Source organism: Typopeltis vanoorti, chromosome 9, assembly GCF_054136105.1.
Source record: "Typopeltis vanoorti isolate ZY-2024b chromosome 9, IOZ_Tvanoo_1.0, whole genome shotgun sequence".
Classification (NCBI taxonomy): Eukaryota; Metazoa; Arthropoda; class Arachnida; order Uropygi; family Thelyphonidae; genus Typopeltis; species Typopeltis vanoorti.
This window is the reverse complement of record NC_143557.1, coordinates 116,412,657-116,556,835: the sequence shown is the minus strand read 5'-3', so window position 1 is coordinate 116,556,835 and position 144,179 is coordinate 116,412,657. Positions and strand designations below refer to the sequence as shown.

General features: G+C 36.1%; 2 protein-coding genes and 1 long non-coding RNA gene across 4 annotated transcripts; 1 reads left to right on the top strand and 2 right to left on the bottom strand.

Moving 5' to 3' along the window:
- Window positions 1-3,749: 3,749 nt before the first annotated feature.
- LOC150103453 (uncharacterized) lies at window positions 3,750-12,559 on the bottom strand. The gene is made up of 6 exons (XM_090398193.1): window positions 11,615-12,559; window positions 11,173-11,256; window positions 5,346-5,378; window positions 5,088-5,230; window positions 4,734-4,810; window positions 3,750-3,913 (listed from the first exon to the last, which is right to left on the bottom strand). The coding sequence occupies exons 1-6, from the start codon at window positions 11,658-11,660 to the stop codon at window positions 3,865-3,867; spliced, it is 432 nt and encodes a 143-aa protein (XP_090254319.1). The 5' UTR covers window positions 11,661-12,559; the 3' UTR covers window positions 3,750-3,864.
- Window positions 12,560-28,398: 15,839 nt separating this feature from the next.
- Window positions 28,399-126,321, bottom strand: LOC150103452 (uncharacterized). The gene is made up of 7 exons (XM_090397874.1): window positions 126,191-126,321; window positions 89,427-89,488; window positions 81,572-82,279; window positions 75,713-75,853; window positions 71,294-71,329; window positions 60,773-60,874; window positions 28,399-28,460 (listed from the first exon to the last, which is right to left on the bottom strand). The coding sequence occupies exons 1-7, from the start codon at window positions 126,315-126,317 to the stop codon at window positions 28,422-28,424; spliced, it is 1,215 nt and encodes a 404-aa protein (XP_090254000.1). The 5' UTR covers window positions 126,318-126,321; the 3' UTR covers window positions 28,399-28,421.
- Window positions 125,410-127,440, top strand: LOC150103451 (uncharacterized). 2 transcript variants are annotated; one of them, XR_016548816.1, is made up of 2 exons: window positions 125,410-125,521; window positions 126,935-127,440. It is a non-coding gene; the product is annotated as an uncharacterized LOC150103451 (long non-coding RNA). The 2 variants fall into 2 exon arrangements; XR_016548815.1 differs by lacking the exon at window positions 125,410-125,521 and adding an exon at window positions 126,514-126,582.
- The last annotated feature ends 16,739 nt before the right edge of the window (window positions 127,441-144,179 follow it).

Below are 144,179 nucleotides of genomic sequence, written 5' to 3'. Positions count from 1 at the left end.
ATTAATAAGTGGAGTTCGGAGACGCGCATATTTTGATTATAAATAACAGAACATTTAATACCATATCACGCTATCTGGTGTCAACAACGTGAAGTATTAACTTGTGAAAATTATTTCACAAGTGTCGGCACTCGTGAAATAATTTTCGCTTATTAACAATCGCTGCCAGGTCAAACTCAGTACTTTGTAATTTAAAAATATGTACTTCAAATAAAACGTGATATTTTTCATAAGGAACTTAAAGCAGTTACCATGATTTTAATTTTAATTTTAAATTCACTCGTGATATATTCCTTCGATGACTATTAACTAAACCGATATGTTGGAGATCAAGCTCTTGGCTTTTACTCCCTTTATCGTGTATGTCAATCTGATGAAGTGGTTATTGAGCGTATAGCTCACCCTTTATGGGCAGGGAGAGTCTAACACAGGAAAACTTCGCTTAACGCGATTAATTAATCCTTCAATTAATACGCGCTAAGCGAAATCGCATTAAGCGGATATAATAAATATTAGAAATTCTTATAATTCATCCATCAGTTAACGTAAATTCGGAAAAAAAATACCTTATAGGTTTTAATAGAGGATAAAATCATCAAAGTTAATAAAAATCAATTACTTAAATTTTTATTTAATGGCTAAACATTTGATTGAGCGACTTTTTCTTACAAAAAAAATTAAGTAAAGATGTTTGAATCGTGCTCGGCTTTTTCATCTTATGCAATTTGTTAAAAAGCTGGCGATCGCTTTATCACGATTTCGGCGGACTTCGAAGCTTCGTTCCATATCAGGATCAGCATCAAACGAAATTTCTGTAGCATGCTCAATGTGATTGAAAACTAGCTCAAGTTCTTTTGCAGTTAGCTTCTGTCGTAACATTCTCTTCTTGTTGGCACTCCTTATCTTCCTCATACGCACGCTGTTCTTCTAGTTGAAGGAGATCATTCTCGCTTAACTGTTCTGAATGAGAATCCTGCAAGTTTCTCTTCATTATCCACTTCATTAAATCGAAGTTCTTTTCCAATTGTGCTGATTTCTTCAATAATGTCAGATCTTGAATTTGCGCACGATAAACAAACATAGGCTTGAGTTTAAAGTCGCCATCTGCATTGCCTCCTAATAAAAACGTAAAACAATCTTTGGTTACTTTGAATCCTGGTTGAGATGCTTCAGTTTTAGCTAGGAAAGTTGGCATACGCTTCCAAAAGAGACCAATTTCGTCGACGTTGAATAGCGAGGAAAACCTCGCTTAGCGCGTATCGAATTCGCGTTAAGCGAGGTTTTCCTGTAGTTAGTTTTAGTTCAGATTGATTTAGAAACGTTTGTGCTTCATAGGATCATGCTCATTATAGTCGACTGTGATCCTTATTTGTTTATTTGATTTGGATGGGTAGCTGCTTGAGAAAAAAATATTTTAAGGCAGTATGTTGAAGAAAAATAAGGAGGTCGGCATATTGGCCTCACGATGAAGTTGTGAGTTCCAAACGAACCAAGGAGCATCAAGTTTGATATTAGAAGGATCTCCAGGTCATTGATCCATGTCAATATTGGTCTAATTATTGATTTATAAGTATTTTATTATCTGTACTTAAACAGCTGCGTCTGTTGATTAATGGGTAAATTTGAGCTACTGCTTGATTCGATTTGGAGTAAATATAAGATATATGGGACTCAAAGTGTAATCTTTGATCAAGTTGAATTCCTAGATATTTGGTTGCTGTTTTTCATGGGATGGTGATGTCAAATATGCTATGAGGTGATTTTTTTTTCTTCTTGTAAATGGAATCGCCACACTTTTTTGTACGTTTACGTTTATTTTGCATTTCCTAAACCATAGTTGAAGACCATTAACTGCATTTTGTAGGCACTTAGTTATTAATTTTGGACTGAGTGATCTAATTAGGATGAATTGTATCATCTACATCAGCCTTCCCAAACAGTGGGCCGCGGCGCCCTTGGGGCAGTAGGTTTTGTTGAGGGGGGACGTGAAATAATGAAAACAAATGTTTTAAGACTAAGTAGATGTTTTTATCTTAAAAGAAACGCATTTCATTTTTATTATTTCTTTTTTGTTATTTTTTATATTTTAATGGAAAAAATCCACATTGGTGAGGGTTCACGAATTTCGCTTCCTGCGTATTTCGGCGCTTAATGAATATTAGTAAATATATGCTTATTCCTATAAATTTCATTTCAAAGCAGAAATCTAAGAATTGCAGTTGCAAATATTTCACCTGATATTGACTTTTTGTGTAGCAGTATTGAAACCCATCCATCACATTAAATTGTTATTCAACTTCTTTCTTTTATGTTTTTAAATCTTTCTTTATTACTAATCGTTTTACGTTTCATGTGCTTGTACTGCAAATGTACAATAACAATATATCTATCTATATAAAAATATGAGATAATGTGGCAAGTCAAATGTGTATGTAAGATGCTAAAAATGTAATATTTGTATTTGATTTTTTTCGAGGGGGCCGTGAAATATTTTAATTTTTCCAAAGGGGGCCCTGACATCCAGAAGTTTGGGAAGCACTGATCTACCTAATAAGCGGATATGGTGGCATTAGTACGAGGGATATCAGTCATATAAATGGAGAAAGTAATGAGCCTTGTGGAACGCCTGCTGTAATTTTACGTTCAGAGGATCCGCGGCCTTGAATTTTAACTCTAAATTTTCTGTCTTTTAAGAAAGATCTGATAAGTAGAATAAAATGCATTGAAAAGTTTGCTGTTAGTAGCTTATAGAGGAGATCGTTGTGCCATATTTTATCGAAAGCTTTGGCTATGTCAAAGAAAATGGCACCAGTTTGCTGCTTCCAGTTAAATCCGTGTGAGGTCCAGACAATTCCACGATTGTCTGGACCTGTGCACCATACAGTGATTTGGTCTGAATCCAGTGTCCTTCTGGAATGATATTGTTGTTGGTGGATGTTTTCCAAGACAGGAGAGAAGGCTGATAGGTCGGTTAATGTGAGGCAATTTCAAATCTTTTCCTGGTTTGGGAATTAAAATTATATCCGCTGTTTTCTATCCAGTTGGAAAGTAGCTAAGTCTGAGTATTACATTTGTGATAGCAACCATATGCATGGTTGCTTTTTGTGGTAGACATTTAATAAGTTTGTTCGCGACTCCATCTGACCCCGGAGCTTTTTTATTATTGTTTTTTGAGGATTCCACGGACTTCAACTGGATAGATATTCAGTGGATGGATACGGTGATGCAGAGCGCAACCTACCCTGTCGATGCACCTTGGAAATGGATGATACGTTGGGGCTGTCCACAAAAGCTTCCGCTTTTTCATCGTCACGATATACAATACCACGCTCGCCATCTATTGGTGGAACATATTCTGGTTTTGCGGAGAGATTTAAAGAATTTCCATAGAGATTGATCATCCGGTTGCAGGGATCGGAGCTTGTTGTCCCAGTGTTGGTTGCGGAAGTCTTTGATAACATAGCGGACTAAATTAGTAGTCCTATTAAGTTCATGATAAGAACTTCATAAAACTCTAGCTTCTCAGTCTTGAGAAGCTGGAGTTTTATGATATTGTCGACGCACTTTATGTTTGTACCTACTTAATAAGTTTATTCATATTAAATCACTATCGCTTCCTCTCAAATTAAGGTTGCAGACAATCATAACATATTCTAACTCGAATTATATTTTTTATGCTTGTGATAAATTTTAAAAACTTGGATAGAAATGATGCGTGTAACGGGTGAAAAAAAAGTTTGCAATTTTTATTTGAATATTTTATTGCACATTTAAATATTCATATCTGACGCCTTTGGTCCATCTGTCTGTTTTCTTTGGTCTAACCTAAGTTCCGTATCATACTGAAGAGTACATATTTTGCGATCAGGAGTACGCGCTACTTGCAGGTCTTCGCTTTCCAAAATGGCTATCGCTAAAAATAAAAATAAAAAGAGAATTAAATAAATATACCAGAATACTCGAAAAATAAACTAATAAAGAACTAACGAATGTAAAGTGATATGATACAAGGTTGCCCAGGCGTAAAAAACTGAAAAAAAAAAAAAAAGAATAATAATTATCGTCACTGGGTTAACGATTTTTTTTTTTTTTTTTGTATTTTTATTCATTTTTACCTAGTCTGGAATATAATTTAACAAAACTATTAATTCTCCTACTGGCTATTAGAAATAACAGTAGGCGCAAATATAAAATCCAAAACATTAATTCATTTAAAAAATAAAATGCTTTATCGATGGCCTTAAATACATCGGTTTTCGATTTAAGTTAGTCATTAGATTCGTATCAGTGTGAAAAGAAACAGTATTCTGTAAGGAACACAATTTTCTAAGCATTAACATCAGTGCGAGAAAAACAATACAAAAACTCAAAAAGTTGCTCATGCGCGCTGCAAGTTTCCGGTTGACTTTTATTTGTTGCTATGGAAATCAGCTATCTTACATCGTCTGCTCGCTTAGTTTACTAAAACGTACTGTCCGATATAGATTTTCTATTTTCTCGTATATTATTACGTGAAAAAATTAGTAAAAAAAATATATTATTGATGGCTTGAAAAGTCTCTAAAGGAAGGAGCCGATTTTTAAGGAAAAATCTTGGACGTTTTTGTCAACAGTATGTGCATCTATCCACGAAATACCAAAAGTTGACCAAGAACTACTTTTTATCCGAAGCAAAGTTTAAACACACTTCAATCTCGTGCCCTTTATAAATGTTGCATTTTTCTCCTCCCTTACCTTGTCCGGTCACTGTACTTCTTCAGTCTCTGTTTCCATAATGGCAGGGTTTTAGCTGATGAAGAATGACTTTCCAACTACAAGGGGGGGGGGGGGGAAGAAGAAAAAAAAGGAATGTACAAAACACTGACCTGAACAGTTACTGAATTCGCTTATTTCTAGAAAAACTGCTTTGCTTTGAATAATTTTAACATATCGATCAAAGTCTCACAGATAAAGAAACTAATTATTACCTAACAAGATAACTTTTAAAAAATAAAATAAAATCGGATGAGAATTCCAGAGGTGTTTATTATCCAAATTATTGTAAAAGAAAAGAAAAGAAAATCGTTAGATTTTTTTTTTTCAACTTACGAAATCTGAGACGCTATCCAAAGATCCCCACGTCTTTAAGCGAATACTTCCCCGAAAACTTGATAAAAAACTAGCACTTCTACGAATCTTGATATTTAAAGATCCAATGCGTTTAAATACCGGTTCCTTTTCTTCAGTTATACCTTTAAAAAAAAAAAAAAAAACGTGTCTATTATTGTCGTTGTCTGTTATTTATAAACAGAATGTTGAGAGAACAAAATGCCAGATCTAGAGGATATTATAGTTGGAAAGACTTACCATTGGCGCTACCATTCTGAAACAGCTTGGTATCTAAAAGGAAACAAGGAAAAAAATAACATTTAATCCAATGCGAGATTGTAATGCTTCTATTACCATATCCTATGTGGTCGTAACACAGTGGCTTGAAAACATAGCCTTAGTTAATTCGGCAGTAATTCTAACAATCCACTACAACCCTGTAAGCTTTAATTATAATGTATACGTTTAAATGTTCAATTTTGATTTTACATCTCTAAAGGTGTACATGAAAGAATAAAAGAAATTAAACTCTCCACAACGAAAGGCTGTTATCATGTAGTTAATACACAGTAGACGGATATAAAAACATTCGTAATACACTCATCCAACCCACAAGTCTTTAGAGAAAAGGCACTGCATTTAATCTACTGTTATCGTTCTATCTGACACATTTATTAAACATTCACTTCTGTTGGTAATCCATCCAGACGGCTACGGTGTTAGATTCATTTATTCCCCAGGCTGATAAATGATGAAAAGCTCATTATCTCCAGCTGATCTCCATATTCGATCTTAAGTGGACACGATGGACGCACTACGGGGGGATGAAAAGAGGAGGGGGGATGGATACGAAAAGGGATGAAATATTAGTTTACCAATGTCCAGTAGCGCCGAGGTCCCTAATGGACGAAGCCATAGCGCCAAGGTAGGCGCAGAACACTGTAGCTAATGTTATCTAATACCAGAACAAACAGAACACATTAGGTGGTGCCAGACCGGGTCGTGCGTTTGTAGTCGGTCCATTAGGCTAGTCGGCAGGTGGCAGAAAGGTCACGAGTCAGACTGTCAGGCTTGGTGTCGCGGGAGCGAAGTACTATGCTCCGTCGGGACCAGTCTGTCAGTCGCTGACGGGCCCGGAGTAAGGCCTTCCATTGAGTCACTTTGGAGTAATGGTGCTGGGCTGCATTAGACACCGATGGAGAGTTGCAAGAGGGGCTATTTTTTACCCGTTTGCAGAGGAAAAACGAGACTCTACGTACATTAGATGCTATGTTTGCATTTCTTCTTCAGAATAGGAAAAAAAAAAATCTAACGGAGGTATTACCGAGAAAAGAAATGATAGCTTGTGCTCGTAGAAGAAATGGATCGTAGAAGAAATTCCTGGCCCAATATTTGGGCCAGGAATGTATATTTTAATATTATAGATCCGAAATCGTTTTGGATGATTTTAATGCAAACTTTTATAGACACTGAAGTGAAATTATTTATTCAGATGGGCTTATTTATTTATTTGGAAGCAAACAGGCACTAAGTGAAAACTTTTTTGCAATACCACAAATAGAATCACAAATAAGCGCCCCCTGGTTTAAATAGGTATCTACTATAATGCTGTAATAGCAAAAAAAAAAAAAAAAAGTAAGTCTGTTAGTTGTTTTTCAATTGTTCCACAAGACAACTTTTAACAATTGTAACAATAAATCTCGTATTCATTTAAACATAAAAGTGAAATATCTTGTTATAATTTGAAAGGTTATTTTATTTGCGACTTAAACGAGGATTGCCATCAAATAAGAATACAATTTCTTGTATAGCATACTATACTAATTGATTAAAGAAAAAACACTTGTATAACTGCCTCAAATCCAAAGATTGTCTAGAAACCAACAATACACCATTTTGTATTCAATATATAGATGATTATATACGTATAACTATAACTGAAACATTCAACTCAGGCAATGGTTGGAGGTTGAGTCATTATTCAAACCGTGGGAGGGTAATGGATAGCAATGCTGTAGCCAATGAAGTTCTAACTGAGGCTCGGCTGTTGCTGTCACCCCCTGGGGCGCCGAGATTCGAGAGTTTGAGTCGCTCTCTTAAGGTTTTGCCTTAAGGGAGCAATTTGAGTCTCCAGGGGAAGTGTTCTCCGGCACGGCCCGCTGAGGGGCTTTGTCGGTGAATGCTTTTCTTCGGAATATGAGCGGTTCTGCTCGGTAGTGGCGTGTGGGTGGAAGGCTACCGCTGAGTTGGACGGTCTTTCCCCCACGATTGAGTGGCCTAGGGATCGTCCGAATTTTTAGAGACGGCTTTACCTTTACATATGGATGGCAATGCTGTAGCCAATGAAGTTCTAACTTAGGCGGCTCGACTATTGCTGTTAACCTCCTGCCATGACCAGAGCTTTAATAGCTCAATAACATCTTATCCCTACACTCTACAGATAACGGGGAAGATGAAAAGCATTCTTGCTTCGCCCCTTTAAGCCAGTCCTTATAAGGACATTCAACTTCGGATTTCATACTCGATGTAGATTTGATTAAATCTAAAGATACGCATAAGGGGGGGGGGAGAGAACTATAAAATAAAATTTATAAAAATGATTTTTTTTGTTTTGTTCTCAAATGAATGCTTATTAAAAACTTTCTCTTTTCGTTCCAAGCAATCTCTCATTATTTGGTGCAGTTGTCAGATGCTGGTAAACACTTCATTTCTTTCTGAAGTCCCGGATGTAAGCGTACATGAAATGGGCGTGTTCTCACTTGAGCTCGGCATTTTATGGCTGTCGTTAGAAATAACGACTTGTACCACGTGTTGTGCGAGAGAGAAACTCCAAAAGCTTCGATTTACGAGACTGCAGAAATTAGCCTCCGTCAAAAGACGACGGTGGTGTCCAAGCAACTGGTCAGGTGGTTATTATAGAACTCCTATAACGTCTCTATAGGGAAAATTAATTTCTTCATATTGGCCACCGTTATGACAACAGTCATCTTAACAATTTTCATCTATAAATAAATCACGTCCAATTAGTTACTTTGAAAGCTTATTAGAAGTTCGTAAATTATATATATATATATATATATATATATTTTTTTTTTTTTTACAGTTTCCGGTAATGGTTATACTTTGAAGTAAATGGAGTTCTTTCTTTTTTTTTGTACGACCCGTAGTTCTAATACAACTATTGTATATTATCTCTTTATTTTCAAGAGGGCGCATGCGCAAAAGCGCCCTCTCTGGACATGTTGATAAACGGAGATAACGGAGATAAAGTCCAAAAAGTAATATTTTTGCGAATGCCACACATTAAATTGATGCCTAAGAAAATATTAGGGATTTGTTTTTTTCGATGACTTCTACTGCATGGCGAGCATAATGAGAACCGCTTTATTATTTTATAATTTTTTTATGTAAATTCCGCTTACTACAAAGTTATAAATCGATAGTATTTTATGACCATAAGTGGGCTAAATATATATTTTTTCCTATTTTTATTAATTTTATATTTTTTATTTATATAAAAATTTCCGAAAATGATCTTGCAATGTAGCACTAGCCAGGATAGAGTACATGGATTCGTGCAGAGAATGAGACATGAAATATTTATTTAATAGTATATGCAAAATTTCAATTACAGGATCTTCAAATAAATAATGAGTCACATAGAACAACGCCTATTAGATAACAGACGGGAAATGACAAACGGTGATTTTAATTTCTTGTTTGTAGTATATATTTCAATATTCCACTGTATAGGGAAATTTAAAAAAAATCGCATTTTAGTATACGTTTATGAAAGACAGCAATTTTGATCGAAAACAAGAAAAGACAGAAATCCTACCACATTATCACACCAGGTTCCTAAATTCAGGAACAGTAATGTCATTCGAACCTAGTCAAGGTCAAGTCGCAAGTGAAACATGAGTTACCAGAGTAAGCTGAAGCGAAAATCTAGCTTGAAGCAATGTTTCTTGAACTTTTTGAGATTGCGCCATCCTACATAAAAATATTTCCTTTTAGCGAAACTTTTCACGGGGGGGGGGGGTTACTAATTCCAACCAACATAAGAAATCATAAAAGCATGACAAATGAATGGATCCATATCAGAAAGGTCCATGTCAAGTATCATCCACTTACCAAACATGGTATTACATGTTTACAACAATCGCCGAACTCAAAAGACTTTAAAATGTATTAGTAAGTAAAGTTAAAAGTTTCCATTCCAAATTTGGCAAACGATGATATCTTCCTTTTTTTTTTATTTATTATTATTATACAACACAAGTTAGTTGTTAGTCATTGATTATTACAGAAATAAACAGTAGTCAGTATGTCAATTAGTTTAATAGAATAAGAATAATGAAATAAAAACGACAGATAGCATTGATTAGTCTTTATTTGCATAGAACTGAACATGCGTTCTTGAAACAATAGAATACAGACAGAACTCAAACAGTAATAGTTATAAAGAACAGAAGTAACAAAAATCTAGAATTAGTTTGTCAGTAATCCAAACACAATCCAAATACAGTCTGTTATACATCGACAATAGTGCATTAGTTAATTTGTATTAGTTTTATTAATAGATAAATTGAGAAGAAACAGACAAAAATAATAGCATTTATAAAACATTGTAACATAATTTACAATTTGTAGTTTTCAATTCACAGTAATAAATAAAATAAAATAAAATAAATATGAGTAAAATGGAAATTTTGATTTGTGATATAGGAACAATGGATAGGAACATTACCATGGAATTATAACGATCGACAACGCCTCCTGGTGGTCATATTTCAAATGACATGCCACGTCACTTTAAGAGGCTCATTGTTATATGGCTAAGCGTGTGCGTATAACGTTTGACATGCACTAGCAGATTATTAACATCAAATACATTTGTATTAAACAGATAAAATTCTTCATATAAAACAATCTCCTTTATAATAATTATTGATAATACTAAATAATGCTTTTGTAACCCTACTATTATAGCTTTTCTATTTATTATCATTATAATTCTGTATAGCATTCATCAGATCGAAATACGAAATGTTGTGATCAAAAAGTTTCCAGACTGACCGCCAGATGACGTTACTGCAACTGGTATAAAGTTCCTCAAGTAAGTGTAGGTAGAGTAGAATCTGCTATACGATTATTCGCTTATTTACGAATTGTGATACCTTCGTTATCAAGAATTCTACTTAATGACTGTGTGTGCATGCGCGCACGTGCCCTTTGCATTTTCTGCTTTAACAAAACTGAAGACTTAGTGTGCAAATCAAGTTCTACTTCAAATTAGAAAAAAAAAAAAACGATCGACATGTTGCAATTTTCTTTTCGAGAGAAAACAACAAATGGAAAAGAATGTAATTTTTTTTTTTTTTTTTTTTTACATTCACGGAATTGTGCATATCGATATCATTCCCAATTCAAACTGTGAATCACCATTTCCATTCCTATGATATCGCAACCCAAGAAGGTGCGCAGCATTGGAAATGTCTTCTCCACCATAACAATGCTCCTGCTCTTTATTAACTTGGTGCATGAATTCCTAACACAAAACTGCATGATTCTTGTTTTGTACCCTCCTCGCTCTCCAGATCTGACACTCCTCTACTTTTTCTTTTTTTTAACTTTAAGTCAGCAAGGGAAAAAGATTTGATGACATCATCACAAAAAAAAAAAAAAAAAACGGTTGTCGCAAACAAAAAATAAATAAAATAGTGCACAATTTAGAAACTTTTTGATCGTATCTCGTAGTTCACAATATATAAATTTATTTATAAATTATATATATATATATATTATACATTTATTTATATAACTTGGTTTGTATATTCATAATTGCTATTTTCCTAGTTCTACATATCTTGATTTATCTGCGTGTATTTTTCTACTCTTTTCCTTGTCGATTTGCGCATCGAATGTCTGAAGGTTAACGTTCGATGTACTGATAGTAAAAATCCCGTTGGTCCCTTCACTGGAGGTGGGTGAGGTTTTCGAGACTTGAAGGAAGCAGCCCTAGGTAGGGTACTCGAAGTTGTGGGTGGGGGGGTGGCGGGAGGTAACTGATAAGTAGTCTTACTTTTTGGTTTCGTTTGAGGTTTCTTTTTCTGAAGGTAGTGGTCCGCTAGCTTGCCGGAATAATCCCGAAGTTTGGGATCGGCTTCTGAAATAAAAATATGCACGGAAATATTAATAAAAGATGAATGGAAATAAAGATGAAACGCATTGTTATGATTAACAATCTATTAGCGTGTTTGAATGTTTGGTTCAACTATCAATAGGCAGATATTTCTTTTTCTTTCTTTTTTTTTTTTTTACTAATTGAAAGTTTTTTACTATCAATTATCGATGTCAATTTGATTGTACATTTTTAAAAGCGGTAAAAATATTAACATGTTTATTATTGGGAAAAATACGTAACTAACCGATCAAATATAAGTGTTAGCTAAGTAGGCACGCAGATTAATTAAAAATAGTCAATTCGTTACCATTTAAAATCAGGATGTGAAATAACCACTTACTGTACGTATTGACGAGCAGCTCCATCACTCTCTTGTGGCCAAACATGGCAGCGAAATGCAGTGGCGTATAACCCTAACGACACAAAACATAAGAACATGAATATATAAAGATAATAAAACGGTTTTTCTTGTTATGTGTTAAAATGACATGTTATACATACATTTACTTTTCAGGTTTCAGACCAATTAAAGAAATGAACTGGCTTTAAAGGTTCTATGTAATCTCGAAAGTAGCGTTTCGGATCACGCTTATAAAAAAATATAAATAAAAACCTAAGACTTTAATTTCCTGGATTTCGTACCATTTCTTTCTTCATTTGCTAGAGCTTCAACAGAGTGAAATATTTTATCTTCATTCAAGAACACCATTACGCTGCTCAGATAGAACTGACATATTTGAAAAGTTTGAACTAAATAAGAATACTTTTATTTATAGATATCTTGTCTTGATACCATGCAGATGCATGGTATCTTTCGGACTGAGACAAGATAAATTAATGCGATAAGTTTATATAAGAATTTTTTTACACTTAGTGCGTGATTTATTTGTGGAAGACAAACTGTTATTACGGTTTGAGGTTGTTGTTTCGCATGTATCCCTCTTCCGCGTTTTTCTGATGCAGTGAAAGCACATCTAGATGGTCATTGCCCATTTCAGTAGATCGGCTCTCGTGATCTCAGTCTCTTATTGCAATGCGTTCGCAATAATACCAAATTTGGAACTTTTTTGTTTCATTCCAGCCAACAACATTCGATGAAGTGAAAGAATGAACTCGAAGAGTCATCCTCACTCAACGTGAGCTTGTTACAAACTCGGAAGAGAATCTAGCTAGTTTAATGGTTTCTATCGGTGCATATAATGAAATCCCGTACTTGCAAATTACTTAGAATACTTCGTCAAAGGCACTATCTCTTTTTGGAAAGAATGCTCTCGCTAATTGAGGAATCGACAGTAAGGTTCAATCTGAGAAATCTTCTATCACAATTATCCCTAACAGACATTTTCAATTTTATTGTATTAAATTTGTTTCTACAATAAGTGAAAGGGGCAAATGCACGTCGAAAGACATACAAGATGTTTATGTCATAGTCTAAGCAAGGCGATGAGGCCTTAGGAGCTTGCTTCGGCAATCTGTTAGTCGCGTATCTTTTTAACAGATTCTTCTGTTTTATTTTACGGGAGGATAAAAATCTGCAGTTTCACACCCTCCCACATTGAATTTTCTATTGTCGACATTTACATGAGAACTGGAATGATATATGTGGCAAATGTAAGATAATACAGTATTTAGATTTGCTACGTATGGTAAATTAAAAAAAAAAAAAAATATTTAATGACATAAGATGGACTTTCTAGAGGTCGATGTGTTACATCAGGATTCCCCAAAACAATCAAAGATCTGCGCTTTGGAGCATATTACAATATCGCCGATACATTCACCGATGATGTTATATTGCTAACAATGGAAACCTACGCTGACTAGTCATCCAACTGGGTATACGCAATCAGAGCCTACTGCTATGGAAGTATACGCTTCACACCCCTCTTAAACAAAAACAAACCTATTTTATTATACAGGAAGAGAGACATAATTCCAAAATTTTCGTTTCTTATATTTCAAATCATCGTACACAAAGTCAGTCCTGACACCATACGAGTCACCTTTGGCCTACAAGTCAGAGATTGCCTTCATGGTTAAATGATTTCCTTACTGCTTAGAAAAAGAGACATTTACCAGACAAAAACGATGCTTCGGTCGTAATTTTCTTCTGGAAACTCAGATTTCCCGCCCCCCACCACCAGGGGTCACAGACAACTGACATGTACGCATGTGAAATAAGGCTAGCCATAAACTTTCATTATATCTCTGAGTTCAAAACATCATTAATTCTAGCAATTCCGCTTGTCCCTCTACCAAGAGCAAACAAATTTTAAAACACACACATTATTTATTACACGATAATGCATTTAAGAAAATAGAATAGAGCGATGAGTCCTGGAATCCACGGAAGTACCGAATAATAATTCTAACCGCGCGCGTGCAATAGCAAAGCTGTTTGCCGATACCACCCAACTCAAACGATGAAAACTAATACACTGGAGCAGAAGAGATCGTTTTTTAGGAAGTTAAAACATAAATAAATTAAATAAATATATAATAATACATAAAATAAATTGGCTGGCTTGCTTGTGATGCAGGCCGCCAGCTCACTTTTAGCAAAAGCCATATTAGCGTTTTCCTCTCATACTACGACAGAATCGAACTCAGATCTTTCAGGACCATAATTTCTATCGACTGCTATACAGAATATTAATGCAAAGGTTTTTATCTACGCTTTACTGCATTTTATACTCCCTCCAAAAAGTCTACTAACCCGTCATGGAAAGATCACGCTATTCTTACGTATAAATTTCATTAAGAGCTATCCAAAAAGTTCATATAGATTTTTTAAAAAAATTAACCTTAAGCTAATAACCTCTTTATTTTTTTTTCTTTTGGTTGACTGACCGTAACACTAAAATTATAAAATGTCTCTTGTAGCAGAAAATTTAACAATTTATGTTGCATTCAACTGCTTCTAGTAGTTTAAGGTATTAAAAAAAAAATTAATAATTGAATTCGTATGCGAATAAAATTAGCATTACTTACCCCCTACAGACATGTCCACAATACAGGTGAAAGATGAATGGAGAAATTGGAAAAGGAAAAAAATAAATTAATTAAACTAAACAAAAAAACATCGATAGAAAGCGAGAAGACATAATATTCATAATTAAAATGTTCTTTTCAACATAAGAAATAAAATTCTAATTTGGTGTCATTATATTACTTATTAAAAGGATAGAAGAAAAGAGTTGGCTTACATGCTTTATTTCATTCCATTAACAATAATTATCAGTGAACAGCAAAAGGCAATCCAGACGATGTCAATGAAAGAGAAAATAAGTATTTACATTAAAACGTACAATGATTTCATTAATATCAAATAAACAAAATTATATATTTTTTAAAACAAGTAACAAAATGAGAAGAAAGACGAAATCAATTTTACCGCGCAAACAAATAATTATTAAAATTGTTTGTTTGCGATTGGTCAGTTTTATGTTCAAAGAAATCGACAAGAATTAAAAATTATCACGTGATTAGCAAGAGGGAAAATATTTCGTGCATTACTGAATAATTAACAATCGAGTCAATTTCTGGCAAAATACGTACAATAAAACATTGCAAAAAATAATAATAATAAATAAATAAAAAATAGATAAAAAATAAACATATAAACTAGTTTTTCGCCATGCAGCATTATCCAAGCAGCCTTTAGACAGTTTTTCATCCATTTGGAAGCTGCCAACAGAAACGCGTCATTGATGTCTCCATTACATTACGGTTCAGTGATTGATGGGGGGGTCAGTCAGCAACGAAATAACAACACTAATTAACAGCTACTGAGGGGAGAGATTGTTAGAACATACACCATTGTAAGAGGATACCTGCTTAGTCCCTTCTCACGGTCAATGTTATCTGATCCATTTTGTTCCTTTAGGATGGTCAACTTCCTTTTTCCTTACTTATCAGATGCTCATTTCGACGCCAGCGATTTTCTTATCTCGGTTCTGTTTGCCTCATCAATTTTCTCCAAGTCATCTTTCGGATATAGGAATTACTGTATTTAATGCATCACCGATTCAGTGCTTTGACTAATGAAAGATCTCGGCCACCCCTACTGCATATAAATGGCGAATTTGTGATTATTAATGCGTCGTAAGAGTTCTTAAGAACAACACACACACACTTACCGATCTGACGTTGGGGTTTGCCTTATGTGTCCCTGCTATGAGCTTAATAATCCTCTCGTCACCACGTTTCGCTGCCCAGTGCAACGCAGTCTGAAAGAAACCATAAATAATGACGTGAATCAATTCAAAATGAAAAGCTATTTAATAAGTATTAAAAAAATAGATTTATACACTACACGACAGTAGTGTATTATTTATTTATTTTGCTAATAATTTGATACGCAGTAGAACACTTTTTCCCCCCCTTAAATTTTCAAGATTGAAAGCGATTTCTGACTGAATCCAATCCAGAAACAGTTAGCACTGTATTTATATTTAATATAGTTCAACATATTTGTAAAGAAGAAAATTCCAGTAAAAGATAAGTAAAATAAACAGCTTTGATGTCACATAACGTGCTTATAATATTACTGATATAGGGTAGAGAAAAAGGTATATTATTTATTTTTTTAAATTTTAGAAAATATCCTCAACTATTTACGATATTTATTCTTAAAATAACAATAAAATATAAGTTACAGTATTATTTCTCAGGGAAATAAAATAATATCAGTAAATCGCGTATGCATGACGTTCACAATCAATTGAAAAATATATTTTGCAAATATTAGAGAGAAATCTAAAAATTAGTGTGTAAGTATATGGAAGTCCTTTTAACTAATGTTACACTTTCTCCTATCCTCTATTACTAAGTCTCCCACTGGTATTTCTCCCTCATGTCATGTTTGCCCTGTTGTCACATGAATGAAATCAATAAGCAGGACATTAAAATACAAGTAATTAAAATACGAATAAGTCGCAAACAAATGAATACCTCATAAGATTGAAAATCACATGCTTAAAGGAGAACACGAAAGGAGATGTATCTAATTAAAAAAAAAAAAAAAAAAAAAAAAATCCGAGCCACGTGGGCGATATTCGCAAGTACTTAAAAAAAAAAAAAAAAACAGTGTCATATAAAACTTCACTCAATTGTGGCCCAGCAAGACTATGTCTTGCTGGGCCACAATTTCGTATACGATTTTAAAACGATGGTGAATATTTCTGGATGATGCTGTAAGTATCTTCTTCTTCTTCAACCTTTTGGTTCTGTCCACTGCTGGACGAAGGCCTTCCCCATGATTTTCCAGATCACTCGGTTTTCTGCTTCTCTCCCATCCATCTCACTCCTGCAATTTGTTCCAGTTCATCCCTCCGCCTTCTGGGTCTTCCTCTTTGTCTTTCTCCATCCATTGGTGTCCACTCTGTTATTTTTCTAGTTTGTTTCTCCCGTTACTGCATCTGGCAACATGGCCAGCCCATCTCCACTTAGCCTGTTTAATGTATTTTACAATATCCATGACACCTGTTTGAGATCTTATCCGGGTATTTGTCTTCCTATCTCTTAATGTTATTTTTAGCATACTTCTCTCCATACGATGTTGTGTTGTTCTCAGCTTTTGTTTAGGGCTTCTGTTCAAGTCCATGTTTCTCCTACATACGTTAGGACAGGAAATATGCACCCGTCGAAAGCTTTCCTTTTTAGACTCATAGGGATGTCCCTTCTGAATATGTCTCTCATTTTCCCATAAGCCATCCATCCATCCAAGGTGAATTCTTCGTTCAATCTCTTTTTTCAATGGCAATCCTCAAACGATAACAATTAAGGTTACTACATATACATATGAAGTAACTTGTTCTATTTCATGGTTTTCAACTTTGACAGTTCTATGGTTTATGTATTTATTCATGATTATTTTTGTTTTTTCTCTATTTATTTTTAATCCAATTACTTTGGAGGCTTCATTTAGCCTTTCTTCCAGATCTTCAAGATTATCTGCTATTAGGACAATATCATCTGCAAATTTCAGATGATGCAGCCTTTCTCCATTTATGTTTATTCCTTTTGTTTCCCAATCAAGACTTCTAAAGACTTCCTCTAGTGCAGCTGTAAATAATTTGGGAGATATGGTGTCGCCTTCCGGATGCTTTTTGTATTGGGAACTTTTCACTGTTTTTATATAATTTAATTACAGAAGCTGCATTTTTGTAAATATGTTTTAGTGTTTCAATATATGGTTTCTCAGTTCCCTGGGTTTCAAGGGCGTCTAATGTTGCAGATGTTTAAATTGAATCAAATGCTTTTTCGTAGTCTGTTATAGGCCAGACATAAGGGTTTATTGTATTCAATTGATTTTTCAATGAGCTGTCTTAATGTGTGAATATGGTCCAAAGTATTGTAATTCTTCCTAAATCCAGTTTGTTCACAGGATTGATTCCCTGAAATTTTGATTTTATTCTATTATTTATAATTTTTGTGAAGACTCTATATATGGTGGGGAGCAGGCTTTTAGGTCTGTTGGTTTTAATTTCTTTCCTTATTACCCTTTTTAAAAATTAATATTAGAAGTATCAGCAAACAATAAAAAAAAATTGTCTTTTAAAGCAAAATGTGCTTTTATTTATTTAGTATAATGATACAATGGCCGTGAGCCCCTTTTACGGAGAACTACCACCATCTGAATCCTTCCCCCCCCCCCCATTTTTATCCGGGCTTGGGACCTTCATGACTGTAATCTGTGTGTTCACGGCCTGGTTTGCTTGTTCTATGGGGGAGGGGGGTTCACCCGAGTTTCCGGATGAAACCCCTACCTCCGTATAAGATCGACTAACTCACCTTTCGTTAAAAGAGAACCAGATAAAAGTTCCTCACGTCATGGACGGGAATCGAATTCGGGTCTTTCCGGCTCAGTCTATACCGACTGAGCTACGGAGGCTCAGCAAAATGTGGTGACTTTTATAAATCCCGATGCGCTCAATTTCAATCCAATTTCAGAATTTTTGTATCATTAAGTTTCAAGGGAAGCAGAATAGTAGAAGCAGGCCTTCTTCGGTCATTTGCAGTTAGTCGATCTTTGGCAGAGGCAACTAAGATTTTTTCCCTACTCCGGTTTTTAATTCCACTTTTTTAAATGTGACTCCCAATCATGAAAGCTTGGGAACTTAGAGTACGTTAATTATATGTGGATAGGCTAAGGTTTATTTGTTTATTTTTATAAATTTTTTAAATTTATTTTTTACATAATTCGAAAACTCGGCTCTAAAGAACAAACAAACAAACAAGCCACTTCAGGCCTCCAAAAAGTGGGACGGTGGGTGCACAGTGAATGAAATGACCTATATTCACAATAATCGATGTTCGCGACGGGATTCGAGCCCAGAGGCTGTCGGTTAGAAAGTGGACACACTGTCTACTTCGCCAACCAGATCGGCAAAAGTCGTACAAGATATTTGTCTTCAATAGGCTGGAAAGGTGGGAAGATAAATAGAGATTGCAGAGCAGTTTAATGTTCCTAAGTGTAATGTTTAGTAGGTGAAGAAGGCCAAAGATATCAGGGAAATGTTTGTTTGTTTTTTATAATTTTGTCAATTATAATTATTATTTACTACTATTATTTAGCTCTCCACAGTTAATGATTTATAAGTTTCTCAATAGTGAATCCATATTATCAGTAACGATAAAAAAAAAAGACATGCCAGTATAGTCGACGCTAAGACAATAATATTGATATTTTAAGTATTAGGTTTCACTGCAGTTCGATGTTGTATTGGGATCATCGGTGTTTTCGTGATGTAACAGATGGTTTATCGTGAAAATTAATATTTGATTTTAAAAAAAAAATATTTCAATTCATACGAAAAAGTATAATCTGGAGTTGATTACTTAATATACAAGTAAAGGTAAAATGCACCTCTGGAAAATTCTATTAAGAAAAAATTAAGAAAATGCTTAATCGCATTCTTGTATAGGGTGTCATCCATTATTGCAATAACAAAACAAAATAAACGTTTTTGTCAAAGTTTACCAATTAAAACTGGTTCTATTGAAGCCAAAACTGAACTGAGAGGACATTTTTAGATGTATTTAGACACCGCAGAATATTGAATCACAATGACGAAATTTCGTCGTGCATTTAGACAGCGCTCTGGTCTTATCATCGATAACAATTTGGTTTTATAATACAGAAGCACATAATACATCAATCGCAGAATAATGACGTCACAAGACATCGTGCTCAAAGTTGCAATTAAATGTTCAAACTCGTAAAACAGGCAGCTGGGTCAACAAATTACGGAAACGTATAGACTTTCAAAATTAAGAAACTTATGTGATAAGGAAGCGTTGAAGTCAGTCATCAAAAATGACAGCAGTGACTCGTAAGGTTTTTTTTTTTTTTTTTTTTTTAAAAAAACATATTTGGAATATGTTATTTCTTACGTTGTTTATGAATCCAGGAACATCACAGACTGAACAAAAAATAAACGGGATTGTAAGGGTGCGGGGGTGACGTCATTTGCAAACACTTCTACACGTTGTATCGTCACCTGATTTCGACCGAATTGAAATATAGTTGTTTCCTATGTTACTAAAGATCTCCTGAGAAATTCAGCTTAATCGGGGTGAAATAAAAGGAGGAGGTGGAGTGCGGGGGTTGATTCATTCTTTCGCCATCTATATCACTTCGTTCAACCATTTTCGACCAAATTTGGAACGTAGCTGTTTCAAGTCTCTTGACAATTTGAGCACAGCTGGACCAAAATGGGACGCAGAGATGTAACCATCACGAATAAAAAAGAATGTCTCAGAAACTGTAGATAGAACCATTCAACTGATTTCAAGCAGTTATTTCTGGACTGTTTTAAGTAATTATTTCAGTTTAAAAAATAAGTGATCGGATAAAAAAAAACGTATGTAAACAAAGGAAGCAAAGTCCTAAACAAACAAGAAGTTGGCTGTGATTTGGGAGCAGCTACTTGGCTAACATTATTGTTTCAATTGTTAAGTAAGTAAATTCTCCTCTAAAAGATGAGCAATAGTTTAGCATAACCTCCTCAAGCAGCCACGTTCTATCTTCTCAGTCCTTGATCACTCGTTTTTTACATATGATGTTTTTATGAGATTAGCTATACTGTTATAACAAGCATTACTGCTTGTTATATTCGTTTGCGTCTCAACGGCAAATGAATGAATGAATCACAAATGAATCATTTGTGATTCATTTGTAAACTCAACGGCAAATTCATTTGCCGTTGAGTTTACCAACCGTCTGAATTGGGACGGTGTTGGCAAAGCAACAAAACTCCGTTTTAAAAGTCTTTTTTTTTAACATTAATTTGGCGTGCCCGATTTGTGAATCGACAGGGGTGGGGCAGTTGGTAAGAAGCTCAAATACAAGCCACTTACATCCTCTAAACATGTCATACACAGGTACAGGAACAATGGCTGCGTAGAAATATCACAGTCTGGGCATGTCGATGGCCGTAACCTCGGCACTAATCCGACGACCCCAGAAAAGATAAAGTTACCTAATATGTTTTACGACAAGCAGTAAAAGTTGAATGTCATACGACCCGCCCTATTAGATCTCATCTAATGGAGTCTGGCAGTAAGCTGTGATGTAGCAAAAGTGGAAAGACTGATTTATCGAGCCCATGTGAATTTAATTATCGGTTTTTCTTGCTGGATTAAAACCGTAAAGTTCTGAGACACAAACATCCCATCTCAAACAGTCCAAATCTCTCCTTGGGTCGTTAGCAAAATTTTACGACCGTTTTTAAGTGCACCTTAATCCTTGTGAAGCAAGTGCCAACTCTTTGAAGATGTGCTTATCCCCGCCTGTAGTGGGGGAAAAATTTCTCTTATCTTTGCGAAAAGGTCTTCCCCCTTCTTTCGCTCTTTCCCCCTCCAAAAACATAATAATAATAAAAAAAAAAAAAGAGCCTACAACAGCTTTCCTACCAAGCATGTTACCCACATCATAAAAGCACTCACAAGGCTTCATTTACTGATCATAAAAAGGAGTTTTAAGCCAATACTTAGTAACACAGTGGCGGCGTTTGGAGTGACGGCATCCTAGTAAAAGCTGATGCTGTCTGTAGACCAACATCAATTACGTAGTAAAATTACCATTGATATAATACAGAAAGAGTATACAATCTGCATGACGTACTAATAAATACGTTCCCACTATATATTATAAAAAAATCAACGAACAAGGAAAGACTTAAATGAAAAAGGCTAAATGTAAATCAAAACGCGTAACACCTTAAATTTTTTTTTTTTCAAGCCACTTTAGGCCTTCAATAAGCGTGGCAGTAGTCTCACACCGGACGATGAAAGTCATCTCCTACTGTACTCCCACAGATGCGAGACCCTTCGACACTTCTGCGCATGTCAAAAGAAGGAGAATCCATTCCGATATTAGGGTAATCAATGCGTTTCGTGGGATGAGTGTTTATTATTGTAAGTCGGAAAATTAGCATTTCTTTTATGAAAATTCTAGTTCTTAAAGTGGTAACTATTTAGCTTGTACAACAGTTGGAAAATGTATGTATAAAGCACGTGACTTTTGGCCAATTCTTGCATCCTTTATTTTTTTCTCCTCTTCAGCATGAATTGACTCTTGACAAAAAGACAAGGTTGGCTCTACGAAGTGTGGGCGTATAATACCTAAGCACAACACAAACATCCATGCCCATGGCAAGATTCGAACCAGCAGCATGTTGGTAGGAGAGTAGATACCGTATGTTAACCACTCGGCCAATCAGGTCGGCTAATATGCATATTGTATATTAAAAATTATTATTTATTTATAATGATGCTTCACTTTTCGTATTTATTTTAGAGCAATAATAATAATAATAAGTCTACTTAAGTTCTATAGAGGAAATCATTAATCCGGATCATATCAAGGTTTAATTTTAAATTTTTAAAAATTAAAAAAAAAACTAAAAGAAGCAAGATTTTTGTGAATGATTATTCAAAGTTGTTAAAATACCGATGGTCAACTAAATTATAGTCGCACCACCTTTCTAGATGATTTTCGAATATGAAAACATACACAAATATTGTAGAATAAAAAGTTATACAAAACGTGTTGATTTTTTATCGTAACGAATTCGGTCCGCATGATTTTTTTTTTTTTTTTTATCAGACCACTGCTGTTGTAAAACTGACGGTATTGAGCAAATGTATTTTTAAACTTTTCTAGAAACAGACCAAATGTTTTTGTAGTTTTTATAAACCAGTAAACTTTAGAAAGGGCGTTTTTAGAGGGGAGAGAAAACCTAGGTTAAATCACATTTTCAGTATCCCACAAATGATTACATAATCAAATAATATTTTCCCCTAGTGACTGGGGGAACCCGTACAAGTATCTGAGAGGTGAAAGTCATCCATTTTGCCGTATCCGAAAGTGAAGTGTGAAAATATCCCCGAATTATTAACCCTTAATTTACCTGCAATACTAAACATGGGACAATCAAATATAAACCTTTAGTACGTGAGTTCAGGTAAAAAACAGGCCGGTTTTTCTCCACAACAATCCTCTAAGCATTTTTAATTCACAACGGGAGAACGGAACTCCTTTAGGCTTAACTAAACTTTTGGGAAATCGGTAGTCAGCTGGTCTCCACAGCCTCATAGGCGATGATTTTTGAAGGCATCGAGTATGAGTATACAGCAGACAACTCCGCCATCCCATGATCCTTAACTAGTATATTATTGGTCTGAAAGTCTTAATTTCGCAGTCGATTTTTCTGAATTGCGGGATGAAAAAAAAAAAAAAAACGAATTTCCCGCAGAAGGATAAATCCTACTTGATAGCGATAAAGATTTATTAACTCGGAAACTGGCTGAAGAAAGGCAATTAAAAAGTTCCTTCCGTTCCAGAGACTACAATAGCACCTATTGGCGTTCTGCCATTATGGAACCAGAAACCACAAAGATGCACACACTAGGAATGAATTTTCCGAAGTAAAGCATGGGCAGCTTTGTCTCCAATTAGTTCTTTGATTGCCCTCCATGATACTGTTCAGTTTTTAATCGGTAATAACATGCCATTTGATTGGAAATCTAGGTTCAAATCTAGTCTAGGACGCGAACCTGTATAACGGCATTTCAATTGAACGTAGTTAGCTGGAATCATACGGAGATAAGAAGATTTAACTCGGTTTATTTATTCCAACAGCGAAACAGACTGACTGGCCGCTGAACTGAAGCAATTGATAAATATAATACATTCCTTAACTGCCTTGGTATTTCATTGTAAAAAAAAAACGGGAAAAAAAAACAGCATCGCATTGTTTTCGGTTACAATTTATTCTGTTTTTAACCTGATTCTTCTGCACTCGACATCAAGACTTGCCAACATCAGTTTATTTAATTTCATTTCCTTGTAACTTAGAAGGAAATTAAGTTGTAATTTTGGAAGTTGTATTACTAATATAACTTTTAAGAAATTCCTTAAGGGGCTCAAATTCAAATACTGAAATTCATTGCCTAATCTCTAAGAAATATAAGGAGCAAATTATTATTATTTATTTTAAATTCATTTGTCAAATATACTGGTATTGTTTATTCAAAAATATTGAGAAATTTCTATTTACAGAAATAGGAATTTTTGTGTCAGTGAAAAAGGGAAAAAAAGAAAGAAAGTCGTAAAAAAATAACTTAAGAAAGTTAAATATACTTCGGGCAGAAACTTACAAGTAGGCCTGTTTGCGAGAATTTATTCTTATGACGGGGGTTGGGGAAAAATTTATCGCTAACGTTTCCGGGTGAGTGTCTGCAGGCGCTGTTCAAACTACCTGGAGTGTGTGTGCAACTTGATACCCTGAGACACGTGGCTAAGTTCACCAACGTCCTTGGGAAACGGGAGGGGTCAAAAAGGTCAAGATTAGTAAAGATGATCGTAACACATTCCCAACCCGGCCCACTTTACGTTGATAATTTGCCGGACGTTTATGCTCCGTCAATATTTATTGAAAAACTAAGAAGTAACAAGCCAGCGTGGATGTGTTAAGGAGTTAACGAGGCGAAAAGAGACAGGCAACGCAGAGGATATGCAACAGAGGGGATTAAAGAGGCGGGAGTTGAGATGGGGGAGTATTAAAGGGTAAAAAAAAAAATCTTCATGATTTCAGAAGAGATTTAAATAAATTTGAGCCAGTCTATAAATTACTAATATATTTAATTATTATATAAAAATACTTACGAACTACAGGAAGGAGATTCCGCATGACAATATAAGCAAGAGTGACGTCGTTGTGCATAGCAAGAAAAAAAAAAACAGAGAAATTTTATTGGCACGATAATGTATGTTTTTCAAAAATTGCAAAAATGTAATTGTAAACAATGCACAAAAAATAATACTTACTCCCTGCCAGAATTCAAGTCATCACATATGAAAACAGAAACAAAAAATTAATATCATTGAAAAAGATACAATTAGTGTTACTCTGGTCTATTCAAAATACATTTGCCATGACGTCATTCGTCATTTGGAGGAGGATACGTAATTTTATTTAGTGGAGAAGGCCACAGTGGTCAGAAGTAGTACCTCATGACGTCAAGACAAACATACGTCGAATAGAAGCAAATACATTTTGAAAGTTTTTTAAATATACACAATATACTTAAGGAAGAACAGTTATATATATATATATATATATATATATTATATTATATATATATAACTGTTATATATATATAACAGTTATATATTATATATATATATATATATATATATATATATATATATATATAAAAGTGGTATCTTTATTATTAGGGCCGGCTGCAGGTTTTGCGGAGCCTCGGGAAAAAGTTATTAGTGGGATCCCAAAATATTTGCAAAAAAAGAATTTTTTTTATTGAAAAATCATATAATTTTATTAAACATAATTTACAAACATTAAATACACATAGTTATATACTAAAATATTTCCCATATCAATACATCTCTGAAACATCAAAAATTCTATTATCAAATTTTCTTAGAAATTTGAAAGTGCGGGGCCTCTGCTTAACCCCTGAAAAACCGACGTCTGAGCCGCTCCTGTTTGTTATACGTTATTACGTAACACCTCGAAGGAGACCGGGAACTCATCGCGGGAGGACCTCCACTCTACACAACCGTCTACACTACTTAAACTTCGATCTACAAAACATGAAGCGCTATCTACCACTAATCGTATTTCCTGTCTGTCTGTAACGCGAAATGAAAAAAAAAAACACTAGTTTCCTGGAGAAAAAATAATGTAAATCTCATGAGATCGGATAACTCACCTTCAATTGAAAAGCCTACCAAAAAATTCCTCTCGTCACAACGAGAATCGAACGCATGTCTTTTCCAATCGAATAACGCAATTCCCATCGTAACTGCTCTACAGAAGTGCTAATTTGTGTCAGTCATTTGTATAATTATAAGCATTAAAATGCGTATTAACACTGACTAGGATACAATGTCTTAATTCAGAAAACTCTTTGGATACAGAAAAGTTAGCCAAACGTGCTTCACTTTCTAAAAAACCTGGTAATAAAAACAACATAAATGTCTTTCGCAGAGGTTAATTATCACCTTAGTTTAATGATATATACTGACAAGGACGACCCCTCCTATCGGGCTGGAGAAACGTTCAAAATGCTGGACGTGAGCGAAATTTGATATCGCACTGTACTGCCTGGTTTTTCACTTGTTGATAAGACTGGGACGTTCAAGCCCAGCTAACAATTGCAGTTCACCAACGAAATGCTTCTAGCAGACGCAGGAAATTCTTTTGCAGCCTTTTGGGTATGTACGGTTTCATGTCTTTGTAATATTAAATTATTTTTAAGACACGAGAGAACAAAGAAATGATAAAATAAATAGCATGACATTTTCAGTATCTGATGTGGCGTCGATTTCATTCCATAATCCACACTCACTGTAGTTTTAAAGCAACTGAAAAAAAGGAGTTTTCGGGATTGTCAATGTTAATAGTTTACTGTGGGACACGGGGAGGACAGAATTTTTTTTTTTTTTTAGTTATCTTAAACTGCGTATTTCAGTATATGTTGCGAATTTTCAAACAAATGCAGCAAAGAGATAACTTTAAAAAAGTTCGTTTTTTTTCTTCATTTATTTGTTTTATTTTATTTATTTAAATTGTTTGTCTCTTTAAATAATTTGTTTCTTCTTCGTACTTTTATTTATCAAACTGATATCGCAAGATTCTAATAAAGGATAAAATACAGCGTTAATTTTTTTTTGGAGCCAATTTGCTAACTGAAACTTATGCTAAAGAATATTTTAACGCAGGAACCTGCGGTTTTTTTTTTTTACTATCCTAATAATAATAATAAAAAAAATTAAGAACCGTATGACCTGTTATAAATCCTCATCCCATCAAATTAGCATTGAAATTAAAAACAAAAACAAAGCAGAATTTACATTAGGGATTCACTCATATATTATTTCCAACCTTTGGCTCGCGGAACACTGTTAATAACCGCCGGATCAACAATCTTTTAACAGTAGGAAGCGATTCTATTTTATGTAATTAGATATAGATGAAAAAATTATCTTATATTCGGGCGATCAACACCCGAAGACATAGAAGTGGTATTCTTAAAGAAAGACAGCTCAACGTCTGTCGCAGTCGTAAAGAAGGAACCACACTTTTAGTCAACTTCTAGGGATGTCCTCTTTATCTGCCCCCCCCCCCCCAAGCTAAGTGCTGAAACGTTTCCCCTTCCCTGCATCAATCCTATAACACTCTTTAAACAACCAAAATATTTCTATCATATCCCCTCGTTTTCTCCTATCAACCAACTTCTGCAGTCCACACCCTCAATCGATCCTCATAGGGAACATTCCACAGACCATTTATCCTCCTCCTCCTGGTCCTCTTCCAAAAACATCTCTACTAGAAGGGATTTCGAGAAGGGGAAAATTACCCGGGAATCTTCCAAAGATCGAGAGCACAATTAGCATGTTTGAATTTTAGTGAAGTGTGGGACTATGCACAAATATAAATCAAGAAAAATAATACAGGAGGTAGATAATAAAATGCAAGAGGGAAGGCAGATAAGTCAAATGTAGCAGCGAGTACTGAAGATCGCATCGTTCAACAGGATTTCATATTTTACATTTAAACAATACAAGAATACTATTTTTTGCTGGCGTATGTAAAAAAAAAATTATGCCTGATTTATTATTTTAACGAAAATGCATTTATCGCTTCTATCATCTTCGACACAACCGAAATCGGAAGGAACTTTCGATTTCGGTTGTGTCGATACTACTGTACAAGGTTCTGAGGAAGACTGTCGGATAATTCCTATCACGTGCGCAACAGCAGTTTTTATTTATTTATTTATTTTCATTTTTAATGAACAACACTAGATGTGTTTACTTGCTAGCCGTAACTAGCAAATGCGTCCATGCATTGAATTCTACATTAAATTTCTTTTTAAGTATAAAATTAAGATGTTAAATAAGCTTCATTATAAAACTCTTTTATTTTATTTTTATTTTTTTTACGCAGCAAATGCACCAGAAATCCTGTTTATTCCTTTCAGAGATTATTAGAAACGATAGCAGAGTTTTCAGTTGAATGACTATTGCTTTGCTATTTATTTATTTTTTATTTCCAGACAATTAGCCGATGGAAATACAGCAGATCGTAAAAGAAAAGTACATATGAAAATTAGCCACTGTAAAATAACAATCTTCTCATCTACAAACCAAAGTCATAAAACAGACTGAATATAGAACGCAACAGTGTCAGAACACTACTAAATGTGTCCTTTTATCCATAGATTTGGATAAAAGGACACATTTAGCGACGATACCTTTGAATGAAAAGGTCCGCATTCAATTCCCTCGTAATACGAGAGAATATTTATAAGGACTTTTCGATTTAGTCGGGCATCATACGGTATTGGCGGGATTTATTTGTCTCAGGTTTTTCACTACCACAGAATCTAAAGAACCAGCCGAACGATTGATCTATTGAAGTGCGACTGCTGGTTTGAGTACGAGAATACGTGGTAGAGATATTAGAAGCACCAGAGCATGATAGTATTGGTTGGAATTACAGCCAAACAGTACATTTTAAAACGACCCCTAATTGTATGCATATAAATTCATAATTTATTTATAAAAGAATGTTTTCTTTTTATTTTGTACGCTAATATATGAATATATGTTAAAAAAAAGCATAAAGTATACTTACCATGACGAAATCCTACAAGAAGCAAAAAAAAAAAAAAGATCAGTATTTGAAAATGCGTCAAAAATAACAAAATATATCAAAATTATTTCACAAAGTTAATTAAAAGGTTACTTTTTTATGTACAGCAATTATGAGACTCCATTATATTTTTTATCTTTTTTTTTTATTGGTGTAACCTCCAAGTAATATTAAAGCAACTAATTAAAAAGACTAGTTTCGGAGAGATCTAATAGAACCCTTAAGGTGGGGGGGGGGGTATTTAGAGGGTGTTATCTTATCTTTTCAGCCATTCTTTGAAAACAATGAAGAATCCATCATTCTATTACGAAAGTTCATCCATCATGAAACATTGTGGTATTACTTATTAGTAGAGTTATTCGTATCCATTATAAGTTGTGTAACTGCTACTATATTATTAGATTCCATATGCAAATGAAAGAGCAGATGTGCGTAAATATACATAAATCTTTAAAAAACAGTATAATTTAATAATGCAACAAATTGTTTTTTTCCAAACTGCAAAAAAGATAAAAAGCTTAAAATAATACTTAAAGATATCCTTTGGCAAGATGCCAAAATGTGGTTTGAAAAGAGGTGAAGCAGACGAAATCTAAATGTGATTTCGGCTGCATTTAGTCTAATTTTATTACACCATAGAACTTAAAAGTGGTATTAAAAATATAAGAAGCGAACAAAAATAAATAAATAAATAGTAAAAACAAATAAATAAATAATAAAAATAAATAAATAAATAAATTGTAAAAATAAATAAATAAATAAATTGTAAAAATAAATAAATAAATGAAATACTAGAAATGCTGTTTGGGTCACTGCCAAAAGATGATTTTTATTTTTTATATAGAATGAATGTCTTCTGTCCACGGTTGAAATCATAAAATAAATGCACGTCACGCCTTAGAATAGTAACATCTTGTTAATAAGACCTGGTAACACAACTACCAATTAGCTTCTGAGTTGTTTATTAAGTAATCAAAGACACTCCCTTTGGGTGATGTTTATGTGACAAACAAATCATCAGATACAGGATACCTTCTATTTGTGTGATAAAAAAAAAAAAAAAAAAAAAAAGAGGCGGGGATCTTGTGAACACACGAAATATCCTTTAATAATATTATAAATATAAGTTAAGCATGATATAGTGACTGGAACTCTCTTATATTATGTTATTATACTAAATTAGCTTTTTAATGTTACATGAGAATATTTGTCAAGAGTATTATTATGCATGTAAAGGCGCCTTGTGTTTAAAAATGCATTTATTGGTCGATGCCGGTAGAGGGCGCCGACAAAATGCAACAGATAGTTTTTCGCTAAGATTTTGAACGGACGTTCGTGAAATTATCCATGCAAAACGAATGTCCTTTTACTGGTTGATCGGCCAGGATGCAGATAACACATCGATGAGCAACCATCAAGTAGATTTTAACGTGACCAAAGACAATCTGAGTTTCCTTTCTCACATTCGCCAACACGGTCATCAAGTGTAATCAAGAAGGACAAGGCGTGCAGAGTGAGGGACATTATCAGTGAGGGGACGTGCTCCGTTTCATTCGGTCGTTGGAAAATGACGGGGGAGGCTGTGAATATTTTCAAGTATAAAGATAATGTACGGATAAAGCGAGGATCCCTCTAGGTGTATAAATACAACTTTGTCCCACCTGCTAGAAAGATAACTTTTTTTTTTTTTTGTGCTTCTTCTTTCGACACGTTGGCGTGTATTTCCAACCGACAGTCGCACGCGCTGCAGTAGAAACCTCGCCCCTCTTTTGACAGCTGTCAGTGGGAAGAAGTGATCAATCATTTTCCCGATAAGGATAGGTGAGGGGGGTAGAATTTTAATCGGTTCTCGAAGGAAAATGTGGACACGGGAATACTCCAGTGTCACGTACCGAACAAAAGTGTGAAATTATTAGTTTACAGGAGTCTGTTTCGTGCATCTGGATTGAGAACAGGAAGTAACATTTAGATGCCGCTACTGCTTCCTGAACTGTGAAATGCCGTAAGTGACAAGTGAATAAATTTTAAAGAATGATGAAGATCGCGGACTGATAAATTTTAAGATCTTTCTGTTTCTCATTTTGTGTGTGTGCTTCGACTGAAGTTCTGAACTACAGCGCACAAATTTACTGAAAAAGTTCCAAACATGGAACTTTTCTTGAGGACTGTCATTAAAAAAAAAAAAAAAATGGTCTAATAGAACAACGAACAGTATATTATTAAGTTTTTTTCATTATAAGTACTGTAATATAACGTCCATCAATTATTTTTTTTAAATTTAAATTCGTACGATAGCCGTAAAGTATTTTAAAATATTCATAAATCATAAAAATTAAATATTCACAAATATTCGTGAGAAAAGATGTGCATCAGTAAAAGATAACTGAGGTACTTTTAGGCCTAGCTGATCGAGTGGAAAACATCTCCGGTCTCCAACCAAGTGCGGATTCGAATCCTACTGTGGCATGAATGTTTACGATTTCGTTTAGAAGGTAAATGATTTTCATCGCAAGGTATGAGACAAGCTTTATTTTGAGTCTTGAAGTGACTTGAAAATTATCGTGTGTGGAACATTTTTGCCTCTGTCACAGAGGCGGGCCGGCCATATGTGCAATGTGTGCGACGCACACAGGCGCCAAAGAGGAGGAAATACTTTAAAAAAAAAACGTTTTTTTAAAGTGATTTATTTTAGTGGAAGGGGGGATAGGGGCACCAACTAAAGTTTTGCACACAGGCGCCGGACGCTACTGGTGCGCCAAAGAGGAGGAAATATACTTTTAAAAAAAAAAACGTTTTTTTAAAGTGATTTATTTTAGTGGAAGGGGGGATAGGGGCACCAACTAAAGTTTTGCACACAGGCGCCGGACGCTACTGGTGCGCCCCTGCTCTGTCACTAGTTTCCGCAAATTCATGAGCTGACATACTGACAAATATATCTTCCATATAAACTATAGAAATCAAAGCAAATAGATATTTCAGAGACATCGAAAAATCTAGTCCTGCGGGATCTGCACTTGTTCGATATCGTTTGGAGGTGATCGTAAACAACAGGCTATGAGGCAGTATATGTTAACTGTATTCTCCACTAAGAATACAACCAATTAACATTTGTTTGTATAGCAAGATGAAACTCGAATTTCCGGTAGGGAAATTCTTATACAGTTTAGTCGAGAGTCCTAAAAAAAAGACTGGAATTCAGATCTTTCTTGCCAAAGGAAAGAAAAAGTTAGTTTATCCATGCGAATGTGCTATTTTTCTGAGAACAGACTTTGAATATTTGATCCAACACTTGTCTTCTCAATACTGTGTCGAGGAAGTGCTCTAAGAGAAATTCTCAAGGTTGTGAAACGACAACAATTTTTAGCAAAAATTTTTACTGGATTTATTGGTAGTCTGGATAGCAAAGACAGTGGGTTTGAATTCCGCTGTGGGTATGGATGTTTCTTTAGGTGGTAAGCGATTTTCGTTTCTTGGTATGAGACCATCACCCTTCCAGTAGAAGACCTAGATAGAATGGCTTGAAAAGGCAAGTTTATTTATTTATTTTTTATGGAAAACCCATCAGAGAGGTTGGTTAACCTATAGGACGCTAGTACAGGAACTCATTTACATTTGATTTGAAAAGCTATGGATTGTATTCCTTGGGAAATACGTGGTGAAAGACTGTTCCAGAGGGCTGCAGTGGAAGAGATAAACAAAAAAGAGAAATTTGTTCTGTGGGTTTGGAGATGAACTGTGAGAGGGCATTGGTTAGCTGCTACACGCGTTTGGAGGGATTTGCAAGAGGATAGGGGAATTATTGACGCCAATTCTGATTAACGGCGGTCATAAGTATTTATAGAAGATGCAGGCTGCAGAGATTGAACGCATGTACTTTTAGAGGGATGGAGGGATGTCATCAAGGCCAAGAGAATTTTTGGCATCCAGTTTGAGCAAACGTTTTCTGATCTCTTTCTGAAGAAAGGTCAAATACGGCATTGAGTGTTTGGAATGGTGGTGGTGGTGGAGAGATTTACCGTGATTAGCTATGCAAGAATTGAAGGAGAAGCAGAAAGCCAGGAGGTTGCAATATGGAGGTTGCATGACGCAATAGTGTAATTGTGGTGGAAGTAATGTTGGGAAGTTTAGGCCAACAACAGTGGCTAGAGCCCAGAAGGCATGGCTGCCATTTGGACAGAATGCAAGCTTCCTGCTTTTAGCTCTCTCAAAATTCAGTTTTCGATGTGGTGATAATTTTCTTGTAGCTGTTCCGTGCTTTGGTGTAGGATGTATAGAACGATGAAGTTTTTGGATGCAAGACAGTTGCGGTATGCCTGACTCTTCTTTTGTAAAGTCTTGGCACACCTGGGAGAACTAAGGCTTACAAAAGGGACGAGAATTTAAGGTAGGAGGGGGGGGAAATAAATGTTTCCATGCCGATGAGAATTATTTCGATGATTCTTTCTGCATATAGGTTTGGCTCAAGTGGCTGAAAATAGTAATCTGAGCAAGGAAATGAGGCGTAGAAGTTGAGACGATTGTCCCACTTGGCTTTCTGGTAATGTCATACGATGCGTGGATGTGAGTAGTTGTGTATGTTTCATGGGGGGGGGAAGAGATCTGCACTACATTGTAGTCTGAGCTGCCTAGAGGACAGACAACATTCACAGCATACTTAGATGGGTCATTGGTGAAGAAGAAATCCAAGGTATTTGAGGAGTGGTTGGGACATCTGGTATTCTGCAAACAACTTGAATGAGATCGTTTGTGATTGAAAAAGTCTCAGCCTCTCTACCGGCTTGATGTATGCAATTGGGAGCGGACAGCCAGCTGGTGTTGTGGACGTTGAAATCTCCGAAAAAGGTGACTTCTATTTGGAGAACTGGAATAAAAAACAACAACAACATGTAATGAAAGGTGAGTGAAGAGCAGAGTGGTTATTGGCATTAGAAGAGCGGTAGAGAACAGTATATGAGTTTGGTAGAATGAGGTAGGAGGATTTTTAGCCAAAGGAGGTCAAGATGGGGGGGGAGATTCCAGGTTGGATACTCTCTGGAATGGTATACAGGAGCAAACATATGCGCAGACCCAACCTCTATTGTTCAATCCTTGCAATAAACTCTTTCATCAAGGACTAGAATTTAAGGGTAGTACCATACCTATGGTACCCTTAAATGGACCTATATATCGCAGTTCGATATATAGGTCCATTGCTACCAGAAAATCTCTAGCAGATGGAATGACGATTGATGGAAAAGGGAAGAATAGGATTATTCCCGTTTCCATTCTGCGTATGTGAGTATTAATATTTGTACTGCAATAACTATTGCAGTGTTTTTTCTACCCTTTATTTTCAAAGTTCAATACACCTTTCACTCACGTTTGGCAGAGATTACGGTTGCCCCTCCTGGATCAACTTTCAACTAAATATTAAGAAATGGAGAGGTATTTTGGTCCATTTCTTCACCAAAATTTGTGCATGAAAGGAAACTGAACGTGTTGGTCTCGGAATCAATCGATGTGCTCTAAATGGTGCTTTAAGCAGTTTCAAGGGCGTCGTTACTCACTAAACATCTAAGACAATGTCTGGGAGCGGTGGTAAAAACCGATAAAAGTGTATCTCAACCATAAAAACACAGTTTTCTTTTAATTAACATATTTTCTTGAATTTAGGATTCAAAATAGTGCTTGCCTAACAATTATTTTGAGCAGTTTCCTAACAGACACTTCATAGAAATTTTCCTAACAAAGCTGTTTACTTCTTAAACCCTATAAAAGTAAATAACTGTTGACGAATCAGTAGTATTAGTATTTATATGCTTTATATATAAATTACGTCTGTTCTCCTGACCAATTTCCCTGTATGTCGGATGAAAAATCAGATTATCCGGTAGGAAACCCCTCCACCCCGTAGGAGACGGGATAATTCACTTTTACTTGAAAAGTCCAGACGGAATTCTAGGTCTTTCAAACCGATTTCAAAACATGGGTATCGCTGAAACCGGCTGAGCTACGGAGTCTCCCATGTTTATCACTTAGTTTAGTATATTCATTTATTACTGCTAACAAGCGAAATTATTGCAAAGTTTATTGATCTACATCCGAATGGCAGCTGTGGCTCAGCAACGTACTTTTCTAAAGACAAGTACGTTTCTGAGTAAGAGAAATGAAAACACTTGTTGGCGATTGTCTTTTGTTATCTCTTTGCTATGCCAAGTGGATAAGCACTTCTTGGAGTGACGTAAGGTTTCTACTGTCCGACCACAGATGCGAAACCACGGCTGGCAATTTGCCAAGAAGAGTCGATTCATGTTGAAGGGGAGAAAGGAAGAAGATGGTGTATGAATTCGTTATCAACAAGCGAAATCACGTGCTTTTACGTAAAATTTTCCAACTGTTGTACAAGCAAAATAGTTACCACTTTAAAAACTAGAATTTTCATAAAAGCCAATTTTCCAACGTATAATAATAAACACTCATCCCACGAAACGCCTTCATTACCCTATTATCGGAATGAATTTGCCTTCTTCTGCCATACACAGAAGTGTCGAGGGGGTCTCGCATCTGTGGTCGCACAGTAATTGAATATTTTTTTGCAACATAATGTCACGATTAGATGTAATACCAAATTATCCACTTGCGTTCTCATATCGCTGTACATCAATAAAAACTTGTTGCTTAGAGATGATATAATCGAGCCATCTCAGTCAATACAAAATCAGTTATAACGTTGACAACACCTAAAATGAAGTAGATAAGAAGCGTACTCCTCTGAAACCGTATCCGGCTATTCTGATTCAATGTACACAGCACATGTACGATCGTTACAATTATTAACGGCAGAATGGAGAAACAACCGTATATCCATCTGACCGGAAATTCACCGAGCCTCTGAAAAATCTGACTTCCTTACAATTAACCGTCGATCATCTCAACCAAGTTTACACATGTTTATCACAGTTTCGCTATTTCCGGACTGGTTATTCAGAGGGGGATTGCTTTCGATCGAGATCCTTAATCCTTTAAATTAATAGATCAGAGTTGTGCACCTCCCTCAGCATGATTTCCCAGTGCTAATTCGATAATTGCTTTGCCCAATTTTAAAACAGCATTTAATATAACGGAACACATAGAATTACTACTAAACAATGTCAGATTGATGCTACAGCGACCAGAAGTCTAACTTATTGAATCAGCGGCGCGTGGCTGCCATCGAAATACAAGTATATACAGCCATTCGGGGATACATTTTGAACAGACCACGTATTATCAATCCTCGCAAACCACTATTCTTTGCAACCCCAAGCTCCAGTGTTCAGTGGCGTAATTAGTTACGCAGCTGGACACCGGAGAGAAAGAGGGGGATCTCACTGGATGCCACAATCCATCAGTTGACAATGTCAAAAAAAAAAAGAAAAAAAAGTAACCCCCTTCGTTTGCTGCTCTCATTTCAGAGACAAGAAAACTAAGAATTGTTCATGCTTCTGTAATTATTTTGTGCTGTTAATCAGTCCTGAATAACTCAAACAGTATGGAGAGAAATACCGTATTTACTCGAACATAAACTCGCACTTTTTTTTTTTTTGACCAAAAATTAAAGTTAAAAAATCGTAGTACGAGATATAAGCGGGGATTTTCGGAAACTCAAGTTTTTCAGGAAAAAAAAAAAAAACGTTTATAATTAAATCCTTAGTATTTATTATAATTTGTAATTGCTCACATTATTTATAAAATGAATGCATTTACATTTGAATTATCAACGTTATTTACGCGATCGGCCGTTCACCTTCATCACGCAATATACTTGAAGCTTTTAGCGACAATGCTTCTGTTCTGTAATTATTTTCATAAATTATTAATCCACACCCGCGCAATCGAAGATCGAGTAGAAGTCAGTACTCTCACTGACACATTTGCTTCCATCTCTATGCATATGATTGGTGCGGTATTAACAAAAGATCGCGCGACACAACGACAAAGGCAAGCCGACAATTGTTGACTTGAAATGCCGATTTTCTTCCACTGAATTCCAAAATCATCTGAAACGGCCATAACAACATTCACTATCTATATATTAAAATTTTAAACTTTTTTTTTCGTGTGCGAACTATATGCGAAACTTTTTTTTTTTTTTTTTCGTTAAGTAAAATCAGGGGCGAAATATATATGTGAAGGCGAGTTCTATTCCAGTAAATACGGTAACAGTCATTCGCTTCGGAGAATAATTAGTTACTTACACGACTGGACATGTCACAGTACCTTTTCAATATAGAATCCATATCAACATGTTTCATCACGCAATAGATTTGAAGCTTTTAGCGACAATGCTTCTGTAATTATTTTCATAAATTATTAATCCACACATTTGTAAAACAAGTATGTGTATACGTATCGCAACATCGAGTACAAAGATATGTATCTGAAAAATAAAGAATTGCTAGAATTTACTACAGAACTTCAGAAGAAAAACATTTTAAGATAAGGAATAACAAAATAAAGAAGGGGAAAAAAAAACATTTTGAGCAAAAGTAACTTGGATTTTTAATAATAGAGCAAACTAATTAATAAAAAAAAAATAGTTGTGTTATTATAAGTTTTTTCTTTATTAGTACATCCATCGTCCTCTTCTTACGTATCCATTAATTATGTTGATTTCTGAAGACAAGCATCATGAATCCCTTTTCTTGGACTGAGATGGCAAGGAGCGGGGGGGATGAGCACAAAAAGTTGACAATAATAAATGCCGAGTGCTCTGTAGACATTCCGTCGTTGAATGCTCTCAACTTACCTCGGCCTGCAAATGAAAGTGAGCGATCCTCCCCTTTCTCCAACTCAACGAATTGATGTGTCCGGTAATTCTGGTGTCCGTCCGCAGGCGCCAACTAGGCGTGAGACGACGTCTAGCAGTAGTGGCGGTGACGGGAGCACGTGCCGCTGTGTGATGGATAAGTCACGCGCCGTGCGTCTAGAAACGCCGGAGATATTTTAATTGCTGATATTTTTATGCCGAGTCCTCTCTTTTTGACAATTAATTACAATGTCAGTACAGATACAATTAGGCAATTATAAATCAATCGTTAAACAAAATACGATTACCGTAATCAATAATTTTTGTTAAAAGTCTATGCCATTGTTTATGATAGGTCATTAAAGTCTTTTTAGAGAGCTTATTAAAAGCAGGAGATTACAGAGCGGTCCAATGTGATGCTATGAATATTTTTCAATGTGTCGGATACTCGTCGTTACATATAGGCCTGTCAAGAAACGGTATTAAGCTTGTAGAATTGTCGAACTTCTTTTTTAATCCGAGTTTTAAAAAAGCATGCATGATTAGAAACGTTTTTTTTTCTCCCTCCACAAAACAGAAAAAAAAAAATAAACTTTAATGAACAAAACTCAACCGATAAATGGCGTCAAGGAAGGAAATAAGACTGCAATGCGCATAACTTAACAAAAGCTGATTGCTACCGCGCAGCTTTGTATTCAGAAACACAAGGGCGTCAAATAGCAAAATAATTACATTTAAAAAAAAATAGTATGAGAGCTACAAGAAGCTAATTAAAAAGGGAAAATGGAAAGAAAAAATTCATCTCTCATTCCAAACTGAAAAGAATCATTCATTTAAAAAAAAAAAAAAAGACCGCACGAAATTCTTTTTCATGATATAACACCGTTTTCACAGTCTCCCGTAGCGGTCCCTAATCAGCTATGCCGAGAACGACATGCGGGTCATCAGCGGTCTGGCAAGATTACAAAGTGCTGCCTTTCAAACCCTTAAATTTGAAGGACACACGTGGGCCCAGCCAAGATGATGTCTCCATCGGTGATGCAGAAGCGAGGTACACAATGTGATTAATGGTAAACTCGGGTCACGACACTCCGAAATAACACCAACCTAGTTAAAATACTAAATCAGTAATTTTTCTTGTACCTTTTACTGACGGTCCCGTCAAGCCATTCAAAACACTACTTAAAAAGTAGGGGGTCAACAGGTTAAAGTATTTAAAGTGATGGAAGACATTCCACTAAAGGGATATAAGCTGTTATGTGCAGTTTGCTGAAATAAAATTAAAATGTAATGGAATGTACTGGAAAAAAAAAATCCATTGCAATAGATATGCAAATACATAATCTCTCGGCCAGCGAAATAGTGAATATATACTGAATAAATTTCTGAATATAAATTCAGAAATTTAATATTACCGAGCAAGTTCCATGGTTAATTCTTGATTATTTTTTGGTATTAATTCATAATTCAATGTAAGAGGTAGATAAATTGATTATAAATATTCAATGCCATTCGCTGCTGTAAAGTCTACGACTGGAGGACGAGCTTTTGTGATATTTGACTGCGTGCATAAATACTGACGCCAGTGAAAGGAGTCAACCGGTCTCATACGGAGATGAAGGCAGGGTTTATCCTTAGAGGGATCCCGCAGAGGATTGGCAAGCCAGCTGCATTAAACTTCCTGAAATCCCTAATTCGAGCACTCAACCGTGGATGGAAGGCGAGTTGGGCAGATGGATCACTTTCTAGCAAAGCTCTAGTAGATGTTGCATACGTGTGTGTGTGTGTGTGTGTGTGTGTGTGAGAGAGAGAGAGAGAGAGAGAGAGAGAGAGGGAGAATATAAAGTGAAATGTAGTCAGCAAGCTCACGAACAGAACAAAGCACAAGCAAGAAAGCTAACCAGCATGGTAAGAACCAAAATCAGATTTTGCAAGTTCTTTTGCAATATAATGAGCAAAAGAAAGAATAATCATGGAAGAATATCGCCAGTAAATGCTTATGTAAGGTAGGAAGGTCTTAGCAGCAAAAAAATAGTCGAATTTCGGAGTGGAGATAATGCAGCGATAGATGTAACAGAGATCAATGTTTAGGATATTATAAAATCTTAATGCAAATACGCCAATGGAACTAGATAGGATGTCGGCCTGTCATTAAGAGAATTTACAAGAGAAGTGTAGTACACAGCACCAGCAAAGACCCATGGACAGAGGGTAAGATGGTTCCATTTCATAAGGGATAATCCAAGGCAAATTAAGCAAATTATAGACCTATTAGTATCTCAGGAATATCGGATAACGGATAGATAAACATATGATACTCTACACCGCTCTATAAAGGGAAAGTCTTCGATTAGCAATTTACTCTCTTTCTACAACAGTGATGACATTCAAGTTAGTACTGGATTTTACAAGGGCATTTGACAAAGACACCATGGCAATCCGGTAATAAATTTAAGCAATGTATGGAAGAGCGGAATCAATGAGAAAGCGGGTGATCAGTATGAACATAAGGCTCTGTACCTTGTCTACTGCTGTTTTAATATGCGCATTCGTCTGCAACAACATTATTGCACATTAATGGTGAGGTGATCTGAAGGGCAACATCCAGTTGTTTGCCGCTGCTGATGATACTAAACTAGGGAAGGTAATAGCAAATAAAAGTGATGTAGATATCCAACTGACATTCTGGACAAAGGGTAAGGTTACTGAAAAGATCACAAGCAGCAGATGAAATCGAACTGCAAGAAACTGATGAGACTAGGAATTTGGATTTTAGGAGTGACAGTGGAGTGGAAGTTCAGAGGACATATTGCAAAAGTAAGTAAAAAAGCAGAGAGATCACCTGGACGTTAAAAAATGCACTGACAAGTACAGAAAAGGAATTATCCTTCTTTATGAAGCTTTGATATGCATCTAGATCACTGTGCTTAGATTTGGCTGCCTGAGTTTCTTGGGGATGGAGACGATGCAAAGGTGAGTGACCAAGACGGCGTCATGGAATGCTTCGTAAAACGGTAGATTGAAGGTGCCATGGCTGCAAGAAAAAAAAATAGTTGAGATGGGGAGAGAGAGAGAGAGAGAGAGAGATGTTCCGAAGGAGGGGGATTCTACAGATAGATGTAGGGGAAATATTTCAAATAAGAGCAAGAGGTCACCATTGGAAGGTGAGTCCAAGTATAGCTAGCAGGAATGTGAGGACGAGATTTTTCGCTTGGAGAGTGCCGGGTAAACGATGGGGATTAGCAGAGACAGACATGAGTGCTTTGTCAGCGGATAAGATAATTAAAGAGAGAGATGATAGATATTTGTGTGAATAGTACTTAACGTGGAGCACCCACAATGAATCTTGACTCCCTATTATTATTATTAATAATAATAGTAAGGTGTGCGTCCGCGTATGTACAGAATTTAACAGATAACTGATAAGTCCGCTATAAAACAAGTTGCTTATTCTATGGCGTAATTTCAACGACTGTGCCTTTTTTTTTTTTTTTTTTTTGAAGAAAGAAATTGAATACTGATTACGACTGCTGTAGCCTCCGACAATTGGTAGCTTAACGTGTAGTAGTTAAGTAGTTATGATGAGCTTGTTTGCTTACGTGAAGTTAGCTGTTCTGGCGCTGCGTTTCTTTCTTTCTTTTTTTTTTTTCCTAATATTAAGAGCCTGAAAGTCGCTTACGATTGGTGACATACATAACGACGTTCCTAGTCCATTAAAATTGTTCCTGAACAATTAATGCTAATAAGCATATTTCTTTTCAATAACACTGATTGCGTATGGATTCCATTATAACTAATCTCAATTACATGTTTAAGAGAGAGAGAGAATTAGCAAGTGTAGTTAACGGATAAATAAATACATACGTATTTCGCTCAGTCTTATTAAAATTATGTAATTTTTAATCATTTTATTTATTTATTTTTGCGGCTGTTCTTTGTCAAGAAGTGATACAACTACAGGAAAGCAGGCTTGTCGGAGAACGACATCTGTAAAGTTGGAGTGGATTGTTTGGCCGAAACATCTAAGGCTAAGTCAGTATATTAAGTCTCTTAACTAAGTGTGTTCTTCTGGTCGGTTTGTCTATTTTTCGGATTAAAAACCCGAGTATCATGGACAGTGACGGCTCGTGGCTTGAAATCGTGGGGGTGCTGCAACTTTCGAAATATACATACACACTGTAAGTACAGTGTATACGTGTTTGGATAAAATATCAAATTTATGGTAAATATTTTAAAAAAAAATTAAACATGAAAAAATATTGTTTATTATCGATAAAATTATACGGTTTGGTATAATTCAAAATTACTTAAAAATAAAATCCATTATCATAACCCCAATAATCTAAAATAAAAACTATAACAAATGTTATGTCTTTAATTGTAATGTCCAAATATTTAACGAGACGGAGTAAACACGATAAGCACTACGAATACTCTACTACTGGCGCAAACTGCATATGAACAACAGTGGAACTACGGACAGTGCCCCATTACGCTAATAGCTCGCATCTCACTATGACGTGCATATGCTTGCGCGCGTAACAATATGACACTGCGGTAAACACCGTGCTGCTAGCGTCCTTCGCCCTCCTAAGTGGGCGAAGGACGAAGATGGATTTTTATTATTTTTTATACAAAATAAGAGGATTGTATAGGATTGTTGATGATAAAATTAAATATTAGCCAATATAAATAAATTATATATCGAGAAAAATTGGGTGTGCTGCAGTTCCGCAGTGCCTATGTACGAGTCGCCCCTGATCCTGGAAGGGAAACCCAGCAACATCCGTAGATGGGGAAAGGCACCGTCGTTATCGACTGAAGTAGGGAAGCCCTTTTCTCAAAAAGAATGTGACGTTAGTTAATCACGAAGTTCCTAGCAGTGTCAAAAACCGGCTTGGTTTGGTTTGAATTAAGGCTATACGACCAAATCAGCAAATTGCGTGTGATTACCTTCAAGGCCACCAGCGCAGTAAAACGAAGGTTCATTTCGATTTTTCACTAATAATTTACATTATTAAAAAAAAAAAAAACGTAGTTCGTTTTCTGTTTAAATATTGAGAACATTTTTCTATCTGACTTCCTCGGGAAGTGCGATTGGCTCCCCCCCCCCCCCCATTTTTGGATTTGCCGCCGTGAAGCTGTCCACTATAATACGACTTTTCATAATATATGAATATGCACGTGTGCCTTTTCAATTCGTCACGCTTTTTACTCTGCATAGCAAAGACTTTGCATGTGAAAAGTCGAATAGTATTTCGTATGGCAACAACGAACAGTCAATCACCGAATTAGTAGAAACAATCGCTCATGCGCTTAAAAAACCAAACGCACTATGAATAAGAATGCTATTTAACAAACAAACAAACAACAACAAAAAAAAAAAAAAAGAAAAAAACGTGCGAAGAATTCGAAGTTCTTGCTGTTGCATCTTGATCAGATGCAACAGCATTTATCATCTTTAAAATTTTTGGAAGGAAGTTTGACATCTTAACTAATCTATCTATCTCTCCCATAGTCCTTAATGGACCGTTGGGTCACTCCTGGCTGAGCCAGGAATGTCTAATCGGCGGTGAATTAAGACAGATGGCGCCCATCCCCCTCTTCTGTCTTCGTCTATATGTCCTATGGCTGTATCCTGTAGGTTCGGTTTGCGGGATGAAAAACCCCAGGATAAACTGGGGAAAAAACCCTATTATCCACGCCCGGCTAACTTGGCTATGGCTGAGGAAGATCCTTCAGCTCCTCACGTCTCCGACGGGAATCGAACCTAGAGCACTCCTTCCCCAGGTATATGGTTGCGAAGCGCACAGCCACTAGGCTACCCGCGCGGACTCTTGACTAATAGTGATAATAATATATCACATCCCTTATACCATTAACTTACTTTGCCAAATTGAAAACTTTAGGCTCTTTATTTCGATTATTTTCAAGATTTTGTATTATAAGTATGCAATTTTCATATTAATAATTTTGCTTTGCGTCATCACATTTTTTTTCATCGTGTTCGAACTTTTTTCCCCAGTCGGCACTTCACAGCAATTATCCTAAGATCATCGACCACTGCAGAATAATAATAAATATAAATCTGACTCGAATGTATTTTTATGACTTCGGTTTTATCTATTTAATATGATTTGTAGAAGTCATGACTTTTTTTAAGTAAGATTTATTAGCGTAGAAGCTGCAATTTTACGTTTGACAGGCTGCTTATTCGCTGTGAACTAAGGGATTTGTACTGCATTCTGACTAGTGACAATGACCGTCAACTAATCTTCTTATGAAAAGAAAAAAAAAACAAAAACCAACTACCCTTTTTGAGGGGAGGGGGGGTTTGAAACAGAAACAACAGTTCAAAGCATATATAATATATAATATCATTATTAGGAGCAGAGCAGCTCTCAGACACGGGCAACTACGACTTCTGCTCTGGAATCCGCGCGCTTTTGAAGGACCTCGAATATCACAAACACAAAAATTATTAAATAAGAGTGGTAAAAAATGAAATATTCAGGATCAATCTTATGGAAAAATAAATATTATGAAATACATATAAATTAATTTATGAATGATGTATGTCTTTATTTTATTGCTCATCCAAACATCGCTGCCAGTCAGCAGAACTACACACACACACACACACACACACACACACATTACAAGAGAACAGCAGCTATAAATTAAATTGAAAACATATTGCTGACATTATTTGAAGGCGTTCTGGATGCCAAAGTATTGTTGAGCACATTCACGTGTACGCCAAAACTGGATATAGCTGAAGAGTGGCAGAGATAGGCTATAGCTATCTGTGAGTGTTAAGATGAATAGGATTGAGGACAATTTCTGTTTATTCCACAATTCTTCTCCAGTTCGTCATAGCATCTAAAAATGTTTTCTGATTTGTTCCAGATCACTGGATGAATGACAGCATCTTCCTCGTTAGGGCGAGCAGAAGTAAGAACGTGATTAGATAGTGTGCTGGCTCTATTTCTGCCATACGTGATGTCTCTCACGTGTTATTCCATACGCAACTCAATGGATTTCTGACCAAAATAGGACACATTGCAGTTACACAAAGTGATAAACTCCTGGATACTTTAGGCTGTCATGGAGTAAGAGGAGTAAAAGAGGTGCGGGTTTGAAATTTCATGTAATGTCTATTTTTATTTATTTATTTATTATTTATTATTTTTTTATTTTTGTATTTCTTTTTTCATGTTAGGCACCTGATGAAGTCTTCTAATAAGACGAAACTAGTTCTTAGTTAAATAGTTAAAATAGTAAATAGTTAAATTTCTTTAATTATATCGCATAGCCATAGCCGAATAAACCATTGCATCACATATATATATATATATATACTGTACAACATATTTGATGTGACTTCCTCACACGTGCGCGCACACGCACACACAGTATAGCGAAAAAAAAAACAGTACTGAATAACTATAACGGTATATGTTATGGAGTAAACGGAGTTATTAACAAAGAAATATACTTTTACACATGATCATCCACAACTATCGGTGGAATCTTGATCAAATAAAGCATTGACGACGGTCGATTACGTGCTCTAAATGGCACATTGTCCTTCAAGACAGGTTTCGTAGCGCATGCGAAGGTTCTCTGTCATCTTGGAGAACAAGGAGTGAGACATCTGCTGGACATATCGTAATTTTATTCCTTAGTTCATCAAGGTTTGAAGGCGGGTCGTGGTGGAATATCCATTTCTTCAATATACCCCAAACGAAGGCATCAAGCGATGTGAAATCAGGAGAACGTGAAGGGTACGAGAATTCTGTGAGCCTCCGTAGCTCTGTCGGTATAGACGAACCCCTTTGGTCGGAAAGACCTAGGTTCGATTCCCGTCACACGGATCTACAGTCATAAAATACATACTTAATTAATCCCTCACTAGGAGGGCTCAACCTCCTAAGGGACGGTCGAGGAAGGGGGAGGGAACCCTACACGAATAAATAAAAACGGGAATTCTGTGGACTTCGAAGTGAGCCTTCTAGAAAACCACTAACCCCCTAACTAAACCACTAACACGCTAACCATTCGGCCAGCCTGGCTGCCGAGTGGTTAGCGTGTCCGCTCTCCAGTCAAGAGGCTGCGGGTTCGAATCCCGGCGTGGGCATGGATGTTTGTGATTGTCTGTAGAAATACTAGTGGTGGTGGTCGGCGGCTGATGGCGTTGGTGTAGTTGCGGTCGGTTGGTAGGTTGCGAGTGGTGGAAGCAGAGCTGTAGAGTAGATGCCCTCCCTCGATGAGTCTTTGTACTCCCTGGAGGCAACAAATAATAATAATAATAATAATAATAATAAAATAGGCTCTAGAACCACGTGATGTGTGACAGGTTGCTCCGTCCTGTTGGAATACCTGTGCACGAAATGGAATGTTTTTCGCACGACACATCCTACGCAAATCCTGTTTGAACGGAACCAACACATTCTCGGTGTGGCGTTCGCTATTCAAGGTCACGCCCCTCTTCAATGAACTAGGGTCCAATTACACCATGGCCGGAGAATCAAGAAACCTGTAGATTCGTCTGTTTACATGACCGCTTTAGATGGAAATGCGCTTCGTCCGAGAACCAGACATTACGGAGGAAGCACGAATCTTCATAGATATTGGCCAGCAAGCGTGCACAGTACTCCAGCCGTGCAGCGTAATCTTGCTGTTAAACACTGACGCACGAAAAGGCACCCAGCTCCTTACGGATTCTCTGTAGTGACCGCTTCGGTATCCCAAGTTTTACTACTGTTCGGCGTTGACTGCTTTTTGGAGAATGTAACACTTGCTCCAGCACACGTCCGTGATTCTCATTTGTGTTAACAGTTTGTGGTCTCTCTAAATGCCTTTTACATCGCAGAATATCCAGGTACGTCGGAACCTCTAGTTTGGGGCCATGATGATACTATTGCTTGGCTTGGGACATGCTTACGGAAATGACGAACAACTGCTCAGAAACATGTCGTTGGCTTGGACCATTTACTCTACCAACTCCGTATGAACGAAAGTAATGCTCAACAATAAACGTCTTTACTTCCAACGTCAACACCATTGCTACAGCAAAATGTAATGGCGTACCCTCTACAGGTGTTCTGTTAATGAGCATGCAGCCGAACGGCATGTCTCATAGCGCATGTACTGAAAGGGGGGGGGGTTGTCGAAGTTCAGTACTGTTTTTTATTATTATTATTTTTTTTGAGCCATACCTTATATTTGTACTTACAAATACACATCCACATTCATACAAATAATATTCATTGTAACATCAAATAATCATGAAACATGCTTAACCTAAACCAATCGGATTTCAGCATACGCTCTATTAACTAACATTCTTAACTAGATAAGAAAAGCTTTATATATTAAACAAAAGTAATGCAATTTGATATCCATTATTAGAGAAGAAAAATTAACAGGAATTTTCTTATTATGATGAAAAACAAACTTCCAATTAAACTGATTTTTCTAATGTTAGAGAAAATCCTTGAAAGACATTATTTTGATTTAATAGCATTTTCTTTGTTATTATGAAATTAAAAAAAAAAAAAAAAACGGAAGGACTCTGAGGAGTTTCGTAAGCAAATCAGATGATCGACAACAACACGCACATTAACAGACATAACCCGCTGGCCTGGTAGCCATAGTTGCCTCAATCTTAATTCAAAAGCAACAACAACCGGATCCGAAAGAGTTTATAATCTATTATGAACTTATAAAAGATTATCTTAGGAGACTTGGAGCTGCCATTGCATCCAAAAATATACCCGCAAATGATCAAAGATAAATAACGATCACTGATAGATAAAAATTCTTTGATGAATTAACTGCAGGGAACGCTATACACAAATTATATTATTTTGTATTTCGGAAATGCGTAGCAAAGGCAATGAATTATTCTTTAATCAGATTAGAAAAAATTTTAAATGCAATTTACAGAATCCAGGCATGCGCTTCTGTTACTTCTCTCGAGTGAAGTCTCACAGTATTATTTATTACTACGGCCGAGAAAAGGCGTTTTAAGATATTCTACATCCACGAAAACGAACTCACAAAAATACACTGAAATCGGAAACATGATAGGAAAGAAGTGGGGAGTACAGGGAGGGATAAAAAAAAAGGGAAAAAAATTCCACTTTCGAAGTAAAGCTAACAGCGAACGACGAATTCTAAACTAATGATGATAAATGACACAAGCGAGACGGCAGAGCACGTGCGGCAAGTGTTTTTGCAGCTTCGAAGCAACACTTTCAGCTAAAACATGCATCAATCGTAGTTCTGAGCCACGGATTGCTTGTTAGGCCGTTGCTGAAACGTTGTAAACATCGGGGCACGTGCGAACAGGCACCCCCGATAACAACCAACGGTGACAAGCCGCAGAGGAATTACGGCGTCTGTACATGACGTTCTACAGCGAACTGCGACGTTAACTCTTACATTACAAAAACTGACTGCTGTGTTTGTTTGGCTAAGGACGGAACCATACGTTAAGACGCACGGCGGAGTATGTATTCGTTAGACTGGCGACCTTTCTTCCAAACAGGTCTTTGCAACGGATTCACCTTTAACCCCGAAAAAAAAAAAAAAAACCCTGAAAATTGATTTTTTTTTTTCAAACCTACAGAGATTTTCTAAACGACCAAAAGTTAACTGGGATATCTCTCAACACTAAACATCACTTCCACATTAAGCGCAGCGCCCCCTTACATTCGTGGTTGCAATCCCTGAGAGCCAACAGCTTCATACGTTAAAAATTTTAATATTTTGAAAAAAAAAAGAAAAAAAAAAGTATGAACGACAGATAGATGTTTAAATATGAATTTTTTTTTTTAACTGTAGGTTTCAGAATATATGCTTGTGAATAAATCGAATTAATATAACTTTTAACATCTGAAATCTTCTAGGCGTGCTGTTAGGAAGGGCCATTAATATAAAGGCTACTGTGTTCTGAAGAACGCGAAACTTCAGACAAGAAGAGAAGGGGCAACGAATGTCAGGCTTCCATGAGTCAAACGCTGGGAAAGATCAAATATTTATAACTTTTATGAAATTTAATTCAGAAGATTATTAAAAAAAAAGTAAGAATACAATAAATCCAAATGCAATAAATAGAACAGACCAAATTAGGGTATGGTTCTGAATAGAATAAATAGACCTATTTAAATAAATTGAATGAACGTAATTTTTTGTGTTTATTCCACCCATGAAAGGTTATTAGTAAACCTATAGCATTAAACCATTTGTACCAAGGGTGTGCTAAGGATTTTGTTTCCCATTTTTATATATTTTTTTGGAATTTTTTATTTATTTTTACATAGTCTGGAAAACATGGACCTTCAGGTCTCCAATAAATGGAGCGGTGGTCTCATGCCAGGCATTGAAATTCACCTTCCACCTAAGTTTTGTTTCATTTTCTATGGGAGAATTTTCAGATTTCATGGCTATCTTCATTGCTAATGCTAACTAAAACGGTTACAAAGAATAATCATCATAATAAATGTTAAACAGATGTGCATACTGCAAATCAGGGGAAGAGCTCAGTCAGAACTATCAGTAGAATCCAACAGGAATAAAAGCAAAGTAATTATGAAAAAAATAATAATAATACAGAATTCAACATCTACCCCATGTGATATGCACCAAATGGCCACTATTGAGATGACGTCTGTGATGTTAGATTGATAAAAGAACGACTTTATAAGTTCTATTAGGCTAATGACTGACTAGAGGTATTAGTTACCTCCCCGTCCTTTATCCGTTTAGTCGATAGATGGCATGGGTACCTACTTCCTAGAAACTCAGGTATTTAACCCTGCAACTCTCAGAAAAAATGAACTCCCAAAATTTACCAGATAGAAGATCCCAGAAATTAGTTGCCACATCCTTGCATGCTTCTTCAAATGTACAATCAGTTGGAGATCATATTAATCTTCCAGTACAGTGAAGGAAGAGATTGGATGCCAATAGATTTAATAAAAGTTAAGGTTAGAGAAATTTTTGGAATCAAAAGGTATTGAGGATTTATTTTATTTTTCTGTTATGTGACTTTCTATAGTACATTAGAATTGTGGGAAGGTTAAAAGATTTTTTAAATTTATTTCATTTTATTCATATTTGTATTTATTTATTTATTTTTACATAATCTGGAATCCCTGCTCAAGAACAAACATGGAATTTTTTCAAGCCTTTTCAAGCCTCAAAAAGTGAGACATGATCTCCCACTGGGCATGAAATTCATTTCCCAACCATATAGACATTTACAAACATCAATGGTGGAATTCAAACCTGCAGTTGGTTGGATAGCAAGTATGCTAACCATTTAGCCAACAATTATTTAAATTTGTAATTTTAAAATTATATTAAGTAGTTAATTTTTAGCCATCATTTATTATTATGTGTCATGTAAGTAAGAAGATTACCTACCAGAACTGGGATCAGTGGCGTACCCAGGATTTAATCTTGGAGGGGGCCGAGTACTCAAGATTTAATCTGGGGGGGGACGAGTTGAGTAGATGATTTGAGAATATACACACTACGGATTGCATACGACCTAAGCCTGATCATCTCCAGTGATCGCCAATACATGGTACCCGTGATCTCTGGCCTGGCTCGAGCAAACAAAGTATCGCCCGAGTGCTACTTCGTTCACCTTGTATTCACAACGACCGTGATACCTGAGAGCCAGAGGGTATTCCCACCTTATGTGACCACTAATTCATAAGTTGTATAGAAATAGAAGACACTACACAACATAAATTAAAAAAAAAAATTAAATTAGGAAAAGATTTTGGAAATTTTTCTAGTCTTTTTTTCCCTTTTTCTTTTGGGGGAGCCAGGGCCCCTTGGCCCCCTCCCTGGGTGTGCCAATGACTGGGATTGTTTATAACAGCCATTATTATTTAGGTTTGGTTGATATTCAGCTTCATAGCTTTCTTTGTACAGTCTTTCTGTAGAAAGTAACACTTTTATAGAGAATTTAGTTTTGTTTCAATGGATCCTGTGCCCTGGACAAAATCAAATGATCGGCAGGATCTAATTTGACTTACTCCTATTATCTTATATAATCCAGAGGTTCTGTTAGCGATATATTTATTGGTGTACATGTAGATATACACATCCTGACCTCCCTTCCTATCTGACAATAATATGATAGTCCACAAAAAAAAACAAGTAGATGAAGATGCCTATCCTTGGGAGAATGCAAGAAGTAAGCAACCTTGAGAACCACATGGAGAGAAGATGCCTTGCAGATTTAAAGAACATATGCATTGAAAGAATTTTTCTGAAAAATATTGCATATATAGTATATAATGGAGACTATAAGGATGTCATTCTGAGGAGAACGGGAACAAAGATCAGAGTTGTGTGTTATCTTCTATATAAGCTGATATTAAGGTTGTGCAAAAGAGTATCTGGAATCCATTATTATTATGGTATTATTATTGGTAACCCCACAAAATCTGCTATTTTGAAATTTCATATACTTCCTCAGTAAGTATAAAAAAATCTAAAAACTTTACAAGAAAGATGGATTTTTTTGTGTCAATTATTGTTAGAATGTGATTTATCTTCTTCTTCTGCAGCTTATCCCACTTAAGTGGGGTCTCTGTTGATGATGAGTCTCCTCCACATCCTTCTCTCTTGGACTGTCACAACATCCAAGTTCTTTATCCTCAAGTCCTCTTCTACCAGCTCCCTCCATCTCTTCTTTGGCCACCCACGCTTCCTCCTTCCTTGCAAATCCATCTGCATGACCCTTCTTCCCACATATTCGTCCTCCCTCCTCATCACATGACCAAACAATCTAAACCTTGCCTCCTATATCTTCGCTCCTAAGTTCGTAACTTTCACTGTTCCCCTTACATAGTCATTTCTCAAACGATCCTTTCTGGTCACAACGCACATCCACCTAAGCATTCTCATCTCTGCTACTTCCATCCTGCTGATGTTATTTTTCCTCAGGGCCACAGTTTCTATAGCATACGTCATAGCTGGCCTCACTACTGTCCTATAGATTTTGCCTTTCAGATTGATCAGCACCCTCTTATCGCATAACACTCCAGCCATCTCTCTCCAGTTCCTCCAACCCACTTGTATCCTGCATTCCACTTCCTTCTCAGCTCCTCCATCTTCTTCCACTGTTGAACCTAAATATCTAAAGTCCCTCACCTTCCTGATGACATTTCCTTCCAGCTCCAGGTTTGTCTCCGGTCCGCCGCCCACTGTGCAACACATATACTCTGTCTTACTTCTGCTCGGTCTCATACCTCTCTCTCTTCCAGTACTTTTCTCCATCTTTCCAGTTTAGTTCCCGCTTCTTCTCTTGAATCTGCACACAGCAAGATGTCATCTGCATACAACATTGTCCAAGTCGCATCTCTCACCTCCTCCATCACCACCTCCATCACAATGTTAAGCAGAAGCACCCTCTTATCGCATAACACTCCAGCCATCTCCCTCCAGTTCCTCCAACCCACTTGTATCCTGCATTCCACTTCCTTCTCAGCTCCTCCATCTTCTTCCACTATTGAACCTAAATATCTAAAGTCCCTCACCTTCCTGATGACATTTCCTTCCAGCTCCAGATTTGTCTCCGGTCCGCCGCCCACTGTGCAACACATATACTCTGTCTTACTTCTGCTCGGTCTCATACCTCTCTCTCTTCCAGTACTTTTCTCCATCTTTCCAGTTTAGTTCCCGCTTCTTCTCTTGAATCTGCACACAGCAAGATGTCATCTGCATACAACATTGTCCAAGTCGCATCTCTCACCTCCTCCATCACCACCTCCATCACAATGTTAAGCAGAAACAGACTTAATGCTGACCCTTGATGCAAGCCAACTGTTACTTGAAAACTTTCTGTCTGTCCCAGACAGGTCCAAACACTTGTCTTCACATTTCTGTACATCTCCTGCACCAACCTGACATATTTCTCCAGAACCTTCTTCTCCCTCAGACACCTCCAGACTTCTTGCCTTGGCACTCTATCGTATGCTATCTACAAATCAATAAATGCCAGATGTAGCTCTCGTTGTTTCTCTCGAAACTTTTCCATCATCTCCCGTAACCCAAAGATAGCATCTGTTGTTGATCTACCAGGCATGAAGCCAAATTGTTCCTTTGCAATCTCCACCTCCTTCCTCAATCTTCCATCAAGAACCATTTCTAGGATTTTCATTGTGTGGGACATCAACTTTATTCCTCTGTAATTTTTACTGTCTTCTTCATCCCCTTTACCCTTGTAGACGGGGACAAGAGTACTCTCCCTCCATTCCTCGGGTATATTTTCCTGTTGGCAAACTTTCATGAACAGGTCAATTCCCTCTTCCCCCAGTGCCTTCCATGCCTCCACTGGAATCCTGTCGGGGCCCACCGATTTTCCATTCCTCATCCTCTTCATGGCCTCCGTCACTTCCACTCTACTGATGTTCTGCACCATCCCCTCAGAAGGCTGCCCATCTTCTCTGTGAGTCCTTGCATTTTCCTCATTCAAAAGTCCCTCAAAGTATATTCTCCATCTGTTTCTTATGTCCACATCCCTCCATAATACTCTTCCTTCAGCATCTTTGATCTGCCTCACATGTAAGATGTCCTTTGCTGCTTTATTTCTACATTTTGCTAGTTGCTAAATTTTTCTCTGTCCTTCCTTTGTTTCTAATTGATCATACAGATCTTGATATGCCATGGCCCTCACCTGTGCAACAACTCTCTTGGCTTCTTGCTTTCTCTTCTCTGTACACCTCTCTATCCTCTTCCACTCTTGACTCATCCCACTTCTGCTTTGCCTTCCTCTTAGCTGTCACTGCCACTTGTATATTATTATTCCACCACAAACTCTCCTTCTGTTCTCTAATCTTTCCAGATGTCTCACCAAGCACCTCGATTGCACAGCTCAGGATTACTTTTGAATTATGTTTCCACCAATCTTGTACACTTTCCAGTCCATCCAAAATCATCTCTAACACCCTCTCCCTAAAACGATTCCTCACACTCTCTTCTTTTAAGCGAAACCACTTAATTGTCTTCATTCCATGGCTTCCAGAGGTTCTTATCTTCGATCTTATTTTAAAGTCTGCGCACAGCAGTCGGTGTTGCTGTGCCACTTGATCTGTTGGAATTACTTTACAATTTGTCACAACCTTAAGATGTTTTCTTCTAGTCAAAATGTAGTCAATTTGTGAACTGTTGTTACCACTCCTAAATGTTATCAAATGTTCTTCCCTCTTGTAGAAAAACAAGTTCACAATTGCCAGATCAAACGCTACTGCAAAGTCCACAACCCTCTCTCCTTCCTGGTTCATCATTTCCACTCCATGGCCACCATGCACCCTTTCATAGTCTCTATTCTGTCTCTCTATATGTCCGTTCACGTCTCCTCCGATAATCACCATCTCGTTTTCTTCCAGTTCCCTCATTTCTTCATCTAACACGTTCCAGAACTCATCTTTCTCCTCTGCTGTACAGCCAACTTGCGGGGCATATACACATAATATGACCACCCGCTCTTCTCCAGGATCCAATTTCATTCGCATCATCCTGTCGTTCCTTCTACCCACTTCCAGTACTTCGCCCTTCATTCTGCCACACACCACAATTCCTACACCATTTCTTCCCTCATTATTCGCTCCAGAGTAGAACAATTTATATCCGTCTCCCAGTTCCTTTGCCTTTCCCCCCTTATCTCCTGCACACATAAAATGTCCAACTTCCTCATCATGTCTGCCACCTCTCTTCCCCTTCCAGTCATGCTTCCAACATTCAGTGTTCCCACTCGCAACATCCTCTCCACCTGCTGGGCTCGCTTCTTTAACCGCACCCGCCCTTGATGCGGTAGCCCTTGTCCACTTCTCGCAGCTGTAGGGCAATGTGATTGCGTGTTGCTTAAGGGGCACACCCTAGCCCTTATATCATTTTCTCTTTGACTCATATGCCAGCGCTAGCTATGATAGTTTTACGACTGGATGCCCTTCCTGACATCAACCCTCACCATTTATCCGGACTTGGGACCGGCACCTATTGAGGCTAGCTTGCCTCCTTCGGTGGCTGCATAAGACAAAATGACTTAGCAAGACAGGAAAGATTCACCTATAGCCCTCGAATACTCTAATAGCATCAGGGGGAAGGAGCAAGGAGAGGAGAAAGATGCAAAGAAAGAAGGGGAGGGACCAGTCTACAGAATAATATAACAGATGTATATTACATGAAGTAAGGCATGGTCCAACATCTGGTACCTCGGGTTTGCCATGCCCATACTCACTAAAGTGAGCCCTTGAGGTCTTAGAATGTGATTTATCTAAATGAGGAAAAGGTTGTATAAACTAAGGATGGAGTATTTACTACAAAGAAAGAAAAAATTGGGAAAGATTTATATGTTTTGTATTAAAGATTGCACTAAGTGATTTATGAATATAAATGTGATTATTATTACATGACACTTCCAGGGAATCTAAAGACTCATCAAGGGAGGGCACCTACTCTAGAGCTCTCTGTCTCCACCAACTACAACAAAACACAACTACCATCATCATCTATACCAATATAATAAAATTAGTTTAATCCTTAAGTATAAAGAGCTAATAAGCTTCATTTCAGCAATGAAAACATTACTTAAATTAAGGGGATATTAAATCCCACATTGTTTTAAAACCGAATAAGAAACTCAAAGATTGGAATCAGAGAGTTTCTTGCCGAATATAGTAAACTATAAAGTATCGGCGAACACTTAGCGTGAGCTGATGCAAGTGACCCTAGTACGTAGTACAATACCGGACGACTCGTTGCAAAGATGGGGAAAGTTCAGATCGCTATTCTTAGGTATTTTCCATAATGTAAAAACACATTATAGACTACATTATAGCTAACAACTCGGCCAACCAGGCTGGCAATGCAATAAGAGGTGTAAAAATTGCAGGTCTCAGCATGGTGGACACAATCCTGGTGTGTTGTTCAAAAAGTACTTCTGTGGAGTAGGCATGAGCTATATTCAGAGTTTTTGATTGTACCTAACATACCAAATCCATAACTTACATGAAACAAGCAATGAAAACGCCACAAGATTGTGCAGCTAGTAGCAGCACTTCATCAGTAGTCATAATCCTTTTCAACAAAAAAATGGATTGTGAAAATCCCCAGATGGTGAGGCATAATCAAACTGACTGCCTATTTATAGATTCCAAACTTAGATGGGACATGAATGTGAGACCACACAGAGGAGGAGGTAACATGACTTGGATCATTATTATGTAATTGCTTGTTTACAATGTAAATTTTGAATGCCAAGAAATATTGAGGTGTTTGGATTGACAACTTTAATGTTAGTATAATGAGGACAACTAGAGGATCTGAAATGATGATAATATTAATGCGAAGGAAAAGATATAATAAAAATTATTATCACTATTATTTGGTAACCTCCATGGAGTCAAAGACTCATTGTAAGAGGCCCACTCAACCAGCAACATGTCCATCATAATAAGCTTTGAAGTTATTTACACTCCCTGTACTCACAATGCACTCAGGCAATGCATTCCACTCACTAACCTCTCCATGTAAAAAATCTACTCCTCACTCCCTTTTTCACACATCTCTATACAGTTTCCAGGGATGGCCACTCGTTCTTCCCATCTTAACATACACTCTCTTTATAATTTCTTCTGTATTAATCTGATAGAATCCCTTAACTAATATGAAGGTCTCTATCATATCTACTTTTTTCCTGCTATCCACCAACCTCTGTAATCCACATTCTCTCAAACGTTCTTTATAACCAACACTCAAGAAGCTGATATAACTTTGGTTATTCATCTTTAGATCCTCTCTAGTGTTTTTACATCACAATGAAAACTAGGTGACTAAATCTGAGCACAACCATATGTGGTCAGACTAATACCTTAATTAGATGCACCACCACCTCCTTATCTCCACATGTCAATGTACTTTTTATCATAGCAGCAATATAATGTGCAGGCTTTGCAACATGTGTGATGTGCCCTCTGAACTTCAGTCCACTGTCCATCATCACTCCAAAATCCCAAATCTCATCTACTTTCTGAAGCACAGCTCCACCAATACAGTACATAGCCTTATATCTCTGTATCCAAAAGTGAAACACCTTGCATTTATTAATATTAAAACTACACCCCATTCATGTGTCCAAGCTAAATATCTATTCAAATCATCCTGTAAAGAATTAATAACTCCTGATACTCTCAATAACAAACAAGTATAATCCGTGTGTAGATAAGATTCTATGTAAAAAAAAAAAAAAAAAATTCAACAAAGAAATAAGATAAGAAAACAATAGAGGAACAGTGTAAAGAGAGAAGGTCGGAAATGGAAGAAGGCCAGAATGCACGAATAAGGAGTGCATTCCATAGACTATTTAAATCTATATTATGGCAACAGGAAGTTTGACTTTAAAATAATATGTACAAAAATACTCGAGTTGAGAAACTGAAGTGAACCAGACTAGTGGAGCAAAAACAGACATGACTGCAAGAATGGAAGAAAGACTGACTGATGGAGCACAAGCAGAGTGACGACATGAAAGAGGTCACAATTGCTAGTATGCAAGAATTAAAGAATGAAATTATTAAGATGAGAAATGAGATAAAGTGTATGTAGAATGAGATTAGACATATGGATAAGAGAGGCAGGGTGCAAAAGAATAAAATGAAAGATAGTAAGGAAAAAAAGTGGCAAATGATTTAAGAGTAGTACTAAGGCATAAGGTTTGTTTTCCAGAAGGGAGAATGAACTGCGTGACTGATGCTCTGGATATGAGAAGCAAGTGTGCAAGGGACTTAGTGGTGGTATTTGACTGTGAGGATGCTTTCAGGAGATTATTGAGGAGAGTGAAAGACAATGCAACAGGAAGAGTAGTTAGGGTGCTGCCTATCTATGACAGTAATGAGTCATGGCAGAGAGCAAAGATCATGAATGTGCAAAGAGAACAAAGTGCAGTCTGTGATTGTATGGGATGAGTTTCAAGGATGAATGGAACTGTATCAGCATGGTGGACTGCATTTGAATGGCTTTGGTGTTAGTCATCTGGACTCGCACTAAAATCAGCAGAAGTCAGAAATGATGTAAATGATTGGGGAATAGACCAGGTGAAACTAAAGTGATTGTGAATGGAGATGAAAGTAGTGTGAGAGATGATAATGTGAGAACAGGAATGCAAATTGGACAGGGAAATAGGGGTGGCCAGAGAGGTCAGGGAGACAGTATATTCTTGAAGCAGTAATGCATGTGTATGTGTATATATATATATATATATTCATCTTTTTTTGACTGACTGAAACCGAGAAAATAGATAACAAGTTAATTTAATGGAACACGCACCATGTTTCGTCAAAACGACTTCTTCAGGTGTGGTAACACTTAAAGCAAATTAAAAATATAAAAACACTGTGCCATTATAATAATAGACTTGTAAACTGAAGTTAAGTTTGAATTGTCGTTGTTTTTAATTTGCTTTAAGTGTTACCACACACGAAGAGTCGTTTTGATGAAAAACATGTTGTGTGCTCCATTAAATTAACTTGTTATCTATTTTCTCAGTTTCAGTCAGTCAAAAAAAGATGAACATATCTAATCACAAGTCAATGTAACTGATGATCACATATATATATATATATATATATGCTTCTTCTATAGGTCTTCTTGTGAATGTGCCCAAATCACCACATCATCTGTAAACACAGCTGTTTCTTCTTTCTGATCATTAACCATATTTAGGACACTATTCATCACCACAATGAACAGCAATGTTCATTGTGGCAACAATGAACAGCAATGTTCATTGTGGCAGTCCATTTTTAAGTGAAAATTATTCTGAATTACCAAAAATTAGTCTTTACACTGCTCTTAGACTTAACATACATATTCTTTGTCATGACTGTTTCTTCTTTTTCTATGCCTGTCTTTTCCAAACTTTCCCAGACTTTTTCCGATTGAACCCAAAAGCTTTTTCCAAATCAAGAAATGCTACAAACAAGCTTTTTACAAATTCCCAGTATCTTTCCATAATTTCTCTTGAGGCAAAAATCAGATCAATAGTTGAGTGCCCTTTTCTAAAACCAAACTGCTCTTCTCTTAGACTTCCTCTTTAATCTCTTATTCTTATTGCCATTATCCTTTCATAAATCTTTGCACAGTGATGCAGCAATGTTATTCCTCTATAGTTACTCAACTCCCTTCTCGAACCTCCTTTATATATTGAAACAACAGTCTCGTTGGTCCAATCATCAGGTATCACCTTCTTATATATATATATAAGGACTTATATATGTATATGAGGACTCATAGAAGTCCTTCGATCCATCAACTCGCTCCACATACACATGCAAACTGTACACCATTCCTCTGGTATAACCTGCACACTTCCTCATTCAGCTTGTCTGCATCATGCCATGGCAGAAGACTTGCAGTTTTTACTTTCTCACTTTTCTTATTCACTTGTACCAGCAATTCTTATATATCTTCTCACATACTGCACTTCTGCTGTATTAAGATTCAGTATTTTTCTTAAAGTAAACATCTGATCACAACAGCCGAAATTATGCCTAAATTCCAGTTTTCTTTCCTGATTTTTTTTCTGGTTTTACTTTATATGTCTTTTCAGAAGACATCCAAAGATTAGAAATGACTAAAACAACAGTCAGAGACTTGTCTAAAATCTGGAAGGATGGATCTATCTCAACAGGAACAGATTTGAAGATTCTGGATGTAGCTGTTTTTCCAACAGCGACTTATGGGTGTGAGACATATGACCTAAAGAGATCTGATAGGAAAATAACAGCTGCTTTTGAGATGTGGTGTTGCAGGAGGTTGTTGAGGATACCATATATTGAAAGGCAGACAAATGGATGGGTGATAGAATGGATCAGTAGAACTTTAAGGCTCCTGACAAAAGAAAGTTGAAATTCTTTGGACACATTGAAAGAATGAAAGGAGGACTTTGTAAAGTACTAATAGAAGGTAAAGTTCCTGGATAAAGAGAAGGATAGCTGGCCTGGTTGGTAGAATGGTTAGCGTATCTCATTGGCGCACCCAGGCAGGGGGCCAAGGGGCCCTGCTCTCCCCAAAAGAAAAAGGAAAAAAACACTAGAAAACTTGCCAAAAATATTTTCCTAATTAAAATTATTATTTTTTTAAAAAAATTTGTGTTGTGGCTTCTATTTCTATGCTACTTATGAATTAGCGATCACATAAGGTGGGAATACCCTATAGAAGTTGGAAATCCTGGCCGCTGTGAATGCAAAGCGAATGACGTAATGCTCGGAGCTACTTCGTTTGCCCGAGCCGGGCCAGAGGAGATCACTGGAATCATGTATTGGCGATCACTACAGATGCTCAGTCATAGCTCGTATGCAATGCATAGTGTGTATTCTCAAATTGTCTACTCAACTCACCCCCCGAAGATTAAATCTTGAGTGCTCGGCCCCCTCCAAGATTAAATCCTGAGTGCGTCACTGGCATATCTGCTCTCCAGCCAAAAGGCTGTGGGTTCGAATCCCACTGTGGGCATGGATGTTTGTGATTGTCTGTGAAAATACTAGTGGTACAGGTGGGTGGTAGATGGCGTTGGTATAGCTGTGGTTCATTGTAAATTGTGGGTGGTGAAGATAGAGAGTTGTAAAGTAGATGCCCTCCCTCGATGAGTCTTTGGACTCCCTGGAGGTGTTAATAACAATAAAATAATAATAATAATAATAATTTACTTAATGTCCTCTCAAGTATGCCTTGCAAATCTTACACGGACCTCTTAGATGGGAAATTCCTCTATTATATTCATATTCAGTTTCATTTCTATTTTTATACAGGGATACTAAACAGATTCAAACTCAACAGCAGCAGAATTGAAGTTAGGCATCATCAACAAAGTATCAATGGAAAAGAAGTAGAACTGGCATAAAAAGTAGATAGATACCTTGTCAGCTTAATGAAGATGAAGAGGAGTAAAATAGCTGAGGTTCTTCTAAGTAATAACCATAAGATCTTATATTCACTTAATAGTAATCAGGGAAAAGAGAAGGATTAGGCTGTAGCATTCTACACTAACTATAAAGATATAGTTAGTGTAGAATTTTGAATTTTGAATGGCAAGCAATTTCAAGTAGAATGATGTGGGTAAATTTCAAAATGGAGAAATCGAGAACAAGATTTATTTGTGCCTCTAGTCTCAGAAAAGGTTGTTCTACTATGGAAAAGTTAAGGGGTTTTTTGATTCATTAAAAAAGGCAGTTGTGAAGAAAAAGGAAAGCTAGTTCTTATTGGAGATCTAAACAGCAGAATGAGAAGTGAAGAGTGTGGTGAATGAATTTAAGGCACATTTTGATGAACTGTGTGTGTGTGTGTGCACCTCCCGAGATGAGTCTTTGACTACATGGAGGTCTGTCATTAATAATAATAATAATAATAAGATTAAGTGGGATTCTGAATGACACTGGACTCAAAACCCCATGACATTTTAAGTAGCAATAAATACATACATATAGTCAATACAAAAAAAACAAAATCATACCTTTGAATGAGCTAATTTTGGCTCCTCTTTCAATAAATTAATGAGACCCAAGTAATCACCCTTGGATGCTTTGATAATCCAGTCTTTCTTCCTAGGATCAAGCTACATAAAATTTTTATTATATTCTTTTAATAATAATAATAATAATAATAATTGAAAAAAATAATAATGAAATTTTTGAAATTCTGAGAAACTTTATTATAGAATCTCATGCTGTGGCAAATATATTTGTCTTTGCGCACATATGCAATTTTAGTAATCAAAAGGTTTAATATCATAATTATTAACATTAATCATTGATTACACATTAGTACACTATAAATTTTCTGATATTCATGATGCTAAGATGTGGAAAAGTATTTGGAGAGAAAAAATGGAATAGTCAGGCACTGGTAATTGTGATAAACTTAGAAGATAATTGAAGCTGTGTGTTGATTAAAGGAGTCAGCGATGTATGAGAAGCAGTCAAGGAGTGTCTGAAGGAAGCAATATTGGACTTCATCCTCAGAGCAGAGAATGTATTGCATAGGAGTTATATGGATGAATGAAATTATACCTCAAGAGCTGTGAAAAAAAGAAAATACTTTGAAGGGAATAACAAGAGATGCCATAATTTAAAAAAAAATGCAGGTCAGCAGGGTGGTTGATATATTAAGGAAAGAGGGTATATATTCATGTAGAAATATTAAAGTTCAGGATAAATGGAAGAACTGGATGAAAAAATAGAGATTGAGCAAGAGACATTAAAGTTATTGCAAAAGCTTAATTCAGGTATAAGAGTGGCAATTATTGTGCCAAACTGTTTCAGTACATGCAGAATCACAAAGAAGAGGAAGGAAATCATGCAAGGAGCATTCCAAAGATAATGCTTCCATTATGACAGCTTCCCACTCAGAAGAGAAGTCAGAAAGTCTGAGAGTTCTACTTTATTTTCATATGCTATTTTTCAATATAAACTCCTTCCCTTTCAATGCATTTTCTCCACTTTGTAACAAGTTTTTCAAAGCTGTTGTATTAAAAAAAACTCTTCAGGTTATTTTCAGAACCATTTTCTTGCCTCTGCTTTGACGTTTGTCAGTTTACATCTGGTAATAGCACCAAATCCAATTTATATGAACAATGTTAAATAACTTCGGATCTGATTTCTTCAAGTGAATAAAGTTGTGGACCATCCTACCTACTTGGACTTAGCTCCATCAATCACATTTCTGGTTATTTTCTAAATTGAAGCCACATTTCAAGGATATGCATTTTGAAAATATAAAAAACTGGTTTGGAAAACATCCTGGAGAGTTTTGTTACACAAACCTGTTTGCATGGTGAACTCCTCCTTTCAGTCCACTATGCAAACTAGTTTGTGTAATAGAATTTAGGATTTACAGCCAAAGCCACCAATGTTATGAGGTCATAGTTGCCTTATTATCTATGTTAAGGATACCAAGCAATTTTATAAGCTAGGTTTTAATCCTTTTTTCCCAAGTGAAGCAAACAGACCAATAAGTCAAGTTTGCACCTGGACATAGTTCAAGTCTGAGGCAACTTGTAGTAAATGAGGAGTAAGCTCCGATCACTTTCCTTAGTATTTCTCCCTAATGTAAAGCACATCCCCTTGTGGAGATGTATGATGCTATGCATTAAAGGCAAGGGCCACTACCCCACTGGGCTCCCACTGATGAGACCTCAATAAAGGTCAAAACCGGTCTGGGTAGTGGCCCTTGCCTTTAATGCATAGTATCATACATCTCCGCAAGGGGATGTGCTTTGCATCAGGGGGAAATACTAAGGAAAGTGATCGGAGCTTACTTACAGATTTGAAAACCTGTGCCAAGTTTTCAAAAAGATGATGAGATATTGGAGAGGGTCCAGAGATAATTGACTAAGTTGGTATCTGGTTTTTGGAATGTGTAATATGAGGACAGATTGAGAGAATGCAAATTACAGAACCTAGTAGATAGAAGGAAGAGGGGGAAACGATCAAGATGTGTAAGTTGGTGAAGGGTAATTACCAGATTAGCATGGATGAGATTTTTCACAGAATATCTGGAAACAGGGGGAGAATGAGAGGCCATCCCTAGAAGCTGTATAAGGTGAATGTGGGATAAGGAGTAGATTTTTTGCATGGAGAGTGGGTGATTGAAATGCATCAAGATACGATGAGCTGTGCATGTGAGAGTGGGATCTCCTACAATGAGTCTCTTGACTGGAGGTCTGTTAATAATAATAATAATAATAACCACAAGAAAGAACATATCTTAAAACTCTTTAATTCCCCAAAACATGGGAGTTATGTGTGGTTATGGTTCTTTCTTGTGGTTATTTTTTCTTTCATTATGTTCTTCCTTATGGTTATATATGTTCTTTATAGATAGATATGTTCTTTCTTGTGGTTATGTTAGTTGCTTTAATATCATTTTTGTTCTAGGTGTTTATCGGAACTTTTCAGCCCTCTCCCTCGTATAATAATAATAATAATAATAATAATCAGCAATACTTACAGGCTCTTAAAGCCTATTACCTGCCAAGATTAGCTTTTATGATAATAATTTTAAGGTAGGATGGTTAGTCTTATGCCTTGTATATTCTTCGGCCACTTTGCCTAGTTTTTTTTTCATCCTAGATGAGATTTCAACCCAAGTCTTTCCACCCAAAGACCTTCTTTGAAACTAACTAAGCTATATGGATTTGAAATGGATATACAGTAACATAATGGTACTAAATATGATATGGTATTCTATCAAATGCCTTTGACAGTACATATTACAGAAGGTGTTTATATAAATTAAACCAGATGAAGATTAAGAATAGGCTAGTTGCATGGATAGATGAATGACCTACAGTTATCAGAGAGTAGAAGAGTTAAAGAGGATGAAAGTGACCAGTTGCATGTCTCAGGGTTCAGTAGCATGTTCTCAGGCCTTGTATAATTGTTACCTCTTTATTCCTGTTGTCAAAGTAAAAAAAAAAAAGTGGAGAAGGAGGATTATAGTATCCTCCTTCTCCACATACCAATATGAATATAGCCATAGGATTGGATAGGATATCGGTCTTGCTGGACAGGAGCACAGACAGCAGTGCTCCTGTCCAGACTATGTAATTTAAGGCATAGCATTGGAAGTCTCCCAAGGAAATGAAAAGAGATAAAGTAGTCCCATTACATAAAGACAGATACAGAAAATTATAAACTGGTTAGTATCTGAGGCATGGTGGTTAAGCTAGAGAAAAGTTAGTTAATACAAAAAGGAATATATGGATAAGAATATATTCCATTTTGGTATTAACTAACTTATCTCTATAAGGAGAAGAAGGGGAGGCTTTGCTCTAGTACTTGGAAGTTTTTCCACTTGGTTATACTATAAATTAAAGATGCCAAGAAATTATATACTTGGTTTAATCCTTTATCCAAGTGTAAGCAAACAAAGTTTGTGCCTGAAATATTTTCAGGACTGGGGCAACTTGTATATAGAGGCTGATGACTTCACATCACTTGCCTTAGTATCCCATAATGCAAAACACATTGGGTATGTATAAGGCAAGTGATGTGAAGTCATCAGCTTCTATATATGAGTTGCTCCAGTCCTGAAAATATTTCAGGCACAAACTTTGTTTACTTAACCTTGCTCTAGTAATTTACTCACTTTTTTGTGACAGTTAAGGTGATGAAGAAAATGGCTATCATAGTATTGCTCAGTTTTGCAAAGGCATCTGACAGGATATCACATACCGATTATATAAATTGGGCAAATGGAGATGGAAATGAAGTTAGTGAATGGATACCTGCTGAGAGACAGACGGCATCAAAGAGTAGTATATCATCAAAAAGTCAGTGGCCAATGGTGTGTCCTATAGCTCTGTGCTTGTAGCTGCTGCTGTTTATTTTTTACATTAACTGGGGAAGATTTGAGGAGAAGTATCCAGATGTTGCTGATGACATTAATCAGGAGAAGACAATAATTAATAAAAATGATGTAACTGATGTAATAAAGATGATGTATCACTGGTTCAGAATCAACAATTGAATATTCTATATTCTGCAAATCATTCTCAATATTATCATTAATATTGGAGATATTTCTGAAAAGTTTGTGAATGGTTCTGATCTGTGTATTAGTGGAATCATTGCACACCAGACAATAGTTGGGACAATCTTTTAGCATGATGGTTAGTTTATGAGTGTAACCCATTACCCTTATCTGTTTATGTGACTTTTTTGTCATTTTTTGTTTCTAGTAATGCTTTAAATTCTCGACAGGATAATTTTACTTTGGGGGAAGTTTTACCTGTGATAGGATGCTGACACTATCGTTAATATTGTCAGCTACATTAGTGGGAAGGCTCTATATGACCCTCACATGATCTATATAAAGAATCACTGGTAGATATATTTCTAGGTTTGAATGTGAAGTTATGGCAGGATTCAATGGCATCTGCTTTGAAAGTAGTGGAAGACAAGTTCATTATGTTGGCTTTTATTATGCAGCGTTAAATTCTAAATGAATAAGCTCTGGGACCCTTAAAGGATCATAAATGTGAGGCTATTGCTAGATTGTCACAACATTATTTTAATTTTATTTATTTATTTATTCTGGTGGAGTTAAAGCTATCAGGCCTTCTCTTCCACACTACCAGAAACATTAAATACAAATACAAAATTATAAATTAATATAATACTTTTAACATATTAAAAGATAATTAAATTTTCTTTCTGAGTTGCTTTTGTTGCCATTGTTTAGACCCTTTCCCTTTAATATGCCATCCTGATTGACCGAGTGGTTAGCGCATTCGCTCTTCGGCCAAGAGGTTGCGGGTGCGAATCCCTCATAGGCATGGATGTTTGTGATTGCCTTTTCAGCCTGTGTAGCTCAGTGGATGTGGTGTTTGCACACCATAGTGCTTGACCGCACAAAGGAAGACTTCTTGGTTTTGAATCTAGTTGGCGACTAGAGGAAATTTTTCTAAGCCTTTTTTTGCTGGCCTGGTTGGCCGAGTGGTTAGCGTATCCACTCTCCAGCCAAAAGGCTGTGGGTTCGAATCCCACCATGGGCATGGATGTTTGTGATTGTCCGTGAAAATAGTGGTGGTCAGTGGTAGATGGTGCTGGTGTAGATGATGAAGGTAGTTGCAGTTAGTGGAGTGGTGGACACAGAGAGCACGTGCCCTCCCTCGATGAGTCCTTGGACTCTCAGGAGGTGTTATGTAACAATAATAATGCATATTAATCCATTCATCTACTCTGATGCTAAGTGAATACCCTGATGTGAGGAACTTGCACCTAGGGTCTGTACCTCTGCATATATTATACACCCTGTTGTGTCAGAAAAAGTGATGAGTCATCCCTTTTTCCCACCCAACATTAAGTTACCTCAAAAGCAAGGGATAAGGACATGCTTGTGCCCCAGATGGGAAGTGTACCGTATAATGTCCTAAGAAAATGTAAACATCCCGATGTGTAAATTCCAAACATTGTTAAGACAGCCCATAAGTTTATTAAGATAGTAATTGTGAATGAATTAAAGTAGAAAGTCATGTAATATTAACAAGTAAATATGTATAAGCTAAATACAAGTTTAAGGCATGTAAAGACAGTTCGTAGCCACGGCGTCCAATCGGCTGCCGCCTTATGCGTGATGACACCGCCGAGTGAGGGGGCTGCTTCGGAGTATAAAAGTTTTGGCGGGAGTTCGAATCACTCTCTTTTCTCTCGTCTCTTATCTCCGATCGCTTGTGTCTTGTCTCCGAGTTTCGTCGGCACCAAGTTTCCCATAGGAGAGCTATGTAGAGCTTGCCACCACGTGTAGCAAGGATCTCCCATTGCTATGCATGTCACATCAGTCAAAGCTGCAACTACAATGTGTTCAAACGCATAAGGAGAAAGAGCCGCTGATGAAATCCACGTCAGCGTACAGATCTGTGTATGAGTGCTTTCGGTTCGTGCAGAACAAAGGAACAAAGCCCGCCATCAGAGGAGGTATAGTGAACAGATCAGAATACCTAGTCAAAGCAAGAACGGTAAGCGAAGATTTTCTTATATTAATGTAGGATTAAAGTATCCGTGGAGTAAAGAAACAGAAGTTAAGAACACACGCCATTTACGTGTTGTGCCATAAGAACAGTCTGTAATTTGGACACTTGTGTCTACTGTTAAGAAGAAAGCATATTAGGCTCCAGCTGAACAGGAAGCCGAGCTCCGGACTGTTTAAGTGATTTAAGAAAAGTAATGTCATATGTTCAGAAAGTAGTTAAGTGTTAACAGATATTTTAGGGGAGAGAATTAAGGTAGAATCAAGTACTATTGTCCTAGAGAATTACATGTCAGATTTATTGAATTGTCTGGTGTTTATATGTAATGTTCATGTATGATATTATCAGGTAACTTAATTGTGAGAATCTGAAGATAGATATATGTATAGAAGTGAGGAATTTATGTCCAGTAAGAGAATATAGTACAGAAGTTTTGAATTGTGATTTATTAAGAAAAGGAACCCAGACTCTTTTAAGGTTGAGAATTTAAATAACATGTATACTTGTCTTTGTGAATAATAAATGTGTTTCCTTTTACATAATCAATTGAGTTTGTCATATCTTCTGCAGATTTGAATTACCGTTTGGAAAATTTCGTACCATGCACTTAAAGGGGAAACCAATAGTGATATGAGAATAGGGACCACGACTGCATATATCTTGATCCCTACATATTTTCCTTAAGTAATTTAGATAGCGTATCAGAATTTAGTTGCCGGCTGGCGCAGTCTTAAATCTATACAAATTTGTCGGCAACCGAAGTCTGAGAAAAAGAGATACGAAAATTTAAGGTAAAGTTAAAGAAAGAAAAGACAATTAAAGATTAAAAACAAAACTTGTACAAAACGGGGATATAACAACCTCAAACCTCCGTCATTACAAAATAGCTAATTGCAACAAAATAACTAATAACCTTTGAATGCTATCCATTGTTCAACGTATTAATATTATTGCATTGCAACTGATAGGAATCCTGTGTTTCTGTGGATTTGTTATAGACTTCTTTCTCTTCAGAAACTACACACAAACTGTCATTACAAATTTATTTTGTATTATCACTGTTATCCAAACTATTTTTCTGTTTAAAGAAGGTACCAATTTTGTACTTATCCATAGTTGAAATAGTAGGCCTACATAAACACAAAAGTATTACACAATTTTCTTCGTGCTTCTCGCAATCATGAGCTCTGATAAACAACTGCTAATCTGCTGTTCTATTGTTGGTTACTGACTGTTGCTGACAGTGTTGCCAACCAGAAAAAGACAAAATATTGCTATGACTCAGTCAAAATTCCACTACATTATGCTGCAATAATGTTTGCTTGTCAATTGCTGCAAGATAAGGCATTACAGGAAGACTCCAAACTTCCCTGTCCCTTTCATCATGCGTTTGTAATCATATACACACATTCAAAACTGTAAACAATTGTTGAATAATAATAATAACACAATAATGTAGGCATAATTACAGTAAAGGGAGAAAAGTCACAAAACAAAAAATGTTTTGGATCTGGTTCATACAAAAGTTCTGGGGCAGGGCCCTGGAGGATCACAACTGAATTTAACCACTGGCTATATGTTGTCATTGAGGCTTAGGAGTATCTTTTACTACAGTGGCAAACATACAGATATGGAAACCCTTTATTTTTTAAAATTCCTTGACTGCTGATGCATAACAGATGTCTAAGAGGATCGTCCAGTAGTCAGCATTCAGCACAGCAGTGAGTTTTTCTTCACAAATGTCTCCTTCTGGCCAGTAGAAGTCAAACAAATTAAAATCTTACAATTTCAAATATTCGCCAGATATATGGTTATCTAAAATCCACAAAGAAATGTGCTGTTACAGTTTAAATGTGGTTAAAGTTAAAGTGCCTAGTTTAAATGTGGTTAAAGAACATCTCAAAATCCAAGCTGAATTTATTATTATTATTATTATTATGTGACACCTCCAGGGAGTCCAAAGACTCATCGAGGGAGAGTGTGCCAACAGCATCGAACGATTGAACCCCTTCCAACTACTAACAGTGCTCAAACTTGCTTAACGTTTTGCTGAGCCATTAGTAGGAGAGGCTCTACCAATCGACCAACCTTCTTACTGATATATCCAGCCTTGTTTCAGTTCATCATGAACTTAGTCTATTTCATTTGGAAAGGCAAATTCTGCAAAAAAATAGAGTGTACATCTGTGGACTCTCCACCTTCTTCTCCTTCCATGACTTTATAGAGACTTTTGAAGAGAAAGCCTTAAAGTCTGCTCACACAGACCTACCATTCGGCTATACTATGCAGATGAGTGTCTGCTAATTTGGCCACATGAATTAGATATGCTAAACAACTTTCTATCCCATTTGAACAACCAACATCCAGGATTCAGTTCACTTTAGAAAAAGAAAGTAAAAACAGTGTGCCTTTCTTACACACTTGATTACATGTTGAGTATTTGATGGATCCTTCGTGTGCACTGATTTTTTGTAGATAGTTAATACGAAGGATCCATCAAATACTCAACATCCAGCATGAATTGTGAGCATCCAGCATGAATGAGTTTAAGAGAATGTATAACAGCTGGTTTGGGTGATACATGACCTCTCCTTGATGAGTATTTAACTTCTTGCAGATCTTGATCTAATATGTATGTATCTAAGATACTGAATGGCCATAGTGGTGATTCAGTTATAGTTTTAGTGCCCAGAGATTTGACATTGACTGTCCTTCCTGTTTGGCCACAGTAGGATTAGGTTACAACTGCAGGGTACTTGATAGATACCAGAGAAATCTAGGGATTGTAACTAGTCTTAGGGGAGTAAATAAGAAATGATAATTTTATGTGGTTTGAATGAAGATGGTCACCAGAATTGAACTCAGAAGTGCATACATTGCCATCAGAGCAAATTTTATAATGTCATGCTGTTGGGAGAGGGGGTTCAACAGTATACATCCACCTATAATCATTGTACTGTTGAACCCCCTCTCCCAACAGCATGACATTATAAAATTTGCTCTGATGGCAATGTAAGTTGATTAATAAACAATATTAGGACAGATGCAGATATGAGGAATAATCTTTCTTACTGGTTTTATAATTTGACTCTTAGTTTAAGAAAGATCTTCAAAAAAAGAAGGAAGCATAACAATTCTATTATACAAAAGTGTTGCAAAAACTGATGTATCTAACTAACTAACTACTGCCTTATTATCTCTGGCAGGGTGGTGAAGATTTTAGCAAAGTTGATAAGAACTTGCATACAAAAATGGTTCACAGACAAGCTATACTTTGAAATCAGTGACATTAAAAGGAGGTCATGTCTGAGTGATTTGCTCATGTTTTATAATAATGTTATGGCTAAGTTCGATCAAAGGAATAGAAACACTATGATACTGTTGAACTTTACTAAGGCATTTGATGGGATACCACATGAAAGGCAGTTGCATAAATTGGAGAATAGAGAATTAGAATATAAACTATTAACTTGGATAAGAGGATTGCTAATGAACAGGTATCAAATAAGTGGTATATGGAGGTGTGAGTCTGCCAGATTTAAGAGATTAGTCATTGGACTACACTACTGTTGTTTAATCTGTATACATTAATAATATTGGGAATGATGTAAGCACTGCATATCAGTAGCATCCCTTGATTGCTCTATCTTTGCATCATAAGCAAACAATTGAACATGGACAGGGCAATCAAGGGATGCTACTGATATGCAGTGCTTGCATCATTTAAATAGGTTGGAGCCATGGGCAAACGATTGCAATAAAATGTCTCACATCTGGAAAACACTCAATCTAGGTTATACTAGGTGTATAATTTAGGAACTTTAGTCCTTCCTGTGTATCGCTACCTCAGTCTCACTTACTTATGTAGTGCCAGTGTGACCAGGGCCGCCCCTAGGAATTTTGCCACCTAGCATGTAGGCATATTTTGCCACCTAGTACATACTGCACGTAGCAAAATATGCTACGTGTAGTAGCATGTTTTGCCACCTCTTCTCCCTTATGTTTCATATAGTTTATGCCAATTTTCCCCCTTAAAAAACTTGCCACCCTGTGCAAATGCACATCTTGCACCGTTGGTAGAGCCTGCCCTAGTGCGACCTGTGCCAGTTGTATGTGTTCCATAATGATGCTATTTTGATTTTAGTGAAATATTGGAGGTCATACCTAAATCTCCTTGAGTATTATATTTCTACATGGTAATTTCCTTCCTAAAACAGAATAAATAATAATAATTAACATATAAGCCTCAACACTAGACTTGATTTGTTATTTGTTTCTGAAAACAGAAGACTGAACTCAGATTAATCAGTTTTTCAATTAACTACAGTTAAGCAAGAATACATCATACATATAATTTGGAACGTCAGAGAGGTTTTTCTAGAAAGCAATCACATATGCTTACAGATATTTATAGACTAAATATATAATTATAAATTTTCCACTGCAGTTTTAAGGGAAAAAAATGATGCTCATTAAACTTGCATAAATAGCAATAACACTTACTGATGTTTCTAAGGAAAAATCTTCTTCAATTGTACCCTATAAAAATATAAACAAGTATAAACATCAATAAAATTATACACTATTCTGTTGAAGAAAACATTCACAATAAATGAAATTATTAAAACAAAATATTCAATTTGCTAATTTCAATAAAAAAATATTATAAGTATTGGAATTATGAAAAAATAATAATTAATACTTCTAAATTATTCAAAACATCACTCATAGAAAAAAAAAGGGTATGAAGCAATTACATTAATTCGGCAATCCAAAACTAATACTGTTTTATCCTAATGTCTTTATTATTATTATTAAAAGCATCTATATGAAAATAGTAGGAACCATTATACATCTTCCTGATTTCGTTTACCAAAGAAAACTTGCTGCTGTGGTCAGCTGTGGAATGGAATGCTGACCATTCCATTCCACTTGCTCAATACTCAGTATAATAAAAATATAGAAATGATATGCATGGTGTCTGTATTAATATTCAGCTCTAAGGGCTGATCCCTAGTTCCCTCCCAACCTCAGCTGCCATAAGTTGAAAAATTGTTTGTATAACTATACTATAAAATATCATTATTAACTTGTATTCCTCGATGGTATCTCCACCTTGCCACGGTGAGCAGCTTGCGTGTACCAATGACCCTGAGAGCTATGCTGGCAGTAGCATTGCTACTGGTAGGGCCATCCTAACCAGAGTCAAGGGAGAGGTGCCAGACTAAGAGAGATACCCCATTCCTCCAGATTGGGATTGAGCAAGAGGCTGGTAACCACTTCTCATAAAAAAAAGACACACTCAGAAGCATTCAAAGAAAAAGCAAGATGGATTTACTGGAAACAACAACAGCAAGAAAAAGGTTAATAATTTGTAATAACAGATATATTAAATGTTTTCACATGGAAAGTTAGGGACTTAGCTACAAAAGAAACAGTACTCAACAAACAGTTAAAAGAAAAAAAGATAAATTTAGCATTATTAACTGACACAAAGAAAAAAATTAAAAGAAACTGTCAAAATGGTGGATTATGTAATGATATATAGTGGGGTAGAACAGAATAAAAGAGCAAGCTATGGTGTTACTATAATGATAGATCCTAAATGTAAGACCAGAATTAAGAGCTACACTTTTATTAATTTTTATTAACAATTTTTAAAACTTTTATTAACAAAGAATAGCAACTGTAAGACTGAAATTTGAAAGAAGCTACCTAACAGTAATAGGAATATATGCTCCAGAAGAATGGAAAAAAAAGAAAGTGAAATATTTTACAATGATTTAGAAAAGCTAATGAAATCCTATAATAAAAATGATTAATTAATAATTGCAGGAGACGTTAATACTAGAGTAGGGAACCAAAGTATACCACAAGCTGTAGGTAGATAAGGAGAACATTTAAATCAAAATGGAGAAAAATTGAGAGATTTCTCATCTTTTATGAATTAAAAATCACCACCACATTTTTCAGAAAAAAAGATATCCATAAATATACTTGGAATACCAGAGGACTATGATCATTAATAGACTATATAATCATTAACAAAATGCTATTTTCACAAGTAAGAGACACAACAGTTTGTAGAGGCAATGATATATATACAGTCATCCCCTCGACTTACATCCGTTCGAGTAATGTCCTTTCGAAGATACGTCTGTGATCCCATACGTGAATAAATAACATTTTTGGCTATACTTTTGAACAAGACGCAAGCAAGTGTAAGGTAAAGCATGTACATTGGCTACAGCGCTTTCAGCGGCAACCTCCCTCGGCAGTCGGAATGTGTCTTCAGCAGTTCCTCTATTGATTTTATGTTTGAGAAATGGGTTATTTGTGTATTTATCATTAAATATTTTGGAATGTTTTGTGAAACATGGTCCCTACATGCACAATCAAAAAACCTAGTGAAGAATCACAGAAAAAGAGGTGGACAGTTAATTTTGAAACGAAGTTGCAAAATATGGAAAAGCTACTTGCATCACGGATAGAGGACCTGAACCAAAAGCACATACCCCTTAGCACTATGACCATAACCACTAAGTCTCTTCAACATGTTGAAGGAGAAAGCAGGGTCCGATTGCGAATTCAACCACTTCTTCGAATTCAACACTTCTTCCGGTTGATTCATGAGATTCAAGCGGAATTTTGTGCTGCATAATGTGAAAATGGTGAATCTGCAAGTGCCAATGAGAAACCTGCCAAAGAGTTTGTGGAGAAATTGGATAAAATTATTATGGAGGAAAATTATTTGCCACAGAAAATATTTAATATGGATGAGAACTCCTTCCTTTTTTCAGAAAAAAATGCCCGAGCAGATATTCATTCATAAAAAGCTAAAATCTATGCCTGGTTTCAAAGCTCTTAAAGTCTGTATTATGATTCTGTTAGAGGTAATGTGGCTGGATATAAACTGAAACCATTTGTGAAATGGCACAGTGAGAACTCATGAGCCTTAATCAACTATTATGCAAGTGAAATGGAAAGCTATTGTATAAAAGAAAATGTAGAATTTAAAATTTTATTAATGTTCCAGGTCATCCATCTTATAGTGGTGATCTTTATCAAGTTCAAGGTCATATTTCTCCCTCCAAACACTACTTCATTCATTCAACCGATGAATCAGGGAGTTCTTGCAGTGTTTAAGGCTTATTATCTATGGAGAACTTTTTCACAAGCCATTTCTGCTACTGAAGGAAATGATCAGACTTTCATGCAATTCTGGAAAACAATTAATATTTATCAGGCTATTAAAAATATTATTGTGGCATGCCTGTTTAATAAGAGTCTTACAACAGAACAGGTTCCAAGGAAGGAGGGTAAAGTATTCCACTGCATAAAGATAGTGATAAGGCTGTAGCTTCAAATTATAAGCCAATCTGTATATCTGGAGTTGGAGAAGGTACTGGAGAGATTGGTAAGAAGTAGGATACAGAAATGGGTTGATGACAGCAGCATTCTCTGTAGTTATCAGCATGGGTTTTGTTAAAGGGAGATTGTGTTTTACTAACTTACTTATGTACTATAACAAGCTGACAAATTCCTTGGATAGGGAAGATGCATATACAGTGGTGTACTTGGATTTTGCAAAAGCTTTTGATATACTGCCATAAGACAAGCTGTTAAATAAATTGAAACAGATGGGATTGGATAACAGACTTCTGAGTTGGATCAGTGAATGGCTGTAGGATAGGTATCAGAAAGTTGTATATGGGGATGAAATATCCTGAAAGGTCATTAATGGTGTATACAGGAATCAGTTCTGGGATCATTGTTGCTCAATTTGTATGTTAATGACATTGGGATGGGTATGACTATCGATATGCACGTGTTTGCAGATGATGCAAAATTGTGGAGAGCAATGCAGAGTCAAGCAGATGTTATGGCCTTACAGGAGAACTTGAATAGATTGCATGAATGGGCAGGTAAGTGGAACTATCAGTTCAATGTTTCAAAGTGTAAGGTTTGAGATTTGGTAAGCAACAATGGATGCAATGTATACACTTGGTGGGGGAAACTTTAAAGGAAGTAGAGGAGATGAGATCTAGGAGTGATGGTGGACAACGACCTGAAATTCAAGGGCCATATTGCACAAGTTGTGAAGACATCACATTGGAATAACAATGATGTGCAGAAATAGAATGGTTATGATGCCATTGTATAAGGTCTTGATCAGGCATTGATGGAATCTTTTTTTACACTGTTCTTCTCATTCCAATAGATTATACACAGATTTGGTCATCGAGTTTTCATGGTAATGAGGATATGTTAGAAAGGGTCCAGAGAAGATTCATAAAGGTGGTCGATGGTCTTTGGAGTGTGGAGTACGAGAGATTGAGAGAATGTAAGTTGCAAAGCCTCTTGAATAGGAGGAAGAGATGGGGAGGGGGATATGATTGAGACATATAAACTAGTCAGGGGTTGTTATCAGGTTGACATGGAAGAGATTTTTCATAGAATGGGAGAGGCTATCATTGGAAACTGTATAAGGAGGGTGTGAGGAGTAGGTTCTTTGCATGGAGAGTGGAATGCATTGCCTGAGTGTATTGTGAATATAGACACATTGAATCAGTTGAAGGAAAAGATGGATGAGCATTGTATGCAACAGTATGTGTGTCTCCCATAATGAGTCTCTGACTCCATGGAGGTCAGATGTTAATAATGATAATAATAATAATCTTCATAATAAAAATTCCACAGGTCCATCATTTGCTATCATGGCCCTTCTCAATTCATTCCTATCATATGACTTAGCAAAGTTAAGAAAAAGATAAAACCTAACAGAACATCATGAAGTAACCAAAATCTAATCATTATCAAAACAAATAAATTATCATCACAATAATAATAATTATTGTGATGATGATTTTTAATTCAATAAACTATAAAATGAAATTCACAAACAAAAAAAAATTAATATACCTTTTCTATTTTTGTTTTTCTTTTACTCCAATTTGGTATGGCCTTTGCCATTTCTTCTTCCAGTACTATTTCTTCAAATGTTCTAGCTCGTTCCTTAACTGTGACCTGATTTTGCTGTTCTTTGGATTCTTTTTCATTGGCCTTCATAATAACAATAAGTTAATTTTTAAGGAAATACTGAAGTGCACTATTCCAGATTCAGAAATCAAATATTGATTTTTATTTATATTGATCAATAAAATATTGATTCTAGATAACTGAATGATAGTTGACATACTCTTCTTTAAAATGTAATTACTGTAAAGAATATCTGAAAATCTTGAAAAGAGTATGCATCATTTTATTATAATAATTATATCTTTACTTATAATGTTTTAAATCAATATAATATTTTTATATTATAATATATTAATATAATATAATATTTAAAACATTATATTATAATATAATATAATGTTTTAAATCAATATAAAAGCAGTGATGGACACTGCTTTTATATTGATCAAAAAAGTATTGATTCAGGAAAACTCAACAATAGATTATATACTTTACTTGTAAAATGTAATTATTGAAAAAAAAAATACCTGAAAACCTTGAAAAGTACATTACTTTAGTTACAATAATTATATCTCTAACTATCTGTTGATCTCTTTCTTTTTATGCTTATGCATAGATCATGCACTGTACCATGCAGGCTTTTGAAATCAGATCTGAAAGAATTGGGCAAGTAATCCTTATTCTCATAATGTCCTATGTCTGCATATATATTTATGATGTGTGTTCTTCTGGTCATTTTGGCTGTTTTGTGGAAGACATTTTCTGAGAGAAAACCCTGCTATTCCCATACTTCAACCTTACTATCATCTCTGCATCTAGCTCCCACTGATGAGACCTCAATAAAGGTCAAAACAAGTCTGGGTATGACCCTTCCCATACTGCATAGCATTATGCATCTCCATAAGGATATATGCTTTGCATTATGGGATACTAAGGAAAGTGATGTGAAGTCATTAGCCTCTATATGCGAATTTGCACAGTTACTTCACGTGCAAAATTTGTTTGCTTACACTTGGATAAAGGATTAAACCAAGAATATAACTTCTTGTAATCCTTAATTTATATACGGTGAGTGAACAAGATGGTAGCAGGTCTGTGAAATGAACCATATCTTGAAGATATGTGGGTTACAGAAATGGGTTGAAAGGCAGAAAAAGGGGTGATATGATTGAGACATATTACAAATTATGATTGAGTCATACAAATTACTGAAGGGTTTGTATAAGATTAAAATTAATACAGAGGAAATAATAATATATATATATTTTATACTGTATACACAAACATACACTGCATCAAGGGTCTCAGCAGTGACTCATAAACCAAGTGGTAGTAGGTTACTGACTACTTTTATATTGCATAAATCATTAAAGTCAAGATGCAACCTGTTGTAGACTACTTTTAATGCATGTCATAAAAACCAAGATTCAACTTGTTGATTACTTTTACTGCATAAATCATTAAAGCCAAAATTCAACTTGTTTTAACCTCAGTTTCAAGTTATTATCATGGATACACCAGTTGTTTCAACACAGGTATTCAACGGGACACAGATTCTGTCAAGTTTAAAGCCTTAAATAAAATTAATAATAATAATAAATTAATGATAAAACTAGAGCAGTTTGAACAGTAAAAAAACACCCTAGAAGCATTCTTTCTCCACCTCATCCTCCTTTTATGCATATATTTTTACAGGTCACATTGCTCAACCTATTTTGGACAAATCAGAAATACCAGTTTTTCCTATGTTGCTGAAGGAGCTGAGCTCCGTAAAGCAAGACAACTTATCAGACTAGTTATCTCATGTAATCCAAGCAAGCAAACATTACCATACTGTTTGTCCAAGCTTTCAGAGTTCAGATGCCTTACTATTTTCTCTAAGGCACCTTGCATATAATCGTAATCATAATAATAATTATTCATCATCATCATCACGAACTATGGGCTCACTGCCCATTGGTGTCCGATGACTCCTTCACTATCTTTGTCCAGTGCACAGTGTCACAGTTTCTGTACACCCATTCCACACCAGTCCTTTATGTCGTCTATCCATTCTCTGTATGTCTACCTTTTCTGTTTACACTGTCCATAATACCAAACATGAATATCTTTATCTTCCAGTCCTCACTCATTCTGCAGATGTGTCCAAATAATTGCAGCTTCTGTTTTATAATCTGCTGCATTAGATTCTCCTTTGCTTGTATCTTCCAATAGAGCTCTTCATTTGTGACTTCTGTACACATCCGATTCTTAGAATCTTCCTGTAATATTATTATTATCATCTTCTTCTTTCCCTTACATGTTAGATTCAATGTTATCATGGATATTAATATTCTTATTATCTGACATACCTCCATGAAGTTCTAAGACTCATCATGGAAGGTTCATATTCTCTTTAAACTAATTCACTGACAGTGCACTCACAACTTCCTGCAGCTCTTTTAACTCATTCACCATGCTTGAAGCATGGTGAATGAATCTAGTTAGTTCTTTGATGCTTACTAAGCATGAGAGAACTAACTCTCTCTCTTCTCTCTCAACTTTTAGAGGTAACTGCTTGGTTTCGCCCCTCCTGTCATTCGTTGAAACATTTCTTCTGTAGTTATCCCTATAAAATCTCTTAGTAACCCCTTTCCTTCATGGTTACACGATGATCAGCATTCATTATACAAATCATGGAAATAACCACCATGTTAAAATAAAACTTCAGTTTAATATAAACCAAAATAACTCATATGATGATATCATATCCTCTCTTTTCAATCTAATGTATGGCAATGTTGAGTCAAGTATGGTCTCCCTCAACGAGTCCTTGAATATCTGGAATTCTAATAATAATAATAATAATAATAATAATAATAATAATAATAATAATAAGCAGCATTTCACAGACTTATCACCATCTTGATCACAGTACCTCAAAAAAGATTTGATATAGGCTTTATTTTAGTAACTTACCAAAGAAATCTTTCAAGGGCTTTCTTCAGCCATTTCCTGAGTTAATTTTCTCGACCTTTGCCAAGAAGATATTTCTCCTCCTGAAAAATCTAGTTTTTAAGCCCATATATCAAAAAACTGACTGTAGAACTAACACTATTACAAATTATAATAAGAATGCTAGGGTTAAGGACCATGAGACAGTAACAGTTGTCTGCCATACTCCCTCTCTCTTTCTCTATTGAAAAAGTCTAGGTTCATTGACACATGAACTCACCATCAGAAAAGGCTGGAAGGATGGAGAATGGTTGCCCATCCGTCTTCAAAAAGTGAGTTAGAACTAAAGGAACTTTGCCAACTCCCTTTGGGGAAATAAAAGGAATTAAAAGATTTATTATTATAAGGTGGTAGACACATTTCATTGCTTAATGCAAGCCCACTAACCTGCTTATTGGTTTCTGAAATAAAATTAAATGAAGTATAGCAAATATACGCTGCTTGGAAAGAAGTCCACAGACACTATAGTGTGAGGAACAAACAACCATGGCACCCACCTATCACTGCAATGACTTCAGCAATCCTATGGGCATACTTTCCACAAATGTATGATAGTGATCAATGGGAATTTTGGACCATTCTTCCTATAGGCATGTAATGAGATCCTGGACTGTTGTCAGGGCAGATGTCTCTTGACCTGACCTGACACTCAAGTTCATCCCACAGATGTTCAATAAGATTGAGATCAGGACTTGTGGAGGCCAGTCAAGTGTGGTCGCATTCATGTCCACAAACCACATATTTACAGCAGCAGCAGTTTTATGATATGATGTATTGTCTTGCTGAAAGAGAATGGTCAGTTCCGTAGAAACACCACAAAGCAGGAAGCATTGCATTGTTCAGAATGTTCAGATACCTTTCAGAGTTCACTGTTTGTTGCATTGCTAGCAGAGGTCCAAAGCCTAACCAGGAAAAAAAAAAGTTGGGATTAAGAACTCTAGTAAGAGAAGTTCACTAGGCATTCACCACACCCACACCTGTCCATTTGATCGGTAGAGGGTATAGCATGATTGGTCGCTCCATAACACAGCTTTCCAAGCTTCCATATCCCACTACATGCTCTTTGCATCACTGAAGATCATGCTGCATGCTGGTTTGGATAATATGGGACTTGCATATTGCAGTCCTATCATGGAAACCCATGTTGTGGGCCTCAGTTCTGATGCTTTTTTGTGCAGATTCATGAAGTTGATACCCAGAGCTCTGCATTCAATGTGTTGGCTGATGAATGAATGCTGGTTTTTACATATTATCTTTCACAGCACCCTATGGTCATGTTCGGCGAGTGTAGTGGGTCATCCACTGTGGGTAGCACTTGCATTTGACTCCCTGCGCTTCTGTCTCAGTATGATTCACTGATTGTTGACCTAGGATGGCCCAGTTTGCTAACAATTTGCCAAAGACTTAGGCCTGCAACATGGCATTCTATCACACTGCCTCTTTCAAATTCTGTCAGTCGCCTTCTCGCAACCATTTCACATGGACACAGTTGCACTGACTCAGGAGCATCCTATTTCTCCAATTTATATTGGCTACAAACACGTGACTTGTTACATGGCACGATACATCTTGCTCATGGGGATGCCTGCTGTTGACTTCTTTCTAAGCAGTATATATATATATATATATATACACACATTTTAGTTTTATAAAAAAAAATAATTTAAGAAACCAAGCAATGTTGGATGTTTTACCAGTTATATATATGTAATAAAAAATATATACTTAGTGGCTAGCTTATTAGGTACACCTCTGCGATCTCTCTCTAGGGTCTGCTGCTTACAAGTTTTATACAAGTATACTTACTTGTATAAAGCAGATACTTGGGGAATAGCATATGTGTGCGCATTTTGTCACATTAATTGACTTAATATAGCATCAGAGTGAAGTGATTGAGCACTGCACAAGTCTATATTTAAGGTACAAGAGTAAGCATCACAGAAACTGCTGCGCTGGGGTATTCACGTACAAAAGTATGCCAACAATGGTCTAACAAACAGAAATCATCCAATGGCAGTCCTATGACTGGAGACTCTTACTGATGTGAGGCTGAGAGATGATTAAAAGATGCATGGAAATGGACTACAATTGCTTCACTCCTAAAAATAAACAGCTACAACTGCTTATTTTTAGGAGTGAACAAACATCACCCACTATAATGAATACCATTTTCCATTTTTCTATGTTGACAGCAGGAGTAAGATTTGGAAACAGAAGCAATTAATGCTCACTACCAGGTGGCAACTCTACAGATTAGTGTGATGATGTGTTTGTGTCAGGAAGGTTGTTCCTGGGACACCAATGAGGAATATTAGAGATATCTGAGTGCTACATACTGTTTCATACTAACAGTTTATCAATCTGGTAATGGTCACATCCAGAAAAATAATGTGTAGTATCACAAAAGTATGTTGGAAATGTTTCTAAGATATGGAAATATGGGTGTAACAACATTACCGTACTTCAATGACCATTTCAGTCAACCATATCAAAACCTACATGAGCATCTCTGGGATCAATTTTACCCCCAGCCTGCATCATTTGTGCAATGTCTTTAGCAACCTGCTGTCCTGTTGATTTTTGTATTGAAGAGGGTGGAGGAGAGTGCTACTTGATATTAGGTAGGTGTACTGCATAAACTTTCCACTCAGTGTGTTGTGACCATGCACACTATATATATACATATGCATATGCATATATATATATGCATATGTATGTATACGTATAAAGTATGCATATGTATAAAGAGGAACAATAATATATATATATATATATAGATGTGTGGGATGAATTATGAGTAATATTTACCTTGTGGTCTTCTCCATTTATGTGTAGAGAAGTTTTGTTATTAATAAAAGTCAGTTTTTCATCAAGTTTCTCTGTCTGTTCATTTTGTACACATAATGGCTGTTCCAGACAGTCATCATTTGTGATCTGGACTGATTCTGATTGATTTACTACTACAGAATCACTGCTACTGTTAAAACCAGTTTTGCTGTTGTTTTCTTTTAATGATGCATCACTGCTTAGATTTCCTTCACTTGTTTGAGAAGTCAGAGTTTTATGTTCGTTGTAGTATGAAGATTGATTTTTATTATTGCATCTTCCTGGCTCCATTTCTTTAGATGTTAAACTATTGGATAAATGTGAAATGTGTGGAGTGGAAACAGTTCGGCTTATATTTGTAAGTATGTTGATTTCTGTTCTTGAATTATTTTCACGTTCATTTAATGCCAGATCAGATTTCTGGTCGACATATGCTTCATGATTAGACTCAGGCAGGCTTGCAGCAGAGTGACTACGGTATCTGCAGTTTGGAAAATATACAGGGAGTATTCTGTTTGATGTGATTGGCATCTGTGGAGGAGGAGCTGAAACATATCGATAACGCCAGTAAGCTTGGCTTTCCTGGGAATACTGACTCGGGGTTTTTTTATTTTTAAAATGTTCCCAGTCTCTTTCTTCCAGATAAGCATCATTAAGGTATTTTTCTTTTAGAATAACGTATTTAACACCCTAAAAGAAACAAACTTTATGTAAAAAAAAAAGACACACACACACACATATATATTCAAACTTTATTTTATAATTTGTTTTATACCTCTATCCACCCTATAGAAATTTTTACCATTGATAATAGATATATTAACATCTATTGGCTATTATTTTACTACAGATCTATTATATGTAGTAAAAATATATGTTATATATTGGATATTTAGAATTTTAAGCAATCAACAAAGACAATTTTTATTTAATAATGTAAATTATGAATTTATTAATAATTAAGTAATCATGCAAATTGAAGTATATATTATAACTAGATATGTTTTAGTAGAATTTCCATCATTAAACCAATTGTGTCTTCAAGATTTCTTCATTTTCATAAAGTATTCTATGATTTATGAAATTTATGATCTACATTCAAGACAGGTTGATGAAGTCTTTGTATTGATTATTTGGTATAATGCATAGAGCTCAGAACAGTTTTTGTTGGAAAACTCTTTTCATTTTGTTGGAAGACTGCTTGATAAAAGATTCTTTTGATGACAGTAACTGTATGCTTAAATATGAAGAGCGAGAGCAGGATGCATAAAGAAACAGATAGACGTGGTGCAGAAGAATATTCAAACTTTATTTTATGCAGAAGGAAGCAGACAGCATGATGACCGAACTGAAGAGGATGAATGGAGATATCTGGAAGCTTAAGAGGATAGCGCCAATGCAAGGAGAACAGCTGAGGTAAGAGCAAGTCAAGATAATGAAAGGCATGCATAAAATCAGAGAATGGGAGAATAAGGGAAAGGAAGATAAAAGAAAGACAGGAAAGAGTGGCAGAGCAAGGCAAAGAGAGAGAGAGAGAGAGAGTAAGGAATGCCAGTGGGAAGAACAATGAATGAGGCTGTGAGAGGTGTCAAATATATAGATTCATTGACTTTGGGTGTAGAAAGAACAGAATGTTCAATGGAGAAAATGATAAACCACTCAATTATGGCAATGAAAAAGAAACAATAATATGATATTGATAGCTGTTACAAATGACCTTTAAGACAATGTGAATTAGGTAACAAAAGAAATGAGAACAAATTAGGGACTGTGCATTCAAAAAGTGTGAGGTGTAGGATAATGAGTGCTTTGCTTCAGAAGGCTATGAAGAGTTGATGATGCTAGCTGTGATAATGAATGGCAAGCAGAACGTGTAGGAAGAAAGGTTTAGAATGCATGGTTTGAAGTGCACTAGAATGACAGAAAAGAGCTGTATGCAAGCAATGGATGGCATCTGAACACAGATATATGCAGGTATTTGGAGAGGTTGCTGTTCTATGAGCAAGTTCTCTATGCTGTTCTTGCTAGTCTGGTTGGCAAGGTGGATGTTAGGCATACCCTTTTGGTCCATTCAACAGCCTGCGAATTTGAATCTCACTGTCATGAATGTTTGTGATCACATTAGATGGTAAATGAATTTGCTCAATGTGAGACAACTACCCCCACTTACTAGAGTCCTCAGTTTGTAAATTACCATGTTTTGGTCTTTAAAACAGCATTTTCAGATTACCTAGCACTTAACCTATCACTGTACTAATATGAATACCCTATAGGTTTTAGATCAGATGATAACAGTAATACAACTGAAGAAGTAATGTTAGTTTTGCCCTCAGTTTGTAAGAATAATCATGTGGTTTTGATGGAGTGGGGGAAAGCAGGCATATCAATTGATCAATTGTGCTAGAAAAATGGGCTGTATGTTTGGACTGAATGTGAGGGATGGTCGAGGAGTGATTTAAAAGAGATAGGCTGAATTTGATGTTAAGTATTTCAAAGAGAGTGAATGTAAAGATGACAGATACAGTATGGATGAGTGAATAGAATATAAAGTGGATATAAAGAGTGAATGGAATATAAATACAAATAAAGTAAAATTTACCATAAGTGGGAAAATGAAAATTATCGTGATAGAAATAAGAAGGTTATCTGGTCATGGAGTGGAAAAGAAAACAAAGATAATGACACAAATATGGTTACTCGTAGATTTTCTGTTTGTCTGTTATGTTGGTTTACGAATGCAAAGAGCATCAGAAATAAGTGATATGGCATTGATTAGATCACTGCCATATAAACTTGATCAATCTATATATCATATAGACAGAAACAGAAATAGCAGGATCTTCCAGACAAAATTGGTAAAAAAAAATAATAAAATAAAAATAAAATAAAAAAGTGGAGGCTAAAAACAAAGTAATACAATTCAATTTTTTTACATCACTCCACACATGAATAACTTCGATCTCCTATAACGAGTCTTCAGACTCCATGGAAGCCCTGTGCAATGAATAAAATCAATGCCATGTATGGACAGAGGTCAAGAGAAAAGTAATCTGTTGATAGTCTTTTTGAAGAGCTTTAGGTTGTAGTTGTTGAGTAATACTTCAGAACCAGAGAATCAAGAAGTGGAATAAACGATGAAAGGGAGTAGCAGGTTCCATGAGTTAGCAATTCAACTGTAAAAGAATGTTAAGCAGCTCTTACTTATGTTATACTATAGGTTAGCAGGAATGGGGAGGATATGATGGATAACATTTTTACTGAACAGCAACTATCAAAATATCTGTAGAAGAGACACAGTACAGAAACTGACCATCTGTAAAATAGTAGCTGAAAAGTATCTGTGATATAGGAGTCATCAAATTAGCCAAGCTGCCTTCTTCTGAACATCATTTGGTGTGAGATTGAGATAAATATTACACGAAATCTATTAGAATGTTATGATAGAGGATAACAGTGAAATGTTTAGGCAAATTGGTTAGGCAAGTGAAAGGAGGATGATCCTAATGAGAAATTTAATTATAAGCATGGAAATTTGAAGGAGAAGACATCATATGGAATGAAAGAATTTCTTATAATGAATTTCTTATGAGACAGCCATCCTATAGACCTGGTCTTTAGATACTGCCACATCTAGACTGCTGTGCCCGGATGTAGTTGTCTGTGTTTCCATATATTTATTTGAAATGCATATATTTATTTATTATTTCTATCAGCTATTTATTTGAAATAAATAGGTCATGAACTATAATATACATCACAACATTCACAGTATGAATGCAAATAAGATAAGGCAAGCATTGCCAGCAAACCATGTACTGGCTAGTCATATACAAAGAGAGACTAATGTAATTCCTGCACTGAGGCTATGACAAGTCATCTGCATGCATATTTAATGGCTAAAGGTGAGCAGAGAGCAGAGCACATGCAGGAGCATTTGTGCTGATTGAAATCTGCATGAGAATTAAAGGTGGTGAGCTCTCAACAGTGCAGATAACTTTGTTCTACTCAGTAGATTACCTGTAGCTGAGAAGAGAAGTGCAATTAGTTATCCCTTGTGGTTTCCTGTTAGACAACTATGTATTTTTTTTTTAATTACATTTATTTTTATCTCTCTCAACAATGGGAAACAGTTGAAGATATTCTGCATACAAATTTTTCAAATCAAGAATACAAGGTCAAGTTAATTATTAAAAATTATTAGAGATGGTAAGCCACCACTGCCTCTTCCAAATCTACATACAGTTTACATCTCAGAAACGAAGGAGATTGAATTGATGTATAAATAGAATGTTTTTTTTTAATTCTTAGTAAAATACTTTTTTATACAACTTAAGCAATTTTTTTAATAACGTTGTCTTTGCACAGCACACCCATTGGAATATGCACTGTATGCTGCTGATTTCATGGAAATTATATAAGAGCATGGCTTTAAAAAAAAAGATATGGAAACTAAATTGTTTTGTATGGATGGTAGTAAACAAGTAAAATGAGCTTCTGGAGGCAGTCAAGAGTGCTTTGCCAGTGAATGAGTTTAAGGAAAGATATGATAGATATTGTGTAAATAATGCTTGGTGGGATCTCCTATAATGGGTCTTTGGACTCCATGGAGACTCTCATATAATAATCTGAATGAAGACAAGAGTATCAGAGAGAAATTGAGGTCAAGAGAGTTCTATTACATAAGCTGGTCAGACTGATGGTATAGACTAGCATATAACTGGCAACTTCTGGCTTAGCACCGCTCTTGTGTAGTGGCTTCTTGTCCCTCCTTTTACTTCCAGCTTCACTGCTGGAAGAATATCATCATACAGTTTTAGGGAATGTGCAAAAGAATATATTGTACATTTGATCTGACTGTTTCATGAGAATATTGCAATAAGAACAATCTTGAAGTAAAAGGAGGGACAAGAAGCCACTACACAAGAGCAGTGCTAAGCCAGAAGTTGCCAATTATATGCTAGTCTATACCATCAGTCTGACCAGCTTATGTAATAGAACTTTCTTGACCTCAACACCATGAGAAGCATGCAGGTGCTGAAACAACCTGTTTTTTAGGCATTGCTATTATTGCAATGTAACTACAGTATCTCATTTAATCATATTGTATCCACATTAAAATTCTGAAATAATTTGAGCACTTTCAATACATTCATCTCTATGCTCATACCTATTTCTATCAGATGTCACTATGAGAGATGATCACTCAGGCATAACAATCACGTGATAATTCAACTATTTCTTTTACTGCTGTATCTTACAAGAATCTATATTTATTGGTTATCTTTCCCAAATCATTTTTACTTTTACTTGTGACATAATGAAATAACACCCTGATATTAATTTGGAGTCCGTGCGATTAGCCTAGTGGCTTTGCGCTTTGCAACCATATGACCGGAAAAGGAGTGTCCTAGGTTCAATTCCTGTCGACGACATGAGGAGCTCAAGGATCTTCCTCATCCACAGCCAAGTTAGCCGGTCTTGGGCGTGGACAGCAGGGTTTTGTCCGCCAGTTTATCTGGCGTTTTTCATCCTGCAAGCAGGCAAACTGGCCCCGCGAACACACACAGGGATACAGCCAGGAATACTTCGAGGCATAGGGGTGACCATTCTATCCTCGTATTTCGGTTATGAAATCCAAGCATGCTTGGAGGGTTGTGGGCCTTAAAGGCCTGTTAAAGCCATTGAGAAAGATAGATAGATATTAATTTGGACTGCTCAGCTAATCTCTTCTCAAAATCGGATTTTGGCTTCCTGGAGGCTGAAGTATTCCATCATTCTCTTTATAGTTCAGAATTTGCAATATGCAAATTCTGAATTACCGAAAATTAGTACTCCAAAATAAGTCAACATTTTGCTGATGAAGTATAGTCAAGTACTATCTTTTCTTATGAAATTATGGGAGGTACATTTCAGACAACACACACACTGTCATACCACTCCTTAAAATGTTTCACTGTCTGCATGAATGCATTCCATGGTTTAAAAAAAAAAAAAAAAAATTACTCTCTTACTTACTACTTCTCACAACTTCCAGGGATGGTCCCTTGTCTTTATTCTGCCATATGAAAAATCTCCTGCCTGCCTGGGAAAGTATATGCTAGGTGCTTGGAAAGAAGGTGCAGGAGCATAGTTGAGTCAAAGTTCCAGGAAGAACAATGTGGCTTTCGTCCTGGTAGAAGCACAACTGACCAAGTCTTCACTTTAAGGCAAGTCTTTGAGAAATCTTGGGAATATGCCAAGAATGTTTACACATGTTTTGTGGGCTTGGAGAAGGCATATGACCGGGTTCCTCAGGATAAGCTTTGGCAAGTAGTACAGCAGTATGGAGTGGATGGCCAACTATTAACTGCCATCAAGTTCCTGTAAGAATGCCCGGAGTTTTGTGTCAGGGTAAACAGCACAAAGTCTGAACCTTTCACAGTCTTTGTTGGCTTCTGTCATCCCTCCTTTTCATAATATTTATGGACTGGATTGATAGGCACAGCCAAGGCAGTGAGTGTATCAGAATTGGAAGATGTAGCATTGGACGTCTGCTTTTTGCAGATGACCTAGTTCTGATTAGCTCTTCCACGGACCCTGAATAGGTCTGTAGCTGTTTGTGCAGAAGCCGGAATGAAGATCAGTATGGCCAAAACTGAAACATTCGTGGTCTCGAGACAACCATCCCAGTGCACTCTACATGTGAGTGGAGTCCCATTGAGGCAGGTGAAGATGTTTAAATATCTTGGGTCCATATTCACGAGTGATGGAAAGTGGGACGAAGAGCTAGATACTCGGATTGGCTCAGCAAGCGCATGGGACCAAATTCTTCAGTACTACCGAATGGCCAAGCTCCCATGAACCGAATGGGAGCTTGGCCATTCGGTAGTACTGAAGTGGGAGTTAAGCCAGATGGCAAAGCTGGCTGTCTTCAATACAGTCTAGGTCCCCATCCTCACCTATGGTCATGAGAGTTGGGTAATGACTGATAGAATGCGGACACGAATCCAAGCAACTGTAATGAGGTTCCTTCAAGGGGTTGCTGGGCTGAAAAGACTCGACAGAGTCAGAAGCTCTGCAATTCGGGAACCCTCAATACTCAAACATTGCTTCTCCATGTTGAGAGACAGTTACGTTGGTACGGGCACCTGGTCAGAATGCCACAAGAGAGGCTCCCCCAGCAGGCCATTTTTGCCAAGCCAGAGGGTGGGAGGCCACATAGAAGGCCAAAGACTCCCTGGATAGATTATATCCAAAACCTTGGGTGGGCACATTTGGGAGTCCCACCAGAACACCTGAGCTTGGTGGCAGAGGATCATGACTATTGGAAGTTCCTCTTGCAGCTGCTTCCCCCACAAACCAGTTAGGAAAGGTGAGCCTTGAAGATGAATGAATGAAAAATCTCCCCCACTATCAATCTGGTCAATACCTTTCAACACCAAACTCTGCAGTTTGCATGCCTTCTTTCTAGCCTCTTAACCAGCACTATACAGAACTCATATAATTTTTGCTATCTGCCTGTGTACCTTCTCCAAGGTGACTTCATTCTCTTTTCAAATTCTGGTTACTAGATCTGAGCAATGTTTATGGTGCAGAAATGCACCATAAATAGAAAAATGGAGAATTTAAGTTACCAGTTGCATTAATTTTATTGATTTATATAGATGAGAATATCAACTCTTAAGTATAACATTTAATATGAATATTGAAAAATAATTTTATATATAGTTTTATTTTATTTAATATTTTTGTTAAATTTTTATAATATTAATTTTAATAATTTTATTTAATAAATTAAAAATTTCATAATTTTATATATATAATAGTCTTTGCAAATTTAAAGAATTAATATTCTTACCATTTCTTCCTTCACAATAGCTAGTTCATTGATAGCATCTCGGAAGTACAGCCTTGCTTCAACTGCAATATAGTTGAATCAGTTTAACAAAACCAAGTCAGCATTAAAAAAAAGTTAAAGCTTTATTAGAAAATAATAATTAAAAAATTCAAGTTATAATCTTCCTTTTAATCTCTTTAGAAGATTGGGTTCCATGCTAAGAAAAGTATAGTATAGATCATAACATCAGTAGTAACACTGACAACATTAACAGTAAGAAGTTTGGTGTATTTGATAGGAGAATGGTTGTCTAATAAGAACGAATGGATGATTTGATTGATAATGAAAATGGTGAGATAATATCAGGGGAGAACCAGAGGTCATCCCTGGAAACTGTATAAAGAGGGTGTGAGTAGGGGAGTGAGAGGCAGGTTTTTTTCATGCAGAGTTATGAGTGATTGGAATGCCATGCCTGAGAATGTGGTGTCTGCAAGGAGTTTGAATGTGTTTAAGACATGGTATGATGAGATGTGTGTGAGATAAAAGGACCTCCAAGATGAGTCTTTGACTCCATGAGATCTTGTTTAATAATAATAATAATAATAATAATAATAATAATAATAATAAAATGTGAGAAGTGAAATTGCGCGTTTGAATAGAGCGATACACAGAGCAAAAAGGCAACTGGGGCGTATGGAAAAATGTGTGCTAAACGTACCGACTAATAACCAGCGAAAGTCTGTGACGACAAATAATAGAATGTTCGTAAACGTCAATAAAATGAAGGAGCGAGTGCTGTATGGGGATTCACTATTAAGAGGTGTGATAGTTGAGAGTTTGAGGAAGTCGTACCAGCCGGGTGCGAACATAAAGGACGTCAGCGAATCTATTCGAGTGCAAAAACAGAGGGTGAAAGAGAATAATCGTGGCAGGAACAAATGATTTGAAAGAAGACAAAATGAAAATGATAGAGGCTGTGAGGGAATTACTTGAGGTAGCAAAAGAGAAGAGTGAGAGAGTTAGGATGGTGAGTATTTTACCGTGGTATGACAGTGAAGTGTTTAGAAGGAGGGCCATAATTGCCAATGACTTTATGCGTGGGTTATGCATGGAGAGTAGTGTGGAATTTGTGGATGTGTGGAGTGAGTTTTGATGGGTGAAAGGATTTATATGAGATGGATGGGTTATATTTGAATAGAGTTGGTGTACGGAGGCTTGAAAAAGTGTTGATGAATGATGTGGAAGTGGATGTACAGACTCAGGGAAACTAGAATTATTAAGAGGGGGAGGAAGTAGATATGCAGACTTTAGGGAGGCAGTTGAGTGTATGAATGCGTATAATATATGCCCAAGCAAGTACGAAGGGCAACAAATCAGAATGGGATAGTTAGTATAAGGCATCAAAGTAGGGATGGGACTAATGGGCTTCTGCAATTCATGTACACTAATGCCAGGAGTATTAGGAACAAGAAGGAAGAGTTTTTGGCCTTGGTTGGCACTTCCAGGCCACAGGTTGTTGGTATTAGTGGAAACATGGCTGACAGAAGATGATAAAGCTAGTGGGATTTAATGCGACGGGTATAGCATGTTCAGGAGTGACAGGGTGAATAAAAAAGGGGGGGGAGGAGTGTTACTGATGATAGCCGATGAGTTGCAGCCAAGGAGAATAGAAGTTGAACTGCAGGATAGAGAAAAGAGCACATTTGAGGCTGTTTGGTGTGAGATAGAATCTAGCAGAACAAAATATACAATTGGGTGCTGCTATAGACCAGGTGATGGAATAGATGGTGGGAATAGTATGGCTTCTGCAATTCATGTACACTAATGCCAGGAGTATTAGGAACAAGAAGGAAGAGTTTTTGGCCTTGGTTGGCACTTCCAGGTCACAGGTTGTTGGTATTAGTGAAACATGGCTGACAGAAGATGATAAAGCTAGTGGGATTTAATGCGGCGGGTATAGTGTGTTAGGCAAATAGAAGAAATGAGTGGAAGGAGGGTAATTATTATGGGTGATTTCAATTATGGTAACATTGACTGGAAAGAGGAGAGGGCACATGGGAATAAGAAATTGGATTTTATGCGGTTATTAAGGGACAACTATCTGCGGCAGCATGTAGTGGAAAATACCAGAGGGTAGAGAATGCTTGACCTAGTAATTACAACTGAGAATGTGGCTGTAAAGAACATGACCATGTTGCCACCAATTGGTGAGAGTGACCATAAGGTCATGACTTGGGAGGTGGCTAAAGGAGTGGAATTTACAATTAAGACAGGGTACATGTGGAATTACCAGGCTGGTAAGTATGACAAGCTTAGGTGTGTGCTTGGCTCAGTGCCATGGCATGTAAAACTGCAAGGGCTGGATGTTGATAGTGCATGGGAGGTGGTTAAGAACTGTTTGCAGGAGGCAATGGTTGACTGTATACCAAGAGTCCGAATAATAAATCAAGTAGGGGTTAAATGGATGAATAACACTATTAAGCTTGAGCTGCAAAAAAAAGAAACAATTGTGGAGGGAATTTAAGGAGAAAGGTGAACAGCAGGCGCAGGAACAGTATAAAGCTCAGGCCAGGATGGTAACAAGGGTGGTAAGAAAAGCAAAAGTGGATTACGAAAGAAAATTGGCCATGCAGGCTAAAGAGAATCCCAAACAGTTTTTCAATATGTTGCAAGTAAAAGGAGAAATGTTCATGGTAGAATGATCTTAAAAAATGCTGAGGGTAGGGAGGTAACGAATCAGTCGATATAGTGGAATTACTGAGCGATCACTTTGCAAGAGTATATCATCCAGGTGGTGACATTGCAGGAATGGAAGAACCAACAGCTTATACTGGAATTGTGATGAATGAAGTAGAGGTAACTAGTCTATTACAGAACCTCAATGTCACTACATCTGTGGGATTGGATGGTATACCAGCTCGTGTCGTACGTGAAGCGGCTAAAGAATTGTCAGTGCCCTTGACCATTTGTTTAATTTGAGCCTCGGGTCTGGGTCAGTCCCAAGGGGGTGGTAAGAGTGGAAAATAGTTCCGCTGTATAAAGGTGGTTCCAAGGCTGCTGTTGAAACTTACTGGCCAATCAGCATAACAGGAATTGTTATCAAGGTCTTGGAGAAAATAGTCAAGAGGAAAATACAAGATTGGATAGAAGAAAATGGGATACTGTATCGGGGACAGCATGGTTTTGTAAAGGGTAGGTCATGCCTCAGTAACTTGCTCATGTATTATAACACAGTGACGGCTGAACTGGATAAGGATAATGGGTTTACAGTGATTCTACTGGACCTTGCTAAGGCCTTTGACAGGATACCACATGGAATTGTAATCAGTAAATTGCAGCATATGGGGATGGATATAGGGTTAGTGGAATGGATAGGAGGGTGATTGATGGAGAGATATCATAGAGTGGTTTATTCAGGAGTAGAGTCCACAAGACAGCCTGTGACTAGTGGTGTGCCACAAGGATCTGTTCTTGGACCACTGCTGTTTAATTTGTTCATTAATGATATAGGAAAGGATCTCAGAAGAACAGTTCATTTGTTTGCAGATGATGCAAAGTTGGGTAGGGCAATTGTGAATGCAGATGACATCAAAATTTTGCAAGATGATTTGGATAGATTGGAGGTCTGGGCTAAGGAGAATGGATGTCAATTTAATGTGGCAAAATGTAAGGTTATACATTTTTGGTGAAAAGATTAGCAGCAGTTTACTACATTGGTGGAACTGTACTCCAGGAAATTGATGAGGCACGAGATTTAGGAGTGTTGGTGGATAAGGAGTTGAAGTTTAGGGGGCACATTGCAAAAGTGGCCAAATCAGCTAATCAAATCTCTTGGTTGCTGAAGAATACGTTGACAAGCAGAGACGAGCAGGTTATTGTTCCTCTGTATCGAGCCTTGATAAGACCCCCATCTCGACTATGCCCAGATTTGGTCACCTGGATTTCTTCTTGATGGGGAAGAGGTGGAGAGGATCCAGAGGCAAGTGACCAAGATGATAGCAGGTCTGTGGAATGAACCTTATGAGAACAGGTTGAGGATTTGTGGGTTGCAAAAATTGGTTGATAGGCGGAGGAGAGGAGATATGATTGAGACATTCAAATTACTGAAGGGTTTCTATAAAATTAATTCAGAAGATATTTTTGAGAACAGGGTTGGTTGCAGGAGGACTAGGGGACATCCATGGAAACTGGGCAAAAGTGTGGTTAGTAAAGGTGTTAGAGCTGGGATCTTTACTTTTAGAGTGGTGAATGAGTGGAATGCGCTGCCAGAGTGTGTGGTGGATACTGCAACAGTGAATGAATTTAAGGCAAGGTATGATAGATAGTGTATGAATGTCGAATAGTTGTGATGAATATGATTTGGGACCTCTCTCGATGAGTCTAATGACTCCCTGTAGTTGCCCGTAATAATAATAATAATAATAAATATGCTGCAGGTGGAAGAAAATCTAGAGAAAAGTGAAAACTAAACCCTCTGCTTTTCATTTTGATCTAAATTTCTTAGAAATTTTATCTTGTAACATGATTAAAAAATATGAAAATACAAAACAGTTTGGATATAAGATACAAAATAGTTAGATTGAAAACTTGACAAGGCAAGTGTTGCCTGAAGACACTAAATGGCTTGAAACATACCAGATTCAATATATGTCATGCAGCATTTTGATTATAAAATGCTACATAAATAAAAGAAATAATAGTACATTTGAGTGACTTATTTTTAATGGTATTAACAACACCAAACGAACTATTTTATCAAAAGATGTTTAATAAAACATCTTTTGATAAAATAGTTGTTTGGTGTTGTAGTCATGAATAACCATCAACACTTAAGCTTATCTGTTAGAGTACCTTTGAGTAGAAAGACCTAGGATATGAGGAACATTTATAACAGGTTTTAACTTTTCTTGTGTATCCCACCCACAACAGGTTGTAAACCTGTAATACATTCATACCATGAGTTGATTAAGGGTTACATTCCAAAAATCATGCTAACAAAGGGCGCAAACACAATGTTTTAAAACCTTTACTAGCTTTTAATAAGCAGGGAGATAGTCTCATATTGGGTGATGAAATTGATTTATCACTTATTTGAAGAGCACATTAACAAGTAGAGATAAGGAAGTTGTTATTTCTCTTCATAAAGTCTTGATACCCCCCACATCTGGATTACTGTGCTCAAGTCTGGTCCCCTGGGTTTCTTGGGGATTAAAATGATTCAATGTAGACACATTGAATCATTTTAATCAGACTAGATGAAAAAATTTGTGAAAAAAGACCTGGTTTACAGAAGAAAAAAATCACCTTTCATCAGGACAATGCACCTGCCCACAAAGGTGTTTTGGCAATGGGGAAATTAAGGGATCTGCACTATGAACTGTTGGAACATCCACCCTATTCCCCAAATTGGCTCCCTCTTCCAAAACTAAAACTCTTCCTCGCTGGTCAGCATTTTTCTTCAAATCAAGAGGTGATTGCAGCTGTAGAGGGGGGGGGGGTATTTTGCAGATCTTACTGAGAGCTGCTACAGGGATGGGACAATGGTGCTGGAATAAATGTATTAGTCTTAAGGGAGATTATGTTGAAAAACAAAAATAATTTTGAAATTATAGATTCGTTTTTTCATTGTTAGGCCGAGAACTTTTCAGACCATTCTTTTATAATGCTATGTATTATAGTAAGGGTTTTATATTTATCTTTGAACCTCCATAGCTCAGTCGATATAGACAAAGCCCTTTGGTCAGAAAGACCTGGGTTCGATTCCCATCTGTGATGTGAACACTTTATCTGGTCTCTTTTGACAAAAGGTGAGTTAGCTGGTGTACAAAAGTAGGGAGTTTTTTCAGAAACTCGGGTTTTTCGTCCCCCAGAACAGGCAAACCGGCTCCTCCGTGATGCATTATAGTAAGGGTTTTATATTTATATGAAATTTATATCTTTGAGCCTCTGTAGCTCAGTCGATATAGACAAAGCCCTTTGGTCAGAAAGACCTGGGCTCGATTCCCGTCTGTGATGTGAACACTTTATCTTGTCTCTTTTGACGAAAGGTGAGTTAGCTGGTCTCATACAAAGGTAGGGTGATTTCTGAAAAAATCACAATACCTTTGTATGAGACCAGCTAACTCACCTTTCTACAGACATACAGACTCCCAAAGTGTCCTATATCTACAGACATACAACACTTTGGGAGGCATAGGGCTAACTATTATTATTATTATTATTATTATTCGTGACACCTCCAAGGAGTTCGAAGATTCATTGCGGGAGGACTCCTAGTATACAACTGTCTCCACCACTACACCAAACCTCTACTATTAATCATCTCCATCAACACCATCTACCATCCACCACCATCACCACCACAACTAGTATTTTTTGTCTGTAAATTGCTTGTGTTCTGAAGGGCTGATTTGTCTGTATGCGGGATGAAAAACCCGAGTTTCCGGGAGAAAAAACCCTGCTACCTCCGTATGAGATCGGCTAACTCACCTTCGATTGAAAAAGTCCACATAAAGATTCCTCCCATCGCGACGAAAATCGAACTAACCACCTTATCTTTGAAGTCCAAGAATAGTTATAAGGTCATTGGCACTTAAGTGTCTGTTAGAACCACTGATGAATGGATATTATTATCTTTTCCAGCCTGGTTGGCCAAGTGGTTAGCATATCTGCTCTCCAGCCAAAAGGCTGCAAGTTCGAATCCCATAGTGGGATGTTTGTCTGTGAAAATACTAGTGGTCATAGTGGGCAGTAGATGGCATTGGTGTAGTTGCAGTTAGTTGTAGTTAGAGACAGAGATTGTAGAGCAGATGCTGAGTCGATGAGTCTTTGGACTACCTTGAGGTGTCACTTAATAATAATAATAATAATAATTATTATACATGTCCGTAAGGATATGGGTTCTGCATTATGGATATTAAGGCAAGTGATGTGAAGTCATTAGTCTCTATATGCGAGTTACCCAGTCCTGAAGTTACTTCAGGTGCAAATTTTGTTTGCTCGATGAGTCTAAGGACTAAGGAGTCCTTAGACTCATCGAGGGAGGCCCTAACATCATGTCAAGAACAACTATTAGACATTCACACAGTATCTATCATACCTCGTCTTAAACTCATTCACAGTCATGGCACCCTCAACAGACTCTGGCAGCTTATTCCACTCATTCACCACTCTCCAAGTAAAAAAACCTAGCTCTAACACCCTTGCTAACCACACTCTTGCCCAGCTTCCATGTATTGCCCCTAGTCCTCCCACCACCAGTCCTATTCTCAAAAATATCTTCTGACTTAATCTTATAGAAACCCTTCAGTAATTTGAATGTCTCAATCATATAATAATAATTACTAATTAATATAATTAATGGCTATTGTAGCCTGTTTTTGTTTAGGAGTGACCCTTCAAATGGGAATTTCCCAGAAACTATTACTTAATAATAATTACTTTCTGTAATAAATAAATAGCTGAGTTAGATAATAGAATTGGCCATACCATGGCATTGCTATACTAGAGTACAGCAGTATATTGACCATCATTCAACTTTGCTGGGTGATGGTGAAACGAACCATCCTTCCTCCACTTTCTATTGGGCCTAATAAAACAAGAGCAGCAGCTGCTCAGTATCTCCCATCCAACTGCAAACATACTGAACTTACTTTCTCCTCTTTTTCTCATTTATTCCACCTAGTCCTCTGGAATAGCCTTCCTCATGGAGTGTTTTCCAATAACTGCAACCTACAACTTGTCAAGAAAAATGCCAATAGATTTTTTCTTTATTCAACCCTCACCTGTACCCTACCCATAGCACTGATGTGCTACAAGTTCTTGCACCTCTCATGTGTAGAATTAATATATCAAAAAAATAAAATATAATATAATATGGTTTTTCACTTAAATATATTTGGTGTTAGGAGTCTGGAAAAGGTACTGCTGAATAGAGTGAGATTGGAAATTATGCAAAATCAAAAAACTAAAGCTCTTTTGGAAGGGGGGTAGGAGTAGGTGCGTGCATGTGTGTGTGTGTGCAGTCACGAATGAGACAAATGAACATGAGAATGAACAAAAAAAAAAAGCTGAATACAGTGCCTCAGGTAACAAATCAGAATATTGTCAATATGAACTGTAATAGTAGTTGTTGTCTTGGGGGCATCCTGAATGGGGTGGGTGGGGAGTTTTGGACATTGGTTAGTTCATCTTAGTCAAAAGTTATTGGCAGTAGCGAGATGTGGCTGAAAGAAAATTATATAGTTATTGGGAGAGAATGGAAGGGGGATATAGAATAGGAAAGTCAGAGAGAAAAGGATTGGGGAAGGGGTATTACTGAAGACAGCAGATGAACTGCAGCCAAAAGAAGTAGGAGTTCAGCAGGAGGTCTGAGAAGCAAATGTGAATGCATTTGAAGCTATCTAATGTGTGTGTGTGTGTGTGTGAGAGAGAGAGAGAGAGAGAGAGAGAGAGAGAGAGAGAGAGAGAAAAACCAAGAGGACAAAATATATAATCAGTACTACTATAGGTAAGAGGATGCAATGGATGACATTATTTTTTATTATTAAGAGAGGTCTCCAGCGAGTCAGCGACTCATCGAGAAAGAGAGAGAGAGAAAGAGCGGCCACATACTACATGCACCAGCTATCATACTTATTCTTGAATTCATTCACGCTGCTTGTACTCACAACATAATCCATTCCAATCACACACTACACTATGAAAGAAAAATCTAGCCCTCACTACCTTCTTAGCAGCATTCATTCTCAGCTTCCAAGGATGACCTCGTGTCTTTTCCCCATCCTCAATAAATTGAAAAATATCATCAACTGAAATCCTGTATGACCTTTCAGAAGCTTGCAGGTCTCAATAATATCACCCCTCTTTCTCTGTTTGCTAGAGTCTGTAATCTACAAATTCTCAATCTGTCTTCATAATCAGTATTCAATAATTCTGATATAATTTTTAACACTCGCCTTTGTACTCTCTCCAATATATCAGAATCACAACAGAAACCAGGAGCTGCACACAATAGTCAAGTGATGTCTTATCAGCGCCTTGTAAAAAGACAAAATGAAATCCTTATCTTTACATGTGAACGTTTGTTTCAGCATTGCAATTATCTTTTGAGTTGTATTTGCAATTTTTGCTACATGGTCCCCTGAACTTCATCTTCCTATTACTAACACTCCAAGATTCCTAGCCTTATCAGTTTCATCAAGCATAATCCCACCACTTGACACTGGGGGGGGTCTTTTGATTGGTGGAACAGCAGGAAGGAGCAATGACAAGGGGACATCCCTGGAAGTTGCAAAAGGAAGAAGCAGTGAGCAAGAGGGTGAGGAGTGGTTTCTTTGCATGGAGGATGGCTGAATCATGGAATGCATTGCCTGTAGAGTAGTGAGAACAAGAATGGTCAATAAGTTCAAGGAGTAGTATGATAGACTTTGTGTTTCCTAGGAAGGACCTCTTACGATGAGTCTTTTGACTCCATGGAGGCCTGAATAATAATAATAATAATATAAATATAATATGATATTGGATATCTAATCATGTCGAAGTGAACGACTTTGAATTTACTGACATTGAACTGACATCCATTTTCTCATGCCCACAATTCCAGCCTATTCAAATCATTCTGCAAAGACTGCATATCAGCAGCATTCCTGATTACCCCACTATCTTTGCATCATCAGCAAATAGCTGTATGTCGCTTGTCAAATCCTTCCCAATATTCAGTAATTCTGATATCATTTTTAACACTCTCCTTTGCACTCTCTCCAGTATATCAGAATCACAACAGAAATCAGGAGACCAGACCTGCGCACAATAGTCCAAGTGAGGTCTTATCAATGCCTTGTAAAAAGACAAAATGACATCCTTATCTTCACATGTGAATGCTTGTTTCAGCATTACAATCTTTAATGTATAGATTGAATAACAGTGGAACAAAGCACTAATCCTTGTGGTACACCACTGGTTACCTTAAATCTTACATACACACACATCCCTATATACTACTTTTTGATATCTGTCAGTCAGCCATCCTCTTATCCACACTAATATTCTATAATCCGAACCCATATTCTCCAATTTATGCAAAAATTCAACATGCCGTATTCTGTCAAAAGCCTTAGCAAAAATCTAAAAGTATCATGGTGTGTCCATTCCCATTGTCTAATTTAATAGTAACAATGTTACAGAATGTGAGCAAGTTGCTAAAACACTGGCTCTGCTCGGTGGTGGGGGAGCCTGCCACGGTGTAGAGCCAACTGCGTTTCTGACTGATCCTGCGGGTCGCTCATTATTGGGTGATCCGGGGGGATTTCACGAGTTTTTGGAAAGATATCCTGCACTTAAAAAGGGAAACCGGTTGGAAGCTTGGGTGATGAATGGCAATGCTGTAGCTAGTGAAGTTTTAACTGAGGCTCAGCTGTTGCTGTCACCCAGGGCCTGAGTGGTGGGGTAATGAATGGCAATGCTGTAGCCTGTGAAGTTAACTGAGGCACGGCTGTTGCTGTTACCCTTCCAGATGAGCAAATGAGCCGCTCTGCTCAGTGGTGGGGAAGCCTGCCATGGTGTAGAGCCAACTGAGTTTCTGATCCTACAGGTCGCTCATTATTGGGTGATCCGGGGAATTTTACGAGTTTTTGGAATGGTATCCCCGCACTTAAACAAAGGGAAACCCGTTTGGGTAGTTGCCCTTCCCTTAATGCATAGCAGTATACATGTCCACAAGGAGATGTGCTTTGCATTATGGGAGATACTGAGACAAGGAGTGATGAGAGCTTGGTCCACCTTTGCTTGGAGTTGCCTGGTGTTGTGCCACCTTACCTCAGTCCTGAAGATATTTTCAGGTGCAAATTTTGTTTGCTTACACTTGGATAAAGGATTAAACCAAATTTATTATGGTTGTGACTATTCTAGCCTGCTGCTTATAATTTTCATAATGCACATCATCCTTATGCACACGGTATTCCTTCCACATCATACTTTTCTTATGAATCTCTTGCTTATAAGATTACATTCATTTGATGTGTAATCTTAATCTTAATCTAACCTAACCTACCCTATTTATTCTTCAAACTCTCGGGACACACTCTGATATTGCATTATTTAAGTATTGTTTAAATGCTTCCTATCCAACAACTGATCCCATTCCAATGAACTCAGAATACTCCTTAGTTGGTCATAATTTCCTGCTTTGTAGTTCAGCATGTAACCTTTTCTGAATGGAACATTCATAAACTTAGTCACTTCCCAAGTGAGTATTGCATGATCACTGCCACACCAACTGGAGGCAGAATAATTACATCTTTAACTAAAATGCCCTCTGACACTATAATCAAATCTAGCACTCTTTGACCTCGAGTTCCTTCTGTCACATGCTGCTTGAGGAAGTTGTCCTGCAACAGCTCAATAAATGCATTTTCATTCATGGCACGAATGGTATACATTGGCAAGTAAGCTCAATGAGTGGAGGGTGACTAATTATTATAGAGGTTATGGTTAAAATTCTGAAGATCCACATTCTGTATCTTCAGATTTTTAAAGAGCGTGGTGTGAAGTTGAAATTAACAGATTAGTATATTTTATAGGATGCTGTTATATGCTGCCAGTTGATGACAGTGATCATGAGGCAATTGTTTGGAAAGTGAGGAAACAAAAAGGTTACTGCCAAAAAAAAAGGATATATGTGGAATTATAAGGTGGGTGATTATGGGAACCTCTGTAGTCAATTATGAGCCTCTGTAGCTGTCAGTATAGACGAAGCCCTTTGGTCGGAAGGACCTGGGTTCAATTCCCGTTGATGACGTGAGGAACCTTTATCTGGTCTCTTTCGACTAAAGGTGAGTTATCCGGTCTCATATGGGTTTTTTTCACCTGGAAACTTGGGTTTTTCATACCTCAGAACAGGCAAACTGGCCCCGTGAACACACACGGTTACAGTCATGAATACTTACGGCAATATGTGGAAGAAATAGGGTCCTCACCAGATGTTGTTACTCCCATAGTTAACATCATGGTAGTCAACCACGTACATAGGAGCCGGCACATGAATGGAATGGTAGTCAACTATCATCAATGCATTGGGTAGATGTGCTGTGCAGAAACGATGTCGACAGTGCATGGAAATTCATAAGGCAGTATCTGACACAAGAAATATATCACTGCATACCATGAGTTAAGTAAGTAAATAGAGTAGGAGTGAAATGGATGAACAGTAAAATCAAGTAATCTGTATTGGAAAAGAAAATGTTGTGGAGGAGGAACAAGACAGTTGGTATCAATCAGATGCATGAGGTGTATGAAGTACAGGCTAGGAAGGTGACAAGCATGGTAAAGATAGAAAGAAAAGGTGCAATATGAGAGGAGATTGGCTGCTCAGGCCAAGGTTAATTCAAGGTAATTCTTCTGCTATGTGGCAAGCAAGAGGAAGAATAATTAGGGCAGGTTGACACTAGCAGATAGTCATGGCAGTGAAGTGATCATTGTAAAGGATATAGTGGAATTATTGAATGAGCATGTCATTAGTGTATATCATACAGGTGTGAAGAATGCTGTGCAATATGTATAAGTGACCTGGTTATTTAATGAAAGTCTTGCAGGTGGGTAGGGTTCCTAAAGAGTTGAAAGAAGACAAAATAGTACCACTCCATAAACATGGTTCTAGGACAGAAGTTTCCAATTATAAACCAGTCTGTATAACTGCAGTTTTTTGATCAAGGTGTTGGAGAGATTTGTTAGGAATAGAATACAGGATTGGGTTGATGGACATAGCATTTTTATTATGGTCAGCATGGATTTGTAAAGAGTAGATCCTGTTTTAGCAATTTACTTGCATTTTATGACAAAATTTTTAACAAGTGTGTTAGATAAGGTTTTAATAAGTGTATCAGATTCTGTTCTTGAGCCCCTGCTGTCTGACTTGTTTGTAAATGATACATCATGTGGACTGACTGACTGACTGACTGGGGATCTTCAGTTGTTTGCTGATGATGTAAAGTTGGGGACAGTTATAAGTAGCACTGCTGATGTTAATTCCCTTTAGGAATATTTGAATATTTTGACTTGAACAAAGGAGTGGGATTGTAGTTTTAATATTAATAAATGCAAGGTGTTGCATTTTGGAGTGCAGCAAGTGGATGAGATTCGATATCAGGGAGTGATGGCTGACAGTAGGCTGAAGTTAAGAGAACATATTGCAAGTGTTGCAAAGACTCCACTTCATATTGCTACTATGATAAGAAGTACACTAATATCTAGGGAGTGGTTGTGCTGCTATATAAAGCACTGGTCAGGCCACAATTGAACTATTGTGCTCAGATTTTGTCACCTGGTTTTCACTGTGATGTGGAAACATTGGTGAAGGTCCAGAGATGAGTGACTAAGACAATATCAGGGTTCTAGAATGTTGGTTATGGAGAGAGGTCGAAGAAATGTGGATTGCAAATTTTGTAAGAGTTTGGTGGACAGGAGGAAAAGAGATGATTAAGTCAGGGAAGGGATTTCATCTGATTAATCCAGAGGGGATTATAAAAAGAGCAGAAGATGAGAGGGAAAGGAGCAGAGGCCAGCCATCCCTAGAAATTATATAAGAATGTGATGAAGAGGAGGAGGAGGAGTAGATTTTTTACATGGAGAATTGTGAGTGAATGGAGCACATTACCAGAATATGTTGTTAATGCAAAGAGTGTTAAGGACTTTAAGATTCAGTATGATAAATATGTTGTCAGTTGAATGAACCTCCCATGATGAGTCTACTGACTCCATGAAGAAGATGAAAATAATAATAATAATAATAAATAATAATAATAATAATAATAATAATAATGTCTCTGATTGACTTCTTTATAGTCTCAGCAGACCTATTTTCCTCAGTGCTGGACGTTTGTATGAGGAGAGGGGCAGAACTGTCAACTGACCACTGCACTATACAGCTACAGAAACCAAATGATATACCTCGTGAAATGGGAAGCATTGGAAAATGAGGCTGTGAGGAAGACATTTAAAGATAACATCTCCTCCAGGTTCAAAGAGATTCCCAGACATACTGCAGATGCTGAGGAGGAGTCGTTCAGAATAGCTGTCACTGCCTCTGCACTCTCATGCAAAAGGCAAAAAGCGGCTCGGCATGGTGATGGGCAATGAGAAAAGGACACCTTGGTGGAACCAAGAGGTCCAAAAAGCTGTCCGGACAAAAAAGGAGGCCTACCTAACATGGGCTTAGGGTCAGGTCACCTGAGATGCATTTCCGGTACTGAGGCACGAAAAGCTGCTGTTGAGGCAGTAAAGACAGCAAAGCAGAGGGCTTGGGAATTCTGTGGAGAAAAATTAGAATCCTATGCAAATACAGACAAGGTATTCTGGCAGACCATCCGCCACCTTCAAGGGAAGAAATCATGCACAGCAAGGGCAATTAAGGCCTCTGATTATGCACTTTTAACAACCAAGAAGAATATCCTCCACAGATGGAGGGAATACTTCGAGAGCCTTCTTAACCCATGGCCCAACAGCTGTGGACATCCAAGAGGTGCAGATTGGGGTGATGACTAGTCTCACAGCAAAAGAGGTCCATTTAGCAATAAAATCGCTAAAATTGGACAGGGCTGCTGGTGATGATGAAATTCGGCCTGAAATGCTAAAAGCCTTAAATCGAGATAGTGTTCTCTGGCTGACTCGAGTGTGTCAGGCTGCTTGGATATCTGAGCGAGCACCAAAGCAGTGGCAGACAGGCATAATAATACCAGTCTTCAAGAAGGGAAACCAGAGAGATTGCAGCAACTATCGTAGCATCTCTCTGCTCAGCCTGCCTGGGAAAGTACATGCTAGGTGCTTAGAAAGAAGGTGCAGGAGCATAGTTGAGTCAAAGTTCCAAGAAGAACAATGTGGTTTTTAATCCTGATAGAAGCACAACTGACCAAATCTTCACTTTAAGGAAAGTCTTTGAGAAATCTTGGGAATATGCCAAGAATGTCTACACACGTTTTGTGGACTTGGAGAAGGCATATGACCTGGTTCCTCGGGATAAGCTTCGGCAAGTGGTACAGGAGTATGGAGTGGATGGCCAACTATTGGCTGCCATCAAGTCCCTGTGCGAATGCCTGGAGTTTTGTGTTGGGGTAAACAGCAGAAAGTCTGAACCTTTCACAGTCTCTATCGGTCTCCACCAAGGGTGTGTTCTGTCACCACTCCTTTTCATAATATTTATGGACTGGATTGATAGGCACAGCTAAGGCAGTGAGTGTGTCAGAACTGGAAGATGTAGCATTGCACGTCTGCTTTTTGCAGATGACCTAGTCCTGCTTAGCTCTGCCACAGATGATCTCCAGTGGACCCTGGATAGGTTTGTAGCTGTTTTTGTAGAAGCCAGGATAAAGATGAATGTGACCAAAACAGAAACATATGTGGTCTCAAGACAACCATCCCAGTGCACTCTACATGTGAGTGGAGTCCCACTGAGGCAGGTGGAGAAGTTTAAATACCTTGGGTCCATATTCACTAGTGATGGAAAGTGGGACGTAGAGCTAGATACTCGAATTGGCTCAGCAAGTGCAATATTGCAGGAGCTTGGCCATTCGGTATTGAAGTGGGAGTTAAGCCAGAAGGCAAAGCTGGCTGTCTTCAATACAGTATATGTCCCCATCCTCACCTATGGTCACGAGAGCCGGGTAATAACTGAAAGAATGCGGACACAAATCCAAATGGCTGAAATGAGGTTCCTTCGAGGGGTTGACAAGCCTCGTAGGGTCAGAAGCTCTGTAATTCGGGAAACCTTCAATACTCAACCGCTGGTTCTCCGTGTTGAGAGATCACAGTTACGATGGTACAGGCACCTGGTCAGAATGCCACAAGAGAGGCTCCCCCAGCAGGCCCTCTTTGCCAATGAGGGTGGGAGGCAATGCGGAAGGCCAAGGACTCACTGGATAGATTATATCCAAAACCTTGGGTGGACGTCTGGGAGTCTCATCTGGATTGTCATGCACAGATCTGGTCACATTGGTTTCTTAGGAATGAGAAAAAGATGGAGTGCTATTTATTAGGACAGACTGAAGATTTGTTAGAGAAACCTGGCTGATAAATAGAAGAGGGTGGGGAAAGATAGGTTAGAGACATGTAAGTTACTTAAAGGGTTTTATAGAATTAATATAGAGGAATTCTTCAGAATATGACTAGTTGGGGAAAGGGATCTATGAGTCATTCTGGAAATTGAGTAATAGTGTGGTAAGCAAGAAAGCGAGGACTAGAATTTTTGCTTGAGGAATGAAAGAATAGAGTTCAAAACTTGTCATACTTTGTTTTGAATTCTATTCATGTACAAATGATGGTTGCAGTGCTTGGTGAAAAGTTTAGTGGACTGCTCATGATGAGGTTACAGACTCCATGAAAATGCCTGCGTAATAATTTCAACTCCCTGTCCACTATCACCCAAAATCCTGATACTTATTAATTTCTTGCATTCCAGAGTCATCCGTGTAATATAGCCTGTAATCTTTGCATTCCAATCCTTACATTTTGTCACACTGAACCCATAATCGTTATTCTTGGCCATGCTATAAGTCTAATAATCAGTTACAAGAGGAGGGTAAGAGGAAAAATGATACAGAATTCTTTCAATGTGTTGCCAGTAGAAGAAAGAATAATTATGGGAGGATGATATTAGTTGTTGGAAATGGTGAACAGTTATCCTCTGCAAAGAATATAGATGAAGTATTTAATGAGCAATTATGAAGATATTCCATGTTCATCAGTGCAATATTATACAAAGCTTGAGTGAGGATAGAATGATGGAGAAGGTAGAAATGAGTGAGTAGAACGTATATTAATAAGGTAATTTGTTTTAAGGTAACATTCAAGAGAGCTAACAATGCCTTTGATATGCTTGTTTAAGAAGAGCCTTCCAAAAGGAAAAATACCAAAAGAGTAGGAGGATAAAACTGATCCAGTGCACAAAGGAAATGACAAGAATGGAACTTCAAATTACATGCATTCTGTGTATCTTTTTTTTAAAATACAAGTCCTAGATCATCCAGAAAAAGTAGATGGACTAACACTGCAAATGAACTAAAGATTAAATAATCCAGAAATTTTGTTGTAGAGACTAAATATGGGACTTTTTTGTCTCAAAGATAATTTAGGTCTTCAGGAAGTAGGGCATGGTGGTGGAAGTGGTTTCATAATTGGTGAAAAAATTCCACCTATATCAATAATTGTGATTGACAGTGGTGGGCCATTAACTTTGGGGGCCCTGGACTAACACTCTTTGGGGGGCCTATCCAATTAACTAAAATTAACCCAAGTTTGGGTTAGTTGTGGCGATTCATTTGCCATTTTGTCGAAAAACTGTTTTTTTTATCCTTTTTTAATAGAAAAAATTATAGGCAACAGATATTGAAGAACTTTTTTATTTGATTTGATGCACTTGGATATACAAACTTTTATATACAGTTATAATGAAAAAAGGTTTTGTATACATAACAAACATCAAACATAAATAAAAAATAAAATATATTAGGTATTACTTTTAGTAACAAACAAAAAAACGAAACAACAAATTCTCAAGTCAAGAATAAAGACTAAAAAAAATAATAATAATAATACTTATTCTTAAAAATAAAATAAATAAAACATTCCAGGAGTTATATAATGTAAGTTTTTTTTAATACATTAAAGAGACATTTAAAAAGTAACTCTTCTGCAGTTTTGCGCTGCAAATTCTTTTATTTGATCATCACATTGTAATTCTTTGGTTAAATCACAGTTTATGGAAAGAATTGATAAATAATTTAATCTTTCATTCGTCATTGTTGTTCTATATTTGTTTTCTATATAGGACATCCTGGAGAAGGATCACTCCGCCTCACAGCTGGTGATTGGCAAGGCCAAAAAATTTTTTAAGATTGTATAGCAATTCGGAAAAACATCGACAAGTTTATTTTCATAAATTAGCTTGAATATATCACCGCATGAGTCATATGAGTCTGGCTTAGTCTGTAAGTAGGATTTTAACTGAATGCATTCATTGACTAAATGTTCGTCTATATCATTCGAATAATAATCAATAACATTACGTGCACTTTCCAAGTCAATATTTTTGATATTAATGTCTTACAAATCCATTAAAAATTTGAATCTTTTGCTAAATTTCCTGTAGACGTGGCCTCTTCTGTTTAAATCCATAATCAACTTATCTAATGCAACGTATAGCGTATCCCGTTTAAATTTTTCTGCTTCATTTAGCGAAACTTTCTCTGTAGATTTTTCCGAAAATTTTGAAGTAATACGTCTCTTTTTTAAATCACTGTATTCTTTTTCCACACTAGTACTTAATTTTTTGGGTGTCTCCTCGTATTCGTTTAGTTTCTGACCTGATTGTTCTCGTAAGTTGCACACTTCTAATGACGTAATCAAAGGAGTCTGAACTTTTTTGTTAACTAAATTGAATCTCTCTAAAAGTTCTTCCCAAAAAACAGTTAAAATCGCAGTTTTCAAGTTTCTCAAAATCATTATATAATGTCTGTGCCTCTCTTCGAAAATCAAGTTTCTCATCTATATTGTCACTAAACGTTTTTAATATGTTCATGATATCACCGTAACTATTTTTTAAAGCTCTAACAGCATCATAGTGACAAGACCATCTAGTCTGGCTTAAACCTTTTATCGAAAATTTTAGTTTCGTTTCACGATTTAGAAGCTCCCACCTATGGGTAGACGCAGAAAAGAAAATATATTTGTTGCACTATTCCAAAAAAGTTCACAATTTGAGTTGCAACTTTAATCGCTTCTCCTCCAACTAGATTTAGGGAATGCGCAGCACACGGCACATAATCAGCGTATTTTTTTTGTTGTTGTTGTTTGAGATGTGCTTGTACACCATTGTATCAGCTGGACATATTTGCCGCGTTGTCAAAAGATTGTCTTCTACAATTATCCAATGGCAGTCCATTTTTTTCTAGAAATTCTTGTAAGGAATTGAATAAAGATAGGCCAATGTGACCACAAATTTTGATGAAAGATACACATCTTTCATACACTTTTCCCTCAAAACAATATCGTACTATAATAGCTAGTTGGTCATTGTGGGACAAATCTTGTGTCGAGTCCATCACAATTGAGTAGTACTTTGCTTCGTCACTATTTATTTCAGCTATAATTCTTTTTATTACTTGTTTTCCCATATTCTCTATTATTTGTTCATAAACTGTTTTTGATAAGTACGAAGTGAAAGGCTTTGGTCGCAGTTCTCGTTGGTGGATATGTTTGCGCATGAATGGATCGAACTCTGCTAGTAATTCCAGAGCCCCCATAAAATTACCATTGTGCGGAGAGCCAAATATTTCCTCGCGACCTCTGAATGCTAAGCCTCTTACACTTAAATATTTCACAACTACAATAACACGTTTTAGGACATTGTGGTAATATTCCGTATCTTTTCTTAGTTGCTCCTGCAACTGTGTGTCAATAACAGACTTATTTTCTTTACGTGTTAACCATACTAACAATGATTTCCTATGTTCATTAGAATTTTCGTGACTTTCTAAACATGGTCCTATATGTTTCCAGTCGGAGAATCCGGTTGTGTATTGAGAAGGGATTTCAGAGAAAAGTTTGCACACTAGACAAAAAACACTTCCCATACAGGTAGAATAGTACAACCAAAACCTTTCCAGTAATTGACCATTTTTAATTTTTTTCGCAAAGAACTTATTTGAAAATGATCTGTTTTGTTCTTTGTAATACCTTGTTGAAACTGGATATATATTTTTTTGATCTTTATTTTGGAAATAAGTCATTTCATGTGAGCGACAGAAACAGACTTCAGAGAGCTAGTCATCGCTTAGGTCTTGTATATTTTTATCTGATACTGAATGTCCGTCAACTAAAATCACAAGCGAGAACCTCTAAAAACATTGTTTTTAGAGGTTCTCGCTTGTGATTTTAGTCCTAGCAATTCTTCGTTATTGTTATATACATTTTGTTGTTTTTTCTCTTCAGTTAAGTTATTCTCTCTTTCGCTTATTATTGCACCTATCTCGTTTAGATTTTCATTTTTATTTTCCAATACAAAAATATTTGAATTTTTGGCACATTTACTTCTTTCTTTTTCTCTATTTAATTGTATTCTTCGTTTTCCAGCTCCGCTTTTATATTTTCTACCAGACATTTTTTAGATATTTAATCTGAAAAGAAATTAAAAAAAAAAAAATAAAAAAAAATCCACTACCATATTAGGTTGTTTAACGTTTAATGTATATTTATTTAGTAAACTTTGCCGATACTTACCAGTGAAGAAATGAAACACCTGAACAGTACACTACACCAAACAAATGACTGTTTAATATTCAACTATACTGTACATTTGAAGTACTATACTGTACCTCAAATGTCAAACGGTGAGAGCAGAAAGTATATATGTGAGAGCTACGCTAAGCAAACAAGCTTTAGATGAGCTGGATGAGCTAGACTTGCACTCCCATTCCGACGTTGCTATATTATTTGCATAATTGACAAATGACAAAGTATATTTTGATTTTACCGACTACCGACAGAGGCGATAGAAGACAGGGCCGTATTTACTATTTACTGTCATTTAAAACATTGATATTTGATATTTAATTCAAATCCAATAATGTTGGATTGATTGCAAATTAACGTTATCTAAGGTACGAAAATATTTTGTATAATTTATTTTTTCTTAAATTTTGTAATTTAAGTTGTTTTTATTTTTATTTTTTTGACCACGAAGGGGGCCCTTTGATTGAATGGGGCTGTGGGCTGAAGTCCATAAAGCCCATGCCTACGTCTGCCCCTGGTGGTTAAGAAGGTTGAAGACTGAGATTCAGGATTGGATCGATAAGCAGGATTCTCTATGGATTCAGGATTCAGCATAGGTTTGCTTAGAAGTGGTATTTTAGCACTTTACTTAAAAATTATAAAAAATGATAAATGTATTGACCTAGGAGGAAGCATGTAAATAGTTTGCCTAGATTTTGCAAAGAGCTTTGACAGACTGCAGACATGCTGGTATCATCTAAATTTGTGACAATGAGGTCGAACTGGATAGATTTTTTTTTTACACAAATCTTATCTATGAAAGGTTATAAGTCTATACAACTGCTATAGTAGAATACTAGTATTAGTATTCTACTATACTTGTGTCACCCACGGTACTATATTAGTACCGTGGGTGACACAAGGGTCAAATAATCCAGAATTTCCTGATTTAGAAACTAACTAAGGAACCTGTTCAAGCCACTGTTCAGGCCTCTAATAAGCAGGATGGCAGCCTCACATTAGGCAATGAAATTTTTCTATCACATGAAAGCATTCATGAAACATCAATGAAATTTGGAAGATGAGGATGGAATGCATTCAGTTGGTGGGAGATTTGTTGGAGTAGTGGCGATAAGGGGTCTGAAGTAGTGACACACTCAGGATTTAATCTTGAGGGGGGGCCAAGTTGAGTTGACGATTTGAGAATACACACTACGCATTGCATATGACCTATGACTGAGCATTTGCAGTGATCACCAATACATGATACCCGTGATCTCTGGCCTGGCTTGGGGCAAACAAAGTATTGCCCAAGCACTACTTCAGTTCTTCGGTTCACAATGGCTGTGATTCCTGAGAGCCAGAGGGCATTCCCACCTTATGTGACTGCTAATTCATAAGTAATATAGAAATAGAAGACACGACACAACATAAATTTAAAAAAAATAGAATTTTAATTAGGAAAAGCTTTTTGGAAAATTTTCTAGTCTTTTTTTCCTTTTTCTTTGGGGGGTTCCCTTTGCCCCCCCCCCCCCTCCCTGGGTGCATCAATGGCCTGAGGTAATGATAGATAACCAGGCAATTATGGAAATGATGCAGAGGATATTGACATGTCAGAATAAAGAGATAAAGTCCACTCAGTATACCATCCTGATTTGAAAAGTAGGTATATGCTCTTCAAATGCTAAAGAAAACTTGGATCTACCCAAAACCCTTTTCAGTTGTAGCAAGATAGAGCTATCAAAGAGGATCCAAATTTACAAATGATTTGTAAATAACTAATATTTGACATACAGCCAGTTTTTTATATTTTTTGAATCCTGCACAGAAGAAGTTTCAAGCCCTGTATCATGACAATGTATTGTGTTGGCAAGTCATTAGAGAGAGAAGAAAGGAATCTGTTAATGTGTTTCTTGAAGAGTTGAGGGGAGGTTGTGTTTCATGGGAAAATGGTATGGGAAAGACTATTCCAAAGAACAAAGATATGTAGATGAAGGAAGAAGATGAGAAGTTGGTTCAGTGAGTGTGAAGATGGACTGTATATGGATGGTGATTAGGAGCTGTCCATGTTTGTACATGATTAGAAGAAAGTGGAGCAGCATCCACTTATAAACATAAGGCAGAAATAACATCCTTGGGAGGTGATTAGAGGGTGGGATCAATGTATGTGAGAGGGAGCGGAGAGAGAGAGAAGTCATCTATTAAACAAACAGCTCCCTTCTGGATGCAATCAAACATTCTGAGGAAGTTGCAGTGTTGGGTGTTATATTTATATCTTGTAAAATAAATAACAGTTTGACATACCACTGTATATGGTTTTTTTTTAATTAGTTAGATGACAAACCATTTTCTTGACTTGTTAACATATTATTTTTCACATATTTCTGGCTTGTCATCATCTACATATTAGTAATGTCCCATTACTTTTTTTTAAATCATTTCTGACATCATAGTTGTGTATCATGCGATAATAATTTATATGAGTAATAAAAACATAAATAATAAAAATTAATATGAAAACAAGCTATGAAAGGCAATCAAATAAAGTTTTTTTAAATATCTGAAATTCACAAATCCTTCACAGCTTGGATATCAATAACGTATAAGTTAATACTGCTTTGAAAGAATAATGGTGATTTATTTTCAAGTAAGCCACTCAAGTGAAATATGTAGGTGTTGTAGTAAATAATGTATAGCATGATTGACTGTTTGAAGTGCAAAGTTCAGTTTTTTACTGTAATTGTAGATAATGATATCTTTTTTTTTTTCTTGTATTATCAGCAATGACATTTGAAGATAAAATATCACAGATGTAGACACTGAAAGTATACAATCTCATAACCAATAAAAGGAAAAAAAAACAACTTAAAATACTCAAATTGTGGCTTCTGAACATTTGGAAATGACTTGTCTAATTTATCAGAAAAATTGCAACATCTTAACTGTTAGATAAATTATCCTTTTACCTTTCAAGTTAACTGAAGGAATTAAATTAACATAACTTAAGAAGGTAAACTGGCAGTAAGCATTAGTGATTCAGTATTTGGTAGTCAGTGAAATGTTTATCAGGGTATGGGTATCCATTGTATAAATACTCAAAACATACAATGTAGAATCAGTGACATAATAATCCATTTTTCTGCTGGATTTCCTCTCCATGCTACTGTTATCTCTTCTTTAATTTTACTAATCAACTCATAAGAGAACCATTATGAAACTATTGAACTATATTAATATGCAAAGTGTTATATTTGTATAGCAATTTGTCTGTGCCAGTTTAATGTGGCCAAGCGTAAGGTGATACACTTTTGGAGGAAGACACCACAAGCTGTATACTATATTGATGGAACAGAACTGCAGGAAACCAATGTGGCCAGGGACTTGGGGATGATTGTGAACAGAGAATTGAAGTTTAGAGGGCATGTTGCAAAGATAGTAAGTTGCAAAGACAGCACATAAGATTACATGGTTGTTGAAGAACACACTGACAAGCAAGGATGGAGATGTTATTGTTCCCTTTTTATAAGGTTTTAATAAGGCCACATGTGGACCACTGTGTGCAGATCTGGACACCTGTATTCCATTGAGATGAAAGAAATGGTAGAAAGGATCCAGAGGTGAGTGACAAAGATTGTGGCAGGTCTATGGAATGTTCCCTATGAGGATAGATTGAATGTCTGTGGGCTTCAAATACTAGCTGATAGGCAGAAAAGAGGAGACATGATAGAAGCATATAAGTTATTAAGGGTGTTTTATAGGATTAACATTGAAGACACTCTTCAATATATGGCAGGAAGGGAAAGAATGAGGGGGGGGTCATCCATGGAAATTGTATAAGAGTATGGTTAGCAAGAGCATTAGGACTAGATTTTTTGCTTGGAGGTGGTGAATGGGTGAAATGATTTGCCAGAAATGGTTATGCTTCATCAGTGAATGGGTTTATAGAGTCTTCCACAATGAATCTTCTGACTCTATGGAGATACCTATATAATAATAATAATGATAATAATAATAATTTTTTTTAAATGTTATTTCTTGAAAAGAAACTGGGTCCCAAAAATAACATATGCCCATACATATTTTAGTGAATGTATCTTCACTCTTCTTCTCAATACACCTTCGAGGTTCAGCACTGAACCTCGAGGGTGCAGTTCCATGTGTAGTAATCACATATCTTTTTTTATGTTGAGCCCATACACGAGAGGTTGGTAGATCAACCTATAGTACATTAGTACCGTGTATGAGTTGGAAAGAAGGTACTTCTTCACATTGGATTTGAATGACTGTATATTGTATTCCTTAGGGAACACATCAATGGGAAGACTGTTCCATAGTATAGCAGTTGAAGGGATGGAGGAGGAGGAGAAGAAACTTGTTCTGTGGGTTTCAAGGTGCACTGTGTAAGGATGTTGAGCAGCTGCTGCACGTGTTCTAATGAGCTTAGTACTAAGTGGGAGAATTATTGATGCTATTTTGGATGAACATTTTCCATGGAATTATTTGTAGAAAACACATAGTGCAGAGACTGATCGTCTGTGCGAAAGTGGGGTAGTTAGGTGGTAAGAACTGGGTCATTCATAAGTCTGATTGCTCTCCTCTGTATTGAGTCGAGCATTTTGAGGGAGCTTTTGGGAGGCCCATTCCATATGTGGGAGCAGTATTCGATGGTTGGGCAGATTTGTGATTTGTATAAGTAAACAGCTGTTCAGGGGAAGTAACATCTTGAGCGAAAGAGAAATCCTAGTTTTTTTTTAGAAGCTATGGATGCAATGGCTGTTATGTGTTTATGCCAGGAGAGGCTTGATGTCAGGGTAATTCCAAGAAGTGAAATCGTAGATTGTCTGGAAATTTGGGTGTTGTCAAAAATAATACTAGGAGAAAATGGATCTAGTGGATATTTTAAAAAATTAGTTTCTGCAACTGAGTGATTCTACCACACATCATGTGTCTTAAAAAAAAATCTGAGCTCAAATTAACTCTATGGTGGAAATTTCATTAGGTGTTTTCATACTGACTGCAGCTCCAACAAATGTGCCAAGGCAGTATATGAAAACAATTCAGCATATTAACATTGGTTTTAGACCAGAATTCCAGCTTCACACATAGCCTTACATTGCAGCTTCCAACAACTGAAAAAAACCATCAACAAATCTAAATCTAATTCCAAAGGGCCAAATGATGCAAACCTACTTCCAGTTTTAGTGGCAGTTGATTCTTCTGGTCCCTAATAAGGCTACTTATAGTACTTTTGCCTACTCACATTTTCACTTCTCTCACATTCAGATGGCACATTGTAACAGCACCCAAAGACAAGTCTGACCTCTGTACTGCCTCCATAAGCTCTACTTGAAACTGTCTGCCTTATCCATTGTCCTAAGAACCATCTTCATACTAGGTTCTTGGTGTGCATAGTGTTCCTGCAAATTATCTTCCGGTCTACCCAGACTGGAAGATCAGCTTGGATATAATTTCATACACTTCGATATAATCACGTAATTATGACTATGGACAGCCAGGTCTACTAGACCAGTGCTTCCCAAACTTCTGGATGTCAGGGCCCCCTTTGGAAAAATTAAAATATTTCATGGCCCCCCCCTCGAAAAAATCGTAATATAGACATATATTATTATAATATTTATTGTATTTATATTCAATACAAAACATACGCAGCGAATATTGCAAAAATCAAATGCAAATATTACATTTTTAGCATCTTACATACACGACTTGCCACATTATCTCATATTTTTATATAGACAGATATATTGTTATTGTACATTTGCAGTACAAGCACATGAAACGTAAAACGATTAGTAATAAAGAAAGAATTAAAAACATAAAAGAAGTTTAATAATTTAATGTGATGGATGTGTTTCAATACTGCTGCACAAAAAGTCAATATCAGGTGAAATATTTGAAACTGCAATTCTTAGATTTCTGCTTTGAAATGAAATTTATAGGAATAAGCATATATTTACTAATATTCATTAAGCACCGAAATACACAGGAAGAAAAATTTGTGAATCCGCACCAATGTATGATTTTTTTCCATTAAATATAAATAAAACAAAAAAAGAAATAATAAATAATAAAAATTAAGTACGTTTCTTTTAAGATAAAAAAAACTCTACTTAGTCTAAAACATTTTAAATTTGATTTCATTATTTCACGGCTCCACCTCAACAAAACCTACTGCCCCCAAGAGGGCCGCGGCCCACAGTTTGCGAAGCGCTGTACTAGACCATGACATGTACACTATACACAGAATTAAATGAAGAAAAAGAAACCTACTGTGCTTTATTACAGCAAGTTCAACTATGAAAGTCTTTTTCTAGACTGCAGCTGACCTTATAAACTAAATCTAATTTAAATAAGCATGGATGTGTTAAACTTCCTGAAATATGGTGAGAAACAGTAATTCTTAGGAATCCTGAGTTACAATGTAGGCTTTTACTACAGCCTGCAGAGGGAACTCTTCCTAGATAGGACTAGACTGTAGTCTACTAAGTTTGTGCTACTTGTGTGTGCATTACAATTTATATTGTATTTACCTGAAGATGCATTTATAATAGAGACAAAATATTACCATTAAGCTGTTGTTTAATTCATTTCTTCTGCTGTTTTCATTCCAACATGAATTCATGATTTTAACTTACACCTTACTACTCAAATCCTGAAATTCAATATTTAGGGGATAGAGGCAAACTTTTTCCAGTAGTATTATGTATACTTTTAAATTTGCTTACATAGCATAATGAAAAATGTCAGGATGGTTTGAATAAAACAAAAAAAAGTATTAGCATATGTATTTATTATTATTATTATTATTCCCTCCCCCATTATTATTATTTCTACAATATTAGAATATTGTAGTAAGTTTATTACAGTATTCTAATAATTTCTAGAAACATTTTTTAAACTTTGTGTACATTGTTTCATTCTAGAATGGTGTAACAACCAGAAAATATCCAGCTAATGGTAGGTCTGTAGTCAAGACAACTTGCTGACATGAGAGAGAGAGAGAGAAACTGATAAAGAGCCTAGCTGCTAAGTGATATATATATATATATATATATATGGCAGCAAATGACTTCACTGTACTCCACTCCTGACAGCAGTAAATAAGCAGTATGGTATATTAGGAACAGAAACACTTAAGAAGAGTAAAAAAGGTCATCAAGTTCAGTGACCTGGTTTCCATTATGTCATGCTAATAGCAGCATACTGCAGGCTCGGTGGTGTGAACTGTTTTCATGGCATTCTCTATTCAGCTCTTTCTTTACCAGAATCAGGAGACTATACCACATCTTATTTAAACAATGCTCTCAGGTGAAGTGCATCCTTTCACATTTACAGTTCATTCATATGGTAACAGTTATGTCAGATAAAATAATGTGTCTTTTTTTCACAAGGCATAGATTATTCAGTAACAGTTCCAGAAACATGAAAATGCCTTTAGCATAATTCATTGGCCTACTTATATACTTGATGTCAATTCAATCCAAATGAGCATCTGTGGAATGAGAAGGAATAAGCTTTTGCAACAGAACATTGTAATATGAGTCAAGTTGTGAATTGAATACTTCCGATGCTTTTAAAATTCATGACTTGATAAGTTATTATTATTATTATTCTTATTATGTGACACTTCCAAGGACTCATTGTGGGGACGGGCACACTACTTCACTACATCTCACCATCTCCCTTACTCAATCCTTCAACTAAACGACACCACTTCCTTCAACTAAACGACACCACTTCCACCAACACACAACACCATCTACCTCACCACCACTGTAAATTGTGTGCGTGTGTGTGTTCTCATGGCCAATTTGCTTGTAAGGATGAAAAACCTGAGTTTCTGGGAGAAAAAATTCTGCAACCTCTGTATAAGATCGGCTCACTCACCTTCAATTGAAAAGCCCATACAATGATTCCTCTCGTCATGATGAGAATCGAACTCAGTTCTTTTCCAGTTGAAGGAGTACAGGAGATGTTACTTATTATTACATAAATGTACCTAATAAACTAGTTTCTGCTGCTTTTGCTGTATGTGTACGTGTGTGCACAGTGAAACCTCACTATAATGCATCTGGATATACCATCATTCTGGCACTGTTTACTATGGGCTTGAAAAGTGTAGGGACTGTTAGATCTGAAATAGGCAACTTCAAATTTTACATGACATCACCATTCCAGAATCTAACAATTAACAAAAAATATATATGCATACTTATCTTTTAGCGCAGTGTAACTATGTTTTTTCTTGTAACAAGATCTTGTATGATAAACTGTGAATTATGTGAATTTAAATTAATGTATCTATATGTCTAGCATGAATGTAAGTCAGCAAAAGGGGCAGATATGAGAGAAATCATTAGTGAAATATTATAAATGAAAGAATGCATATTATTCAGCAATACAGGGCAAAGATCGCCCTAATACTATAAGAGCAGCATAAGCACCCACGGGCATCACATCTGAGAAGACATCATGATGCATACATTCCTGGAAACAAGAAGTCCCGTATGTCGATCGGTGAAGTCACTCAGCCTGAGACCAATGGGTGAGACGATAAGAGAAATTCAAACTCGGAAAGGTGGTGCTCTAGGGGAGCGTATAAAACCCATGACACGGAAGTAAATCACCCCATTTTTTCTTGTTCCTGAATTTCTCTTCGTGTGCTCCAAGAGTTCATCGCAGTTCAGCTCTCATTTTTGAGGGCTGACTTACGAAAGGATCCGGCATGACACCACAGCAGATTTCGGCAAGATCAACCGTAGGACGTCAATGAGAGGGCAATCGACGTAAAACTTAGCAGAGAGAGATAGTGCCCAACTCAGGTGAGCAAGCGTAACCCACGTGGCGATAAGATCGACACAACCAGAATCGAAACAAAGAAGGACGGAAGAAAACCGATAAAGAATAGATAAGTACTCTCACTTGTTCTGGCCCCTTTTGAGAATTGACTAACAGTGTTAAGAGAATGCATCTTAAAATTTGTAATGGAAGAAAGAGTGAAGAACTAAGATTTATGTAAATGACTATGCTTTTGAAATGAACTTTAAGTTAGATAGAAATTCTGTCGTAATTAATCCGAGAGAGATTATAAATGTGCTAAAATGCCTTAATGTCCAATTGAGCTGTAATTAAGAATGTATTATATGTTGAGTTATTGAATTTGCTAACATTTTGAAGTCAATGCATAATTGTTTTAAGAATGAGAGGGTGAGAGAAAGGTAGAAGATTAAATTAGAATTGATAACTACCTTAACTTGTATGGCATTATATAATGAGTTTAATAAATATTTTGGTTCCTTACTTACATGTGTTTCTGATCATGATGACTGACCCTGACCCTTCATAAAACTTCGAACCTGTGATCGTGTGTGTGTGCGGAAATACCCCAATTGAAAATAGTAGGGCACGACTGCAAATAAAATAAGCCAGAGAACCCAAGACTTCTAAGAATTCAGTTAACATTATTAGTGGCACCTGATAATCTATGTTTATCCTTAAGGTTAAGTTTATCTCTAACTTTAAGACCCAGGCTGGCGCAGATAAAAAATAAATTTTGCCTGAGTGACCAGGATAACTCATAGAATTCAGGGAACAGGTAATCTCTGGTGCCCCCTTAAAAGGTTAAATTACGTAAGAAAAGGTATAAAAGAAGCAAGGCATAACGATAAGACTAAAATTATGAAGATCACATAACAATGACGCAACCGACTTAACAAAGAGGTACATCGATAGAATTTGGTATAGCGGCTGAAGTAGGAAAGGATAAAGTTAATTATATTGCCTCAATATATCAATATCAGAGATATACGACGTGACAGAACAGTAAATAAGTTTCAGGTTTGTTTTGATGAGTACTGTGTCGCAGTTATGACCTCCCACAACAAATATTTTGACTTCATGGGATCTGGCAGTAATAACATGTTTTGATTCCTTCAAATTTTAAGTTATATTTATTACTAAATCTTTTTTTAATTGCAAACTACGAAAGTAATTTCATAGTATCTTTGAATTCTTGATCTGTTCATACGTATGCATTCTTTAGTTTTGCATGAGTCACATTTGCATTAAATTCAAAAGATAAACTTTTAAAAGAAATCAAATGCAAAAAAACAAAACCCATTTAGTACTATGTCAGTTATTAATATGCCAGATGGAATTAGCGATGTGGCTGCTGTCCAAGTATGCTAATTTCAACAAGAGTATCTTTTTTTTTTTTTTTTCGTCATAAAATGGAATCAAAGTAGCCTATTGAGAAAAACCTAATACATGTTTTCGAGGATAAAAAAAAGAATAAAATTAGGATAAGGATAAACTTTTTATTCTTGAATATTCAAAAATAACATGTTTATGATTCTTAAACAAATAGCAAACGAGTGGACGCCATTTAAAAAAGGTGAACAAATTTGGACTATAAAAACTGAAAATATACTTTATTTTTTATTTTAATAATAATAATTATTATTATTATTATTAATATATAATAATAATATTATTATTATTACTCCATTGAGACACCGTCCGTGTCTCAATAGAGTCAAAAGACCCATCGCGGGAGACACTACACAGACACACTAACCATTATTCACACAATACCTGCCATACTTCTCCTTAAATTCATTAACAGATGAAGCATTCACAACCCCCTCTGGTAATGCATTCCACCCATTCACAACCCTCCAAGCAAAAAATCTAGTCGTAACACCCTTGTTAACCACACTCTTACATAATCTCCAGGGATGGCCCCTCGTTCTCCCTCTTCCTGAACTGGTCTTGAAAACGTCATCAGTATCAATCCTATAAAATCCCTTTAATAATTTATATGCCTCTATCATACTCCTCTCCTACATCTACAGCTAGTATTTGGAGCCCACAGATCTTCAATCTATCCTCATAGGGAACATCCCACAGACCTACAACAATCTTTGTAACTCGCCTCTGAATCCTCTCCATCCTTTCTACTTCACCAAGAAAACCAGGTGACTAGATCTGTGTGCAATAGTCCAAATGCGATCTTATTAATGCCTTATAAACAGGGGAGAATATTCCATGCTTGCTGTCAAGTTCATTACTTGAGAAAGAAGTAATATTCATTTGTTAATAAATGCATGCATTTATAAGCATTCTATTTAGGCTTTTATTTTTGTAGACAGAAGACATGTAAAGTTTGCGAGGCAATAATTGACCTTTACGTTGTGTGTCGAAGGCCGACGCTAGTCAAGCTACCTTGGCTTGCTCAGTTGTGGGAGCATCCAAGTCCTCGCGTCAGCACTGTGATTTCATGTGCGCGCATAGCCAATTCCGCTCCCTCCACGTCATCTCACCCTGTTGCTTAAACACGGGCCATACGCAGTCAAAGTAGCTCTAGCCAGTGAGCTTCAGTCAGCCTTTACAAGTGTGCGTGTTGCTTGGGAAAATTAAGTTACAACCAACTTTTTATGACGATGTTATTGACCAGTTAATAAAGAAGAACTGTAGGGTAGAATTTGTATTCAAGTAGCTAAAACTGAAAAAGATAGAATATCATTTGTAAAATAAATGTTGTATTTGTATGATTAAATGTACATAAATTTCTCAATATATAGTTTTAAATGGTCAGTACGTCATTATTCTGCTAATCAGACTTCAACACCTCTCACTCCCTGAATGATAACAAGAGCAAGCGTGAATGTCAAAACCAGCATTCGCCCCTGCTTATAAAGTGGAACAATAACTTCCTTATTCCTGCTTGTTAGTGTGTTCTTCAACAACCATGTAATTTGGTGTGATGTTTTGGCAATCTTTGCAATATGCCCTTTAAACTTAAGTTATCTGTCCACAATAACTCCCAAGTCGCTTGCCTCGTCAACTTCTTGCAGTTCAGTTCCATCAATATAGTAAACCGCACGTGATCTCACCCTCCCGAAGTGCATCACTTTACACTTAGCTACGTTAAATTGACAGCCATTTACCTTGGTCCATACAGTCAGCCTATTTAAGTCATCCTGCAAGATATCTACATCGTCTCAATTGACTATCACTCTTCCTAATTTTGCATCATTAGCAAACAAGTGGATATTTCATTTCAGAGTATCCCTAATATCATTACAAATTAAACAGCAGAGGACCAAGCACTGAGCCCTGAGGTACACCACTAGTCACCTGCCTTCTTCTGGACTCAGCTCCTCCATAAACCACTATTTGATATCTATTCACCAGCCACCCTCTAATCCAAATCACCAGCTTCGGATCCATATCCATTTGTTCTAATCTATGCAACGGAGTTCGTGTGGAATCCTGTCAAATAGCAGAGGTAATCGTATATCTCATAAGGTGAGGATTTTTTTCTTCATTATCCAAACGGAGTCACGATATTCTAAATAAAGTATTAACAAGTCACATAATGTGCTTGGGGGGGGGGGGGAGAACAACTTGAGATTCAAAAAACATAGTTCTAACCAGTACCTTTTTTGAGACACTATAGGCAACCGTACGATCCGGCACTTTGATTAACAGTGACGCGTGACATATGGATGCGGAATCGTTTTAATTTTTAACTTTTCCTGCTACAATTAATGTGTTACCTGCACATTAACGAGAGGGAAATATAAACCAATAGATGATTACATGATGAATATTGTACTTGAATTCTCCTGTTTATAAACATTGGGGGAATCTTCACTAATTTCAAACACATGTAATAGTTCGTTCGTTTCTTGTCGTGAAGAGGGGAATCTTTATAGTGGTTTTTTTTTTTTTTTTTTTTTTTTTTTCTGCCAAGAAGTGGAAGATGGTCGAGGAGCATTTAACATCGCAATCTTTCTCTGCTGAGGCACACTGCACAGATCCATGGTCGTGTGATAGACACAACTGACTACTTTACAAGATATGAAAGTTGTAAAAGAATACAGCTCAATAAAATGCGATTATTTTTAAAACGTTAACTCGGCTAAAGCCGATTTTAGAATGAGGAAGAAATTCTGTTTGCAATCTAATATTTCCGTTTCAATATTTTATCCAACAAAGGTGGCTTATGCAGGATGTTTATATATATATATATATATATATATATATATATATATATATATATATATATATATATATATATATATATATATATATATATATATAATATTCATCCAAGCTTGATTTGCTTCCTCAGTCTTAAGTAAAAGGCTGGTTATATTCCACTAATTCAAGCCCTACCCAAGGGCCTATGAGTTGTGGAAATACTTTCTGAATATGAATGCTGTGCCGAACAAAGCGGCCTTTTGCACTGCAAAATATTTAATCCATCTAACTCGAGTGCTTCTAGGTGTTTTTTCAATGTTTTAGGGATGGCGCCTAAAACATCTATTATTATGGGAACAACTTTCGTTTTCTTTTGCCAGATTCGCTCAATTTCGACTTGCAAATAACGATACTTTGTAATTTTTTCAGTTTCTTTGTCGTCAATCCGACTATCTCCTGGTATTGATATTTCGATAAACTGAACACACACATACAACGAGAGGCGTGCAAAACTTGTGGCATATCAGTGTTATATGTGGCAATATTAGTTTAGAATAGTAAGATTTACATTTATGTTGGTAGAAGTGAAATAGAAACTATAACATTTGAAACTTCAAACCTGTAAGAAGAGCAAAAATCAGGAATCTGGACAGAGACGCGAAATGGAAACCTGGTATAAGAGAGTATCTAGTTAACAGATCGGGGGGGGGGGGGGATTTTATCATGCCAGCACCACGTCACTCCGTACAATAGCCAAGGAATCCCTAGCTGCGATTCATGATGCTTAAAAACGAAACAATTCGGTCAAGTAGAAGATGCTGAAGTAAGATTTCTTAGTAAAATAGAAGATAAAACTAGAAGAGAGAAGATAAGAAATCAGGAAAAAAAAAAAAAAAGGTGTGAGTTGAACTGCTTAAAGCAGTTATCCAGGAAACAGACGTTTAATGGTTTATAGACATGCACTGAGAGAAAGAGGGGGGGATTAGGGCAGGACGATGGTTAAAGCGCTAACCAAGGAAGATCGCAAAGTTTCTCCATTGTAAACATTGGCATCAGTTTCAAGGGCACCTTTATTAATTTGAAACCGTCTAAAAATGTTTTTGACGGTTTTAGTAAAGGTGCCCTTGAAACTGATGCCAATGTTTACAATGGAGAAACATCAACAGGAAATCGGTATGATATAAACTTCATATCCCTGACAGCAGAGCCTCCATAGCTCAGTCGATATCGACCATGCTCTGTGGTTGGAAAGACCTGGGTTGAAATCCCATCTAGGATGCGAAGGACCTTTATCAGGACTTTTGAAGTGAAAGCGGGTTAGCCGATCACATACGGAGGTGAAAGACTTTTTTCTTCAAGAAACACGGGCTTTTCATCCCACAAAACAGGCAAATCAGTTAGAAGAACACAAACAATTTACAGACCTAGTATGCAGATAGGATTAAAAGCCTTATCATAAGCATTAAGAAATTTCTAAGAAGTCGAGTTAGTCGGCCATGTATGCTATTGAGCATAACAAAGGGAAGATGGGATCCCTGACAGCATTGCTCTGTATAATGATAATTAATGGATGGTTGTACAATAGACACTCACACATACGAAAACTCAAAAAAAAAAAAAAAAAAAAAAAATATATATATATATATATATATATATATATATCATGACCTTTTGTTAGTCATCAAGTTTCCTTCAGCAATTTGAGGGATGACATTGGGTTTTACTAAAATTTATTAGGAAAACGAGTTTAAGTTAAAATTATTATTTATTTATTTTTATTTTACATCAGCCTTTCTAGAGTCCACAGATTCATCACGGAAAGTCTATCCTGCCTGCAACATATCTATCATTTAAACTTTAAACTCATTCACACTCTTAGCAATCTCCATGTAAAAAATAAAATAAAACCTCTTATTCATCATTCCTTTGGTTAGAGAGTGCATACGTTAACCACTCAGCCATATCAGTTATGCATATTATTAAACATAATAATAAATACCATGGAAAAAAATCAAGAAGAGATATTGGAAGCTTCACGTAGCACCATACTTGGTCTAAGGAGCATAATTTGTGAATTGTCTTAACATTTAACTTAGCCACGGCATTAAAATGTTTTCCCAAAACCTCAAGAAAACATAACAAATGCATGTCACATTACAAACAAATCAATCATAAATATGTCGAGGAGAACGATCTTTAAACTTTGACCTTGATAACTGAACTTTGTAAAAGCTGTTACGCTGAACAGGAAATAACACCACATTACAGGGAATGCATCACAGTATCGAATTGTGTGAAGCTTCATACTTTATAAGCTATCAAATGACAAATATTTTCTTGTGAGGTATCATGTTATTAATAATCTCAAATTTATCATTGTTTAACGTGATAAATTGGATTAATTTATCCCCGTATGCATAAATTATTACTATATAAATTAAATGAGTGAAGTAATATTTGATACTCGGTTACTGCAATGTGATGTTCGACTAAGAATACCCTTAAAACTATAACATGTATAATATAACAGCTTCAGAACAAGCAAAAACTATCCTGAAAGCAGTATTTCGATGTTCACCTGATTTAATGCTCACATTAGGCCGAAGAAAGCAATTCAGTGAGCCAGTAATTTGAAAGGCTATTTACGGGGTGCAAAAATACGTGTACATGTACTGTCATTGTCACCCAACACACGGCAACCGTGAAAGACAAGTTCTTGGTCCATGTACCCAGGTATGTAAAGGACTCTTTGCTGGTACATTTAACGTTCCACTTGCGTACACCTTTTAGACATCAGTCTCTCCGGTGGTGTTATTTCTAGCAGCCAGAAATAAAATACAAACTATTAAAAGGTAGTTTTATGTTTCAATATATATTATGCTTGCAAAATATGAAAAATAAATAAACTGTTTTTATTATGGATAAAGGTAGATATACAAAATATTTCTTACATTATTATATTAATATATGATGCACTTTTTTCAATGCACATATTAAAAAAAAAATCGCGTGAGTAAATCGTATGGTTTCCACAAAGCGAAAGTAAAGTTGATATAATCGCAAATATGATTAGATATATACAGAATAAGCATCACGTAACCCTCTATTGAGAAACATTAAAGAGTGCTCTAATGAGAGTACGACACTCAAACTTGTTTCAATACCTAATTAAGTACTGTACAAACTTTCTGAGAATCACTATGAATATTATTTCAACTATACTATTTCTTACATATTCCTACATTTAGACAGGATTTATTACAAACAGCTAATTATCAGTCAACATGCATCGAAGCATATCTATTTTTTTTCTGTACTTAATACCGCATAACTTCTCAAAAATATAAATAAATAAAATGTCGTATATCAGTAAATAAATAAATAATTCTCCTATATCTGAATATTACATATATTATATAATGTTATTAGCTGCATAAAATGTATCATTTAGTCTACAATGATAGCAAACGTACTTATGTTTAACAAAAGACGTGATTGCGAAATATAATATAAACCCTTACCTTGCTTTAATGGATCTGTTAAATATTTTCGGAATGCTTTTACCAGATCGGGATTTGATACTTTTCCTCCTTTACTTGCTATAAATTTCCTAATAGATTCAGTTGAGAATTCCTCGTTTCCGGCCATGTTTCTCGTGATCTCGTTTTCATTTTATCATACCTTTACTAAGTACTGGAGTTTATCAACTTCCGGAAGTTGGTTTGTTTATAGAGGGCGGGCACATCGGTTCAAGTAACAATGCGCACCTGTTGCACATGTATCGCTTCGCTGGTAATGTGCCAGTACTTACTTGACCTTGTAGTTCCCACAAAACCTGTTCATTCGACATAATACGTCAAGCTTTGTGGAAATGGCCGATGAATTAAGCTGTTGCACACCAAATTTGTCCTCAGTAAAGCCTTAATGAAGTTATTTATATTTTTATCATGCGAATCTGTTCCTATATTAGGCATTGTTCAAGAGTTTTAAATTTTGATTATGATTCCTGGAATAAACTGAAAAAATGTTAAAAAAAAAACTAAAATTTTTAAAAAAGTATCCGGAATAAAAACGATATTCGTAAAAAGAAATATTTTATTTACTTAATTTAGTTAATAGCTACGAATAAACCATAACATTTCTCCTATATCGGAATAATATATATCTTGAATCTGCACGATATGAACTTTACCTTAGCAATCGAACATACTGATAATTATGGAATAATAAGAATTGCACATTTATTATACTTATTTTATTTTCAGCAGTTTTGGATTCGGATAAGTGGAATAAATTTCTCTCAGAAGCTTTTCAGACTGTTGAGCAGAGTGAAAAACGTTTCGAGGCATGCAGCTATTTCACTTCCCGATGTTTACATCTACAAGCAGACTTAACAAAATAGAAAAAAAAAAAGAAATTCCGAAGGAAGTGATGCATCAAACAATGATGGAACCAGCACTCATTGCAGTTCTCCAAGCGGAACACGTTTTTGTTCATACAACAAGACGCAGTCAGCGATGGCGACCATATTCTTTAGTCTATATTGTGAACTTCTTTATCAGTATCTCATGAAACATTAAAACAATGCTACTGTCAAATGTGTCCTAGTTGTATTTGGTAAATGAAATATGTGCGCGCGCGCGCGCGGTTAAAGAGTAAGCTGAAAATGAAATTCTTAATTTTCATAATGTACAGAAATAATGAAATTTTATTAGAAATAAAAACTACCATTTTTTAACAGCGAAGTTATATCATATACTTTAGCCCAAAACAGCTCTAGATTGAAGTAACGAATGGTGTCACTATAAAACTACGATTTCAAAACAGACCTTTTATTTTTCTACGATTATTTGCTTACTAGTTTATTTCATAAAATGAGTACAGTGTATTTATATAAATAAAACATATAGTGCAAGTGCCATTTTTTAAAAAAATAAAGCTTTATTAAATATATTTTATTTACATACTGTTATTACATATTATTATTAACTTAAATTATATTTGATTTCATTATAAACAAAACCAATATTAAAACAAAACTTGCAAACAGTTAAAAGGTCACCTTGGCGCTTAAGCTGTGAATATCCAGTCGCAAATTTATTGGTTAGCATTACACTCACTAGTTTCATGACAGTGACGTCATCTCACTGACGTATCATAACCAAGATGATCACGTGTGAAATTTCGAAGCGTGGGAAGGAAATGGCGCCTTGTGAAATGTTTTTTTAATTCTTGTGGGAACGCAAGACAAAAACATCAGAATATTAGCATAAATAAAAGTATACATAAACGTGCGAATGGTACAAATACTATTTATAAATGATAGTATAAACAGTTAAATAAACTTATTTATTTATTTACTAACTTATTTAAAGTTCTTTTATATTTTTAAAGTTAAAATAAGGTATATTTGATCGCCTGTACAGATTTTTAGTCATCCTAAACAAACCAACTGGAAAAATTAAAGTACGTCAATCACGTATTTTCATACTAGGTGTGTGCGCGTGCGTTTTCCTCCCAATAGTAACCCTACCAGGAGGTAATTTATTCCTACATGCTCCATTGCATGCAAGGTTTATATTATATGTAGCTTACAAGTACTGATTAACATTTCTATTTATATTTTTGTATCGATATTCATATTTACATTTATATTTTTATATATCCATATATTAACACCATATAATTCACACAATATCAATCATTTATGTTAGATTACAAGCACTGGCAGTTCCGTTACATTACTTCTACCACCTTATCCCATTTTACATAGTCAAAAGCTTTCTCAAAATCGATATAACAGATGTTAACTTCTTTATTCACTTCCAGACTTCTTTCACTTATATTCTTAACAGTCCAATCGCATCTGTTGTTCCCCTACCCTTCCTGAAACCAAACTGATCTTCTCCAAGAAATTGTTCCACCTTAGATGCAAGTCTTCGTGTTAAGATTCTCATAACTATTTTTGATGTATGGGAAATGAGGCTTATTGTTCTAAAATCCTTGCAGTTCACTGCATTACTTTTCTTTGGTATAGGTATAAATATTAAGATCATAAAATCTTTTGGTAGTTCGCCTTTGTTATAAATTAAATTTATTATTTTGGTTATTTGGTTATTATAAATAGATTTAGAAACATGGGTGACCTATTTCCAAAATCTCTGGACAGATGAGAACAATGAATTAAAATTCTATAAGACAAAGAATGACCTAATAGAAAATATCACAATGTTAGAACTGAAAAATATAATAAAGAAGATGAAAAATAGGAAAACGCCAGGAGAAGACAATATAAATATAGAACTATACAAAAATGCAGGTGAAAAATTTAATGAAAGACTTTTGAAATTTTTTAATATGGTTTGGATGTCCGGAAAAACCCCTAACTCTTGGAAAAAAGCACTGGTCATCCCAATCTATAAAAAAGGAAATAAAGACAATTGCAATAATTATAGGGGAATTAGCCTGCTGAATACAGGATATAAAATATATGCAGGAATATTAAAAGAGAAACTAAGCAGCACTGTAGAAAACAAATTACTAGAAGAACAAAATGGCTTCCGAAAAGGCCGATCCTGCATAGATCCAATTTTTACTTTAAAATTATTAATAGAAAAGAGAAGAGAATTTCAAAAAGAAACGCATGTGGCGTTTATTGATTATGAAAAAGCGTTTGACAAAATTAGTCGACAAAAATTGTTTAAAATATTAACCAATTTAAACATACCAAACCAACTTTTACAATCTATTCAAGAAATATATACAGGAAATAAAATAGCAGTTAAATTAGAACACACCTCGGAATGGAAAGATATATCAAGAGGAGTACGACAAGGATGTACCCTCTCACCTCTGCTTTTCAATATATATATAAATGAAATATTAACAATCTGGAAACAGCATAACCCATTTGGTATACAAATGACCCCGCAAATGAAGATAGATACACTACTATTTGCAGATGATCAAATAGTATTAGCTACATCAGAAGATGACTTACAAAGATCATTAAAATCATTAAATGATATCTCAAAGCAATATAATATGACAATATCTAAAGAAAAAACAAAAATAATGGCATTCAAAGGAGAAAACCCAATAAGAAGTAAAATAGTGATAGATAATAAAATACTAGAACAAGTAAACACTTTCAGATACTTGGGATGTGATCTATCATACGAAGAAGAAAAAGACATAGACACTAAAATATCAAACTTTGTCAAAGTAAATGGCATAATAAATAGTATATTTAAGCCATCCCTGGTACAAAAACACACTAGAATCAGACTATATAATGTCTTGTCAAAACCAACTCTACTATACGTAAGCGAAACATGGACCATGAAAAGGAAAGATGAAAAACAAATTCAAACAGCAGAAATGAAGTTCCTCAGAAAAACAGCTGGATATACCAAGTGGGACCACAAAACAAATGAAGAAATCTTACAATCCCTAAAAATCAAACCAATTAATTACTACATAAGACAGTATAAACAAAAATGGCTAGAACATTTAAATCGAATGGACAACAGCAGACTACCAAAAATAGTATACAGATACAAAATAAGTGGGAAAAGAAGAATCGGAAGACCAAGAAAGAGATGGCATGAGACCGGAACAGGCCACATGGCCTATATTCCATGATAGGCAGAAGAAGAAGAAGAAGGTTATTTCTTCAGTTCCTTTCTTCTGAAGTTGTTTCAGGAATTCTGCAGGTATTTCATCTATTCCTTCTGCCTTTCCACATTTTAGTTCTTTAATGGCCATTTCTACTTCTGTCTTCAAACTCTCTGGGCCTAGATCATCTTCATTTACCTTCTTTATATCTTCTAATGGCAACTCATTTGGTCTATTTTCCTTGTCATATAGATCTTCAATGTATTCCTTCCATCTCATTAGGATTTTATCTTCTTCAGTTATGATTTCTCCATTCTTATTTTCTATGCCTCTAACTCGAATTCCATTTCTCTTTTGATTCATGCTTCTTGGTTTTTCATATATAAGATCATACCTTCTTACTCTCTCATAATTTTCCATTTCTTCACATTGTTTTTTAAGCCAATCTTCTCTGTTTCCCTTCGCAATCTGTCATTCAGGGTTCTGTATTGTATTTTCCCTTCTGCGGTGTCTTTATTTTTCCATTTTCTTCTTTCTTCTATTGGAGAAATCATCTCATTAGTTATCCAGGTTTTTTTTTTTATTATTCTTTTAGCCTCTTACATATCCAATTTCTTCTTCTTCTGCAATCTTCTTTATTTTCTCTTTAACTTGTTCCCATTTCTTTTCTGGATCTTCAGTTTTGACAAAACTTGTTTCCACTAATTCTTTCTCCAATCTATTTCCAAATTCCTTGGCATTTTTTAATTTCTCTAAGTTCCATTTTTTTTCTTTTCATAGCTTCTTTTATTTTTTTTAGTTTCACATTTATTTCTATAAATAGTAGGTTGTGGTCAGAGTAAATATCAGCTCCAGGATACGTGCATGCATTTTTTTTACACTATTCTTGTATCTTTGCTTTACTATAATGTAATCAATTTGATACCTTTCCGTATCTCCTGGTTTTTCCATGTGTATAGTCTTCTCTTAGATTTTTTAAACCAAGTATTAGTAATTAACTTATAAACTTCCATTAATTATTAGCTGTTTAATGACAGGCGCGTTAGACCTACTATATTTTTTGAATAATGGCTTCATGCGCTCAATATGTTACGAGCTTATTTCAGGGAGAAGGCAGATAAATTATTCAGATTAACTCCAATTTCAGAATTTAAATTAACAAAATTTGAATCCTGAATTGGAGTCATACAGCATGCGTATAATATCACGCGTCTCGGTCGCAGATGTTTAGTGGGAGGAAACGCTATTAGAGTTCAGGGACGTGGAATAAATGTAGAATTAAGCAATTAATTTAAAAATAATTTTAAAACACCGTTTAACATCACTTGGAAGAAGAAGGAATGATAACTAGGACTAACTGTCTATTTTTAAGTTTAGGGAAGTGATTGCTGTTCATTGTTTATTTTTTTAAAAATATTTTTATTTATTTATTATTTTTTAATTAATTAATTCATTATACATCTATTCCCACGTCTCTGAACTCAACTCCTCTCGTCCTTCAGTAACCAATTTCCCATCCTTCTCACGTGATGCTCATCAATACCAACTTGGTACATTTTAATCAATATGCGTGGAACGCTATCAAAAAGCTTTACTAAAATCTAAATAAATCCCATCATAGCCATTAACTTGTATTTCCTTTGCGACCACTTCATAATAAGTGAACAGATTTGTCATAACCAACTTCCCTCTTACTCAACAAGTGATTTTTGTCGAGAATATCATGGATACGCTTCCTAATTAATTTATCCATCACTGTTCCTACAACACTAAGAAGACTTACTGGTCTATAAAGTCGCTGTGACTGGGAATAGTTCCTTCTAAACAGAAGGAACTATTCCCAGTCACAGCGACTCATTGAAAGATGATCAAAAGGGATTTATTAATAAAGAGATGTTATCCATAACTATACTGGCCTTTTGGCTGGAGAGCATATCCGCTCTTCAGTCAAAAGGCTGCGGGTTCGAATCCCGCCATGGGCATGGATGTTTGTGATTGTCTGTGAAAATATCAGTGGTGATGGACGGTAGATGGCGTTGGTGTAGATAATGATGGTAGTTGTGGTTCGTTGTAATTGGCGGATTGAGTGGCGGAGAGCTGTAGAGTGGGTGCCATCCTTCGATGAGTCCTTTGGACTTCATAGATATGTCACGTAATAATAATAATAATAATAATAATAATAATAATAATAATAATAATAATAATTTCTCTTCTAAGTGGCCAGTATTCGCATATACACTTACAAACTTAGCAAATTCTTCACCAACCGCAGCTAGATCATTCCGATTTGTTCCAGAAGTGGTTAGGCTTAATGCGTTTCTATTATCCTTACCTCGTTTTATATATCGATAAAAGATTTTTTTTTTTTTTTTTCATCTTAGCATTCATGGCTAGTTGATTCAAATTTTGGTTTACAATCTTTAATTAGCTGTTTAGTGAATGCTAATGGTTGCATATATTTATCATACTTGATAATCAATTTATTAGATCGATACTTTCCATAGCTTTATTTTCTTATAACGTTATTTTTTAAGAACTTCATTATTTATGCATCTGACTCCAGGTTTAGTACAACATTTATTCTGCATTCGAAATTATGCAAGATATTTCTTGGTACTATCCATTTTACATTCGTGTCATTTCCAATTAACTACGAGTTAATACTTCATATTGCTCTAAACATATCATCAAAGTTAGTTTTTTTTTTTTTTTTGAAATTCTATCCCTTATCCTAATTATAATTTCCCTTCTTAATTTCAATTTCTTTTTCAAGTCAAACGATCTCTGTCATAAAGGGATTCCAAGTAATTAATAAAGCCAATCATTAATTTTTTCTGAATTAATGATTGATCTGTGAATATTATTATCAAACTCAAGATCTCCTCTAAGAAGTTGTTGTGCCGGTTGCTTTAAACGACTATCGTAAAGTTGCTCCAAAAATTTATTATCGGGTGTATTATCATTTCCCGTTCTTATAGTCAGTATCTCCCATATTAAAATTCATTAATAATACTTTAGTTTTTGTTATTTCTTTAAATAAATAGCACGTAATATTATTACTAATGTCTCAAGTATGGTAACATACTTCTTCACTCTCCCATTTCAGCTGACGGGTCCCCGTGTTTATCCAGTGTCTCACTCCTCTCCCATGATACCATTCAAAGTCCTTTTTTCTGTTTTTCTCCCACCGTTAATGTGACTTCTTATTATTACGTAGAACACGCTTGATATCAGCATCCAGTCTTTTGCCATAAACTCCCTTTGGTATCGTTTTTAATTCTGTTAAAAACGTTATGGCCTTACAATAGAGCCGCCAATATTTAGGAGATACCATCCCCCCCACTAAGCCATATTATTGTCATTAGCTGTGGTAGTAAAAATATTTACATCGCTCGTTTCTTATTTTCACGATAACGACGTGGTTGCTCTCGATAGTTTGTTAGCTTCTTATTGCAGGTACTGACATCAATGGTTAATCCGTGACGAAACTTGTTATTGTTACCATTAAGAAAGGGAATCGAATGTAGAAGCTTTACTGCATTATTTTAGTTTAGCTGTATTGCTCGAATTTTCGTAGGGCAATTTACATTCTCGATAAATAATCAAAAGAATAAAACACAGGAATAATCAATTCGTCAGTTAATAACTGTATATTTAACAGTGGGATTATTTATTTATTTATTTCATATAAATATCATACAACAGTTGTACTTTTATTATATGTTACAGTGATGAACTAAGTACTGTCGTCTACCAGCAAAAAAAAAAAAATAAAAATAAAATAATAAATAATAAATAAATAAATAAAAATAAAATAATTAAATTGGACTATCCAGAGAAACAAACGTTAGTTTGAATAATTTTTTAATAACAAATTTTCTTTATTATCTTTCAAAGAAATTACATGACTATAGTATACGTTTAGTCAGATGTTATTACAATTATTATAATTAGTACAATATAATAATTAATGTTAAAATTAATAGAAATCATAACAAAAAAAATTTACGAATTTTATATTAAAACAGTTATTTCTGCATTACATTTAAATTTCAGTTTGCAGTTTATTTTAATTTAAAATTTACATTTGCAGTCTCTTTCTTGTTAGCAATAGGGAATGCGTTTATTTCACTTTTTTTCGCAATAGATTTTTTAAAATCGGTAATAACTTTTAATAATAAGTTTTCAATACCAATAATCACCTTATTGATCTTCGAGAATAGTTAGACTTTATTTTAACACCATGATACAAAGATTTTTATTGCTAAGTACTTCATTTTTGTTACAGTAAGTAAAACTAATACATACAGTTATTATTAACAGTATGAATAACATTTTTTAAATGATTATTTATTTATGAAATAATCCGGGTTATCGAGTGAAAAAAAGCCCTACCTTTGTATGAGACCGGGTTAACTCACTTTTCGTCGAAAGAGACCAGATAAAAGTTCTTCACATCATGGACGGCAATCGAACCCAGGTTTTTCTGACCAAAGGGCTTCGTCTATATAGACGAAGCCGGGTATAGACTCTATACCGACTGAGCTACGGAGACTCATGTTTCATATACAACTAAGATAACGTCACATTATTTCGTCTGTACAGGGATTAAGTGTACAATTCGGAATGTATTCATTTTTTTCATAAACATATATTTCACAGATTATTATTATCATTCAGGCTATTTACAGTTATACGGTTAACTCATTGCAGTCTGTTCGAAGAGTTCGGTGCTAAGTAAATAATAGTAATATTAATAACAAATATGATAATGATGATTATGGGAATTAGTTGATTAAGGCGGGCCAATCCCACCTACTTCGAAGATAGGGTTAGCTTTTAGGAAGAGAGTGGGATTTGCATACACTATATATAAAATTATAATAATATCGGATTTGACCACAGTCTCAGCAGCAGTTTTGATTCACACTTCCTCAAATGGTATTCCTCAAATAATATCTCGGTCTGACTTTTATTAAATATTCCAAAATCTTCCATATGTGCATTGTAGAATTCTGCAAGACAAGATAGGAATTTTCTTGAAGATAGTTAGCTAAACCATGAAACAATCCTGTACTGTAACCTTACGACTATTAAACCTTGTTGTGAATACGATGGAGTCTTTCCACAATAAGTCTATACTTGTGCAACCCATCGATCCATTCTGTCTTCTGTTATTTGACACATCTGTATTATTTTCACTTATTGTACTTTAAACTTTATTACAAGGAGCTATTAGGAGGTTGCTCGAGCTTATGAGTAGACAGGCTTTTGTGATCATTGCTCCAGGAGCTTGGGCAGTCTCGGCAGTCTTTATATGACTTCTAAGGGATACTCATTAGATACTTTTGCTGAACATTTCAATTAATTTATGGCATGCGGTTGCAATTAATATTAACCCACTAACGTAGTCGCAACAAAATTGCTCTTCCGTTAGAAAGACTTGGATTTGAATCCTGTGTGGAACGAGAGGAATATCCGTAAGGGTTGCCAACGGAAGATGCGTTAGTCTCATACCGAGATGGCAGAATGGTTTATTCCTCCACAGAAACTTGTGATTTTCATCCCGCAAAAACCAGTTAGAGAACACGCAATTACCAGACATAATATATCAGTCTCATAGCTTCGTCCTTAATTCCAAACAAACCAAGCCAAAGCACTCTAATGGCAATCTTTGGATGCTTTGATAGTATGGTTGCTATTCTCCGATTGCCAGTGTAGTCCTTCCAGCAATTGATTACACTTTCTACACTAATAGGTGTTTTCTGTTGATCATCTTTCTTGGTTTGAACCATGTGAATCTCGTTTGTACCATTTTGCATAAGACAAATAAGCAAATCGAGGGGCCATCACTTATACAGTGGCATCCCAAGAACAAAATGATGTAGAAGTCGGTGATTATGAAGCTTTATATGTAAATGGGAGGACACGGAAATGAATTTGCATGATAAAATAATAATAAATGGAGTCACAAATTCTATTTACGTAATTAAAATGCTTTAGATTGTGTCATAAGAATTGTGAAGGATCTGCAAGAAGTCCAGTTTAATTTATTTCGTAAAAAATAAACTTCTTGTGAATGCACCTTACCATATTATTAGCTAAATAAACAGTTTTCAGGAGGTAGTACTGTATATTCGTCGTTTTTTTCGTATTATTAAGAGTTCCCTAATTATTTAAAGCGTGTAAAATTAGCTCTTATATACTTTAAATAATATCCCATAATAATTTGGGCAATAGATAATTATATTCAGAAGGCGAGGTCCTAAAATCTGGAAAGCACGGGATCTAACACAGATGTCACTAAGTAATGTCTGCTGGAAAGGCTTGTGATGAAACTGTTAGTAAGCAAGTGTGTGTGGGGGGGGGGGGGGGGCATTCGTTAACGCCTGTGAGAAATGAATGTGTGGGAATAGTGCCAAACGTAAACTGCGATGGAAATTTCGAGGTCCAAAAGTGGATGTGTGAGTTTGTTTTGTGGAATGCCCACTTATTAAGCCGAGTTTGAATCCGTCGATTGAAGTTCAAATTCCACTGTGACATGAACCTTTGAGAATATCTTTAAGTGATAGACAAGTTGGTCTGAGGACAAAGGGATTGTTTTCGATCTTGTGCCCTTCAGGAACCACGGTTTCTATTTTTCACTTAAACTGTATCAGCTGTCATTGTATGCCCTCGGCCAGATGTCGCTTTGGGCCTTCCGAAGTCTAAGACCGTCCTAGCAGTGAATGATTTTCATTTTTCTACTGCCCTGCTTTTTTGGAAGCCAAGTGACTTCAATATTTCAATGTTTGGTCTCTAGGGTAGGATTTACAAATTATGTAAGGCTTAGTTCTCTCATATTACAAATTTACATGAGTAAGACTGAAAAAAAAACAAAAAAAAAAAAAAACATTCTTCTCCAGGATTAATATTTTACGATCCTTAAATTCCGTTACTAATAAATTATTGATTTATTAGTAACGGAATTTTACCTTCAGCATCGATCGCACTTTGTAGACAGTGCCTTGAACACTAAATTAAAGAATATCATGGCTGAAGCTCTAAGAAATAAATGACTAATGGAAAGATTTTCTTTATCACATGTGCTAAGTGATCTCCTATAATTGACTTGTTTGCCTTATTTCGATTAAATTCAAAAAATTAATCAATCAATAAATAATATATTATTTTTTTCACTTTTAAATTATACCACAAAACGCACGCTAAAAATTAATACAAAAAAAAAAAAACATCAGAAGGCCTAATAACTATCAGCATATCGGATTTCATGACTTATATTTGTGCAAAGTATAGATCATTTTTAATAAGATATTGATACTAATAAATTTCATACGAATGTTAGGATGCGGTAGTGATTACTGAAAGATAATTGAAGTCAATTCTATAAGCCTACTGCAGATCAAGATATATATTATTAGTTTTGTATTAATTTTTAGCGTGCGTTTCGTAGTAAATTTGTCATTAAAAAAAAAATGAAACATATTTTTGGATGATTTATATTACCTCCCATGAAAACATGTGTCGACAACAGAACAGCCAAAAAAAAAAAAAAAAGACAGAGGTTAAAATATCAGTATATCATTAAAAAGAAAAAAAAATGTGGTTTACAAAAGAAATTTTGTTACTAACTGTGACTTTTCTCAGGAATCGAAAACATCCATGTGACTAGAATCAAACCTGTAGGCATTTTTTAGCCGATTCCAGAGTTAATCGATCTACGCAGCAAGCAAGTAGGATTTTCTTCCAGGAAAACTGTAGAGTTAACTGAAAAAAATCAAAAGTAAAAAAGATAGAAGTGTATAGAAAGATATATATTAAGATTAGAAGCATCGTCTCTTATCTAGCACGCTGCAGAAATGCAATCCACTTCGGCGATTGGAGATGATAATCTGTCTGTTGGTTTTCAAAACTTTAGGGATAAAAGAGTATCGGTCCCCTTTGAAAAAATTACAATATTTCACGCCCCCCCTTGAAAAAAAATCGTAATATAGACTTATAATATTTATTGTATTTATATTCAATGCAAAACATACACAGCGAATATTGCAAAAATCAAATGCAAATATTACATTTTAGCATCTTACATACACATTTGACATGGCACATTATCTCATATTTTTATATATTAATAGATAGATATATTGTTATTGTACATTTGCAGTACAAGCACATGAAACGTAAAACGATTAGTAATAAAGAAAGAATTAAAAACATAAAAGAAGTTTAATAACAATTTAATGTGATGGATGTGTTTCAATACCGCTCCACAAAAAAGTCAATATCGGAAAATATTTGAAATCATAGAAATAATAAAAAATAAATACGTTTCTTTTAAGATAAAAAATCTATTTGGTCTTAAAACATTTTCAATTTGTTTTCATTATTTCACGGGCCCCTCAACAAAACCTACAGTCCCCAAGGGGGACGCGGCCCACAGTTGGGGAAGCGCTGCATTAGAGAACATATTATTATTAGATATATTGCTATTATTTGGTATATACCGCAAGTTTTGAGAATGAAGAGTCTTGATTTCTTGATAGCATTGAAATTCACTAGTTACAGGGTGTTCGGGATAAATTTGACATATTTATAATTAATTATATTTTTCCGTAAGTTACATGTATTAACACACACTTCTCTTCATTTAAAAGTTTGGACCCTTCTTCATTCATATACAAGATGTCAGAAAGGATGGATAACTGGAACCCACCTGAATCATGGAAGAGAATAACTTGTATCATGATGATTCGTGCCCGCCATCAAAATAAGGATATTACGACTGCTGCCCAATGCTCCCTGAATACAGTAAAAACAATCAGGCATGAACTAGAGACTTGCAATGGTGACTACGAGGATGTAGCAAGAAGAAAGATCCCTAGCAGACGATCTGATTGCGTTCGTACAGCAGAATTCCTCGCAAATCTGCAGGAACAGGTGTTGAAGAACCCTGGCATTGGAATTCGGGCTTTGTTCGTGGAGTTGCTAACTGTAGTCAAGCCCTGGATAACAAGGGTAGCCAATGGTAGGCCGTATGTATGGCAGCAGGATTCGGCCCCTTGCCACACCTCTGGGAAAAGTCAAAAATGGTTGTCTGAAAATTTCTACGACTTCACCAGTCCAAATGTTTGGCCTCCAAACTCCCCAGACCTTAACCCCATGGATTATTTTGTATGGGGCGCAGTTGAAAAAGACACCAATCGCACTTCCAGTAATACAAAAGCCCAGTTAATGGATAAAATTAAAACAGTTTTTGCGGCCCTTCCCAGGGAGACTGTAGCATCAGCTTGTTCGAGGTTCCGAAGCAGAATTGAAGCTGTGATCGATGCTAATGGTGGTTATTTTGAGTAAATCTTGTTGATAGTATTGTAATTAACTCTGCCTGTAATGTTTTTTTGTCAATTCATTAAATTTAATAGATACAAAGAAGATTTTCTTTTTCCTTACGAAACTGTCAAATTTATCCCGAACACCCTGTATATCTTCACCCGCCACTTGAAAATGGCGAGTTGATCAGTGTTTAAGACATTGGTTATGAAAAATCTTGAAATCTGAATCATTTGATCACTTGAATGAAAAAGAAGAATGCAGATAATGCCATCAGCAAAACTATGAATGTGATTTGAAGTTAGGAACAAAAAGGAAAATGCATACGCAATCCTGGATGACTCGAGCAGTGATAAAAATAATCCGATGAGAGGAATCGCTCCACCTTGATGAGTGTGGACGACCAGAACGGCATCCAATCACGAAGGAGAGGAGGAATCATAAGATGGTGGGTTGTTGAAATGTCATACACGATCTTAAATGCCTTGGAAATATCAAGAACGATCACGTAAATTTCTCCAAGTCTTTTCATGGCCTGTGTCCAAAGATGAGTAAGGTTAGCAAGAAAGATTGCTGTAGAACAGAAATGACAGAATCCACATCGATTGTCACTAATTCAGTGATGAATCTCTAGGTAGTGATAAAGAAGATCATGAATGGTTTTTTCCATTATATGCGAGAATGTTCAACTGGAGGGTGATGGGACAATGCTTTGATGGTTGACTTTTAACTCCCTTTTTTTTTTTTTTTAGGGACATGCTGGATAAAGGGTTGCTTTCGTGAGTAGAGGCCAGATGAGTATGACAACAACTTCTATAGGTGATATAGAACGAGTGGGAATTGTGGAGTACACGCTTTGGGCACAACTGGAGAGTTATCATCTGGACCAGGAAACTTATTATATCAAGAATTAAGAGAAGTTTTCTTATGTCTTTTTGGCAAAAGATCAGACAACACGTGCTGTGACCAGTTCGTTTATTGTAGAAAATGATATACCTTGATCGTAAGAGTTGGAAAAAAGACTGAGGTCAACACTTCTTCATATCTTTGGGTGATTTTAGAGGTGGAAACAAGGAAGTTACGTCCAATAGCCTTAGTGAAAGATCAGAAGGCTTGACTGCTAGATTAGTAGGAGAAGGCCCTATTGCATTTCGCTCTTACGAAGTCTGTTTTGTATTTGTTAATGACCTTCTTACACTTTTTTTGAGCGTAGGCTGAGTGAGAAACTGGAGTGTTTGACTTGAGTCGTTGAATACATGCTGTTATGTTGATCATGGCTTGGATAGTTAGAGATTTGCTGTGGAGTAGGGAATGAAGACCGTCATTCTAGTGAACATTATTTCTGTTATTTGGTCAAAGCAGGTGTTTGGATCGGGAGATCGCAAACAGTAATCATTCATGGAAAAGCGCAGTAGAAATATCGGAATTCATCCTACTTGGTGATTTTAGAGGTGGAAACAAGGAAGGACAGAAATTACGTCCAATAGCCTTAGTGAAAGATCAGAAGGCTTGACTGCTAGATTAGTAGTGTCCTTTGTAGTGTCCAGATAATCTCACTGTTTGAGTAATTTCACCGTGAAATTAATTTCTAGAGATAAGCAGTTAAAGGGGAGCTGCATGGTTGTTGAGAAATTAGGATAGCTGAGGAATGTCTGATTTGACAAAAGCATGTATCTGTGAGAGATTTATTTTGTTATATCCACAGCAGGATTATTTGTCAGCTGATCAGGAAGCCTCCAGATAAGTTTCCATCGGGTTTGGTCCCGTACTAATCAATTGCTAGCCTATGGCTTTACTCAAAAGGAATCGATGCTGGCTTCTTAATTTATTAATAACATGGTATTGAGCATGCCCAGCAAAAAAATCTGGAGACTCTCCTTTGTAGACGAAACATGGAATGAACCACTTCACGCCTCCAATAAGCAAGTAATAGCGTTTCACTGTATAATGAACGTCATCTACCAGGTCTAGTTAGTATTTCCTCCATCTAGAGAAGATTATGTAATGTGTTTATGCATATTTAATGTTTATAACATGCTTATTCTTTTCAATCGGAAGCGAAACCTTTCCGGTGAAAAAATACTTGCATATTTTGCCCTCCCCTATAATCTGGCTCACAACGAAAGATGCAAAAGAGATGCGGGTCGTTCTAATTTCTTTATATAGTATGCTAGTACTACAGTATAGAAATAATTCAGTTAAGTATCTATGTGCAGATGATAATGTTTATAATCCGAAGTAATGGTTTGCGATCCTGGAAGAAAGTCAAATGGATTTTTTTCCCCCCATATTTTTGTTTCATTGGATTCGAATTTCCGCGTAATAGAGTATGGGAGGGAAAAATCCATGTAACAAGAGAGGTGACAAGTCAGTGCGCATGAGCACAATCACAAAGTAGTTGGTGATGCTTTGCGATTGCCTCTGTGTTCATCTTCAGTCCGTTTAATTGCATTCTAACATAACCTTATGGCACAATTTCTCCGACTAAGCACAAATATGTTAGTCTATGGGGGGTTCAGAGAGGTTAATTCTAAACATTCGTTTTTCTCTCAAATCAGAGTGTCACACCCTGATAACCAAGAAAAAAAAATATTTATTTTCAGTTATCATGGTGTAACAAGAAAATAAAAATATAAAGTCCTATGTAAGTTGCTAATACAAAATATTTAAAGACAGAAAATATGCTTGCATCCAAGTAAAATAATTATAGCAGAAATTGTTTATTTAACTAAATAATAAAAACTGGAATCTTATTACAAAAAAAAAGGGTATGGAAAAAAATAGGTTAAATAAGTAAGACAAAGAAGATTAGTGATAAGAATTTGTATGTGAGAGGCTAGTTTAACACTTGAAAAAAGGAGATTAAAATATTCAAATAAATTCTAAAAAGGGGATTAATTTAGTATAGAGGCTAGTTTAAAACAAGTGACGATTGCTCAAGGTCAATTCCCGAAGTGAGACGTCGTCACGTGAGAGTCGCGTGCAAAGGAACCGTAGCAGGTTTTTGGCAGAAAAACGCCACTTTAATTGATGAGTAGGATCGACTCCAGTAGGGGGGGGGGAGAGAGAAAAGAAATTGAAGAAGGGGCCATGCAGATAAAAGGGTTAGAACCCCCCCCCACACACACACACCAGCACCACCACTGGGCTTTTTTCTCGGAGTTTGTTCACGAAATTTTCGGATAGGTAACACGCGGTTTTCCTGAATGACGGCGTAGGAGCTATCTCCGTCCGACACAACACGGAAACAAAGTGTGCGGGAATTCAATTCCATATTCCCATTGCAAGAGACGAGGAACGCCGTATAGTTACAAGAAGGAAGAAATTGTCTATATATTTCATCATCCAGTACTCGTAAAAAAAGGGAAAGAAAATCCACACAGAAGTCCGTGCCCACGTGATGAGTTCCATAGTGATAATATAGAAGAGCCTACGTGTGTCCTTAATTCAAGCACGAAAGGTATAGATCGTGTAAACCAGGGTTCGTCCTAGAAAGGTACTGTAAAATCTTGTATCAATTGAAGTCGCATATAGTTGCAATCATTGTTAATTACTGGACAGTCGAAGATAAACTAGAACTTTGGTACAAATCAGAGTAGAATGAGAGTGAACTAGTTTGTAATATTTGATAAGCATTCATGTGCTAGCGATTTATGTATGCGCATGGTATTTCATATGAGAGTGTCTTAAAGGTCAAATGTATGTATGGGCATAGCGAAAGGATAGTTTAACCTATATTGATTTGTTTTGTAACTTAGATAAGGTAAACTGAATATAAACATTAATGTCCAGGGTATTATAGCAATATGACTACTATATAAGATTAGGTAAAGTGTAAATCTGTTCCAGGATTATATGTATATATTTATATGTATAAAATCTGTTATGATGGCATGATCGCAAACTCCCATATAGGATTTTGCCCCAATACTTGTATTTTGCTTGTGTAATTTTGTAATTTTATTCTTAGTATTGAATTGTGTTTTATATAATAGAAATTGAATTGTACCATGTTTAAGATTTTAAATAAACTTTTGTTCATTGATAATACAGTTGTCTGAAATTGCTGCCTAATGCACCACTGGAAAAAACGTACGAACCTAATCACGCGGGAAATTAATGTGTTAAGTTACGAGATAAAGGGTCACGGCTGCTTAATACTTTCACACTCAGACATATTTTTGTAATTGCTCCTTGTTTTCGAATTATATATCTTAAACTAAATATCCTGAAAGGCGCAGTATAATATAAATATTAGGGACACTAAGGGGAGAAAAAGCTTAAATATTTGAATTTTGTAATATCTCGTACATAGTTAAGTTTTGAATTAAGATAAGTAGAGATTCACTAGAAAGGATAAAAGAAAGTTTAATAATCGTAGGTAGGGACACAACAAGAGCTCACAATTTTAGTTCGGGATAAGCATTATTATGTTTAAACATGGCGTATCCGAATCCATAGAACTTGCACATATAGAGAGCACAAAGTACTCTAAAGGTTATAAAATCTAATATTTTCTTGGCGTTCGACATAGCAACACGTGATAGTATTTTATTGAACTTTTAA

Excerpts from the sequence above, each read along its gene's own strand:
- LOC150103453 (XM_090398193.1), bottom strand. The coding sequence starts at position 11,660 with ATGTTTGGCCACAAGAGAGTGATGGAGCTGCTCGTCAATACGTACA. Across the intron at positions 11,257-11,614 it reads GCTGCTCGTCAATACGTACA|AAGCCGATCCCAAACTTCGG; the intron begins GTAAGTGGTTAT and ends TTTTTATTTCAG. Across the intron at positions 4,811-5,087 it reads TGGATAGCGTCTCAGATTTC|TTGGAAAGTCATTCTTCATC; the intron begins GTAAGTTGAAAA and ends CCCCCCTTGTAG.
- LOC150103452 (XM_090397874.1), bottom strand. The coding sequence starts at position 126,317 with ATGGCCGGAAACGAGGAATTCTCAACTGAATCTATTAGGAAATTTATA. Across the intron at positions 82,280-89,426 it reads CTATTGTGAAGGAAGAAATG|GGTGTTAAATACGTTATTCT; the intron begins GTAAGAATATTA and ends TGTTTCTTTTAG. Across the intron at positions 71,330-75,712 it reads GAAAAACAAAAATAGAAAAG|GGTACAATTGAAGAAGATTT; the intron begins GTATATTAATTT and ends ATATTTTTATAG.